This window comes from Coffea eugenioides, chromosome 4 (assembly GCF_003713205.1).
Source record: "Coffea eugenioides isolate CCC68of chromosome 4, Ceug_1.0, whole genome shotgun sequence".
In the NCBI taxonomy this organism is placed as follows: Eukaryota; Viridiplantae; Streptophyta; class Magnoliopsida; order Gentianales; family Rubiaceae; genus Coffea; species Coffea eugenioides.
Genome location: NC_040038.1, coordinates 11,507,335 through 11,629,230, shown reverse-complemented (window position 1 = coordinate 11,629,230; position 121,896 = coordinate 11,507,335). Strand labels below are relative to the sequence as shown.

The 121,896-nt window shown below is 34.9% G+C and overlaps 13 protein-coding genes and 1 pseudogene across 14 annotated transcripts in view; 6 read left to right on the top strand and 8 right to left on the bottom strand.

Moving 5' to 3' along the window:
* Nucleotides 1-7,750: 7,750 nt before the first annotated feature.
* Nucleotides 7,751-9,550, bottom strand: LOC113769023. Its single transcript, XM_027313512.1, has one exon. It carries the CDS (start codon nucleotides 9,548-9,550, stop codon nucleotides 7,751-7,753), a length of 1,800 nt encoding a protein of 599 aa, XP_027169313.1.
* Nucleotides 9,551-14,185: 4,635 nt separating this feature from the next.
* LOC113768450 (copper methylamine oxidase-like) lies at nucleotides 14,186-23,271 on the bottom strand. 2 transcript variants are annotated; one of them, XM_027312810.1, is made up of 12 exons: nucleotides 22,812-23,271; nucleotides 21,253-21,362; nucleotides 20,821-21,126; nucleotides 19,637-19,749; nucleotides 19,218-19,548; nucleotides 18,910-19,125; nucleotides 18,573-18,809; nucleotides 17,645-17,830; nucleotides 17,272-17,412; nucleotides 16,307-16,575; nucleotides 15,752-15,833; nucleotides 14,186-14,686 (listed from the first exon to the last, which is right to left on the bottom strand). In XM_027312810.1, exons 1-12 carry the CDS (start codon nucleotides 23,005-23,007, stop codon nucleotides 14,552-14,554), a joined length of 2,322 nt encoding a protein of 773 aa, XP_027168611.1. In that variant the 5' UTR covers nucleotides 23,008-23,271; the 3' UTR covers nucleotides 14,186-14,551. The 2 variants fall into 2 exon arrangements, with proteins under 2 accessions (XP_027168611.1, XP_027168612.1); XM_027312811.1 differs by lacking the exon at nucleotides 22,812-23,271 and having other exon boundaries at nucleotides 20,821-20,910; nucleotides 20,988-21,126; nucleotides 21,253-21,342.
* A 12,730-nt stretch (nucleotides 23,272-36,001) lies between these two features.
* On the bottom strand, nucleotides 36,002-36,672 carry LOC113767765 (60S ribosomal protein L27a-3-like). The gene has a single exon (XM_027311949.1). The coding sequence runs from the start codon at nucleotides 36,622-36,624 to the stop codon at nucleotides 36,172-36,174; it is 453 nt and encodes a 150-aa protein (XP_027167750.1). The 5' UTR covers nucleotides 36,625-36,672; the 3' UTR covers nucleotides 36,002-36,171.
* A 1,302-nt stretch (nucleotides 36,673-37,974) lies between these two features.
* On the bottom strand, nucleotides 37,975-43,699 carry LOC113768679 (DEAD-box ATP-dependent RNA helicase 30). Its single transcript, XM_027313132.1, has 9 exons — nucleotides 43,381-43,699; nucleotides 43,085-43,264; nucleotides 42,827-42,982; nucleotides 42,578-42,732; nucleotides 40,436-40,528; nucleotides 40,216-40,301; nucleotides 39,910-40,136; nucleotides 38,524-38,757; nucleotides 37,975-38,407 (listed from the first exon to the last, which is right to left on the bottom strand). The coding sequence occupies exons 1-9, from the start codon at nucleotides 43,682-43,684 to the stop codon at nucleotides 38,313-38,315; spliced, it is 1,530 nt and encodes a 509-aa protein (XP_027168933.1). The 5' UTR covers nucleotides 43,685-43,699; the 3' UTR covers nucleotides 37,975-38,312.
* Nucleotides 43,700-43,702: 3 nt separating this feature from the next.
* LOC113769022 (rRNA 2'-O-methyltransferase fibrillarin-like) lies at nucleotides 43,703-44,302 on the bottom strand (the record flags this gene model as incomplete). Its single annotated transcript, XM_027313511.1, has 2 exons — nucleotides 44,157-44,302; nucleotides 43,703-43,973 (listed from the first exon to the last, which is right to left on the bottom strand). Coding segments are annotated over exons 1-2 (330 nt in total), but the record flags the coding sequence as incomplete, so codon positions are not given.
* A 1,864-nt stretch (nucleotides 44,303-46,166) lies between these two features.
* On the bottom strand, nucleotides 46,167-48,239 carry LOC113768648 (U-box domain-containing protein 52-like). Its single transcript, XM_027313089.1, has 4 exons — nucleotides 47,928-48,239; nucleotides 47,196-47,314; nucleotides 46,982-47,100; nucleotides 46,167-46,579 (listed from the first exon to the last, which is right to left on the bottom strand). The coding sequence occupies exons 1-4, from the start codon at nucleotides 48,196-48,198 to the stop codon at nucleotides 46,354-46,356; spliced, it is 735 nt and encodes a 244-aa protein (XP_027168890.1). The 5' UTR covers nucleotides 48,199-48,239; the 3' UTR covers nucleotides 46,167-46,353.
* Nucleotides 48,240-51,249: 3,010 nt separating this feature from the next.
* LOC113768547 (ferric reduction oxidase 8, mitochondrial) lies at nucleotides 51,250-54,393 on the top strand. Its single transcript, XM_027312950.1, has 8 exons — nucleotides 51,250-51,403; nucleotides 51,556-51,649; nucleotides 51,727-51,912; nucleotides 52,026-52,263; nucleotides 52,359-52,686; nucleotides 52,771-53,029; nucleotides 53,186-53,859; nucleotides 53,954-54,393. The coding sequence occupies exons 1-8, from the start codon at nucleotides 51,250-51,252 to the stop codon at nucleotides 54,133-54,135; spliced, it is 2,115 nt and encodes a 704-aa protein (XP_027168751.1). The 3' UTR covers nucleotides 54,136-54,393.
* A 300-nt stretch (nucleotides 54,394-54,693) lies between these two features.
* Nucleotides 54,694-56,912, bottom strand: LOC113767355 (L-type lectin-domain containing receptor kinase S.1). The gene has a single exon (XM_027311414.1). It carries the CDS (start codon nucleotides 56,896-56,898, stop codon nucleotides 54,889-54,891), a length of 2,010 nt encoding a protein of 669 aa, XP_027167215.1. The 5' UTR covers nucleotides 56,899-56,912; the 3' UTR covers nucleotides 54,694-54,888.
* Nucleotides 56,913-76,075: 19,163 nt separating this feature from the next.
* On the top strand, nucleotides 76,076-77,189 carry LOC113767482. The gene is made up of 2 exons (XM_027311592.1): nucleotides 76,076-76,329; nucleotides 76,428-77,189. The coding sequence occupies exons 1-2, from the start codon at nucleotides 76,170-76,172 to the stop codon at nucleotides 76,970-76,972; spliced, it is 705 nt and encodes a 234-aa protein (XP_027167393.1). The 5' UTR covers nucleotides 76,076-76,169; the 3' UTR covers nucleotides 76,973-77,189.
* An 11,934-nt stretch (nucleotides 77,190-89,123) lies between these two features.
* Nucleotides 89,124-95,843, top strand: LOC113769021 (annotated as a pseudogene).
* Nucleotides 95,844-96,756: 913 nt separating this feature from the next.
* Nucleotides 96,757-100,513, top strand: LOC113768480 (aldehyde dehydrogenase family 2 member C4-like). Its single transcript, XM_027312860.1, has 9 exons — nucleotides 96,757-96,920; nucleotides 97,338-97,480; nucleotides 97,848-98,231; nucleotides 98,317-98,406; nucleotides 98,760-98,933; nucleotides 99,033-99,170; nucleotides 99,262-99,399; nucleotides 99,513-99,574; nucleotides 99,990-100,513. The coding sequence occupies exons 1-9, from the start codon at nucleotides 96,809-96,811 to the stop codon at nucleotides 100,261-100,263; spliced, it is 1,515 nt and encodes a 504-aa protein (XP_027168661.1). The 5' UTR covers nucleotides 96,757-96,808; the 3' UTR covers nucleotides 100,264-100,513.
* Nucleotides 100,514-106,307: 5,794 nt separating this feature from the next.
* LOC113768298 (pathogenesis-related leaf protein 6-like) lies at nucleotides 106,308-107,033 on the top strand. The gene has a single exon (XM_027312585.1). The coding sequence runs from the start codon at nucleotides 106,348-106,350 to the stop codon at nucleotides 106,834-106,836; it is 489 nt and encodes a 162-aa protein (XP_027168386.1). The 5' UTR covers nucleotides 106,308-106,347; the 3' UTR covers nucleotides 106,837-107,033.
* Nucleotides 107,034-110,758: 3,725 nt separating this feature from the next.
* Nucleotides 110,759-114,407, bottom strand: LOC113768150. The gene is made up of 2 exons (XM_027312399.1): nucleotides 114,184-114,407; nucleotides 110,759-111,275 (listed from the first exon to the last, which is right to left on the bottom strand). Exons 1-2 carry the CDS (start codon nucleotides 114,325-114,327, stop codon nucleotides 111,120-111,122), a joined length of 300 nt encoding a protein of 99 aa, XP_027168200.1. The 5' UTR covers nucleotides 114,328-114,407; the 3' UTR covers nucleotides 110,759-111,119.
* Nucleotides 114,408-119,207: 4,800 nt separating this feature from the next.
* LOC113767310 (C2 and GRAM domain-containing protein At5g50170) overlaps nucleotides 119,208-121,896 on the top strand; it is a 7,573-nt gene continuing 4,884 nt past the window's right edge. Inside the window, exons 1-2 of the mRNA XM_027311359.1 lie at nucleotides 119,208-119,559; nucleotides 121,714-121,896. The exon at nucleotides 121,714-121,896 is cut by the window's right edge and continues 1,026 nt beyond it. Coding sequence (XP_027167160.1) covers nucleotides 119,208-119,559; nucleotides 121,714-121,896 — 535 coding nt within the window. The remainder of the gene's footprint in view (nucleotides 119,560-121,713) is intronic.

Here is a 121,896-nt window from a genome sequence, read left to right as displayed (position 1 = left end):
TAAGGGTGTGGATTTAGATTGTGGGATTTAACCCCCCACCCATCCATAATACTATATCATATGAACAAGTTAAAATCCAAACCTTTGACTCTTGGTATACAGTAAAACCTTTATAAGTTAATAACCTTTATTAAATAATAATGACAGGGACTAACAACCTAAATTAGTAATTTTGATAAATTAATAAGATAATAAATCTTTTTTTGAAAACCTTATGTAACGCTTTGGTTCTGTTTATATCATAAATTAATAATTCACTAAAATTACATATCATATTTTTCTAATATATGAGTCTATTTTTTTTTTTAAGAAATCAATTGGTGCAATTGTTTTTGAGTAGATGCTCTCTACTACACTCACATGACGCTTTACACATTTGATTTATAAACACTTATGGAAAACCATAGTCTAACAGTGAGATATGTAAGAAGATTTTGTGATTGTTTATTATAAAAATACTTCTTTGTCATTTAATAAAACAGAAGTGAACATCTATCATTTAGTATTCGTGTGTGTGTGTGTGTGTGAGTTTTGATTAAGCCAACTCTTCCTTAACCTAATAAAACATGATTTTGGTTATTCATTCAGTAAATGCACGTATGCTTTCTAATGATAGGGTTAGTGGTAGGACCAATTATTGCTTTAAGGAGTTAACAGTCATGATTAACTATGTTGAATACTTAGTGATTAAGAAAAAATCGCATATTCACATGAATAAAATGCAAAGTGCTCGAGTTTTTTTTTTTTTTTTTTAATCATGAACACAATTTATGAATCACTTACAAAATTTGCATGTAAAGTGGATACTGATACATAAGTTAAAAGACATGTTTATACACTTTATGAATGCATGTACAATTTTTACATGGAGAAAATAACATGAGATATCAACACATAAAATATATACAATTAAATTTTTATTAAGTAAAAAGGACTTGTTTCATAAATAAAATGCAAAGTACAAAATTTAATAGTATTCATGTGCACAACTGTTTTGACTGACAATACACTTTTTCATTAAGTAACCAGACACATGATTTTAGTACATATGCTAAGTACTCGTCTAACTAATTCTTTGCTCAGACACCGGAACCATCCATCATATGTAGTAGTTAGACAAGTAGCGCCCACGGTTTTAGCTAATTAATGACCCCTAATGACATGGGTCTCACAAAGTACTTAGTGATTAAACTCTTGTCTTAACACGTGTCTTTAGCCATCACCAAGGACTACCATCTAATCTACAAATCTCTCTCTCACACATAGACACACATAAATGGCTAATACGGTTAGACAGGACCGCGGTAGCGGTTTCGTGCACCTTGCACACCGCGTAACTTTGTTTGCACAACGTGTAACTTTAGAACAAATTTTTGTGGACCCCACACATGTTGTTAAAAACGAGGTACAAGAAGTGATTTGGACCGTACAATTTTTTTGGGTCAAATCCTGGGCGTGCACTGTTCAGGGACGGTCCTTCTGATAACCGTCCCTGTCCCGTCTCCGGTTAGACATGCTGTACAATTGGCACAGTTGATGTATTTTTTCAAAAAGTGTTACACGTTTATAATCTCGTAGTTGTATTAAATTATTGAATTTATATAGTACAAGAACAAAAAAAAAATGTGTACAATAAAGAAATGTAAGTATACACCAAATCATGTAAAATGTACAACAATCGCAAAATTGTACGAAAATTTCAACCATTTTGTCCCACACACATAGTCATGTAGGGTCTAAAGTTCTAGATTGAACCAATTAAAATTTTCTGCAAAACGATTGAAGTATTGTGATGACCTTCCAACCGTGTGAGCTTAAAACTCATCTTCGTGTTCTACTTTTTTTCTTTTTTCCATCACATTTCATATCAAGGTGTTAAGCTAACTACTTGAATTAATTGCATCTTAATGCCCAAGCAGTCAGCATAAAGAATTTAATACCTAATAGTACTAATATTAATTGTTTGATAGTTGTTGCAGAAGCTGGTAAAACCCAAGTATACCATGCAAAACTCGGGAACAAACGTAAATTGATGAAGGATCAGTCTAACGAGTACCCATTTGGTAAGACATAATTCAGGTATTAAATTTTAAAAAAGATAAGATTAATACGATAGGTTATGTAGAATTTAAGTGTATTAACGAGTATTCATTAGGCACTTATTAGAAAAACCCAATGAGGAATTGGTTTTTTTTTTTTTTTTTGTAAATTTTGTTTATGACTTGTGAACATGAACTTTAATTTGGAAATCATCTTAAATCATTTTGTTCAATGTAAGGTGTAGGTTATGACGTACTTGTGAAGATCAGTAGACTCCAGTTAGACAAACATGTAGAGGTTCTTTGGGAACCTATGTAATTTGATAAATATATCATAGTTACATTGGGGGCCTTTTGCTAGATAAGATTATTATCATAGTGTTTTCAGATTCAGATGGATATCTTGAAGGAATAGTGAGATAAATGGTAAACATTACATGTACAGTGAAATGACATGCAGAATCTGGCAAAAGTTTTTAAGAGTTTCAATCCTTGGTTTAGAAAATGAATCACAGGTGCTGTTCCCTCAAGTTTAATTAGATCCTGCAACGCAAATTGTATCTAATTTTAGCCAATATTGTTTGCTTTTTATTACAAATTCGATAGAAGAAAAAATTGAAAGACAAATGTAATTTCTTTCGAGTTCAACAACTAAATAAGAGAAACATGAATAAATAAATAAGAGAACTGTATTCTAATCCGCCTGTTTCTCCTCGTTTCTTAAATCCCATCTCTCTCCTACTACGAAAAAATTCTAAACAAGAAAAAAAAAATTGAAGAACATATTTAAGTACTATGTGAGGTTGTTTGTCACACTAGATTTGCTATGAATGTGTCTTTGATTTTTCTCTTTAAGCAAAAAGGTTATATCCCTATGCAACTCAAAGCAATAAATATGAGTCAATTTAAGCAGGACATTGCAATGAGTATGTTTTAGACTTCTTGTTTTCACATCCTAACCCTCATGCTAAGTTGGTAAGGCAATAAAGAAGTGCAAGAAACTACTTGTGTTTCTAACAGAAGAAGAAAAGCAATTAACCATCAAGACAAACAAACAAGGCAGGACTAAGATATATTAGCAAACAAAATAATTATCTTGGACCCACTGTCCACCAACATATTATTTTTCTCAGTTCCTTCTTAAATTTTGTTCTCTTTTAGGGGTTGGAAAATTAGCAGTTTCTGATTCACTAGATGTAATATGATCACTGTTCTACTAACTAAATTGACAGAAACTGACCATCAACCTTGTGGTATAATGATTCAATGTGGCAATTGCAAGTTGGAACCTACCAAGAATCCATTGATTATGAAACAGACATTTGCAAGTTTAGCATCATAACAGCTTCCATTAATTATTCGGATGGACTATACAATCACTATTTCCTACATCTTCCTCTGATGAAACAGGCAAGTAATGAGAATCAAAGATGCTTATGTTTTACGAAACAAAACAAAAAGAAATGTCTCAGTGCTTCTACTAGAAATTGCACTAAACAAGTTCCACATAACTAACTCGTAAAGCTTTGGTTGGTGAGGGCCTGAGGGGTAATATAAACTATTCGGTATTGGTAAATATCATGCGAAATAAAAAGGTAATTGGAAAACGTAAGTTGAGAGCTATTCAGCATTCGATGGCTAACACATAATTAATCTTAACCCCCCCCCCCCCCCCCCCCCCCGCCACCCGGGCCAAAAAAAAAAAAAGGATTTACAGTTATACAATCATCAGTACTGGCTCAAAAAGCCTGAGCCTTCCTACTTCTCCAACTTTCATTTATTTTAGCAAAATTTTACTTTAAAAGCACCGTTGTAACAGGTTATGTTTTACATCAGAAGTTTATTGCGAAAGATGACTAAAACAAACAGTCAAGCAACTGCCCAAATAAACTGGATATGTATGACTTGAACAAACAAAACAGTCGATAAAATTTTAAAGAACAAAAAAAAAATAAAAATAAAAAAGAAGAGGAGGAAGATAAGGTTGGGGGCAAAAGAAAGGCTTACAATTCAAAACAGTATCCCTAGGCTGAGAGGGAAATCCAGCAAACGAAAACCAAGATGTTAATACTTATAATAGACCTAAAAGAATCTAGTACATTGAAATTGTTAGCCTTTTTGCCACCCCACTTCTCCCCAAAAATGCACTTGTGAGAATTTCAGTAACGGGGAAAAACCAAATTTACACATTCTCTGTGAACCTTCAAACCTGACTAATGATCAATATTAACAAAAGTGAATGCTCATACAAGTTCCTTCCACATGTCCCAAAAGGAAGAAAAATGAAAGAGAGAACAGAACAAATACAAAGTAGTATAAATTTTGCTTCTAGATGAAACTACAATAACTTCCTGAGCACTTAGGAAGCTCCCAAATGACTCATATGACCCCCACAGGATAACAACAAGATGGCTTTACAAAAAAAAAAAAAAAATTCCTTCAGTAGCATGGTACCGAGATGTGAAACATGAAATTCAGGCAACAAGCTGAAAAGAGACGATGCTGTGCTAAGTAGGGGTAGTATGAAGCAGTTTAATGAACTTTAGCATGTTGAATTAGCTGACAAGTCCGTAGACAGCAGGCATATTGGAAAACAGCATCAATCTATGGTATAATAAAGTGGAAATGCATTAACAAGAGGATGCCATGGTGTGACAAAAATCAGCAATCTAAACCAAGACTCACCAAGAGAAAAAGTGGTTTGAGAAGGCACCTTAGTAATCTTTGTGCAAGATAGTTTCTTATTCTCACAGGTTTCTAAAGTTGTCTGCAAACTCAGGAACAAAGTCTCAAGCAAAAGCTCGGTTCTTATTCACCATTACCACACACAATCTGTGTAGATAATGTTGGGAGCCATTACAAATGGAACACCAGAGTCCTGAAAACCTGGCTATTGGAGAGGTCAACAAAGACGTGAACTGCAAGTAATTGATCAACAAAGAAAGTCAACAATACTTGCTGAAACAAATAAACAACCTCAAATGTGGAAATAACAGAAATCTTACTTCTTAAAAGTTACTGGCATACTACACAGTTATTTCAGAGAAATGATTCAGACGATACAAGCTGGAGTAGAGAGAGAAATAATGTGATTAGAATGTGGTGGCATAGATATAGTTTATAATATGTTAACTTGCTCATTTAGTAGAAAATCCTCATCCTAATATAGTTAAAAATTTAGTAACAACTTGCATAATTATGAAAGCTGATCTGAAAATCTAGCACAAGACCAATATGATGCTATATTAAACATCCCAACTAAAGCTTAGATATGAATCAGGAGACTTTTTTCTATTTGTCCTCATGCTCCAACTTAATACCTGCCATATTGTTCATATACTTGGCAATCATCAACGTGAGAACTATAATCAGATTCAGTTCATAGAAAACGTTAAGAAAGGGCATGGACTCCAAAACCAATTTTTCTAGCATCAGGACTTGATCCAAATGTACTACAACAAAAAATGACCGTATGTAAAACATGCCTTGTCCATATGATAAGCACATACTTTTCCGACACTAATGCATGATTAAATAGAAGAACACGTATGTTTATCAGTTACCTTATTTATCTTCTTTTCCAGCCTTTCCATTTTCTGTTCTCTCATTCACCTACTAATCCTTGCCAGTTGATCCTCCATAAAAAACTGACCATGGTGAACATCTCAACTATCTAAGACACTAATAGATCTCTGATTAACATTATCCTTTCAATAGCATCCTCTACCTAAGAAATCCACAATAAATCCAACATTTAAAACACTGTCCTCTGAACATCATCCATTCCTCATCTCAATCCATATCTTCCCTAGTGAATCAATTTGTTAGTTCAGCCAAACCATCTCTATACAAAGCTGATTTTATCAATATGGCAAAATTCCTGTTTTAGAGTTGTTTTCTCCTGTGCACCGCATACAATGAAATGGGAGACAATTGTCAGCAACCACTAACTCTAGTACATATTCAACCAATTAACAGATCCGTAACAAAACATGGTCTGGCCACAAGTTCAAAACACCGTAAACATGCACTCAGATTTTTTGACTCGTGAGGTGACATCAATGGAAAAGATTCAGGTATTAGGAGCAAACAGTCTAAACTCTAGGGCTCTCTTCCTGTGTATATGTCAGCATGAATGCTTTTATAAAACAAAATGATGGTCTGAGCTGAATAGTGACAAGTCATGAGACTGTGGACCAAGCTTCACCGGCGCACATTGCATTAAATCTAGTAGATGTTAAGATATGCCAGAGCTTGATGAATCTCTCTCTTGCATTTAACATGAACATGAATCCATGTTTTTAGATTACCTCTAGTCCCTTCTTGCTTCTCTCCAAAGTCACAGCCAGCTCAGTCATTCTGGAATATTTAACAGGTACCACTCCCACTTTCTTACCTGTGCAGCAGCCAGTTCACTAGCTGTTCATTTACCCAGCCCCACGGTTAAAAGAATTGTATTCCACCAAAATCTCATGCAGATACAGACAAATTTCAAAGCTAAAGATTATCTTTTGTTTTTTATGTCCAAAAGTTAAACCCATGGAAACTCCTGCTAAAAGGTGCCACAATCCCACAGACCCGATACACGCATAATCAATAAAGGATAGTGAGTCTCAAAATAATAAGTTGGACATATCGAAATAGAGCTCCTTGCATTATGGGTGAGTAGTATACTGGAACTCATTACGTACCAAAACCTCCAGCAGTAGCATACTTATGAAACTATAATAGGGCAGTAACATCAGACTCTGATTCATGCATTCTATGACATATAGAGACACAGTTCTTGTATAGGTGATTGATTGACTGATATACTATAAGAAATAGAATGAGGTGTACAACGTGAGGAAAATGTAAGCAGAAGATGGCACTGATAGTTAACTATTTATCCAGCAAAACCAATATAATAAGATTACAAGTGAATTTCTATAAATAGTAAAAGAAGCAGTTAAGGATGTTGAGTTCCCCATGAAAATCAGATTAAAAGCAGGAAAATGATGGTAAGATTCACAACAAGCACCAATCTATCATTGTGCAGGCCAAATGAAATAGTCTATAAAGTACCTTAAGCAGCAGTTAAAGATAACTATCGTACTCTATACTATGTGGCTAGTGGTTCCTTTCTCAAGAAAGAAACATGCTATGTTGTCTTTACTAGAATTTGGCTTGCATGCACGCTAGAAGATAACATGGTGATAGCTTCAAGTAAAAACTACCAGAGTTGAACTTACATAGAAATTGAAGGGTAAAAGAGATTAAAATTCAAGAGAACTACAGCACATAATGCTACTCACCATGTTGTTCATAATCGATGAATTGCCACCTTCTAACCGCAAGCCTTCCGGTTGTAAGGTATTGTATATATTTGTCTATATCTGGATGATGGAACTGAGAGAGAGAGAGAGAGACTTATAATGCAGAATAAAGAAAGAGTAACAGGAACTGATTCCTGTAGATTTTATGAAAGTCACAGTCAGAAATTTCTCCATCAAACAAATCATCCCAGCTAAAGACATTGATCAATGCAATTGACACCATGATTCATAACAATTATGAGCACATGACTTTCACCTCAGCTTCTTATTGTATATACAAATATAGTACAGACACGGTCTAGTCAATTCATCAAACTATGTCACATTAGAATCTCCCATGGAAATACATAGTCACAGAAAAATAGCCCTTTTAGTGGTGCAAATTCTTAGGTACAATCATGCTTCAGATTTAAACAGAGTAAGATGATGTCTGGCCTTTGCAAATAGTTCACTCAAATCAGGATACTGAGCCAGAGTATCATGAGCATCCCCATCAAGAACACTCAACACTTGCACTTGTTCAAAAGCTTTGCTATTTCCAACATGCATTGCAAGATAGCACAGCAACAGAAGCCCATACAATTGGCTCCCATAATTGGTCTTCACCAAAGTCACTAGCTTTGACACCCCATTGAACTCAACGACAGCTTTTGAATGCTCCACATGATTAAAATTATCTGGACACACAAATTTCACCAGAGTAATAGCCACTTCTCTAACAACATCTTTATCCACGTTCCCCAGCAGTGAAACCAAAGGCTCAATTATCCTTGTCTCTCGTGCAGGAAACGTTCTTGCCAAACATCCTATGGCCTTAATAGCTGGAATCAACAACTGTGTGTCAGCATTCTCATTGATCATCCTCAAAAGCTGATCCAAAATAGCTTTTGCAGCAGGCGAATTAGGCTTAAAAGCCATTCTTCTAAAATCTCCGTCGCATTCAGCCACTGCAGCTAACTCCATCACTGTCATTAAACAATTAAATTGTAATTCTCCCTTCTCCTTCTCAATAATCTTTGCCAAAACAAGCAATGCTTTGGTCTCCATAATCTTCTTACTATTCGACAAGTTCCCTTTCACTAATTTCCACAACGCCATTGCACAACTTTCCTTGAGCTTAAGCTTAACCTCGGGTGACTCCACCTCCTTCTCCCTCTCCTTCTCCCACCTATTCCCTCCATAATTCAAACTTTTACTATTACCATAAACACCATTACTCCCATTCCCAGTAATCTGCCTATTCATCAAAACAAGCGAATGCATGCTCGTCGTCCTTCTTGGCTCTTCCTTCTTAACCAACTCATCCAAAACAACATCCATTCCCAACAGGACCACCAATGGCCTAACTACATTCTCCCTCCCAAATTCCTCCCTAACCCCATCATCCAAATCCGCCATCCGCCAAACTAAATTTACCAAAACAACCTGAACACTCATTGGAGGCATCTCTAAAAGCAACTTCACGATTATCGAAATCCCATGATCATTAGCTATCAACCAAACTCTCTCAGGAGAATTCCCTAAATTAAACAATGCAGAAGCAGCTGCAATCTGGGATTCACAAGTAACACTCTCCTTAAGCAGCTTAAGTAAAGGGGCAATCCCATTTTCTTCAATTATAATCTTCTTATTCCTATCATTAATCAAAGCAATTGCAGCCAATTCTTGAGCAGCATCAGTCCTTTCTTTCACCGAACCCATATGTAAAACAGCAATATAAGACCAAACCCAAGCAAGAATAGGATCATTACAAGCCATAGGAGGAAGAGAAAGATTAACCGAACCCGAGGTGCAATCATGCAGAGAAACAAGCCACTTGAGGTCAGCGATGGAAGACTTAATCTGGGCGGAGACCTTCTCAATATCAGCTGAAACGGAGACAGAGAAAACATGGCGAAGCACGTTTTTAGCTGACTTCTTGTGCTTACATCTGCGGGCCAATCTGATGGCCCGTGGCAGAATCTTGGAGAGCTCTGCCGTCACTCGGCGAATAGGGCGGTCGTAGAAGGTGGCGGTGGTGTCCCGGCGGGCGAGGGAGAGAAGATGCTCTATCAGTTGAGTGGTGTGAAGAGCAAGTTCAGAGCATTCAGATTTGAAGGACTCAGCTTCTTTGGCTGATAAGACAAGCCTGTTGGATAACTTGATTTTCAGAGAGAGGTCTTCTTGGATGGAGATTTCCTCTTCTTCAGTAGCCATGGGAATGAACGAATGAGAATAATTGGGAAAGTTGGGATCGATTTCTTGGGGAGAATTTGGGTTCGATAAAGGTGGATGCTTCGGTTAGTGTAGTGTGGCAGAGTAGTAGAAGTAGGATTCTTGAAGAAAATGAAGAAAGAAAGAAATGAAGAAAGAAAGAATTTTGGTTTGTTTTGGTGTTTTGTGATGTGAGAGCATGGGGAATGTGAACTCGCTTCGAGCTTAGGAGGAGCAGAGAATTAGAATAATAATAAATAAATAATAACTGCTAAAAATATTAGTCAAGATTCCACTAGGATATTAATTAATACCTATTTTATTAGTATTAATTAATACTGGATTAATATAAGATTAAGAGGGCAGAAATACCAAGCAGGACTTTGGAGAATGGAGAGGACAGGAGCAGACTGACTTTTGTTTCATTATTTGCACCATAATTTATTAAAAAAAAAAAAAAAAACCTCACTTGGGTCCATGTGGAAAGCATTTTTTTTTCCCTTTAACAGGATAGGGTTTACTACTCTGAACACTATGAAGAAATTTTTCATGCAATCTTGAACTATTTTTAGTTTGGAAGATTGATCGGTTATGTTTGGATTGCATTTTTCTGAATTTTTTGTAGAAAAATTACTATAGTATTTGATATATACGAGGTAAAAATGTGATTGAGAAATATATTCACGGAAAACGTAGCAATTGTTCTTTCCAAACAAGGTATTTAAATGAATAGTGGAAAGGTTATACCATTAGAACTATTTATTGTATTTCCTCTAGAAGATTTTGTTGGAATCATATCTTTTTGTTTTTTTTTTAGCTCAAACAAAAAAAAAAAAGAGTTTAGGCAGAAAGAAGATTAACTACTTATTCATTTTGCTTTTGGTAATAATTAACTACTTAGTCATAGAGAGTCATCTTTGACAAGGGCAAATTTCTATGCTTAATGAAATCATGAAAAAGAATGTTCTTCTCTTCTCCTTTTGACTGTTTTGGATGAATGAAGTAAGGGGTATCCAAGGGAATTATTCCTAAAGATTAAACAATAATTAATGTTCAACCTGAGTGTAATCTTTGGAATCCTTTTGCCCTTTAATAATTATTCTAATGCCACTCTAATCACAATTCACAATACCTAAAGACAAAAGTCTGGTGATATCATATAAGGTGTCAAGTTTCATTTATTCATGCATGACTGGCCTAGCTAATATTAGAATGATTGTGGTCGGAGTTTTATTTTATTTTATTTTTGAAAGTGGAGGATAAAGATATGTTAATAAGGGAATTTTCTTTTCATGCTTATCACAAAAGGTAAAATATTTAAACAAACCTGCTGGTTTTCCTTAAAAGGTGAATTATTACCCATCTCAATCTGAAATATGACAAAATATTTGTGACACTTTCCGTGATACTTTTGTCCCAATGGATGGATAGAGCACCAACCTGGCAACAAGCACATTGGAATAAAATAGTACTGCATCATCTATGTATTGATTTAAATGATGGGTTTTTCCGGTGGGTGTCGCTGGTGCACTCGTTAACATACATAATATTCATTTAATCTATTATATATATATATATATATACGTACTAATAATTATTATTTTTTCTTATATTTATATACTTTTCGTATTTAATCTTGCCGATCCTCCCTTATATTTATTTAATAACCCTAATTAATCTTATATTTTCAAAAATATAACACCTAAAATATGTATATATTAACGAGTGCCTATAAGATAGACGGTTAAATAATAAATATTGACAACCAAATCCAATATATCAATATCTAAATAGATTAGTGCAACCGTGTTGCACGCGGATCAATGCAACTAATCACGAGCAACTAATCCGTGTTCCACTACATCTGTGTGATTTGGCGAAGAAGGCAAAGAATAATTTCAAAAATTAAAGGGAAAAAAAAAGTGGTCGGCTATCTTGCTCCTTCGTATCATGATAAATGTTTGAGTATCGAAAAAATTGGACCTGATAACAACGAAAGTCATTAAAGGTCGAAGAATAAGTGTCTGGTAGGACAAAATTGGTATTCTGTAATGATGAATTACTTGTGTAGTTAATAGATATTGACTTCCAACAATATCGAACTCTTAGGTGATTAACTAGCAAAAAAATAAAAATTTATCAAATAGGTAATGAAATGAACCCAGATGACAGTTTCCAAACTGCAAGGATGGCAGATATTTTTTTTCCCGGAAATGAGACTATAATGCTATATCCTTTTGTAGTATGGGAAACATGTTGGAAAGTTCTGGGTATAAATGCAGTAATGATCCAATGGAAGAAGAGCGACTTATGGGGCCATGGGACCAATGGTGTTCGAAGTTTGTGGTGGACAATGGTCAACTTCACTATTTTTTTTCCCCCAACTTTGATTGTGCATTTCCATGGGAATAGACAATTATATGATCTAAAGTCTAAACTGTCTTTGCTTAAGCCTGTAATTTGGACTTTGACAGGCCTAAGCTTGCAGGAATCAATCTTGAACTTCTAGATTGGAGCTAAATACATCCATCCAGGGCTAAATATAAATGTTGGGCTAATCTATTTATGCCGTAGATGCATGATAAGTGAACAACTTATCACTTATTTTTAGAAGTAAATTTTATTTAAAAATTCAGCGACACTTAATTAATTCAAATATTCAATTTTTTGTTATCAAATACGTCTGTGGATTTTGAGATCGGAATCCATTAACTTTAAGTATTAGACTGGATTATTAAACAGAAACTAGACCATGTATTAGTCTAAATATCCGAGCAAATTAGAGTATATTCATTACTACACGTATATTTTAGGACTTCCACTTTACTACAATGTCAAAGAACGCGACAGTTTTGATGATTAGTTGAAAAATATTTTTCGATTTCTTGAACTCGGAACCATGGCCAAAATCTCCCTATAGTTTGGTACAAGATTTGACCAATTCCGCATGAAGGTCAGCATCTTTTTCCTATTCTTTACGTTTTGTTTTGTTTTTCTAAAAAAACTTGAACAGAGGAAGAAAGAAGAAAGAAAAATGCAAGTCCGCACAGAGTTTGGACGGAGGAGGACGAAGGAACAAAGAAAGGCCTTGGAAAATGGCGAAGAAATGCGAATCAAACTTCCACCTGCTTACGAGAAAGTATGGGAACTTGTCAAACTTGCCACAAGAATAGGCCCAATAATAACAACCTCTCTATCAAAACATTGACCACCTTCACATCAACTATATAATTCCAGTCAACACAATTAGCTCTTTTGTTGTACACAATTCCACGCTGTGCAAGGCACAGCTTGGGCCCATCTAAAATATTATTTAAAATATATATAATTACATTTTTATTTAGAAAAATAGCAGCAATATAAGAATTAAATATATGGCAAATATAGATTCAACATGATAGTGTTTCTGTTTAGCATTGCTAATTCGAAACATTAGCCCAAAAATAAGACAGTCCTAAGTTAAAAATTAACTGAAAAAAGAAAGCATGAAAATTTTTTTTTGTAAAATTAATTCTAACAAATACATACACCTTCACATGTCCTTATTTGAAAATATAATAATAACATGACAACATGTGTCAATAGCGTTAGAAAAAAATAACTCATTCAACTTTATATAATAATAATAACTCATTCAACTGCATTACAAGAATAATAATGCTGCAACTTTTTATACCAAACATAGTTTAATGTATTTTCACTTGATTTGCTCGAAAAAGAATCTATTCAACAAAAAAGTTACTCAAGATCATAACATGAGGGGTAAATTTTGATCAATGAAAATGTTCCCAAGAAAAAATTCACGTAAAAAGTTAGATTCTAAGTAACAACAACTATTGAACTGCAATTTTTTTTCTCTCCATCTCACATCTCAACCGTTACTTTCTTCCGCTATTTCTTATACCTTTTTCTTATTAAAATCTTTAGAAGATTTACCTTACCTAGTATCTATGTTCTTAGTTCCCTATCCTCCTTTCACCCATATTTATCTCACAGATTAGTTAATTCAAAAAAAAAAAAAAAGGTTTGCAATTGTAGAGGAAGGGGAAAAGTGATAAACATGAAATGTTTTTGAAGGCGCAAGAATTATGATACTCTGATTTTTTTGTGGGAAATGTTTGTTGGGGGGGGGGGAGGGTGTCAAAATCTACAGTAGACAGCAAAGGTATTTAAAAATTTTTGTGGGGCGGGCAAAATCGGCCCTTGCAAAAGAGCAATGTCCAGACAAGTTGATCATTAACTTAATACAATGTGCTTCACTACAACCCGTTGAAAACTGCTGAAAATGTCATTTTACGAATAGAACAAATTGCAAAGCGTGAGATACATCAAGACTAAGTGCATAAAGAGAGAATATAGATTACAAAACACGCAGGGGACAAGGGTACGGGATCACGTGAAATAGCTTCGGATACGAATTTTCAACTTTCATCTAGATTCTTTGAATTTGGTAAAGATATAGAACCAAATGTTTATCGTCAAGCAAGCATTTTATTCATTGCTAAAACCTCAGAAGCCGTTTGAAATATATGCACCAACTACCCAAGCTGATACCTAACTACGTAGTCGACTCGATACTGCCATTGAATTCTGAGTTGGGAAAGGATCTGAAGTAGTCAGACTTCATATAGAAAGCTTAAAAACAAAATCACACAAGATTCCAACTCTTTAAATCATTCAAATCTCCACAGTACGAAGACAGGAAAATAATATCCTGGTTTATATAAAATTCAAACTCTTGGACTTCACAGCACAACCTGCAAATTCCTATGCAACAAGGACAAACCAAGCAGGCCAAGGGAACTAGCGAAAGGTAAACAGCAGTTTTTTGGCTCAGAATCTCAAGAAAACAGTACACAATCCATTGCGTTCAGCAGTACTTGAAACCATAGCGAAAACTTAACTGTATTCCAAACAATAGCTTCTAAGCGAGGAGTGACAGGACAGGACTGTCACTCTGCAGCATAGCCATGAGGAACTGTTTCATACAGAAAGAAGTATTCCTCAGAGTTTGGCCACTAGACCAGTTGGGATTGGCTTTGCTAGGCTGCTCTCTTTGACATCGTTATCTTTGCCATCCATCTCGCATGCACCAGGTGGAACATCGACCGCAGGAGAGCAGTTAAAAAACCCGTGTGGCTGCATATAAAATGAGCAGTGTTTCTTGGTTTAGAGCATGCTTCTATATATAAAGGTATAGAATGAGATGACTGAGCAGATATTTTGTCATCAGGAAAGTTGTTCATAGATTAAAAGAATATTTTACCATGTGATGTAAACAAAGACATCACAAACCTCTTGTATAGTTTCTTAACATCTTTACCTTAAAATGCTCTACAGACAAGCAGATATCAATAAAAGGCTTAAACTACTGCAAATTATTTTCATACACAACTTATGATAAGCATATTCTGAAATTCCTCTTTTGTTGCAAAGGCACTATAAATTCTAAAATGAACATTGAAAGTACAATCAAAGAAATGGAAAAGAAAAAAGAGTACTATTAGAGCATGAGCTTTTCTCTTTAATGAGAAAGCAATGTTGATAGACTATAGTAGAGTGAAAACCAAAACTCACAATCAGCACAGAGAGAGAGAGAGAGAGAGAGAACATGTGCAGACTGGTCTATGAAATTTAGTCACACAGCTTTTTATTCCATCCTATAGACCTGTTTGGAATTTCCTTCACATTTCATGACTATTTACATACCTATATATGCCAAGAAGATGAGAAATATGGAACAATTTATCCTGAAGAATGTAATATCCTAAACCCACCATTTTGTTTAGCAAGTGCAAAGGATTATCTACTCTGCAACATAAAGAAGACAGCACAAATCTCCAGATTGTAGCGCCTTAGTTTGTAAATCATATTAAGATGTTTTGTTAGCTATCAGATTTAGCACTTCTCAGATCAGGCTAGGCCTCTCCACCTGAGCTGGGCGGCAGGCCCCTGGATGCGCTAATTGATTGTAGCATGAAAACTGCGATTAATCTAGAATCTAGTTTCTAATGTAGGAAGAATGTCCTGGAGTGTATTTTCTCGTCATAGTAACTGAAAAACTGTACAAGTTTATCATTATGATATTATGGATGTGGACCATGATGACGGTTAGCAGATGCCATAAGAGTCTCATAGATCAATAAAATATCCTACAAAAAAAAAGGAAAAAAAAAAACCAAAAAGCATATTCAGAAAGCAAACCTGAAGCAAAAAACCAATGCGCTCGACAGGCATAACAGGCCAATCTTCCAAACGTGGAACATGTGTGATACCAAAAACGTACCTGCAAGAACACAGTAGTTTAAGTGCTGAATTCACCAAAGAAGTATCGAATTCAAAAGCTAAAACCAATCCCACTGTACATCTGATTAATTCCTTGAGCCAATATCAAACACTTCCATTCACTCTTTTAATTAAACACACACACACACACACACACACACTATCTACTATAAAGCATTATAAATAAGCACCTATAAAAGACAACAAATTACCTATTCTAAGAAAAAGTAGAGTCTCAGAACTCTGAAATGACATTGTCTATCCAAATCAACAATTTGTAAAGGTCTAAGGTAAAAGGGGTGGAAGCAATAAATCACTTCATTTACACTGCATTTTATCTCAATAAGTAGAAGAAAATTCCGTTATCTCAACGAAAACACAATAATAAAGCTATCAACAGCTATTGTAGGATGGTCCTCATAATAAAAAAAAGTCTACTATCCCAAGTTCTTCAAAAGTATAAGAAACACTAACCACAGAACAATATCAGTTTCTTCAAGAGAACGATTTTGCTTAACCCATGAATCCAATCCCTCACCAACACGTGGGTTCTGATTAGGAAACTCTCCTCCAGGAAAGTCCTCTCCACGTGCATATTGTGTAACCCATAGATTGTGCTTCAAAAATGCAGCTCTTCTCAGGAATTTAGCCTCAGGACCAGCCATTGGCAGACAGTTTGAACCAGGTACTAATTTGTAACCAGTGAGTTGCCCAGTCCTATTCACTGTTCTCGTGTTCCTGATCTACAATATGGGGATATAATACAAACTAGTGAACAACAAATTTTTTTGGGCCTAGCTTCAAAAAGATAAAGAAAGTATTCATAATAGCTATCCTACATTTGACTCATTTCTTTTCAGGAAGGACAGGAAAAAGGAGCGTTTTAGGGTACCGGAGTTGGTTTGCTAGAAAGACAGTTTGAAGGCGTGTCTTTATTTGGACTCATGAAAAAGAGGAGGATAACTTGTCTTATGAAGACTAGTTAGTTACATCACAATCAAATCAGTGATATCATACTATCCAAATGCCAAAATATCTGGAACCAAATAAAGAGAGCAATTACATGAATAAAAACTCACTAAACCAATTACTTGAATAAAAAGCTCAGCCAAACCATTAAAAACATCATAAACTGCCCAGAAAGCCATAATTGCAGTTAGCACTCAAAAGATCACACTCTAAACAAAAAGCACAAGAAAAATGAAGCCATAGCTATTGGAAGACACGCATGACTATGCTGGTAAAAGCAATGTCAGGAATAATTTCCACAGCGGAACAGCTGCCCCACCCCCAATCCCTCCCCAAAACCCAGAAAAAAATAATCCAACAAGAATAACCATTTTTTCTAAATATTTAAGGTTTATCATATGTCTAAATATTTTTAAGATGACTTCCTTTAAAATGCTGTTTAAAAGGTACAAACAGGCTTAGACACTTACAATCCAATGGCGGGCAGAGAAAGGATCAATATCTCGCATTGCTTCTAGTTCAGATCTGAGTAAAGTTTCTTCAGCATAAAATGCATTGTTGTGCACATTATCTTTCCCAGGTTCTTCAACTCTGACATTTACTTCAACAACCTAAATAGAAAGATGAAAATTGTCAAAGTGGATCATGATCTAGGCAAGCAAAATGGCTGGCACATATACTCATGGATCACCTTCCAGCGTCAGGGTAAAACTTTAATTGGGTTTTAATCAAATTAAAACTTCACCTAACCAAAAAGAGTGAAACAAGTCAGGAGCAAATGGGCCACGCAACCATGTAAGTTCTCAAAAGTTAATCAAAGTTCTGTCTTTCTCCAACTAATACCTGATTGTGGGCTTCTCCAGGCTTGCAGTCAACTGCCATATCCATGCGAGCAACAAAAAAGTGTTGATGAACAGGAGCATACAAACCTGGAGCAATTGTTGTGCCATATTTTCGAGATTCTCCTGGTTGCAGTGCTCCTAAACTAAGAATTCCAGTGAGTTTAACTTCTGCTTCAATTTTTCCATCCTGCAGCCACAAAAAACAGCCCAATGAAGCAAAAAGAAGGACCATCATTTAGACATATAACAAAAAAGCATTGCAAAATAAGAGATAGTGGTCTAGCTAATGAAAGAGCAAGCAGCTGCAAGCCAATAAATCTTCATGCATCAAGCAGCACTTAGAGCATATTCAAATTACTCATACATCAGAGACCAAATCACAATCGCCAGTCAGTCAAAGAAGCCAAGGTTGCTTTGGGCTGAGAAACTCATGTAAGTATAGAATCATTTCCCACCAAAGCATCAGCTGAAAATTATAACTGTGAGAGCAGATATCCTGTTTAGACCTTAATGACCACCCTCCAACCCCGCCCTAGGCCTTCCTCTCTCAATGCATGTCCACAACAAAGTACTCCTTTTTCTGGGAATCCCTAAATATCTCCTTGCTTTTGTATACTATTAATCTCTAAATCTTTCTATCATCAATACAGTTCTCTTTTTTTCTCCATCTTCATCTCTTTCTCTCAAATTGTGAGTGAATAGGCCTCTAAAGTTACCTACGACTACTGTCCAGTGTCTTCTCCTTCACAAACTCAGGATAGGAATACATTTTCAGCCCCAATGAAGTCGTGGATTTTCTTTCACGAAGAATAGATTGGATTGGCTTCGTGTTTATCACAAATTCAGACCCACTATTTCTGATATTAACTTCTACGAATTCAAACACTACACAATATGTCAGACCCTCATAATGGACGCAATGCTCTTACCTGATAAAAATGCCAATAAAATCCATACTCATAATTAGCTACTGTGCAAATAAAAGAAACTGTGAGGCGTCTAGATCTTCGAACTTCTGCCAGTCCGGTTCTCCAATCCTGATGCTTCCATAAGATCCCATGATCTTCTTCATGCAAGCAAACACAATTTTCAATGGTTTCAACACCTCCAGTGAAATTTGTAAAATGGGCATCGAAGTACTTAATAAATCCTAAGCAATCACATCCCTGAAGTACAAAAATATTGTCATGGATTAGCATTTATTACGAAGAAGATCTAACATCAGATCTTTTAATAAGGTGAAAAAGGCAGAAAAGTTCTCCAAACCTTTTTCAGAGAATGAGCATTTTTCCCAAGGCCATCTTCCCCAGCATCAAATGCATTCTTTCTGTAATGTGGATCATTTGGATCCCCATATGGCACAACCATCTCCACAAAACTCAACCTATGGGCTATGGGTCTTCTACCACGACTACCATCAACATATGCAACAGAATGTATAACTAACCCCTCTCTAGGAGTGAAACCAACACGAAAGTTCCACTGCACATTGAAACAAGATATCATGCTATTATCACATCCAGGTGAAGCAAAATCAATTTCAGACCCAAGAATATAGTAAATACAAGAAATACCTTTTGCCATTCTACATAGTGTCCATTTACGCGAAAACTTGGACCCTCGGGCTGATTGATATGTAGGGGTTTCACATCACTCCGGTCAACTCCTCCTCTTGTCTCACCAGGAGTATAATTCCTTAGTGGATCAGCAGGAGGTAAGGGAACAAGTTTACGGTCTTCAAATTCAACGACCACCATATTTTGCATATCAACAAGTACATGAATTCCTTCAACAGGTCGTGCATAACCATTTTCCATTGGACAGTCACTCTCCGTTCTACAAAATATTAGCGGTTTTGCAAGTCTGCGTCCAGGAGCATCAGCTTCACTGTGATAACCAACACACCTGGAGAAACCATATTCAAGAAATTTAAGAGGTAAACTTTCCAGATTGTTGCCCAAAAGAAAAACATTTATGTAGATATTTAACTAACCAAGCATCGACCATCACAAGATCCATATCATCAATCCCCCTCTTCTTCATTGCTTCCACAAATGGAGGATAATCTTTTACAACAGCTTCGCATTCAGCATATTCCACTGCATCCTATAGAGTTAACAAAACAAATTAAACAAGCAGACATTTTCCTTATGAAATTTTAATAAGATTTCAAGCAAACTCATCCCTACTTTAAATGCTTCAATATTTAAATTCAACAGAATCAAGCGTTTAGGATGTACTGAAACACAACAATTTTCTTTTCATATTGTGTGACCTCTAAGCTTAAAACTAACGTTAAATTGCATCTGTCCATTTAATTTAATCATCTCAGAAGTGTATGGAAGTTGGCCACAAAAGCAACACAACAAAGGAGTTACAACATTCAAAAGACAAAATCACTTACCAAAGGTTTTGGAAATATGTCACAGAATGCATATAATCCATAAAAGATGGAATAATAACATTCTATGCAATGCGTGTAATCATTTCAATGTCCAAAACTGAAGCATAGTGCACAAATTTAACAGAGCAAAAGCTTTCAGGCTCATTTCAGATGATCTCTTTTCACATTTAGATTCCCACGTAATGATCCCCGACTTTCGAAACATAAAATAAACTAACAAAAACATAAGTCAAAGCTAATCTATAATATGACAATTGCTGAAAGATTTTTGCTTTATGTTCATGATGCATTTCTAGCATCAATTCCGCACATGGTTTTGTTTAGATGCTGCTGAATTACAAATATCAAGTTCCATTCAACATTTAGCACCCATATAACTCATTCAGTATACTAAAATGTAAGATGTTCAGTTCATGCTGTATACAACTCAAAGACCGAACTATACACCCAAATTATGCCTAACTAACACAACAAATGTCTCATTTAGGTAAAGATATCAATGACACAGTTGCCATAAGGGTTAGCTTCATCCTAAGGTTCAGCTTTTTATATTATTCTTCCATGAATAATAACGTTTCAATTGTTTTTTTTTAATTTCCTATATATTAACTCATAGGATGTACTAATCAAAAGGCACAATAAAGAAACAAAACTGAAAGCATTTATACTTTCACATAATATGTTCTTCACTGATAGTAATTCATTTGATAGTTGTTCAAACAGCAACACATGATGAAGACCATATAACATCACATGCAAAATTAAGGTTATACCATTGGTGGCTGAACATCTGGGACAACTGCTGAAGAGATGACCTTTCCCCTATGGTGTCCACCTCGAGTTGTTGCATGTACCTGAGTGAGCTGAACAATCCATAAACTTGTCTCATTAGATTTTTTATTGTAGACAACAAGTCTAGCCCGCCTTGGTGGGAGCTTACTGGGAATTGCAGGCCCTCCTTTGGTTCTGGGAAGTAATGATGGCTGGAAAGGGGGGAAGAAATATGCATCTGCCAGTGCAACAACATTTTTTTCTGGTTCCAACAGTACAACTTCAATAAATCGCATACCATCTCTAACCTGAAATCAACTCGAACAATAACTAAATGACATAGAAAATAAGTTGTGATACTAGCTACAAAGGAAATTCAAACAGGAGAATCCAAAAAAGGTAATAAAGAGAGAACTATAAGATTCTCTGAGCACCTCAGGGGTTGCACCAGCAGCACGGACGGTTGCTACAGCCACAGAGATCTCTGCAGCAGTTAAAGGATCCAAAGGATGGCAGGTTTGAGCCCTTTGCAAAAGCTGAATCCCTGCACACGCGCATCATTAATGAAATTACAGCATAGGACAAGATAGTTAAGAACAGTATACCCAGGGATGACTGTAGAACATCCAAATTCAAAATCCTGGGCAGCAAAGACAGAACAAGGGTTTTGCACATTGAGCCAACAATCCTATGAGTTGGTTAATTAGCATCTGGCACCCCCAACAGCATGCTAACTCTCCCAATTACAACATGAATAGCTGAAACTTTGAGCACCAAAATCTTGGCAAAAATATGTAAAAAGCTTTCAGAAGTCACAGAACAAATAATAGTCTCAATAGGACCAATTAACAACCAAACTAACCATAAATCAACTCTAGTATTCACTATTTTCTACAGGACTTTGGCAACATAATGCCAATAGCACACTTACAATCTCAAGCCAAGGTCCATCCTTTAGACGCCTCAAATTTCAAAAACTTTTCTCCAATTTAGTGAGTTAACAAAAACTGACAAACAACTAGAGTGTCTTGAACATCCCTTGCCCGCCCCCCCCCCCCAACACGGCACAGATCCCAAGGAAAGTTTTAATTAAACCCAACTGTAGAGTGGTCATTGAAGTATGACATGTATACAAATATATTTCTCAATACAGCTAATAGTAAATTATTTCAGCATAGTTCAATAAATTGCTGGCTCAATTTGTGTCTTGGGTGCTTTTTTCTATATCAATGTGTTAAATGAAACTTCAAATACTTTGTTGCATTACTGTACATATTAAGATCATAGAGAGACTACACCTACTGGTTTTGTAGTTCATCCTGCCAGTAAAAAGGAAAAGGAAAAGGAAAAAGGACACGAGCACACAAATCAGACACAATTAATAAATCAGATAAACATATGTTAGTTCAAAAATGAATATTATACCATGTATAAGAACAATAATCATGGCCAAATCAAATAAAGGTGTATTACAAGGCAGAAACTTTAAATTCAAACTTCGATAGCCCCAGTTTCTCTACAACTGTTTCTGAAAAATTTTAAAATATTCACTTAGAATCTACCGCTGACTCCAGATTCATATAAACAAGTTCTATTTACGAAGTCTTGATCTAGAATCTTCAAACTTTTGAAAAATTGTTGCAGTTTATGAAATAATCACTGGAAAACCCAGAGCTAACAACACTGCAGGGAGACAATTCAACTAAAGAAAACATTTTGCCTGGTGCTTTACTTCGAATCACTAACCAATAAAGTTCTCCACTCATTTGATGCACAAATCATTCATGCAACCAATTGAATGATTAACAAAAAGTAGAAATTGACATTTCAACTTCACTGCCACGGGATTAAAGATCTAAGCGTAAAATCAATCGCGTCATCCTTGTCGTACAACTTGAATATATGTATAAATACGTATACACCCAGATACATCCACAAATATTAAAAGATGACGTATATATGCACGCATATAATCTTTGTCGGCTGTATTTACCTTTGTTGGTGGCATTTGACGCCGGCTCAGAGCGAACCACAGATGCCACCTGTTTCTTCCCCGTATGATCATCATTCCAGTCCTGCAACGCCGAGGCTACGGCTGCGGCCTCCCGGCGAACGAGGACGGAGGAAGCACCGGCGGCCACGGAGGAAGTCGGAGACGGAGGCGTCGCCTTTTGCGTAACTGCGGCCATTGTAACTGATTCGCTAACTCTCCCAATCCAAATCCACCGCAAAAATGTCTATAACAATAATCTACTGACATACAGCACCTCCTCCTCTCCTTACCAAAATTTCCACCGCCGACGCCACCACCACCGCCACCGCTTCCGCAGCCGATATACCTCTGTGTCTGTGAGTGAGTGTGTGTGATTTGACGGAATAAAAAAAAAACTCAAAATGCTCCAACACCTAGGGCTTTTCTGCTCTGATCAACAATGCGTGCTTTAGTGCGTGTTTTGTGTGTGTGAGAGAGAGAGAGTTCCCGCAGGCCAGTGATACACTTGGAGAGAGAAAGCGAACGGTGTATTTATAGAGAGAGAAAGGATGAAATAAAGAGGGTAGGGACACGTGAGGGCGGGGGGAAGGGCTTTTTTGAAAATCAATTAGGAGATTATGGGGTTTTTTATAGATTATGTTTTTAGAGTAAAAATTTGCGGGATCTTATCGGAGGCCAATGAGATAAGCGAACGGCGTATTGACTGATAGGACAATCTGCTTTGCTAATACATGCAATAGCTAAGTGGAGTTTTACAGCAAAATATTGGTTGATATTTAGGGTGATAAGGACTAAACTTTTGGACATTACTGTTGGGAACTGTTTTTTGGATTGTTTTGCATTGAGGGGTTTGGATTGATTTTTTTTTTTTTTTTTGGATTGATTTTTTTATCTTGCATATAAACTCCACATCCTTTTTTCTTTTTCAAAGATTTCTGATTTCTTGTGCAAAACGAAAGAAATGACAAATAGCTTTAAAAAATTGCAATCCTGATTAAGATTTGAAACTAATCAACCATACCAAACAAAAACAGAAAAAGATAGATTAGGACTTCTGATAAGGACAAAAGTTTTGGTTATTACTACCGTCTCTAAGGATTAGATGGATGGGTTAGCTACGTTTCCTCCAGCTTGGAACTCATAGTTTGATTTCACAAATGGGTGCAGGATAAAAGGTCATTTGGAATAATTTTTTCAACGCATACGGTAAAATTTTTTATGATATAATATATGTAAAATAAAAATATAATTAAGGAAATGAATAGATTTTGATGGTAGTTGACGAGAAAGTATAAATGCGAGTCTCGAATTAAAAATAAAAAAAAGCAACTGAAATTTGAAAAGGTAAAATAGTGATCGAAAAACTTGATCGTCTAATCAAATAAACTAAACATACTTGCATCTAAAGGTTAAATATTTGTACCTGAAGGTGTAGGTGAAATAGGTGTAGAGATGTCAAACTCTTATAGTGGACCCATACCCCTTCTTCCCCTTGTTGTGTGTGCTTGTCTTATGTGCCTTTTGGTTAGGGTACATAATGATTTAGATTTTTAATTGTAAGCTTAACAAAATACATGAATGATTGGAATTGTAAGCTTATCAAAGAGATTTGACTTTGCAGTATAGTTAGTTCAGCGCTAATCAAGAATTCCCAAGGAGTTCCAAGAATTATTGTTATACATTTGTTCCAACCCTCAATCCTCTTTTGTAGATTCATCGATATTGAATCAATCGAACGCACTTCCAATATTTGTTCGACTTTTGAAAGACCCTTCGTTATATTACCAGATCTCGATTTTTCATATATAAATGTAACTAATATATCTCCTTCGTAAAGGATTTCCCCATAATGGCCATGAACAGTTGCTCCACACACTACTCCTATTTTTATCTATATTATGGAAGGGTTCAACTATAAGGGATTAAAGGGAGAAAAATCCACCAAGATAAAAAAATGTGCACTCCTGTACTCCCTTTGAGTTTGTGTGTACTCATACAAGCTTAATGTCTTTACTAAAATAGAGGTTAACAATCCTTTTTTTTTTGTGCAAGTGGGAGGTTAATTACCTAGTTATTTCCTTGCAAATCAACTTAATTCCTCTTTTGAGACAAGTATTAGTAGAATCTCCTTAAATTTAGCAATATTTGATATAAGCACATTTTTTTTGTTCAATTACAAGGTATAAACTTTGAAGTATTTGTTAGTAAATTTTTGGTGCTTAAAAATAAAAAGATGAATTGTGGGAGTTATATTGCTTTTATAATTTTAAATGAAAGAGTCATGGAAATTTTAATCATTTCAATATAAATTTGACTTTGATTGTGGATATGCATTAATAAATCTCTTACCATTTTGTACATAAGTTACAATTTGCATCATGCATCATCATTAAACAAAACCTATTGTACATTGTCTATGAATATGTATTTTTTTCTAAATTAAAATTCCTCTTTTTTCTTTTTGAAATCCTATTCTATTACAAGAATGGGTGTTGGAAAAGGAAAAATTCTATTCTAGGACTCAAGAGTTCAAGCCGCTTAGTTCACTATTCGTTGCTCAAAAATTCCTATGCACAAAACATAAGGTGTAGGAGAGGTTTCCTTTCTGCTGATTGTGCAAATCAAAGATAAAAAAACCAGCTTGAGCAGGACAATTACGCCTAACCACTGGGCCATTGGGCCGCCAGGGAGGGTCTTAAGTCCCTCATTGGGCAGTAGAACCCTCACCTGCAGTGAAAAAAATCTAAGGGTTGTAGCAAAACACTCCTTTGGTCTAGTTGGGTTTGTATACCCATTAGCCCCCTATCACAGTCTTCTTAGGCACCCCCTCCCCTCTAGATTAGAATAGAGTAGGTTATATAAATGTATCGTTGCTGACAAAAAAAAAAGAGTAGGACAATTACGTCTGCAAAACCGAGGCGTCGTGACATTTAATATCAAATTTTAAAATTTGTCAAGGCACAAGTCATTTTAAATAAAGCGCCTCTCAATAATGCAGACTCTACTCCGTTATACTATATATTAATTCACTAACAAAAATCATGGAATCCAGCTTTCAACAAGAATGTCTGGGTGTTTCTTCTCATGAATTCTTTATACCGTCAAGTTGAGTTCATAAGTTCACCAGTAATTTGTTTAATAAGAAACATGTGAAGATCTGACCACCCCTTACTACAAAAATACCTTTCCAAGTTTCTATGTTTCAATTGGCAGTATATATATATAATTGGCAGAGTCTAATCCCTAGACCCGTGTAATCCAAGACAATCCAACTCAGCAACATTTGTCTCCTAGATGCCAGTTTATTCCTAAATCAAATCCAATATATTCCTTGTTTATTAACAAAATTGTTAATGCTGAATCAATACTGTGTAGGCATACACATAAAATAATTGCACTGAGAAAAAAGTATGACAACTTGCAAGTACCATTCCAGGACGGTCCTTGTTGTGTACTTGGGTTTTTGTATTTATCCAAATCCAACAAATGAGATTCCTTCATTTGTGACCACATGTTCTTGGATTCCATCTCAATTATTGAACCCTCTACAGACAGATACAAGGTGTCACGGAACTTTTTGCTTGAAAGGTCACAAGATATCTGTCTACGTCTACATAAATTGCACAAGAGATTTTTAGTAGAGGTGGGTAATTATCCGCTAGCTCGCAAATTTACTATATTCAATTCGAAAATTAGGATACCCAATTTGTATAATTTGATCGCGTTAAAAGAGGGTCGAGTACCCGCTAAGATGTGGGGCGAATTAGAATTACATAATTAAAAACTCGCGAGTACTCGACTAGCCCTACATATATATTTTTTTATTTTTATACATATACTAGAAAATAATATTTTTAGAACTAAATAAATAATTTCATTGAATAAATTGCATTATAAATATGAGAGACTATAGCTTATTTACAAGATTCATTTGTAGAGGTCATGATCTTATGTTTTATAGAAAATATTTTAATTAATGTGGAACATATATTTTAAAAAATGAGCTGCTTATTTCAAACTTTTATTGATTTTGATTTCTTTTAATTTTTTTTCTTTTATCTTGTATTCTCTTTGCATGCTTATTTCTTGGTGGAAGACATTTTTGAGAAAAAAATATTTATTAAATCTTAGATGAATGTGTAAAATATAAAATTAAATTAGTATAAATTTTTTTAAAAAAAAATTAAATGATAAGTGGGGGAGGAATTGGGTACCCGTTGACCCAACCCTATCTCAGTGGTACCCTATAATTGGGTACCTGTTGATATGCGGGACTAGTAAGGGTCAGAAAATGATTGACCCGAATGGTGCGAGTCGAATCAGCCAAATGATAAATGGGATGGGTACCCGACCCGCGCCCATCCTTAACTTTTAGGATGATCAAGTTATGGTTAATTTCACTTTACACCCTTTAACTATACCTAAATTTTTACTTTAGTCCTTAAACCTAAAAATGGAATACTTTAGTCCCTAAACTATAAAATTTGTCTCGCTTAAGTAGCATTATTAAGTAAACAAGACAGACTTTATGCCTAAGAGGGTATACTTTAGGGACTAAATTGGAATAAATTTTATACTTTAATGACTAAAATGGATAAATCCTATATTTTAGGGATTAAGTACAAAAAATTTTATAATTTAGGGACTCAAATGTCTCATTTTGAAATTTATGAACCAAAGTGAAATTTTGGTATACTTAAATGGTGGAAAGTGGAATTAATCCCAAGTTATGATGCTTCCAACTTTTTTTTTATAGAATTTTGAATTATTAAATATCTCTCCATGCCTTTTGAATTAAAAATATAAGAAGTGACTCCACTAATATAAAATCTAGTTTGAAGTTTCTTTGTGAAAGGGTAAATAAAGATGAAACAAAAGTTCTACTAAAAGTTAGAAAGTAAATAACAATACTTTACCCTTTAACTCAATAATCATAACTAAAAGGGCAAATTATATAAAAAAAAAAGGAATAATATTCATTGGTAATGGATTTAAAAAATGAATAATGGTACTATTCTTGAAACCTAAATTTTGAAATCACTAAATTAAAATAAAGTCCTATTGGCCCTTCAAAGTGGAAATTTTTATTTACAAACTTTATTTTTGATAAAAAAAATAATGAAAATAACACCAGTCCTACCAAAAATAAAGAATAAGTAGTAACAAATAACTAACACATGGTGCTTTTACTTTGAAAATACAAAGCAAGTATATTTTGAAAGTGTTAAGTAAAACTGCAAGTTGTGAGAATTTTTTCTTTTGCTTTGAAATTTAACTCTTCAATTTAGAAGTTGAAATATAAATCCGCGCATAGCATGGGTCAGAACGCTAGTTCATAATAATTAGAGACAACTTAATAATACTACAAATTGTCATATAAATGATGGAATGATTAAGAATATACATTAAGAAAAATGATTGTAGTTGCATTTCAGATGCTATAGCTTGAAAAGTTAAAATTAGGCCTGTCAACGACTCGGACCCGGGCCGAATCAGTGAAATTATTGCGGATACGGGTAGGGATTTAACCCCGTTACCCGAACCGGGATCCGGATCCGTATTGTCAGACAAAAAAATGGGTCGGATACGGAATATAGTATTTCGACCCGTATTAGACCCGGATCCGGATATAAATGGATTAATAATTTAAAATATATATATAGTTATCAATATAATTTGATTAGGGTGATGTATTTGAGTAAAGTCAATTTGATTTCTTTTCTTATTTGATTTTTTTTTTGTATTAGTTAGAAATTAGTTTACAAATATATTTTTTTCTCATTTTTATTAGAAATTGTAAGTTTTGATAATTTTTTTCTGGTAGACCCGATCCGGTGGATCTGGAACATAGAGTAGAAGACCCGTCAAGTAAACGGGTTGGATCCGGATCCGATATGGCGTACCGGGTCCGGGTTCGGAATACATTATTCTGGCCCGTTGACAGGCCTAGTTAAAATTACATGTATAAAATTCTTTTAACGTTATTTTTGAAAAGAAGTGCTAGATACCCAGCAATACCAGTTTTCTATACCTATCTTGTTATATTTGTTTTCAACCCTTTCTTAACAACAAGGGAATGGACTTAAAAAAATCATGTTCTAAAGCCGAGGTAACAACTCTTATGATCTTGTCAAATAAAAGAAGTCTCAGCTACAAAGAAGCACTTTCACAAACAATTCAATTTGGTATATGTATTTCCTGCCCTTTTACTTATCTTACAGCTGGTATTGACACAAAATATGGTTTACATACAATTTTCAATTTCTTCTTGTATTCTGTAAGTAGGATCAAAAGGGTGCTTAAAAATGGTACACATCACTTTCACCCAAAAAGAAAAAAGAAATCATGATGGATTTCAAATTTGTTTTATTAAGCACTAACAACCTTGCTTGCTGCAGCAAAATGTGGTTAAATGTCATTGGATCCTAGTTAGTGCGTCAACCAAGTTTGAAGCTGACATATTAAATTAGTACTTAAGCTCTTTTTGGCAATCATTCTCCTACCTGGGATTGAGCAAATTAAAGAGGTAGACATTAGAATTTTTTTTTTCCTTCTTGTTCTTGTTGGAGCCACGGGAAACTAGGCCAAAGTTAATTGTTCTTTTTCATGAAGGATTACACGCAAGAGATGTCCAATTTTGGGTCACATCTAGATCGCGGATTTGGGGCCATACATGATACTTTGTTCTTTTAATCCGTTGAATTTTGTGTTTTTCCCCCATAAATAGTTATTAGAATTCACAGAAACAAAAAAAAAAAATTAAAATAAGATGTAATAGAAAAATGGGACAGAGGACAGGATATCTATTGTGCTATTTTTTAACGTCATTCCAATTGTGTTGGAAGAAAATACCATGCAATTCCCTTTTCTTGTATTTATGGGCAGCTAATGAAATTTCTTGGTAATTGAGAAAGTAGACAACTTACTATAATCTTACAAGTCCCAACAAGTGACGGAACAATAAATGCAGAAAAATTGTGGAAAAATCTCATTTGTGGAGATATTTGGTCCCAATTTTGTTGGATGTCGCCAAAAAAACGGAGAAATTCATAGTTCAGCAAGATTGACCGAATACTGCAGAAAACTTGTGGAAAAATCTCATTGCGGAGAAATTTGGTTCCAGTTTTGTTGGATGTCGCCAAAGATGTGGAGAAATACATAGCTCAGCAAGAGTGACGAATGCATTTTTTCCGGTGACGCATTATGAATTATGAATTATTGCCTGGGTGACGCATTATTAAGAATTCTTGCCTGGTGGGGTAATCTTTAAATCAACAGAATTAGTGGTTATTATTTCGCAATTGATTGATAGATCAATTGTAAACACAATTAATGATCCAGAGGTCAGGCTAAACCTAATGAAAGGTACTAAGGAGTGGCACACAGGTAGCTTAGTGAAATGGAAATCCTCCTAATTATCCAAAAAAACAAAAAAGGAAGAAGAAATGGATTTCCATCGTTGTAATCAAGGGCCTGTTTGAAACCTGAGTTTTTTGGGAGTTTGTCTAAAACTTTACTGTAGTGCACTGTAGAAGTTTTTGAAAAAATTTTGTAGAAGTTTTTGTAAGATGAAAAATTTTGTAGAAGTTTTTGTGTAAGGTGAAATAGAGAAAGCGAAAACAAATGTTCAAAATATTCAGTGTTTTAATTATCTAATGTATTTTGATTTTTATTTTGTTGATAGTTTTTTAGAGTTATAGGATTAAAAAATCTTATTGATTTGGAAAAATGATGCATTATTTGATTTATTAATCTGATTCTTTTTTTTTCGCCCCTATAAGTAGAGGAAGGTTATAGATTACCCTATGTATATGATCCTATCTCACAAGTTAACTGACCACCGATTATTCGGTCCATGAACACCCCTGCACATAAGTAATGGGTTAATGAACTTTTTTTTATTAACCCTCCTACCCCTTCATATCCCTAACTATCAGACTAAGGATTCGAACCCTAAACTGACAGAACCTGACAGCGAGGAGAACTCTACAAGCTTTTTTCCTGACCATTGGACCAATCCCGATAGTTACTAATGGGTTAATGAACTTATTAGCACCAAATTTACCTATGAAGCCTTAATCCAATGATTTTTTCTTATCCCCAACTGTCAGACTCATGGTTCAAACCCTAAACCTTATAGCGGAAAAAACTTTAAAACCCTTCTTCTAACTATTAGACTAACTCCGTTGGTTCCTTAGTCTAGTGACTAAAGTTAAGGTCTCGAAAATTAGAAATTTTGGATTCAAATCCCCTTATCCTCTCCAAACTTTTTAATTTCCGTCTTTCCCCATCTAAAAAAAAAAATTAGAAAAGAACTTATTGGAATACGAATTATGTTGATTGATTATTTGTTGTTGTGAAATTTACCGTGATTCCATCATTAAAAGTTGTAAGTACTTTTATTTTTTTATTTTTTGATATGTAGACTGACATACTGTAACGCACATACACCACCATGAATTAATAAAAGTAGATCATACATTGGAACTCCTTTTTCTTCTGGTGTTTCTATTATTTAATCCTAGCGAATTCATTCATCCTTAGCAAGTGGGGAAACCTTGTCACGAAAATTAATCAATTTAATTACGAATAATTTATACAGCAATTGTCAGCATATAGCAACAAATTGGAAAGGGACGAGGCTAATAAATCCAACCCCACTTACGCAGATTTTTTAATTCCAATGTCGTGGTGCAATTGAACATTCCCGGTCTTTATTTTTTAAGAAGTTCAATCCAATCCAAAGTGGCATCCCAGCAGAAATTTTCTCTTAGCAGCCCCATTTTTTTCCTCCTTTTTTTTTTTTTATAATCAGATGAAACCGACCCTCTCAAGCAAGCTGATTCCAACGTCTGGAAAGAAAAAAACAACATGGTGGGGGTGACATTAGTAACATTTCTGTAGATTTTCCACTTGCTTGCTCAAGAATGTATTTAAATTATCTTTAAAAAAAAAGAATGTATTTGAATTGCGCCAATGGCTAATGCATAAAGGATGACATCTTTCCTTGCTATTTACTATATAGAGGTTTTATTATTTGACCAAATATAGTGGAACAAGTCCAAAGAAAATTTATATTTTATAACACAATTAATAACATTCAGTTACATGGGTATCTATATCAATTTGAAATGAAAATCGTTTGGATAGTGGTTTATTTGTAAATTTTTTTATTACATCACAAATGCATTTTTCAATTTTTTTTATTTTTTTTATTATATCTTTATTTTACATATATCATATCAAAAAAATATTATAATATTTTTTAAAATATTATTTCAAATAAACTCCTATCCAAACACAGTCAATGACGACAAACAACACATTAAATCAGTGCTTACTTTTTGAAAAGGAGCGTGATAAAGTCACCTTGCAGTTCGTGCAAGTCATCTTGTAAGTTTCCAAGGGTGGCGGTAGAAGACTGAAGAAGATTAAGATGCAAAGGCGGTCCGTTTGGATTGTAATTTTTTGAAATTTTTGTAAAAAATGTATTGTTACTATTTAATATATATGAGATAAAAATATAATTAAAAAATATGATCGCCGTAGCAAACAAAGCAGCTTTTGGCAAGGTGAAAATTCTCTCTACATTGGTTTTGGAACTGTCAATTCCTGAAGTATTGGTCAGCACGAAAGTCTTGCAGAGAGACGACAAGAAAGGAAATAACATATACGTCCATTTTCTTATCACTACTCCCACAATGAAATTTCCATGGTTATCAACCCTAGATATTCAAGAAGACTTAAAAGCCATGTATTTTTCAATCTTCAAAGGACATCATCATTAATCATGACTCGTCACATATGGGGATGTGGTTGTTAGTTAGAAGCCAAAATGTACTTTGTGGAACGTAGCTCAATTAGCTTTATCCAATCTTGTTACATATTTTATTTCTCTTGTATCTTTATGCCAAGCCATTTTTTACCCACCTTTCAATGTCAATGTGCATAAAAGGTCCACTTTAAGCTAATGAGGTGGAATTGTATGGACATCCCACTTTGACAATGATGCTTGCTCTTTTAGAATTTTCTGGTTTACTTCACCGTCCCCTACCTACCACCATTTATGCCTTGCATAATAGTGTAAGAACATTTTTATGAATACTTTAATTTTGGCTCATGGTTTTGCTCTTAGAGCAACTTTATTTGAACCAATTGCATGGAACAATGGATGGCAATACAATAAGATGGATTACTAAAGTCACTACCACTTTGTAGCAACACTAATAACCGAAAGTGATAAGATGGCTAGCTAATTTATTCTTTCCTAGAAAGGTGTAGTAATCAATTCTTTGTTTGGTTAATAAACTAAACAATATGTTAGATAACCGAAAAATCTTTTCTAGAATAAGTTCTTTGTTTGGTAAATAATGGAAATGTTGGATTAGCTGTTTTTAGGGGTGTTTTTGAAATATTTTACTGTTTGGATTAGTTATTTTTTGGGGTGTTTTTGAAAAATTTTACTGTAGCAGTGTACATGAAAAACTTTTACTATAAATATTTTTTAAAATATTTGATATATTGTATGAATGAAATGTTTTTTGAGTTATATTTATTTGTATATTACTGTAACATTATATTTGAAAAAATGGCCAATCCCAACGGACAGTGTATATGAAATTTGAAATATTCTATGGATAAGATATTTTTTGAATTGTTTTTGCTTGTGTATTAATGTAGCATTGTATTTGAAAAGCTTGTTTTTGAAAAATAGGCCAATCAAAATGGAAATTAGATAGTCGAAAGAAGAGTTGGGTAGAGAAAATGACAAATCAAGTGGTACCTCATAAGGTGGAAAAATAGAAATTACAAGAGGATTTTTTACCAACAGGAGAGAGAGAGAGAGAGAGGTTTATATTTGGGAAACATAACTTGCATAGTTGCACTCTTGTAGACGCTTGAACCTGACTTTTTTTTTTGGTCATTTGTTCTTATTTATGTCCAAATCTTGTTTTTTGAACATTTTCTTTTGCCCTTTACGTTTTGGTGGCTCTCATTGCCATATTTTTTGCTTCAGCCTTTCAACATAAGCAGGAGACTCGTAAAGAACATGACTCTAAGTAAATGGTGTTTAACATGTAATCAGAGTATTTTGAAGTTGCAAATTATCATCAGTAGATTCATAATATATGTGTAAAAATTAAATTTTAAATTCAAAATTTATATAATTATCATTCATCAAATACTTACAGTATGTACGTCGTCATTGTGCGTGGAAGATTAATCCAAAAAAGAGTAAATGAGTTGCTTTCTCGTCCCAACTTGCTCCGCATCAATCGAAGAGTGTTGGCTAAGGAAAGAGAAGCCTACCACATGAGAGGTGGGAGGATTCAATGGATCGTCCAAAGAATCTTTGTCTTGGAACGAAATGGTTATGAATTATGATCTACTTGCTTGTATGATTGGCTTTGTGTTCAGTGTATCTGTTGCCAAAGAAATGGGCCTTGATAGAAGGAAATCTAGCCAATCCGGATAGACTCAAGACGTTGAAATGGACAAATCCGCAGCTCAAAGGAAAAAGTAGTATACACAACTTCAAAAGTCAATCCGGATTTGACTAGATATCCTACCAGTCCCATCACTTTGAAGCGCTTTGAGGAAACTAGTGAAATTGTAACAAGCAAGGAAAAATTTATGCGAGTTTAGGTTCAAATTTCAGTGAGGTCACTCATTTTGAAGCGTTTGAGAAAACTACTGAAATTTTAAAAATCCCTATGTGAGGAGTTATATGAGTTTATTTTACGCTGGGTTCTAATTTCAGTCAAGACAGCAAATGCATTTTCGGAAGATGCTGCAGCCCTCCCAGCCTGCTTACACTCTTCTCCGAATGTAAGGCCAGTGTTGAATCCTATCCTGCAGTTTTCTCCAAGGTTATTAATGGATTAAGGAGCAAATTACTCGAATAACCACTAAACCTTTTGAATCGTCAAATTTTGACCATTCAACTATTAATAGTACGTTTTTACATACTGAATTATCAAAGTATAAATTTTGCATTATTTCATCTGATTTTGCCATCAATTTTGTCAAATCTAAGGATTTACACGATTCACGAGATATACTATTAATAGTTAGATATGACAAATTAACGGTGAAATTAAATGAAATGACCTAAACTTTATATTTTTGATAATTTAGTAGGTACAAATATACTATTAATACTTAAGTAGCCAAAACTCTACTATTCGAAAGGTTCGGTGACTACTCTAGTAATTTGCACCATGGAATAAGCTACTGCGCCTAAATGTAATTACCAAAAGTAGTAGGAATCATTTATGAATGGATTGAAAATTGTGTTTTCAAAAGCCCAAAAAGACAAACGAAAAGAAAAAAAGGGGAATTCTGTCGAGACACTCAAAAGCCCAAAGTCTTCCACAAATGGACTAAAAGACCTTTCTCTGGCACGTTAATCAGACCAGAAAATAATTGCTTATCAGTATAAATATCACCCCATCAAGATAAATATTTTGAAAGTTGAAAGATCAACTATGATCCAACAATTGGTAATTGTAAAAGTATCATATTCAAGAATCAGAAAGTTGGATATATGACCTTTGTAAATTGTAATCAAACCAGAAAAGATGCAGCACAAAACGATTCCAAAACACAAAGCACGCAACCAGTGACAACCCTACACTCCCGCTTCAACATACAACCAGAGAATCAAGCACACCCCCGAGCTAGTTTAAATCCACAAGAAAACATTCATCACCAACAAAAATCTAAATCAGATAAAATTTGGTTGCGAGCAATCCCTCTACAATTTCTATTATCAGAAAAATAGGACCTCCTAAAATCCAGACAGCTCTGATTCTTCATAGACAGCTCTTTACAGGCAATCTTAACGGAGCCCTCAAAACAACCCAATGAAACTTGAGAATCAAAAATTGCATAGACAATAGAGATCTTGGTTCTTCATCCTACCTTGTGGTTTCGATTCTCACAGCGTCTATCTCCGTCCCACCTCTCCCCTTTACTTGAAAAGAAAAAATCTCAAAGAAAATACAAAACTTCATGAAATCCCATTACAAGAAGACTATTGCACACTATAATCATCCCAAGAAACATAATTTCCATCCCAGACGATCCTATGCCTAAAAGATATAATAAAAATGCTGTACAGTATCTAGACATTCCTTCTAACATTTCCAACATAAAATTGTATGATAAATTAACATTTCCCAACAAAATTAATGTAAAAAGTGCAAAATGTGGGATTAACCAAATTTAGACCATAATAGTAACAGTATCCAGATAAGCAATTCAACAGAACAAAATTCGAATCCTCAAAGTATTCCAACATTTATCTAAACCCAAAATTAGTATCCAAAACTTAAACTAAATCGAGATTTAAATCAATCTAAGCAGTAAGCAATACAGCACCACCGGCCTCCTTAATTTTCTTCTCAGCAGTCTTAGAAACAAGCTTAGCCTTAACTACCACAGGTTGATTCTCCGGCAAGACTCCTTTACCCAAAACCTTAAAATAGCCAAACTGGGTGACGTCAATCAGAGGCGCATTTCCTGATTTACCCTCGGAGACCGCTTTTTCTTTCAGGTCGGATGGGACAAGTGACCAGAGCTTATCGATGTTGACGATCGGACAATGGAATTTATTACGGAGCTTGTGAAAATACCTCATTCCGACCTTGCCGAAGTATCCAGGGTGGTATTTGTCGAAGAGGATTCGATGGTGGTGCATTCCTCCGGCGTTTCCTCGTCCTCCTGGGTGTTTGCGGTGTTTCCCGATACGGCCGTGGCCGGCGCTCACGTGGCCCCTGCTCTTCCTGGTCTTCTTGAATCGAGTCGTCATTGTTGGCAGGTGGACGGCGGCGGGGGAAAGGCAGGAAGAGTTAGGGTTTTGCTATATTTAAAGGTGAAGAATTGGAAGGTGGGACGGGGATTTTAGTGTGGTGTTACAAAATTACCCTTATAGTTGAAGAAAATTACATTTAGGGTACTGTAACCTTTTTTTTTTTTTCTGGCCCTGCTTTGCACGATTTAGGATCTCCATTGCAAATTTGCAACCGTGACCGGGTTGGTCTGAGTCATTCAATTGAAGTTTACGTCCGACCGAAGGTATAGATTTTTTAAAAAAAAATCTTTATGGCAAATTAGGGAAATTAATTATATTAGTGTTTGAGACACGCCCTAGCATGTGCGCAATTAATAAAAAACATATTTATGAAAATTATTTTTTATTGGTTAAATTATTTTATAATATAGATAATTGTATAAAAAGATAATAAGTTGAGTAGAATACTTGGGAGTAGGAGTGAGGAGTTAGTGTGAAAAAGTGAATAATTTTCACAAATAATTTATGTAAATAGCTCTTTCCTAATTGTGGGAAAGGTTTTTTAATATACTGGGACAAATTTACCCTCATCATTGAGGGTGAATTATAAATTTTAAAAAAATAATGCTATGTGTTTACACTACACAGTAATGTTCAGGCCGTTGTACCTGAAATCGCCCCAACCTCTAATACATACGTATAATTTGGATGTATATATAATTCCATAGCTTGATAATCGACTCCTTTAAGTTTCAAGAGTGAGGTAAAAATATAAAATTTTTTGCAATATGGCTATTTATTTTTTAATTTTTTTGGGGACAGCTTTGCAATGTGACTATTCATGAACATAAATATATTTTTCATTGTCATATAGTAGTTGGTTATAATTTGAAATATATAATCAAGACATTACATACTTTCACATGATTTAGGATGAACATGACTATACACTTGATTAATTCGCAGAGTACTTGATAAAGTTAGTATAAAACTGTAATATTTTTATACAGAGTTAAAAGGTTGGAAACAAAATGGACAAGCTGAAAGCTAGGAGCTCAGCCATTTCTCCGTCCAAGGGGTCCTCTTTTCTAGGAAATGGATTGCATGAAAGAGAGCTCTGAACTGGTGGAAAATAGCTGTAATTCTTCTAGAGAAACATAAATCGTCAGCATTCCAACAAAAAAAAAAAAAAATCCCTAATAACACATTTTTCTTATTCCTCTTGTTCTTTCGAAAACATGTACTGAATTTGAATTTCATGAACATTATGCAAAACCATACTGATTTGAGTTGGAGACCTAGGTGTTAATCTTCCCACCTGCAAAACCATCTTTTGGTCCCATAAAAGCTCATAAGAATACGATGGACTGATGATCAGGATAAAATTCATTACTCATAATACACCATTCTATAACTGATGTTGCTGCCAAATCATACATGCAAGTACAAAAATAGTGTCCTAGAAATTTCAGCTAAGATGTTGCTGCTAAAGAGATTTCTACACTGGGGAAGTATTCTCTGTTTGTATTTCTATGGCTTTTGGATAAAGAGTGCAAGGGTCTTCCACTATCAGCCAAATTTTGTAGGAAAACAAGAATCTAACAGAAGGAAAGAAAAACACAACACGCAACATATATTTCTAACTGATACAGATCTGTACATCTGAAGATGATGCATCCCCCATTCTTGTTGCACAATGAATGAAACTACCATGGCTTCCTAGCACCAAGAGGTATTGTGTTGGATCCAGAGATACCTCTGTTGCCAAAACCCCCACGTCCTCTGGAGCGAAAGTTGTTTCCTGAAGATGCAAACAGAGTAACATCCATAAAGCATCTATTTATAGTTGATCGGTTTATCTAATTCTTATCCAAGAAACATAAATCATATACGCAATTTAAGTATCATTCACTATACCTCCCATAGTAGAACCAGTAGACCTGGCCATCGCAGACAAATCAGGAGGAATGATTTGGCCTGCATCCCGTAATATCTTGATTAGATCTCTGGCAAACTTGGCATTTGCATGAGTGAAAAAAGTGAAAGCAGTTCCTGTAGCTCCTGCACGACCAGTTCGGCCAATCCTATGAACGTAATCCTCAAGGCTTGATGGAAAATCATAGTTAACCACACATTTTATGTCCTTAACATCTGCAAGGGATGGAGATATATGTTAGATAAACAAATCAGTTGCTTGTAGAAAGCAAAGCAAGAAATAGCAGCCTTATCCCTGCAATTATAAGATCCAAACCATCTTATATAAGACAACACATCTCTTGCATAGTGTGCCCACCTTAACCTTGCAGGGATAAGGAGCAGCTTCACCACCACATTTTCCAAATACGACATCTATGGAAAAGCTTGTATGAGTCATCCGGGCTGTCACAAAAACCAGCTTCATAACTGTGGATGGGCAGCTATTTATATTCGACCATGTTACTTGGACACAATAAAAGGAGCCATAGCATTTTTTCTCAAAGCAAGGAGAGCAACTTAAAAGGTTTCCAGATCTCATGAGAAGTTCTGCACTGGGACATCCTCCAGAAAGAGAGTGCCCTCAAGCCTACTGTGATACATCATCTTATCAATAACTAACTGGATATACGGCCACAACTTGGCACTACTAGAAGAGAAGATTACTAGGAGTATTGTAGGACATTCTCCTTTTCTCCTCACCACAATAACCCCAGTTAAGTAGCCAACTCACCATGTCTGTTTGGGCAGCACTAGCTCAAAAAAGTAAGAGTTTCTACCGAGGTTACCACTCATTCTTAGAATCACCTGTGCATAGAAACATGCAAACTATATTTACAGCAATAATCTACTCTTGATCCCATGAGAAGATAACGCGTGACCAAAGTTAAAAAAAATATTTGAGAACTATTCTAATCTTGAACCAAGTTTTGAAAATGTAATGCCCAGTGTCCATGTAACATAAGTAGGAACATTTTGGTGATACCAGAGGAGAGATTATGGATGTCATTCTTGCATCCTCTTCAGCAAAGAGGGCAATGTCCTCTGATACCCCACCCCAACCAAGCCACCATGTCTATCTTGGCAAAAGAATCTTAAACAGGATAGCAAAGTTGCTTATAGTGGTGCTCACACGAAGACATGGAGCTAACAAATATGCATCGGGTAGTCCAGCACTGAATTCCAATTAACAACCCTAACCCTGTAGCACCACCTCTTGCACCCAAACCACAAATTATATTCTCAGGAAAGTGGACAGCAGCCGGAGACTCACCTAGCATGTAAATTAAGAGCCTAAAAGACCTAAGTTTTAACACACAGTGATCCTACCAAGACCACGTGCAGCAACATCAGTGGCAATCATTATAGGATTTCTGCCACTTTTAAAATCAGCCAGGACCCAGTCCCTTTCATCCTGGCTTTTATCACCATGGATGGATAAGGCTGGCCATCCATCCATTCTCAATTGTCTTGTCACTTGATCACATCCTTTCTTTGTCTCCACAAATATAAGAATACGACTTCCGTCCATCACTTCTTTCAGCAGCCTAATCAGCCTGCAAGAACAAATCTAGTAAGCAATCAGATCTATTAAAGAACACACATCATTTCTGTTTTAGTGTCACCATAAAGCACCTAGTGTACTTCTCCACATCTGTCACTATTTCAATGATCTGCCGTATAGATTGATTTGCTTTCAGTTCTGCAGAACCAATGATCACCTGAAAAATGCAAGAAATAGCATCTTCACGTATCCATACATCTAAAATTTCAACAGATAAATCACCCATGAACACTGCAGATATCATGTTTCTAGATCACCATATACAGAAAGTAAGAACGGTAAAAGAAAGACCTTGTAAGGATTGCGCAAAAACTGCCTTGCTAAAGCTTCTACCTCCCTTGGCCATGTGGCACTCCAATACAAAGTTTGTCTATCTGGTCTAATCTGCATGACAAAAAACACCTCTGAATACGCAAACTACATTTCGACAAAAAACAAGAAAATGAAAGAAGAATCAAATGATTAATGCTAAAACATAAAATTAAAACAAAAGACGCTATCACAAAGAAGAAAATTGAACAACTAAAAAATATCACAAGCAATCAGCAATAAAATTTCAGAAAAAAAAGATAAGACTATCACACCAAGGCACCCCTTACCAGTTTCTTTAAAGAACAAGGGATGGGGGTTCATGTTCTCTACTCACATGTCAAGATGCAAAGATAGTGGGCATGCAGCAGCAGATCAATAGAATAAAATTTTGAATTAGCTTGTAAATAAAAAAAATCTCAATAATTGGTTGTGGGCTGACATAGGATAACATGTCTTATTACACATTAAACATTAATTCAGATAATCATTGGAGATTTTTAACTTAGACTAAGTGCTCAAGGACAACCAAACTGAAGGATGAATATAATCAAAAAAGACAAAAGGGGTAAAATTGCAGCGGCTAACTATTACTTTGACTCTTCATTTGACCCCAGAGTACCCATGTCGACACGACATGACACTGGTGCTGGTATGGGATATGTGTCCGACAAGCTGAAAAATTTGTGGATGTATTGACTTTTGTGCGATGTGATGTCAATGGAAGAGGAGACATGGGTGAGAAAATTCATGGATGTAGAAGACTTGTTGCACTAGAATCCTCATTATTGAAATCCTTGTTGAGCTACGACTTGTTGGTTACCTTAGAATTCTCCAATCCTTGTTGCACTATGACTTGTACGTTGGCTGTACTATAATTCATATATTTACTAGATATTTTGTTGTACTCCACGTACCCGTGTCTGGGTCTTTTGAAGTGTCTTCGTATCTTAATTTTAGATAGTAGACGAATTAGACACTTAGACACATACCCAAATCCAACACATACCGGAGTCTGACTAACATAGGCTGCTAAAACTTTAATACTGAATTGTGAAAAATAATTGTAGAACTTCCAAACACGTTTAGTTTGGTACCCTTAGCAGCTGATAGAGTCTTGTTTAACGCGCACTGATTTCATGCAACATCATGGCAGCAGGAACCATTTTTTACCCATGGATAATGACTTTCTCTTCTGAACAAATGACAAATACAACTTAAGCACACAGTTAAAACTTAATTATTCGATATAATGCCTCCTGTGCTTTGCACTATATAGATAGCATGTGTAAAATATGACCTATTTCTTTCTCTGCCACATGAATTATTTAGGCAAGTCTTGCAGTAAAAATCTGTAAATCTAGCACTGCTCTTTAATGATTGAGCTATCTAGATTAGCTTTTCACCAAGCTCACCCTTACAAGATGTGCATAATTGTGAAAACAATGTCCTATCAGCATTTATTTTAAAAGTCACACTGTTACACTTGCAATTGCAATTCTATCTAACACTACACATCTGCAAAATTTTAACAAGTCAACTTCAACAATTCTAGAAACCAACTGAAAACAATGAACATTATTCAAATTTTAAATCAAAATATAATATTTGGGCATAAATAACCCACATGCAAAGTTATTGCTAATATCCAACGAAGAAACATCACAGCATAACTGCAACCCCTATATCCTGTTAAGCTCTTAATTTTCTCAAGGAAGCTTAGTCTACAATATTTCAAAGTTGATTACCAAATTTTAATTAATGTTATTAGTAGCAGGTCATCATATGCAAGATTTAGGTTTTCATCCAAATATTATAAGCCATGACATTATTAAAGCCTGAATATATTTTTAGTGGCTTGGATCTTTCCATACAACTTTACAAACCAAACCTAGCGATTTGAATCCACACAACCATTAAACTTTCTACCTACTAAAAGACCAACAGCAAAGCCTTGGACCATACCACAACCGTGATATCAGAAGAAGGCCTAAAATACTTGATAAAATCTTGCTTAAAATATACACAAGAACAAAGGTCAAAATAAAGCCATGCAGCACACATCAACCTAAAAACAACTGATTGATATAACATTTTAAAAAGAGAAGCCCACAGCTTCCAAACCTGTGAAACAATTTTCCTAATTTGAGGCTCAAATCCCATATCAAGCATTCGATCAGCCTCATCTAGTACGAGGTAAGTTACTCTTTTCAAATTTGTATGTTGAGCCTCCAGCATATCTATCAATCTACCCGGAGTGGCAATAACAATTTCAACTCCTGTAACACATACATATAAATTTATCAGTGCACATTGGATCAAAAATTTGTTTACTCTTCAGACATTAACAAATTAATAAAGACACAATATTACCTCTTTTAAGATCACGGATTTGTGGTCCTTTTGGGGCACCACCATAGATGCAAGTACTTCTTATACGGGATCCAAATTTCATTGCTTCTTCTTGGATCTGAACAGCCAATTCTCTTGTAGGTGCTAGTACTAGCACAATGGGACCGTCTCCTTGTGCTACATTTTTTCCCATGGCAAGACTTTAAGGGGGGGAAAAAGGCAAAAGAAATGACCAAGAAAGTAAAGAGTTACCAGAACAAACCAGAAAATGTCACTTACCCAATCGCGGCTGCGCACTGACATGTACCAAAGCAGGCAACATATAAGCCAAAGTCTTCCCAGAACCAGTCTCAGCAATGCCTATAAGATCTCTACCTTTCAAGGCCATGGGCCAACCTTGAGACTGAATAGGTGTTGGCTCAACAAAACCTAATCTAGCAATCACCTCAAGGCAATAATCTAGCAAAGCAAAAAGCAAGAACCAATAATCTCAACATTATACAGACATGAAATCTTATATTCATCAAACAATCATTTAACTAAAGTACCAGGAAACAATCATTTAACTAAAATACCAGGAAAGTTTGCCTCATGAAACATCCTTATTGGCTTTGGAACATCATGGCCATCAACAGTCATCTCCCGTCTGGCACGATAAACTGCAACCTCTTGCTCGGTCATTGCCCTCACTGAAGGACTCTCAACATAAAAGTTCTTCTCAAAAGGAACCAAGTTCCCAAATTCTTGCTTTGGAAGAGCAAGATTATCTAGGTCATCTCTTGCCCTACTACCATGTCTACCACCTCTTCCACTACTACCACCACCCCGTCCTCCATCAAAACCACCCCTTCCTCCCCCATGCCCACCTCGAAAACCCATTCCACCACCCCTCCCAGCATCGGAACCACCCCTTCCACTGCCACCACTCCTACCTCCACTACGTCCCGAATCAAACCCCCTACCTCTAAAATCACCCCTTCTATCTCCTAAACCACCATAGCCACCACCACTGCCTCCGACCCCTCTACCACCATCCACCACAGGTGGCGGTGCCCCCATAGGCCCACCATACGGAGGAGGAGGCCCACCACGGTCATAACTCGGGCCTAAACCACCACTACCCATCATAGGCGGTGGAACAATTGGAGGCGCTGCCCCCATAATATCACTAAAATTCGTAAAACAAACAAAAACCCATTAAAATACTGAAGCATCACATCAAGAAATAAAGCAAAAATAAATCCATACACACAAAATTTTAGGTGGATTAATACTAGGAACAAAAAACTTAATAGAACTACATAAATGAACACCCAAAAAAAAAAAAAGAGGAGAGGGTTTGAAGTACTACCTGCGACGGTTACGATAAGAGGCAGCATCAGTATATCTGGAATCGTAAGGATTAAACATGATTTAATTGCTGAGACAGAGAATTGTTAGGGTCAGGATTTAGGGTTTGGATTTGCAGGTATTTGAAAGAGGGAATGGGAGGTAAAAGAAAAAAATTTATCTTCCGTTATTGACTTCTCTGCATTTATAGCTTCTGTTTTCTTTTTTTTTTCTTTTTCTTTTTTTAAATTGAAAAGGTTGTGTAATTAACTGATTATTGCGATTTACTCCCCTGAAGTGAAAGAGTGTCACGTAATATACCACCAGCAATTTGTGGTAGGACATATGAAATTTATGGGAAATAAATAAGGATTCATAGTTTCATATTTGATCCTAGTATCTATGGAAAATCATCAAGGAGCATAAAGTTACACTTTATTGATGTAATAACACATTAGTTATGACAAGTAACAAAATAAAATGTAATGTAGTGATTTTATGACAAGTAACAAAATCCAAGAGATCGTTGGAATTGTATATTATTAAGAGTTCTTGTAAAAAAATGTAATGTATCGATTTTATAAGAAGTTGCTGCTCTTAGGAGTTTTGTAGCAATTTTATGACAAGTAATGAAATATGACAAGATACTATCCTTCAGTTTTTCAAACATTAGTTTTTTAAATACTATAAAAATTTTTAAAAAGTATTCTAAAAAATAGTCTAAATTTTTTTAATATTTAAAAAATATTCCAAAATATATTCTAAAAACTCTACTACTCTTAAATATTCCAAAATATATTCTAAAAATATCCCAAAATATACTCTAAAAACTCTGCTACAGTAAAATTTTTTAAAAATACCCCAAAAAACAGCTAATCCAAACAGAGCTAGTTTTGGACCAATTTTTAGGAATTTTATGGCGTGAGTATTTTTTTTTTTATGAGAGTGCCTAAGACGTCAATAACTGATAATTCCTCTCGTGTTGCCATCTAATCCAACCATCTCCCAACATGTAAGTTGATTATTTGGAATTGTAATTATGCTAATCAAACGTGAAAGCAAGTGCAATTATGAATAAAATTGCACGAAATAATTATTTAATGCTACTTGCCATACTTAGACGTTTCGAATAGGCATAACTTTGAAGGGGGCAATCTCGCATAGTTTTCCTACTTCAATGTTTTTCTTTTTCTTCTTTTTGGCTCTTGACTAATTATTTGAAAAATGCCAGATTACCTATAGAAGAATGCATCATACGCTATTTTCATCTGGTCTCCTAATCTTTAGTCATAAACAAAGCGCGTGGCTGAAAAGTTCATTAATTAGACTTTGTCATAGGTCAAAAGTTAATGGACAACGCAGGTCAGAAATTATCAGACAACAATAATAATATGTCTGTGAGTTTGGATGGAGGAAGCAAAATAAGGGAAAATTTGAAAGAGTCAACAAAATAAGGGAAATTTTCAGAAGGTCATAGTAAAATTTTCCTTTACAAGGAAGGATAGAAATTTTCCTTTAATTAAAGAGATGGTTGACTGATGAATTAACTTACTCGATACTCGAATCAAGTTTAGTTTGATAAGAGTTCGTTCGATTTTAATTTGTCAATAGTGAAAATAAGTTTGAATAGTATTTATGTTTGCTAACTGTCAAATTCAATAAAAAAAAAAGTTTATTCAAACTCAATTTGACATATAAATAAGTCGAATTTGAACAAAATTTCAAATTCATTAAAATAATCAAATAAATTTGAACATTAGAATGATTGGCTTGATTTGGTCTATTTATACCTTTATTTGAAGAAGCATGAAAAGTATATTACAAACGCCATATTTACCATAGAGGTATACTCCTGTAAATCCAATTTGAGCTAATTTAGTTGTCTTGTGACTCTTAGCAAAGTAGAATTTTAATGCTTCACCACCAATTTTTGGATATCCATGGAACTTCTTACTGGTTTATAACATCCTGATTTTAGAGCAAAATAAATGGCACAGATTTCTATAGACCATTCAATAAGATTTATGACTAGTGAAAAGAGAACACCTTCAACATTTTCACCATATCAATTTATCATTTGAGGGAACAAGATAACTTCTATCTACAAATCGCAATTCCACATCCTCTATAGAGTCTCGGTCTAAAAGCGTAGCATTGCTATAATCAAGGCTTAATTTTCTTGATACCCTGCAAGAAAACAACTCCATAGAGATCAACTTTCAGTCGAACTTTCCTGAAAAGCAAATACAGTCGAAGAAGTTCCTTTCAGAGTTATGAGTTGTTTCTGGCCTTTGATCACTTGACACCAGATTGGAAGGAATACTGTCTGTTGGATGCAGCTGACCATTTATGATTCTTCTGCCATTGTAAACAATGGTTACCTCACAGTATTCTGGTGCATTCTTTTGAACATATCCTCCTTTTCCTTGCCCTTTCATCAGCTGCCTAAAATGAAGCAAAAGACGCATGAGTTTCCAGTTTTTTTGGGATCCTATTTGCAGTGTACATGTTAAAGGATATGAGCTGAAAATTATGAACCTAAAAGTGTTTGAAACCCAAGTTTTGACTGGGTAGTAATTGCTTGACTTATTGAAAGATTAATGTGGATAAAGTTGTAGGAAAAATGATGTGCAGGGAGAGGATTTTATGATGTGCAGCTACTCATGTTGAGTATAGCACCGGAAAAAGATTAATGCAAGTTTCCTTGTGTTCAAGGCCAGAAGGGAGGCGATATCAGTTTGATCTTCAAAACATTTCCTGTGATCTGCTTCTATTGTTTATCAACTAGGCGACTAGAAATGAAGCAAAAGTAGTATGCATAAAAGGTTATCCAGATGGAAGCTTTACCTTGTAAAAGGAGACCTTTTAGTCCCCATGACTAGATTGGTAATGTTGACAACAGGAATTAGGCCTAGGATTGCTTTGGCAGTTGCATTGCTCTCCAAGAGCATTGTGTCCACCGGAACCTATATATCAGCCGACATTTGAAGTAGTCAATTTACTGATGCAGCTAATCTTTGTACAATGATGACCAAGTTTCTGCACATGGATTGTTACTCACTTTGGCATCATTACACATGCGAATGTACTTCTCCAAAAGATACTTCCTCCTGTTTTGGTCTTCATTCAGATAGACTCTCAACTGATCTTGGCTCAATTGGCTTCTTGAAAGCCTTCCAACTATCAAGAGAAATCCCAATTAATAAAAATTGTCAGCACTTTGACATGTATTTCAAATACTTAATGCTACAAAAACACCTCGCAAGGATAAGGGAGAAGTATGAAATGGAAATGTTAATTCGGCACTGGAAATAATAGCTTCCACTTACAGTTTCTAATTAGCTTAAAGACAAGATGTGGAGCCCTATGTCATCAGTTTTTGCCTTGGATCAATTATTAAGTAACACCATACTTTTGTCTCAGAAAAATGCCTATTCTTGTTATAGCATCAACTTCCAGGACTTTTTTAGCTTAGTTGCTCCATCAAGAGTTCATAGACATGGTAGAGACCACAAAGGAGTAAATTTCTGAAACTGTCATTCTCCTGCTCAAGAAGAAAGAGATCCTTGTTCAAGCTTCCAGTTTGTCTTTTTCTTTTTTAAACTGACAAGAAGAAAGTTCAGAATATAGAGAAACAGTGGCAGAAAGTAATGATCATGTGAGTTCTGCATATAAATAATTTATGCTGTTAATCATGATATGTTTGATGTACATAACTAGCCCACAACTTCTAATACAAGGTTAATGCTGAAATACAACAGATAGCAAAGTTTGCAAAATCTTTTCAAAGTACCTGGTGTATTGATATAGGTAATAGGAGGGAAGACATGCACAAGAAAGACTCTAGTTCCTGGGGAAACAGCATTATCAAGCACCCATTGAACCACATGCAAGTCATCTTTGCCAACAGCAACATAAACATCATTTGTTTGTCCATTTCTGCTGCTCAGGATGCTCTTGCTTTCGTCTGGAATCTCCACAATTTCTGGGGATTTCACTTGCCAATGATGATACTGTTGTTCTTCTCGATCCACTTGATTGTCTTCTTCCATCTCCGTTTTCATATCTATCTTCTAATAGCTACTAAAGAAAATGAATGGTGAAAAAATGAGGGATCATCAAAAGTGGGAAGAGATAGAATTATTAAAGGTGGATCATACAATTGGCAATGTATAATTAAAAGAGTCGTTGCTTTCAAAGCTGGTCAAGAAAGTTGAAAGATAAATTCTATTTTGCCAGCATTTATGTCGTATTCATGACACCTTTTGCCTTTGGTCTTTCAGAAGAAATTTTCTCTCTTTTTTCCTTCAATTTCTTCCTGCCTTTCATCTTCTCTCTTTTTGATGGACTTTTATCGGATGTGAACCTCATAGTGCATGTCCACTCATATCTGATAGTCTCATGACAATAAGGCTCTCAGTAGACTTTACATTAGACAGCAGCACCTGAAAGCTAAACACAAGCATTAGACCAAAGCTCATTAAATTGCAGGAAGGGATCACGTAATTGAGCTTGTATTTACTTCAGACCACTGCGGATCACCCTCCTCCCCCCCCAAAAAAAAAAAAAAAAAAAACAACAAAAAACAAGATTTGACACAGCCCTTTTTATCCCCTTAAACTGTTAAAGAGTTTTCAGTTACATTCTTATTAAAATTCGAGCTGGCTGCCCCAAGTTTTAGAAATATCTAAAGGTAACTCCCAATCTCTGATTCCACTAGTGCTTCAGACCCAAAACTGTTGACAATCTGACAAAACCTAAAATGAACTTGGATAAATGAAGCTGATACCTGTCCATAGTTCCTAAAGTCTTTGATTGAAATCATGTAATATTTAGTAGTTGATTTATTATTTTCTTGTAACGTCTCAGAATTAGGCCTTAATACATAGGAGTGTGTCAGGAGTTATGAAATTGATAATAGTCAATCGTTTGCAAAGTAAATCTTCTTCATTTTCAATTCCCTTTTCTTGACTGTGACTTCCTTACTTTGCATCTGATCACATTTTCCATTAATTGAACTAATATATAGTTCCAAAACATGCCACGATCACTAGATTGCCTTTTAATTATTTTGAGATAGTATCGATCGTCATAACTTGCCAAGAATTGTTAATGGCTTGGGAAAAAGAGAAGAATAAAGTATGATGAAACAGAGATTCTGAAAAGTTTCTCCACATCCTTGCCAAAGAGCATTGCAAAGCATAAAACTTTCTGTCTGTCTGATTCAAGATATTTTAAACATTTTAGTTCCAGACATTCACAATTATCTCCTCCAAGAGGCAATGGAAGGATCTACTTGGAGTAGGTGTTGTCCCAAGCCACTATTATCAAGATATTTTACTCTACCACTTTTCTCTTTAATATCCTATATTTTATTGCCAACCATGTCCAAATACATGATCTATGGATTCCCTTCGTCCATCACTCATGCTTTTGCCCATCTCCAAATCAAATAATCAACAGCTTTGTGAGAACTCAGCAACTGCACAAAGTCGCCAGAGAAAGCTTTTACACTTTTTGCTTGACTGGTCCTTTATGTTGGTATGTACAGTGGACAGATTCTGAAGTGAACTTGCTACTGGATTCCAAAGTTCTTATAATTAATTGGTTTTTTGGCTAAAGGAGGGAATACTGAGTTTGCCATCTGACATGCTTTCTGGGATATACTCCAATGAGATTCTCCATGAATATCTTGGATATTCTTCATCTCATCGTCAAGGGCACCTTTATGCCACTCCGTAATGATGTCAAATTTGTTCCTTTCACCCTTATGGGCACTGGATATCTACTTAAAAGACTCAGATAGCCTATTTACATGCAGGAGTTCATCTGGCTTTGCTAATGATGTCTATACGACCTGGGATTAGTACCCTGCTTCCATCATGATCAGTCCAAGAAACTAAAAGTGGTCATTGGTTGTCCAAGTATGAATTATACCTATTTGTTGAAGGAATGGCAGCCATATAATGGATGTTAAACTCACCAGAATGTTCATACAGCTAATCTGAGTCGTGCAAAAATTCAGTGCTGCTAACACTGAAAAAGAAGGGTGTATACATGGGGGAAAATTAAAAGGAATAAGATTGATGGCAAGAACAAGAGTCGTCTTGTACTGTTGAGCTTTGATTGAAACAGATGTTTTATTCCAGAATGTTTAGACACGTGGTGGTTGATGTGTGACTGCAAAATTTTCATGCAAATAGGTGTAGTTATCTACTTGATAATGAGGGTTTTGAATGAAGCAGTTCCACTCAGAAACTTTGGCAGGTTTGAACGAGACATGAGAATGGACCACCGATGGTGACACCCTCTTAACAATAAACTGCACTTGTTTTCCTCTAGATTTTTATCTGCATCCTCCAACATTCACTGAAAAAATGTCTAGAAATTCTGCAGTGCCAAATAGGATCATTTGGTTGAATTTGGAAAAACTGCCTTGACTAGTATTGAAGCTTGGCTCCAGTTATCTCTTGATCGATGAGCGCACTTGCTGGATAATGCACCTTCAAAATCTATCAAGATGATAGAAAAGATTGAAATGATAGAAGAAGTCGACATTGATTAAATGAGAATATAATCTAGTGAGTTGTTCGTTTTTGTTTTGCTCCATGGAAGAGCTACTTGATGTCTAAGTATGTTTTATGACCCTAAGGCAGCAAAAGGTGAAATTATTGGGGGACTGGACCATATATCCATTAGCCAAGTGCAGGGCCACACCAAGATGCTGATTAACACCCAAAAGCTAATATTTAGGCACAATCAGAATGGGAAACTGAAAGCTTCATATTTAGTAAAGATATGCTTCTGGAAATAGAAGTGTATTATATTGTCATTATCCATTGTCATTAGTCCCCGGATGACCATGGTCCAACCACTTGTATTGAAAGAAGTTAAATCAAATGAAAAGTGAAAAGAGCAAATCGGGGTACTTTTGTGGTGCACACTGCACAAAATCTCTTTATTTCACTTCATGCAGAAGTAATACAGCGATTTAGGCCACTTCAAAATGGTGGGTCTGCAAAATATTTTTACATCGAGTGGCTGTTTCTTTCTGCTTTCAGATTCCGCTTTATAAATATTTCTGGGTACCATTTTCTCGATCAGGATTAGCAACAATGGCAAAAGCTTCTCTCCTTATCCTCAAAGTGCTGCTCACTATTCTGTTTTCTGTTTGGCTTTCCCTTTGGCTTCTTAAGCCGACAAGAACGTGGGAAAAAAAATGGCGAGAAGCCGAAGAAAAAGCAATGAAAACTGTTTTTAACTATAATGGTAAGAACAAGCCTTGATTTAATAAAAAGCATATTTTCAGCTATGATATCCCTTCTCTTGGTATTCATAGATTGTAGCCAACTAATTGAATTTTCTAACTTAACAGAACACTTGTATCATAGAAAATAAACTACTTTTTATCTCTTCTACAGGCCTAAGTTTTGCTGTCTATACATTTCCGTTTCTCGCCTTGGCTATGGTTGGATTCATTTACTTGGAACTGAAGCTAAGAACCAACCAAATGAGGTAAGAAATTGTTTCTGCAATACTGACTCCTTGCCTCTGAATGATTACAGCTAATATCTCATAACTTTGGATGACAGACCAGAGAGGAAGTTGATCAGTGCTCTTTCAAATCCCATTGTTGTTAATCGCTATCTTGGCATTTTAACTGGAACTGAGATCCTTCTCGTATTCCTATTTGTCACCTTTCTGTTCTGGACCTTCTATGCTCACATTTCTAATGATTTCAAGAAGATGATGCCAACCAAGTCACTGAAACTGAGTATGTAAGTATCATGCTCATATGGGATAAAACTACGGTAAAAAGTTAAACATTTCTTTCTTTTTGCCATGAATTAGAAATGAAGAATATCAAATGAATGATTTTTCTCTGTTTCAGGTGGCAATACAAAGTGCTTAAGGTGGCAACCCGCTTTGGTTTGTTGGCAGAAGCCTGCCTGGCTCTTCTTCTTCTTCCAATTTTAAGAGGGATGGCAATATTTAGGATACTTGGCGTTCAGTTTGAAGTTTCAGTAAGATACCATATCTGGCTGGGGACTACAATGATAACTTTTGCCACACTACATGGTGCTGGCACCTTTTTCACATGGGGGATCAAACACCACATTCAGGATGAGGTACACTTGATCTCTTGTATCTTTTAAGAATAATGTCCTACCATGTAAACAAAACTTCTCAGTCCTCACCCTACATTTCCCTGCTGAGGAAACAGATGTGGAATTGGCAACCAACAGGTCGAATATACCTTGCTGGGGAGATTGCTCTTGCTGCAGGATTAGCCATTTGGATCACATCACTTCCACATATTAGAAGAAAACATTTTGAGATCTTCTACTACACACACCACCTTTACGTGATCTTCTTTACATTCTTCTTGTTTCATGCTGGAGACCGCCATTTTTATATGGTTTTCCCTGGCATTTTTCTTTTTGTCCTCGACAAATTTTTGCGAGTCATACAATCAAGACCTAAAACTTGCATCCTTTCAGCTCGAGTATTCCCATGCAGAGCCATAGAGTTAACTCTGCCAAAAGATCCAAGTAAACATTCAACTATCATCTTTTCCAGATATTTATCACCATTACTTGAATGATATTTGTTGATCGTCGTTACTTACATCTCAGAATTGACTTATACCCCTGCAAGCATCATATTTGTGAAGATACCACGTATTTCTGAGTTGCAGTGGCACTCCTTCAGCATAACTTCAAGTTCTAGTGTTGACCATCACACCATGTCAGTTATAATCAAAAGTGAGGGATGGTGGACAAATGCTCTTTATAATCTAGTCTCAGCCAAGCCAGATAGGGAAGCTGATCAAAGAAGATGTCTTCCAATTGCTGTAGAAGGACCTTATGGATCTGCATCCGCGGACTTCCTAAGGTATATAAATCATGACATTGTATGGCAAGCTAAACTTGCTTTTCAAACAGCTAGAATTTCTTCTATTAGCAGCATGCCAGCACTTTTTCCAGGTATTTATCATGCCGACAACGTTGACAACTTGTATGCTCTTCTTTTGTCTAAAATCTATTGCAGATATGACAGTCTGCTTTTAGTGGCTGGAGGAATTGGGATAACACCATTTCTAAGTATCTTGCAAGAAATTGCCTCTGCACGAAGCAATGGCAGACGTATACACCCCAAGAGAGTACTACTGATATATGCTGTAAAGAAAACTCAAGACGTCTCACTGTTGAATCCAGTTCTGGCTCAGCTACTCAATGTTGAACAAAATTATTTAAAGCTGAAAGTATTTGTGACCCGGGAATTTGGAAACCAAACAGTAGGAGAAGTACTCAATGAGGTCTCTCAAGTTAAAACAATAGATTTTGACACCTCTACCTCTAAATATGCAGCATACGGGGTTGAAAATTTACTGTGGATGGCTGCCATTGTGGGGCTTTGTTCTATTATTTTTCTGGTGCTTCTAATTTGCTTCAACTGGTCCACTCATTTTTATGGTGAAATGCCTTCAGGACGAGTTATGACAGTTCCCTCTTCTACGACGGATCTCTTCCTTCTGTGCTCTTTTGTTATTGCAATCATATGCAGTAGCTTACTAGCAATAGTTTTGAGATGGAAAAGAGCTAGGAAAGAGCTCCTATCTTTCTCAGGTACACCAATTGAAACAACAAAACCTACTGGAGTAGGAATAGATAATACACTGGTGGAACATGAAATCCATTTTGGAGGAAGGCCAGATTTCAGAGGTACCATTTTCTCTAATGCTTCATCTCTTTTTATGTAAAATTCTCATTTTGCACCAAACCCTCTTTGGGGGCTAACACCTTTCATATTTTACAGAAGTATTCTGCAAATTCTCAAATGAAACTGAAGGTTCTAGTGTTGGAGTCTTCGTATGCGGTCCTGAATCGATGAAAGAGTCTGTGGCATTAACCTGCAAGCTAAGTTCTCGTGCTTTCAGGGTGGATAGTCAAAAAAGAAAGCTATCCGTCAGTTTCCATTCACTAAACTTCACTCTGTAGTCTCTCAAGAATCATTCAATCCTCCCAGCCATGAGTTACACCTTGGTCCATTTGAACTCAGAAAATAGGCAGCTATGTAGTCACCATAACATGTGCTGCAGAAAAAGTCGAGTAATGAGCTATTTCATTCACGTATATCCATATCTACTTATAATTGGCACCGTAGACTGATTGCATAGTGGGGGTTAGAACTTCAGTGCTTGTATTTGGCTCTGTAAGATGCGATTTCCTGATAATCCACTTTCTCAAGAGAAGAATATCCTAGCATACAAATTATATTGCCCTATACCAAATACTGGTGCAAATGGATTAGCAAAGCAAGATATGGGAAATGGCGGGTGAAACTGCTACTCGCTTAGGAACAATTGGCGGATACCTTTGCAAATCTTTGGGTGCAATGACACTGAGCATGAAGCGGAGTCATCAAAGGATAATAACATTTGAAAAATTTAACCAATAACAAGAGCATCGATCATATCTTGCCGCCATTTCATTGTCTATTTGCGATATTACTGAAATACAAAAAAATTTCAGGAAACTAAAGAAGACAGCAAAAAAGATGGCAACGTCGTTTTAATTCTTCTCAATGTAGTCATACACTCATAGGTCATAACCTCAGTACACATTAAACCTTCAATCTCATTCCAAATATACGGTAAAAAACAAGATATGGTACAACATAGTTAAAAATGATAAAAGCCCAAGTAAAATTGAAAAGCAGAAAATACAAAAGAAGGGACTGATTTTCACACATTAACTTGTTATGGCAATGCCTTTTAATTTTCCTTCATCACCATAACCATCATCAATATCAATTTTTTTGGTTGTTAACTCAGATAACAAAGCCTTTGGTGTGGTAGCGACATTCTCACCAAGCAATACTGCTACCACCTCTTTCATGTTAGGCCTACGAAGCGGATCAGGGTGACAACAAGTTAGTCCAATTTTCAACACTGCCTCCATTTCTTCCACCTCAAACTGCCCCGTAATTCTCTTATCAGCAGCCTCAACTAATTTTCCTTCTGCATACTTTTTCCTCACCCAATCAAGTAAAACTTCTTCATCCTCTGTCTCCACAGATGTATCTATTGGCTTCCGCCCACATGCCACCTCCAGCACTACCACCCCAAAGCTATAAACGTCACTAGCTGCAGTTGGTGAAGCCATCGTAACTACCTCAGGTGCCAAGTACCCAAAGGTACCGACCACACGAGTTGTATTAGGCGCTTCACCATGTGCATACAACTTTGCTAACCCAAAATCGCCCAATCTACCTCTCATTTCACTATCCAACAAAACATTGCTTGCCTTAATGTCTCTGTGAATTACCACCTGTTCCCAACCATGATGCAAATAATTTAACCCCTCAGCAACATCAGCCAAAACCCTCCTCCTCCCTTCCCATCCCATTAGCGTCTTCGGGTTATCAAATATCCACTTATTCAAACTCCCATTAGGCATATAATCATACACTAGCATCAACACATTCCCCTTCCTACACCACCCTCTCATTGACACTAAATTCTTGTGCTGAAGCCTTCCCATACTCGAAATCTCAGCCATGAACTCTTTCAACCCTTGTTTAGAGTCATGGTTCACAGATTTCACCGCGACTTCCACGTTATTCTCCAGGTTTCCCTTATACACTTTCCCAAACCCGCCTGATCCAAGAAACTCATCCTTGGCAAATCCATCAGTTGCCTGGTGTAATTCCAGGTATGAAAATCTATGAGGCCAATACTCAAGCTCCCAATCCTCAATCTCATCATCATCTTCCCTGCTCCTTTTCCAACAAAACCTATAAAATCCACCCAACCCAACTCCCAAAACCACCACACAAGCAATCACAATCCCTGCAATAGCTCCGCCAGACAACCTAGACGATGCATTCTCCAACAGAAAAACAGGCAAATTCGTCGTGTTAACATCCCTCGCTACTCCAGTATCACTAAAACTCCAAGCTAAAACCCTCTGCGCCTCAACCCAAGTAGTCTTGGATGCCGAAAACCCAACAAACATTTCATCAGACAGGTAGTCTGCAATCACAGGATCCCTGAAATTAATCAAAGGCCTGACCGGTCGTGGCACCCCAACCGGGGCTAGAGTCACATTTATCTCATTCTTTGGTCCATCAAACTCAATCCAGGCCCTGATATTCTCCCCATTTCGCATACGAAAAGGAACAAAACCTCCATTCCTATCAAAATATCCAGCAGGTTGAGACACTCTCGACTCGATACTATTCAGATCAATCCCCACGTGATTATCATCTCGATCGTTGAACTCCGTGTTCCTCCCAGTATCAAATTCTACAACGATCAGAGGACCAGGTGGGGCGTTGAGGGCAGTAGAGAAAAGCCCAAAATACTGCCCCGCAAGCGCGTTGGGCGGAGAAGTTGAACCGGAAAGAACGAAGGCCAGCCCGAATCCCGGGCTGGTGGAGATTTCCGGGAGGATGGAGAAGATGAACTGGGTGGAGAATGAGGTGGAAATGGTGGAGTTGGGCGTTTTGGTAAAGTTGAAAGGGATGCGAGTAGGATAAAAGGCGCGGCCGAGGGAGAACTGGTTGGAGTCATTGGTGAGGCGGATGACCGGTGGTACGAGGCGGGCGTCGTCGGTGAGGTTGAGGAGGGGGACGGCTGTGGGTGAAAAGGAATTGTAGAGAAAGTCAAGGGCATAAATGGAAGGACAGATTGCCTGGTGAGTGAAGATGAGGATGGTGAGAAATAGTGGTGTTGGCTGTAGTGGGAGCATTTTGGTCATTGGGGTGTTTTGTGGCTTTGATAGCACTTGGGCTAGTGGGGATTAGGAATCAGGCATCAAATGTAATGGCGGTCATAGTTGAATTTTCATCACAAATTTGGGATTTTCTTAGTCATATTTGTTTAAAAATTTTGGTGTGATAATCTTGATTTGAACTTTTCTTTTTAGGTCGTTGAGAGTGATTGACGAAATAGCAACATGAATTGTTAAACGCTAGAGGATGAAGGACCAATTTTTCGATCATGTCTAAAAATTTCACTTTATATAGGAAATGTAAAAAGTGTTACTAAACTAGTCGTAAAACTTCTAGTAAAGTAGTAGCTACAGTCATTAAGGTTGAAAGATGAATCAAGACACCTGATACTTGAATCAAGTTTCATCATAGATGGGAACACGTTTGAATTTGATTTAGCAACTAATCAAACCAAAATATAAGTAACATTTTGAGTTTATAAATTGGTGGAACTCAGTTAGGCCTTGAGTCGTCAGCATGGTACTCAATTTAACTTGCTCAAATTTGATTCGAGCTCGGTATTTTTCAGTTCGACTCAATAGATAAACAAGTCAAATTTAAACACAAATTAAAACTCTTTAAAATAGTCAAACAACATTAAACATTTGTAAGAAGTATGGCTTGATCAAGCTTTTCACACCCCACGAGTAATTATAAAAGTGAACGACCTTTTCTACTAAACTATAAATAGTAGTAGCTGAATGCGTAAGTAATCAAAGTCAACTAATGATGCCGAGTGTATGGACTTATACAAAACTTGAACTCGAGATGACCTAAGGCCAAAAGTCATAACGTACTTGCATGGTACTATACATTCTTTCCCAAGAGAAGAGGAAAATGGTCATAATCATGCAGGATACTCCTAATAAAATATCTAATGGTTGCAAGAATAAAATAATGTAGTTTGAAAGTAGTTTTTGGCATTTAGTATAAACAGAAATATATTTTCAATTTCTAAAACAACTTTTTTAAGGTTGCTTGAGCAACTTAAACAACAATTAAAAAGTAGGAGCAAATTAGAACTATCCTATAGTTTTTCTCCAACACCAAGTAGTCATTGTAACTTGAACCCTAAACTCTGAGTCAGGAGAATAAAGAAAGTAAAATAAGAAAAGAAAAACCTTGAAGATTACTGCTTGAAAGAAGTCCTTTTGACTTTGCAAATATGCCTCATATTATATCCTCAAAAGGCTAGCGCGTCCTGTTTATCCTTTTCCTTGTCTTATTTATTCTGATCATGCAATTCAAATAAGGGTTCTATAACAAGGCTAATATAAATGTAGTAGTAATATTTCGACAGTCAAGTATTTAGTTATACTTTGTTGAAAAAAAAGTATTTAGTTATACAATTGATTTTGTTTATACTATTGGCGTAAAGAATTTTTCACGTAAGTAATTTGGATGCATGACGTGTAACTTCTAATAAATTTTGAACTTAGGTATTTTCACGTAAATACGAGCATTCAGATCCGTTAGTATTAGGAAATATTACGTTGACAGTGTACGGAATATTAATCTTTAATTATTTATCAAAACAAAATAACAGCCACATAGTAAGAGTGATTTTAAAATAAAAGGACCTGCAGCATGAATCTTCTTTGTGATAAAATAGACCTCCTAATAATGTTAACATATTTCGTAATGATATTTAGGTGACTGCAGAATATTACCTCCATATTGAGAGATATTTTCGGTTTTTTTTTTCCCTTTAAGTGTAAACTTAAAATCAAATATGACCAACTCAACTCTTTCAAGTAATCAAATTGTGACCCGGCTGGTACTAATTAATATGGACTTTCTAGAGACATGGTGGGGATTACTTGGAATGTTGACCTAAAATTATTTACTTTTTGGCTTTCTTTCGAGGAGAAATAGGCCATTTTGATACACGGAAGTTCCAAGTCAATTTTGTTATAATAAACACTACACTATAAGTTACTAACCCCTTTTTTTGTTCGATACATCAATTAAATTTTGTTTTTCTTGATCTGTGGTATGCATAGTGGTTAAATTTATCATTTCGACAAAAAGGCTCACGCCTCAAAATTCATGTAATAGTCACTAAACAAATAACTATATACACACACATGTATATATTTATGAACCTCAAAACACTTTGCATATATTCAATTTGATATGACTTCAAAGAAATATAAAACCCTTTTATAGAAAATTTAATTTTTGTTTTGTGACCACATTTTTAATCATTTTTTTACCTTATATACATCAAATCGTTAAAATATTATTTTTTTTCTTACAGAAAATCTGGAAAATAGCAATCCGAACGGGACCTTGAACCTATTTATGCATCACTCACTCAGCTTCTTGTTGGAAATATCCTTGTAAGGTCTAAGGTCCAATTACACATATTTTTTCGTTGCGCTTTGGGTTTTTTTTTTTTTGGTTGGTTTTTTGTCCTATTATTGCATTTTGTTACAATTGTTTGGTGTAATGGACATGACAGGATTGTCTACCTCTGCCCGCTTGGTATGGACAAGTGCTTGAACCAGACTTGGACAACTAAATTTGATGTACTCCCGTAGAGAATGCCAAAACCCCGTTGTCAAATTTCAAGCTTAGCCCACAAAAGAGGATTAACTTCACTTGTGGACGCTGCATTTGGTTTGATGAAACCTCAAGGCTACGAATGACAACGGGGCAGGATGCTTTTTGCCAAACATTCCTCTAGCCCTCACCCTGCCCCGCCTCCTACCCCGCACCCACTTCTCCGCTCTTGCCCCACCCAACCCTACTTTTCCTATGGGGACTAATAGAAATTTGTCATGTAACGAAATTTCAGCCAAATTTCAATCAACAATCAAGTATTTTAAACATCAACATATCACCAAGTTATTGCTAATACATAATCCATTATAATTTCACAATAGTTAAGCTATAAAAATAAATAAATGGATACTGTTTGAAAACAATTCAACATAACGAAACAAATACAACTCAAGTAGCCAAAAGTAAAAGTGTAATTAGTCGTGAATTGTGAATTAGGGAAAAGATGAAGAGCTGAAGAGGAGTGAAATTAGGGTTATTCGTGAATTGTGAATTGTGAAATATTTAGTGTAAAAGAACAAAAGTGTAATTAATAATTTAGTATAAATGTATTAGTATAACTAATCGTTATTTTGTATTAGGATAAATAAATAATTATTACTATAACTAATAATATTAATTATATTACATATACATAATTTGATACTTATAACTAATAATATTATATATAACTAATAATATTAAATATATTAAATATACATAATTATAACTTATATTTAATTTTTTAGGCAGGTAATAGTTTTAACGATGAGAGAAAATGATCTCTCGCTCTGCCTCATCAATAACCTGCAGAGGCACCCGTCTCAATTGCCGTCCCTACTCAAGGCCTAAAACATTTTCTAAGCGTTGAGTGCAGCCCTTCAATTTTGGTTTAAAATGTTCATATCATTTTCTTTAATTTTTTATGTGACTAACATTTAAATTCCTATCTAAACTTTTTTTTGAGCCAAATAATTAATACTTTAATAAAATTCAAATTTTAAACGGGTATTCATTTTAGATTAGTGAAACATTTTGTGATGTGTAATGAACAAGATAGAGGTTATTGATAAATTAAACTAATGTGTTTCTAAGGTTACTATCACTAATCACATGGCATTTGACAATATAAATTTGGATTTTTCTAATACCAAATCCTTATAAATTTCTACCATTTATGTTTTGCTATTTTTAACCCCACATAAAATTCTTTATTTTTATTCAAAATTATTCCTAATTTTGAGGCATTAACTAATTGTACCTTCATATTTAGCAATACACACGTGCGTTAGATGTAAAAATAAAATGTAAATTTAATTTTTTAAATTTACTTTTAGACAAATAAAGTGTATATTCAATTTTCATGAATTAGTTTTTATGAACTAGGATGTGATCAAAATTTTGTACATGGGAATTCTACTAGCACTACATAAATAATGACCAAAGATGATTTTTACATTAGTCAAACAAAATTTTCCTAACAAATAGTGACATGGAAAGTAAGATCTTTTCTTTAACCACTCATTGAAAAGGTAACAATAAAAAGCTTAATAATCTCTTTCACAAGGATTCAACATTCTAAAACATCAACAATTTACAAAGGCATGAAAGAATTTCCCTATTTGCTTATTCTGCACTTGCTCTTGTAATTTTTTTTTTTGCTTCAATTTCATCAAAAACTTCTTTTCTAACTGATTATTTAGTGAAATAAGGAGTTATTGCATGAAATTTGAAATTGTCTATGTTCGATTCGATTCTATTCGATTCGATTCGATTCGAGAGAGAGAGAGAGAGAACTAACATGTCAATCAAAAGAAAGAAGAGTGCTTCTCTTCCTTTCCACGTACCTAGCAATTGACTTATAGAACTCTCTCTTATCAACCCAAGTTAAGGATGAAAAGTACTCTTATAACAAAACACTAAGAAATTGGACACTTATTAAAATATATTTCAAACAAAAAAAACACTCATTAAAATATATTTCAAGCAAAAAAAAAAAATGCTGAATTGGGTGACCTCTTGCCTATTTTCCAAATTGGCAAAGGGTAGGTTGGGAGCTAGTTACGAGAGCTGATTTTTGAAAACAGAAAAAATGTATAAACATAAGAAAAGGTAATAATTATTAGACGTGTACATATTACATATAAGTTAGGTAGAATTTAGATTTGTAACAAATGCCCAATAGATTTAATATACCCATTAGAAAAACCCTTAAACTATTTATCTCATATATTTTTTAATGTACATAAAGCAAAGGATTTAATGGATCTAATTAACCTACAAATAAGTACATGATTAAAATGGAAGTTTCATGGAACATGATTAAGATTGAGTACTTTTGCCTTGAATCTAAGCTAAGATAATATTTCTGACGGTACGAGGGTCTAAGCTAAGATAATATTACTGTTAGAAATGTATGAGTGTGCATGCGTGCGCGGGGTGAGGGGAGGGGCTAATTTGAGGGTCTAGGCTTCGGACACCTTCTCATATATGTAATGAACACAGAAATACGGATGCCCTTAAATTCAGAATTGAAAATAGAGTGACATAAAACTTGTCCAATAAGAAAAATAGCGAAGAAAGCAAGAGAGTGAGATTAATCATCAGAAGAATATTGAGATTTAGTAAGAACGATGAAGAAATTTAGAATGCCACCTGGGTTTTGGTTTAGTTCGTCTGATCCAGAATTGCTATACTACCTAAAGATGAAGGCTAAAGGGATGTCATTCCGGCCCTGGAATGATGTGATTCTTGAAAAAAATCTATATGCCGAGAATGCTGCACCATGGATGCTGTTCAATAATGATGATCCATGGCAAGTAACAAGTAAAGTTGATGCTGCTGTTGGGAAGATTTATGAGGAAAAAGTCCTTTATGTTGTTACTAAATTAGTGAAAATTGGTAGCAACAAAACTGTGAGGAGTGTGGGTTCTTGGACCTGGGATAGTGCTACGGGGAAGTATAAAGTATGGAATATTCAAGGGCAAGTTATGGGGTTCAAGAAGATATTGAATTTGAGGAGGAAAGGAACGGAAGTTATGAGTAATTGGATGATGCATGCGTACCACATATCTGGGGTTTTGTTGCAAGAAGTTGAGGATAATGACTACGTAATTTGTCGTATAAAGTGGGATTATTCAAGAAATATTTGGGTGTTGATAAAAAAGTTCAAGAAAGTGGTGGATTGACGAAGCTGGGGAAGAGCAAAAGGATTAATCAAGAAATCCCAGATGGAAAAAGAGTTTGTAGAAGAAGAAGTAATAGTAGTGTGTTGACCAATGATGGAGTTTTAATTGCAAAAAGCAAAGCCTATTGTGGAGAAAATGATGAATATGGAATCTTGATTAAGGAAAAATCAAGATTTGATCAAGAAAGTTCAATTGGAGAAATGGTTTGTAGCAGTGGGAGGGATACTGTAGTGGTGAATGAAGGAGAGTTGATAACTGAAAGATCATTGTTTCTAGAAGCTGAAGTTCAAGAAACAAAAGCACATTATGAAAGAAGCGATGAATGTCAAATTCTTCTAAAGAGAAATAAGTATTTGATTAGGAAAGTCCAACTGGAAAAATGGTTTGTAAGGGGGGCAGCAATAGTATTCTGGTGATCGATGAGGGGAATGTGATGGAAGGAGTTTCATTGATTTTGGAAACTAAAGTTCTAGACAATAATGTTGAATTGGCAAGTTTGAGCATGGTGAGATCAAGATTTAATCAAGAAAACTCAATTGGAATAGGGGTTTCTGATAGTAACAGTAGCAGTAGCACCAGCATCAACAACAGTGGGGCAAATTTGGCTGATTTGGGCTGTTCCCATGTCACAAATCGAAACAATGGTGTAGAATCTGATATTATGCAATAAGTGCTAGAGGATAATTTCTATCTTGATCTTACTTCAATTGAACTTGATTTTACTTCATTTGAACGAGTGTTTTAAGGACTAGACGTTAGAAAGTATTAAACTTGCCATATAACCTATTTTGGTAATAGTTATTTGGTTGCATTTTGCGTGAACTACTTTGTTGTTCAGAACATTTATGCTTTAACAATCAGCATGTAGGAATGATTTGTTAGACATAAAGAACATGATCTTTAGTATGATTTGTAAATTAAAATTAAGAAATAAATTTTAAATTGACATACCTTTTGACATTGAAGACATTTTGGAGAAGAATTCCACAACTCTTTATCACCAAGGTTGTAAACTATATCTTTATGCTATCTAACCTTCTCTCACCTAACTATCTGTTATGTTATTTTAGTGATGGGTAAAAATAACGTATGTCAGAGTGGTGAGAGGGAGCAGGAGCCCTAGAGCATTTATAGAGTCATAATTCCTCCCATCATGAGATAATGATAGACTCTAATATTCTTATCGTACTTTATTTGTTAACTATAATGATAATATACAGTTTAATAATTACTGTAACTATCAAATAAAATATTACAATAAATATCATATAATACATTCACATACAACGAATATGAGACTCTCTACTTCATCCAGTCATCTATTCTCATTAGAATTCTGTAATTAGTTATTCATATTTATGCATACAGTTACTTATCCTTCTAATTAATGGGAGTTATCTTAATAATATTATATGTGATCATGTAGGCCACATAAATATTTTAACATTCTCCCACTTGGACAAATGACCACATAAATAATAACCGTACAGAATCAAATAAATAAAGTAGAGTGGCCATAACATTTAATTATGTTTATCCTACACCGATATTAGAATGAATCATGGTGGTTATATATCAATTTGAATATATTTCCTTCCATGTGTCACAATTCTAATAATTTAATGTCGATAAACCTAATGAGGAAAAAATGGACAACAACTTTGATATCCATTTAATGGTCCAAATATTAATCCTGTGCATAATTACCATGATAACGTGCACAAACAACAGGATTTAATATTTTATACTTATATGTCTAAAAATCAATAATGGCAAAACCGCATTGAACTTATATGTTCGCAAAATCTTTTGGCACCAATATTTCATAAATGGGTATGCTCAAATGGACACCTTAAATTTGACATATTTTATAGAACAATGTAATATATAATTCACTTTAATGTGCTTAAATCTATTAAAGCACTTACTGTTCTATAAAGACACAATAGTGGAAAGTCTCAAAAAAACTATCCACAAATAGTTAGAAATATAACAGCAACTATACAATAAATTAATGAGTTCTTTATGAGTCATGTGATCATAACAACAACTTAGCTGGCATTCTTAAGTTGTAACATTAATGATCATAATTCAAATCTAACGAACTCAACATCATTAATATTCTAACTTTATGTCAATTTACTCAATTCAATTCCCCCTTTTCCTTATATACTTTAATAAACGTGCCAAAATTGAAAGGCCAATAGTACAAAATTGACAAAATATAGGCTGAACAACAAGTACCTAATTACAATATTCCAACATCGATATAACCTGCAATTATTTCAAAATATAATATAGGGTAAAAAACAAAAAAGTCCCCTGTGGTAAGCCTAATACATAGAAAAGCCCCCCATGGTTTCAAAATATACAACACGACCCCTTATGTTTTGAACCAAATTGTAAAGGTGACGGAATCCGTTAAACTTAACGGAAATGACTTATTGGAACCTAAAAAAAATTTTTTATGCCTAATTTTTATCAAATATACCTATTCTACCCCTTAACTCCCAATTCTCTCTACTTAGAGAATAAAACAAATGATTTTTTTGAGCTGTCTTTTGCTTAATTATATCAGTGCATTTTGGTCATTTCGTCCATTTCCGTTAAGTTTAACGGATTCCGTCACCTTTACAATTTAGTTCAAAGCATGAGGGGTCGTATTGTATATTTTGAAACCATGTGGGGCTTTTCTGTGTATTAGGTTAACCACAGGGGGCTTTTTTGTTTTTTACCCTATAATATACAATATTACAATTTTAGAATCTAAAAAAAAAACTCTTTAATGAAGGTTAGATGAGATAGTTCAAAACATTCATTTTCTATCTCTATTAATACCAAATACATGAAAAGGTATTACATATATCCTTCACTTAATAGTTTTAGATAAGAATTGCTTATTATCCAAAATATGAAAGAAATTATTATCTATATACAAACCAAATACACGTTATTCCCACTGCTCTTAATGTATAATGATTTACTAATATCATTCTTCTTAAAACAATATGAAGAATATATTAGTAAAAATAAATCATTAATGGGATATTAATTTGGTTTAGATGAAGATTTACTATCACTTGTAATCAATAGGCCATGCTCTCTTTTACACAAACATAAGGTAGACATTTATTATTGAGATATATAAATCACATCTACTTTAACGTAGCTCCAAACATAATGAACTACAAGTGTTACAACCAATATCAGCAAAAACTCTTATTAACATTATAAGAGATTTACTATATTTGTACTCTTTTAAGTTGAATAAGTCACCAACAAGTATATCATTATATCATTTAACATTACCATTATATCTTAATAATCCTGATAGACTTTGCATTACTGGCAGTGTTATGTTATAGAAATAAATTCTAGATTGACATGCCTTGCGACATTGAAGATATTTTGGATAAGAATTCTACACTTCTTTATCACCAAGCCTTTCAATCACCAAGATTGTAAACTATAATTTTATGCTATCTAACCTTCCCTCACCAAACTCTCTGTTATGTTATTTAGTTATGGGTAAAAATAACGTATATCAGAGTGGTGAGAGGGACCAGGAGCCCTAAAGCATTTATAGAGTCACAATCCCGCCCATCATGGGATAATGATAGATTCTAATATTCTTATCGTACTTTATTTGTTAACCATAATAACAAGATACAGTTTAATAATTACTGTAATTATCAGATAAAATACCACAATAAATATCATATAATACATCCACATACAACGAATATGGGACTCCCTACTTCCTTCAGTCATCTATTCTCATTAGAATTCTGTAATTAGTTATTCATATTTATTCATATAGTTATTTATCCTTCTAATTAACGGGAGTTATTTTAATAATATTATATGTGGTCATGTAGGCCACATAAATATTCTAACATGATTGTGATTAGAATTTTGATTTTGAAACTAAGTTAAAACTTTTTGTGGTATTTTGATACCAGGGGAGTGATTTGTTGTGTTATAAGTCCTTCAGCTTTGGTTCTTTTGCTATCTGAATTCTGATGATGTTACAATTCTTAACCATTGGGCTCGTGCCTGCTCATTTTGGTATCAAATGCTGTGTCCTTTTGTGGTCGGGATCCTTGGAGCTATAGATGGTCCTCTGTGATGCAACATTCACTGGGCACCATCAAGTTTAAAGGCTTAAGTGAGTGTCTGCTTGCTGTAATATCATCCTAATGGGAAAAGCATAGCTCTTCCAATTTAGATGGTATTTTTATTCGTATTCTTCCTGACAATAGCACCTGTGCTGGAAAGACTCTTGAAATTCTCTCTGTTCGACTTGAAGGAAGATGATTACAATTGCTGTGGTGTTCAAGGGTCTGAACTGTTGCACTGTCCTGCCCTCAAATTAGATGTCATTAGTCTCATAGGATTTTCGTTTTTCTTTTTCACTTGTGTTGGATTCTCAGTCGCTGGAGTTGTTAAATTCTTAGGTTTTTTTTTCACTTTTATTGAATTCTCAGTCGCTGTAGTCATTGAATTCTTAGTTTTTACTTAAAATGCCTTTGGTTGTCAATGTTTTCTGCTCTTGTTATCTCTTAGTGTGATGCAGTATTACCTAGCGGATCTATAACCCTTGCTATTGTCCACATTCTTCTGTTTTTTGTTGCTTTATATGATCAATTGAGTGGAACTTGACAGGAATTTTGAAATACTTCACTATTTTTTTAAACATTAAACTGCTTTTGCATGTGAGAAGTGCTGAAGAAGGGGGAAAAAAAAGGGAAAGATATCATCATGGGTATAATTTTACTCTAACCATGTTTTGGAAGATCACTTTTTGTCTCTTTAAGTTCAAATGCACAAACATCTAGGAAAAATATTGTCAAGAATAGTTATTGGCATTATGTTTAAAGCATTACACACATGTTTTTGAAGAACTTCAGCTTTGAAGATCCTGTAATGACAGACACTCAAATTGTTCATACAATTATCAGTTTTCTAGGTATCTGAAAATGAAAAACGAAAGGGTGAAGAAAAAGATGTCTAATTACTCTGGATTTTGCTTCTAACTTACTATGGAGCATTGCAGAGGTATCTGCCTTGAGCTTTTAACTCTTTCTTCTAAGCAACCAAGATTACTTTAATCAGCTTGTCAACATGCCTCCTAGGCTGAGCATCACTTCAACATATTCAAATTATGTATGTCCTCCACCGGAGGAGTATATATAGGAAGAAACCAGGATGCCAGATACTACTTTATTAAAGCACAGCACCTTAAACACATATCAGGAGCCTCAAGGATTTTCCACCCTTATCACTCCGGTTTAGAAAATCTTCTTGCTACAAACTCTGATGATCCTGGAACTGCTACTGCAACTTAAATGGTAATGTAAGTAGTGGAAAACTGCACATCTTTTGCAAAAATCAAAGCATCTAGTTAGAGAGATTGCTACTTCTAACATCTCAATATTTTTGTCTTGTACTTTTACCTATGTTTTGTTGTCGGTCTAATCTGATGCTGATAATTTTTACTCTCTGATACTATTGATTGGACACTATTACAATCCCATTCTAGTTTATGCTCTAAAATTCATACTGCTTGTGGTCATGATGGCATAAAATCATAATATACTGGAGTTGCTATCTGTCAGTGTTAAATTTGCTGAAAGAACTGCGGTGATGCACTTTAATGGAACACGGAACTCCTATTAATTCTTTGTAACAATGTAGTCCAACGAAATATTGCTTTTCATACTAAGGTGATCTTTCAGCTTTAGCTTCTTGGATGACATGATTGTTCTGCCTGTTGGAGGCTACAATCCTCAGGTTCGAAGCCATATTTGATTGACTATATGTTTGGTTAGAAAGAGTGAGATCCAACATCCAACAGTTTGTCATGTTGGGATGAATTCAGAAGTTTGCAAATCAGAGCTTTAGGCTCATAGTCATCCTTCACCATAGCATTAACCATAGAATTGCATCAACAACTCTGCATACAGGTGTTGGACCCAACATGCGTGCTGTGTAATAAGGAGGATGAAACCTTTGAATATTTGTTTTTTGGTTGCAGAGTTTCACAAGGGGTGTGGCAGAAAGCACAGAACAAGTGTGCAATAAATAGGGGCAACTATGGTTGGGAAGAAGAGATTAGACGGTTGGGCATACACTGGAGAGCGAATTCCTTTGGGTTTCAACTCAGAGGACTGGTCCTTGCTGTCACAGTTTATGAACTGTGGCAGGCCAGGAATGACAGGTTGTTCCAAGCAAAACAGGTGTCAACTTTAGGAATTATGCAAACTATCACTCATACAGTACAACATGTGGTAAACTACCTTTAGTTGTGTTGCTGATTTTAATCGATAACGTTCTTGAACAATGGAAAATTTCTTAGGTCTCTACTGTGCTTGCACCGACTTTTGTCTTGTTTCTTCTTAGCACTCCTATTTTCTGTACATGGTGAGAGAAACAGCTGAGCTTGGGTTGGGATTCTACCCGAATGGATTTGTCTGGCTATGAATCATCTATTCATCTTTGTCACAAATTGTCCTGTTTTGCCTTGGCTGGGCATCTGGAAAGCAAACCTACCCCCACAAAATGGTTCATCCTGCGTTGGCTGCCACTTTTGCTTAGAAGCATCATCCATAATTCCCTCGAAGCTATGCTTGCAGCTTATGTGGACAAGCACCAAATTTTACAGCATTTCTTCATGCATTGTCCTGCTACCATGACTTCTTAAAGCTGTTGAACATGATTTCTCACTACCATGATTTCTTCATGGATCATTCATTTTCAACTTTTGGTTTAACTAATATCAATGCTAAATTTTTTTGAATTTGCTGCATACGGGGTTGAGAGTTGAAAAAACCACCAGTGAAATTTGTAGAAAGGAAAAATAAGATGGCCTCCAAGAAAGTTGGAACGGTAAAATCCAAGATTCTGGGAATTGGAAGCTTCAGTTTGGAATCACACGGGACGACTTAGACTAATAATATAACAACAGAAAGAGCCATTCTTTCAACATTTTGGTCCACAATCAGTAGTTTTCTCTACTAGTTTGTGGTATACAAATTTTTAATTGGAAGCAAAATTTTTCCAGTCAAATTTGTGGGATTAAAGAACCTTTGACAAATTTCTATGTCGGACCACTCAAATTGCGAGTTTGATCTACTGACCTTGAATCCCTAACTTTGGAAGAATAATTTGATGCCTTCCTTTGACTTTGTCTGTGGTCCTGAGTTGATGATTTCTGTCTTTGCGGCATAATTTAGAGCGTCCAAAGTTGGTTTACGTCAAAAAAAAAAATTTTTTTGATCCCATCGGTTGTCAATTTTTTGAATTTATTCTTGGAATATTCCTTTAATACATTTTCAAGTTATATTTTGATTCTTTCAACTACTTCTCCGTTTCATATACATAGCGTCTCAAAAAAGAAAGTGTCATTTTTTGAAAATCTTTCTCTAAAAAATGCAGACAAAAGGTGGATTGCGTTAAAAGTTACCATCTGGTTAACATGCAAAGTCAAAAGAAATGCCAATAATGTATAACATTTTAGAGAATCGCTCTATGTGCCTAGCAATTGGGGCGGAAAGGGTGTGGGAAGGGTTCGAGGGGTGGGAGGGCAAAATTAAAAAAAATAATAAAAAAAAACTGGCTGGACCAAATAAGATTGGATTGATTCTTCTTTGTAGACTCAGTAGTATTTCTATATTCTCTTACCTAAAGTTCGAATTTTTTGAGTTCTTCCTTTCTGTTCACTTAATGTTTATAATGAACTTGAAGGAAACTAGAGAATGTGTAAAATAATAAAAAAAAAACATTTTTATTGATATTCACATACTTTTGCTGATAGATGATGATTATGTTCTCTAACGAGCTGACAAAAATGTTGGTCGGGCCGGCCAAAAAATTATGGGTTATATGGTGCAATCTTGAAGATGATGATGATTTGGGAGTGAAATTGGATCAAATGATTGATTCCATGTGAAAATTAATATATATATATATTTATGCATAGCACAAATTTTGTCTCCAAGCCAACAGCTGATAGTATAAAATTTGACTTTAAATTAAGTAAGCAACTAACTAAGTGAGTCGTGCTCAATAACACTGTTCTAAGAAACTATTTCAGGTGGTTGAAATGTTTTCCCAAAATTAAACGAGCCTTCTTTTTGTTATGAACAAGAAGGATCAGAACTAGCAAATATTACGTAAATCTAACGGAAAGTGAAAAAGAAGTAGTAGAAGAAGAAAGATGGCAGGAAGGTCTCTACTATCAGCTTTTTTGGCGTACTTTCTAAAATGGGAATAACTGCAATTTATAGGTATCAGAAAGTATACGTTGGAGGAGATAAGAGATAACATCTGATAACATAAAAGAAACGTACCTAATTTCGATGTTAATGTGTTATTTTCACCATTCATCATTTGAACCTTGCTAAAAAATCACATAAAATCTCCATTGGGGAATAAATTGGAATTATTAATGGGAGAAAATGGTTTACTAAAGCCTTATATAACAGTAAATGGTTGTGGTTAGCACTTAAACAATTTTGAACTTATATTCAGAAATTGTTAATCCATCAAGATGAGGTTGCATCAAATAGAAGACCCTAAAGCAACCAATAAAAAATAACATTCTAATGAATGTGAATTATACCTTAAAGCAAATCCACCAAGTCTGAGATGTGAATCAAGCTTAGTTGCAGTAGTTTAACTTACTGAGGATTTGAAGATAAACACAAGATTTTTTTTTTTTTCAAATTTTGATAGTAAAGAGTCTATCCTAATCTTTTAGCTGTCACGACAAAGCATCATTGCATGGTTGCAAATTAAACTATTCAATGCCATATCTTTTTTCAGCTATTACAATATTGGGATGGGTTGGCGATGATTGAAAGCCATGTGCTAAGACAAAATAAAAAATTAATGTGATCAACTAATCTTAACTCTAGCCTCCTTTTAAGATAATAAACTGATGCCTGTTTGATAAATAAATTCAATATTTAAATTTAATGGATTTAGATTTTAACATATTCAGACGTGTTTGATAACTAAAACTAGAATATTTGAATTCATTAAGTGTCACTGAATTTTCTAAACGAAATTTGTTTCGAAAAATAAGTAATAAATTATTCACTTATCACTTAATGTGATATACATTCAAATGGATCAAATTTAGTACTTAACAATTCACTAATTTAATATATTCATATTTCAGATTTCAAATTTTAGATTTCAAATTTTAGATTTCAATTTTACCAAACACGCCATTAGCCTACTTAAGATGGACGATCGTCTAACTAGTCAATTAGGATCACTTTTGAGGTGCTCTCGTTGCAAATGTCAAGAGTTCAAATCCTAGTATAGGCCTATATTTTTTTGTTTGAATAGGATGGGATTTAAAAAACGGAGAGAGAGGAAAGGAATGTAAATGCATAATCTTTTCATTCTGAGACCTTAATTTTAGTTACTAGGCTCGGATGATTGTTCTCATCATTTACGTAGGTTTCTTTGTAACATTGATGAGGTATGATTTATTTGTATTCTTTCAAATGCATGTTTTGAACTCTTGTACTCGTGAAAAAAAAGAAGAAAAAGATACATGATCAATTATCAAATCTCTTGAATTAATGGCCTTCATTCTAAAAGGGTGTACACCTGCGATGATTAGAGAGGGCTCTAGAAATTCAACACTTGTAAAACCAAGTTTGGGATTCCACGTGTTTATGTCGGTATAATACACTATTACTATCATAATTAGATACCTGCTGACAATTAAATGAAGAAACCACCTGGTTGGAATTTGGAAATGGAAAGAGCATCGCAGCCATTATTCTATTTAGGTTCACTCTCTTTTCTTCAAGAGTACGGGATTTGATTCTCAGACCGAAAGCCACGATTGGAGATAGGATTCTCCCTAGTTAAATTCTGAACTAGTTCGTTCATTATTTACAAAGAATAATGAAACTTTCTAAATGCCAAAAGAATCTGTTAAGGGAAGTCTTTTTGCTTCTTTTTTCTTTCTTTCTTTTTTTTTTTGTATTAAAAAAAGAAAGCAGATTGACTTCACAACTTTTTGGATTTGGTTTGAGTGATCCTTTTGGACAATTTAGGAAATGAAAGGGGGACATACCACAAAAGGTAGAAATCACAATTTTCATTTAAAAGTCCTCAAATAACTGATGCCAAATGTTTATAATCTCTTCAACTAATTTGTTTTCTCATTGCTAATTTTTCTTTTCATCATATAATTTGCAATACTGTAGTCGTTGTATGGCTCAATATGCTTTTCTGCATTTTGATTTGCAAAATCTGGGAAGGCAATTTATGTCCTTGTGGTTCTTTAATGAGACACAGGCCGATCAAAGTCTATCAATCTAATTTTCACGAATAGACTTATCTAGCATCCATGGAAAAGTATTTAGTACTAATGTAGGAGTTGTTTGGTAAAAATTCATCAACCACAATCACTATAAGTATGATTAATTAGTTAATTTTTTTTTTTTGTCAATCAACAATACGTAGCCTACTCCTACTATAGCCTATTTTAGAAGGAAATCGACGGAAACTGAATCACCATCGGATAAAACGAATGCACTATACACCTGTATAGATTTGGAGAAACCACATGCTAGTAGCAAAATGATGAGACATAAAGTTTGAATCTTTGACCTCCCACCCCATAAAGATTTGAATCTTTTCTGGTGTCCTGTTGTTGCTCTCCAATGAGGCCAAAGCCAAAATATGACCAGACTTGGTAATGGTAATCTGACCCCAAAACATGTCAAAAGAATTCAGCCACTGGAAATATAGAATATTCAGGTTTAAGCAATAAACGTTGTACAGATACAAAATTCAGGTCCATATAGGCCTTATCTGCCGAATGCTGCCGACTCAAAAAGAATCAAATTAGCAAGTGGATATTAGTTCAGCCACTGTGAAAGTATAAATTGACCACATTAGAGGTATAGAAGATCATCACTATGTATGATTGTGTTTGGATTGCATTTGAAAAATTATTACGTTTTTTTCCGTGAACATATTTTTCAATCACCTCTTTATCTCACATATATCAAATTGTTATAGTAATTTTTCTACAAAAAGTCCAGAAAATACAATCCAAACAAAGATTTCTGACTAAGTTGCTAACCTATATGCCAAATGTGTCTTTCATGCAAAAATTGGCTTTGCCTGAGTATTATAGTATCATTTATTCATTCTCGATTGCATGACCTACTCAAAAAATTTTTTTTTTTTACCTCCCACCTTTTCCCGTGCCCTCTCGACCCAATTGTCAAGTCTAAGATTCGAACCTATTATTGTGCATACTCTTTCACCCCGCTCCATATCCAAATTAAGCACAGGTGAGCATGTTATGCCTATTACTTGGAAAAATTGTTCACTCTAACACCTTTTCGGAATGTGATATGTGTGAAATATATTAAAGATACTTGAAAAACTGTTATGGTGACTCTTGTTGAATAACTATTACAAATTTGGAAGTTGCTACGCTTTTTATCCTATCCTGTACTCTTATGACTCATGACACACGGCTTTTCCTATGGAAACGTGATATTGGGTAATCCCCTTCATTTAAAGATGACGTTCCTACTTATCTTCCTATATAAATATTTTTGTTTCCCCTCATCTGATGTAAATTGAGCAAATAAGAGAAAGAAGAGAAATTCCACAAGACAATTGGCTCCTAAGTAACAATACAGCCAAAAAATATAAAAAGAAAAAAGTGGTCAAGTAACCAACCACCAGTGGGCCTCACTGGCACTCAAAATAATAAAAAAGGAAACTTCTTTCTTCCAGAAAACAAAACTAAAAACAAAAAAAAAAAGGTTTCAGTTGAGTGGGCCCTATGGACAAAGCGGGCGACCAGAAAAACTGGTGCCGTTAACTTGCGTGTCGAAAGCAGACCGGTTCGGATAGCCGACCCTTTTACTAATTAGCCAAGGCATGAAGCCCAGAGCCACCGGCTGCTGCTATTTCACACCAGCATTTGGGGGCAAAGCGAATCCCAAAGGGCCAAACAAAAACCCGAATGCCAAACGCCACCATTCCTCGCCACTTGGAAGAAGGGCTCCACCACATCACTGCCACTAATCCCACCTCTAATGGACCACTGTTCCTAGAGGTGGCAAAATGGGTGGGATGGGCGGGATTTGATTGGGTTTGAGATGGAACCGAGTCATATGGGTTTGGACCCAACCTTACCCATACATGTTTTGGGACTAACTTGGGCGGGATCACTTTGGAAGAAGGGCTCCACCTCATCACTGCCACTAATCCCACCTCTAATGGACCACTGTTCGGAACAGTCTGTTCCCTTTCTACATTGAAATTCTCAAACCTGAGCAAAGGCAAAATCCGCATGAAATATATTTATTATTCTGTTATAGCGAATATCCGCATAATATATTTCCTCAACTACTACTACTACTACTGCAATGCTTCGAATCTCCTGTCCGGAATCACTCTTTATCTCGTCTGTCCCGTTTTTATACAGTTATTATGTGTATTGATGCATCACATGTAGCAGCTATATAAACAAACTCAAGCAAATTTATGATGAATTCGAATGAACACGCATGGCAACTATATAAATATGAGATCAATGAGACAAAAGGTAATTTCGGAACAGAAAATTTTAAATGTTACTCCACGTCTACATTTCCTTATTTGTCCTAAAATAAGGAAACGCACTACTATAAGCTAAAAAGAGAGTTGTTGAAAGAAACTTTCTTTCTTGAGGAGAAAAAAATGTTATGTTAATTGTGAAATTATGGGCATACTACAAACATGTAAATAAAATTTTTTTAAATGTTTTCTATAACTAATTAATGAACTTAAGAAATTGTTTAAAGTTTTTTTTTTATTTTTCATATACACTTTATTAACCCTACTATTCAAAGAAGTCTTAAAAGAACGAACAAATAACTTAATAGAAGAAGGTACTGTAAATAATTAACCTTTATATTGTTATTTAAAATATCAAATATAAGAAGCAAAATATGTAATTACTTCCCTTTTTTTGATATGGAGAAGCAAATTATTATGAAATTTAGATCCTTATTGTCGAAAATGTAAACAAATACTCAACAAAACACGCAAGCATAACATTTTTTTTCTCTATCTCTCTCTCTTTTTCTTGTTTTTTTTTTATTTTTTGCTGTTTTGAAACACGCAATCATAACTCTTTAAACAAACTTGTCTAGATTTTTTTCAAATAAAAAGCTCAAAAAGGAACAATAATTCAAAAATTAAAGCACTTACTCAATTTCAAACATCTTATTTTGGTAAAACTTTAAAACCTCAAAACAATGCAACCCCCATTTTCGACCGACCCATACAACTTTTCCGTGTTGAATTCAACACCTGAAATTCCAATTCTAGCCTTCCTCCCTCCCATAAATACTCCCTCAGTCATCTCCGTTGTTTCTTGAAGGTGCCACTCAACTCCTTCAGAGCATCTTCTCTTTCTTTCCCTACAATTTCCTCAGCTCCCATTCTCTCTCTAAAATTTCATTATTCAACTCCAATTCAACCGAATAATGACTAGAAGCTTGACTTCAAGCCCTAATTCCAGGAAAACCGTCAAATTCCTTTATAGTTACAACGGTCAAATCCTTCCTCGCCCGTCCGACGGCGTCCTTCGTTACGTCGGCGGCCACACTCGTATTCTCTCCGTCGATCGCTCTATCTCCTTTTCAGGTACATTTTTTTTTTCAGATTCATCTAGTTTTGGTTGCTAATTTATGAATTTTTTGGTTGTAAAGCTGATTTTTTTTATAATGATTTCTAATTTTCAGAATTGCTGGTGAAATTTGGAGAATTAACTGGAACTTCGGTGAATTTAAAGTGTAAGTTACCGAGTGAAGATTTAGATGTTTTGATTTCGATTAAATCCGATGAAGAGCTCAGGAATGTCATCGATGAGTACGACCGCGCTTCGGAGTTCAGTCACCTGGAGTTGAAGATTAGAGCTATATTATCACCAGTTCAATCAGTGAAAAAGCTCTCTTCACCTTCTTCGCCGACGCGGTTTCAGCCTTTGAGAATGGCTGCTCCGGCGATCTATACTCCGTCTCCGCCGTCAACTCCGCTGTCGTTTAACTGTTCTCCCACTCAATCGAGGCTTCAGCCGACGAAAATGGCTCCGGGGAGTTGTCATCAGTCTCCGCAGCGTGCGGGGGCGTACAGGTGTTGCTCGCCGCCGCCTCCGCCGCAGGCCGTTGGCTATGCTGCTGGTATAAGGAAAGACGGCCGGAGGAATCAATGCTGTCGCCATGGAAGTCCTAGGCAGCAATATTTTATTCCTTATTCAAATATATACTTACTGCCGATAAAACCGTAGAAAATAAAGTAATACAGAAAATAGAAAGGGGGGAAAAAAGAAAAGAAAAAGGAGAACATTCAAAAATCGAGTTTGAGAAAAATACAAGAGTATATAGATACAGCGACTTATACATACGTATATACAGGTGCAAAATAGTTAGAAATTGCCTTTTTTTTTTTTGGGCTTCTGGATTCTGGAATGGAAGTTTGACGAGAATTGGATTTTTTTATTTCAACATTTCTTTTTTTTTTTTGGGTGTGTCTTTTGTATACACTATATTCAATATTTGATGATTTTTTTTTTCCTCTTTGGGTGCCGACGTTTGAGATGGGCTTCAGTTAAAAAAAGTGTGATCTATCCAATTCTCTGTTTCTGATGTGGGAAAACAAATAAGGCCGTTAAGATGAGCTCAGGCGCCGTTTTCACGTCGGATTCAATTGCGGTCATTTTCGTTGTCTTTATGCGAGATCCGTGTCGTGAGGTGGCCGTCACGGGAACGTGAACTGCCCCTGCTTAGTTTGGCGTCCGTGACCGGTCGCCCGTGGGCAGCGGGCAATATTATATTTTTTCAAAAATGAGAAAATATGGAGTAGTTATCTTTAATTTTTTAATTTCTATTTATTATTAGTAAATTGAGGTATTAATAAATGGTATTTTGGTTTTGTTTTCGCAGGTCAACAAAGGCAGATGTATTGGACATTTGGACCCGTTGAATGGAAAGTTTATGCCGTATGCCATTATGCTTTCATCAAGAGTCGGAGGACCAAGCCTAAAGCAAAACACCTCCTTAGCGAACAAATTTGGAGGAAAGAAAAATGTTTGCTATAACTCTTGATTAGTGCTGTGCCTGTGCTACGGAAAAGTTGTGAATCTAGAAGAATTAAACATTAAAATTTAATAATGTTACACAATTTATACCTAAACGCGGCTAAACCAAGCTCACAGGGCAAGAGCCTTATTAAAGGCAATCAAGTGGTTTTGTCTGAATATGAAATTTGATTTTCAAATCGATAATAATATGGGGTAATGAATTACAAGATTAACGTATGAATATAAGAACAATTAATGTGAATAGAAGCATGCTTTTTGAGGTTTGGGTACTAAAATTATATGTCTTTTCACATGATAGCGTGACCAGATAACATGATCACAAGTTGGGATAAGCCGGCCAAGTTGGCCAACATGCTTTCCAGGAGGGCACCTGGACATAAAATAACAAGACTTGAGGAATGCCTTGCTTATCAATCCAACGGGGCACACGTTTGTAACACGGTCAAATGGCTTGTTTGTCCTTTGATTAAATGGCTTGGCATGCAGAAAGATGGGAACTTGAAAATTGCAGGACCAATCGGTGACATGTTGCTCAAGAATATTAATGATAGTGGATAATGATTCATCACAAGGGAATTTTGGGCTCTGGCGAATATACTGGGAATATTTCATTTTGGTCGGACAATGAACCTAAGTTGCAACTTCTGGTTCACTTTGAATATTTGGTTCATTGCGTGTACGATTGACCAATGAGTTTCCAAGCAAGTCGACAGGTTTAAGTGCCAATGGGCCAAGACAAATGGGTTTTTCGGCGCTATTACTCAGTACCAAATTCAGAGTACCAAATTCAGTGTTTAGTCGAATCAAATCAAACCAATTTTTTAAACAGAAAACTTAGTATAAATATAAAGTTGGTACTAAATTTTATTGAAAAGTGACATCGAGAATCTCATGTGGAATTCGGAACTGCATTAGTATTAAATAATTACACGGAAATTTTGCGATGAAGAGAGATACAAAATTAGAAGCATCCATTTGCATTGCATTACCATCTGTATGATGTAAAATGTGTTGAAGATGCAACGTATATAGCCAACTACAAGTAGCCGTATACGTGTATGCTATAATGGCATAAGATATTAAGCTCAAGAGACTTTCTTTTTTATGTTTTGCACTTAGAGGAGTTATTCTTCTCGTCAATAGCGGAATTTTGTAAATATTTCGGTGAAAATACAAGTGTATTAGAGCTATTTTAGTTCTATAACTAGTATGGAACAATAATAATGCATGATGACAATAGCATCATACATAACTAATAAATAAAACGCGAGAACGTAAAGAATCCTATAATGCTCCACAACTCGTTAAATTACTTTATATATATATATATATATATATATATATATATATATATATAGAAAACTTTCTGTTTGTGCTTGTAGTAATCATTGAATTTCTGTTTTTTACTCATATTACTCATTACTCGTTAAATTACTTATATATATATATATATAGAAAACTTTCTGTTTGTGCTTGTAGTAATCATTTTTGTTTATTCAAAATTGTTATCATTTTACTCATTGCTACATAATTGTCTTGAATTTCTGTTTTTTACTCATATTACTCATTACTCGTTAAATTACTTTTTTTTATATAGAAAACTTTCTGTTTGTGCTTGTCGTAATTATTTTTGTTTATTCAAAACTGTTATCATATTACTCATTGCTACATAATTGTCTTGAATTTCCACCAATTCAAAATTTCTACAATTCAATACCTTAAAATGTATTTTTTTTTTTTGGTTAGTCGACACATTGATAAATTAGTAGACTGAGAATACAATACAGACCACTACTTAGGCACCATTTGGAACGAAGTAAAAGGAAGGAAAGGAAAGAAGGGAACTCTAGTGAAAAAGAAAGGAGCAGAGAATAGAGGAAAATAGATTTCATCTATCTTGTTTAGATTAAATGTGAAAGAAAAATAAAGGAAGTATAAAAAAATACGGTTTGTATGAGCACTTGTTAAGATATATTTTTGGTGTTATATTTTTGAAAATATAAGATTAATTAGAAAAAGTAAATAAATACAAGGGAGAGTAGGTAAGATTAAATAGAAAAAGTATATAAATGAAAGAGAGGATAATAATTATTAGTATGTGTGTGTATATATGGTAGGTTAGGTGAATACTAAGTGTGTTAATAGGTGCCCTAGCCCTAAGGGCATCTATCAGAAAAACTCTTAAAAATATTATTTGAATTAGGGAAGGAAAAAAAATAAATTATCATGTGTTAGTTACATTTTTATTTATAATAATTTTATAAGCTTAATTTTAAAACACATAGTTTTTTAGAAAATTTTAAAAGTTTCATTTATCTTGATTTCCTTAGATTAGCTGTTACTTCTCGTCCTAACCACTCTTTTTTCTTTATCTTTTAAAGGTAAGGAAAGATATTGAATTAAGCACCTAATATGCTAATAATTCACTAAAATGATTCTACATAAAGTAACTGCCCTCGAATCCTCAATCAGAATAAATTTTATTAGGCGAACCTAACCTCCATTTTATTGAAGGAAATAGAATAACGTTCACAACGAATTATTCTTTGTAGGATTCTCACAAAAAGAAAGAATGAAGAGAAAGCATGGCTGCCGAACTTCTACTTTCGTGTCAGATTAACAAATCCTCAATGGAGGGTACCAACTTGGGGTACTTAATGAGAAGTGGATGTAAATTGATGGCACTTCAAACTATGGTGCGAAAAGACTAGTGTACTTATAACCAACAAAATTGGGGTATTTATTAAGAAGCAAATGCAAATTGCTGGCACTTAAAATTTTGATGCGAAATTGCTATACTTTCCTCACATTCAAACCAACCAATAATCAACAAATTTGAGTGTATTTATTAAGAAGAGGATGCAAATTGTTGGCACATCCAATTTTGGTGCAAAATGAATTTACTATCCTCCACACAAATTTTAAATAAAGTCTCAAACCAAAAAAAAAAAAGAAAAACCAAAAAGGAGAGCTTGAGATTCCAATAGAATACTAGGCTTTAAGTTTTATGATGGTGTGGAGGTTATATTAAAGAAAATCTAAGAAAAAAAACTTTTTTGAAAAATCGTGATTTTCTTTCCCTCCATTTCTATGCACTTTTGAAAAGTAATTTAACACAAAATAAGTATAACTAACCCCTCTCTCTCTCTCTTTTCCTTCCTCAAAAATCTATCCAAACGCAAAAAACCGTATCCCTTCGTTTCTTTTCCTTTGCTTTCCTTTCCTTCCTTTTCCTTCAAAACAAACAATCCTAGTATCCCTCGTTCTTGGGACTTTCCCTTCCTTCCACATATGGCATCCTCGTGTTCTTAGAATTTAGGAATTGGATTGCACTCAGATCAACATTCAGCTTCCGCTCCACCCCTGATCGAAATCCGCAATTTAGGAAATGATTGCGCTTAGAATTTAGGAAGAGACCACGTTTTGAAACTCCTTCTGTCATGCATGGTCCATAGTTAACTACTAGATTTATATAACTTCTTCTTTTGCTCTGGATTAATGTTTTTTTCCTACACTTTTTTGTTTCCAGTGGAATGTCGTTGAAACTATGCATCCTTATATTGGAAGATAGGTAGGTGAATATTTGTGAGGGAATCTTCCAAAGAACTAGGAATATATGAGGCATTAGCTTCATTATACTACTTATTCCATGCTTATCCAGCATCAGAATATTACAACTGTTTCTTGTTTATTAAGTTACATACAAGACAAGATAGATACGTAGAACTTGCAGTGCACAGCCGGCTTTGATCGACTTTTTATTAAAAGCCTCAACTGCTAGCTGCCAAAATGTTTTCTAGTTTTTATTTTTGAGCACTTTTTAATCATGAGTTTGACACCTTTCCTTCCCAATTCTCATAGCTATTGGGGCATACAAATGTGGTGCAATAATAATTCCTAAGTATATATCATAAGGGCATCTATAATCATTTACACTCTTTAGAGTGTAATCCACATGCCACATCAGCATTCTATTTTTTTCCTTTTTTATTACACTTTCACTCACAATGGATTACACTCCACAAAGTGTAATAACATGGATCCACAATGCATAACTCATATCCCATAAATAAATAAAGTAATTTTTAAAAATAATTTTGTTATTTTTAAAAAATAAAGTATTAACTTTCATTAAATTTTTTACCTTTTGAATTTTTTATTTTCTAAAAATAATATTATTAATTTTAAGTTTGAACAACATATCTTTTTCTATCTCTCAAAAATAATATATTATTATTTTTTGAAAAATAATTATGCAAACAAATTATGATACTTGTTGCAAACTAATTATTGTGCAAATTAAAACAAATTATTATAGAATTTTTTATTTTCTAAAAATAATTATGAAATTTAGTGCACGGTTGGAAAAACTTAACGTTGAAACCATCAACGTTTGCTGGGCAAAATTTGAAGGAGTCCGTCATTTAATAATGGATGGTCCATCCATTACACTCATCATGCGTTTAATAGGTATTACACACCCATTACACCTATTGTGGCCGTGTAATGGGGGGCCCATTACACTCCTTATGCAACTCCGTTTGGAGTTGCTCTATGGGAGTGAAGATTTATGAACAAAGAACATAGATCCCAAAGAGAATCATTTTACCTAGTAGACAGTAACAGTTGAACATGTTGTACTATCAATTTCTACAATATGGCCTCAGAAGTTTATCCACTTGGGTTCGAAATAGTTTAATTGGGATAGTACAATTATCAGGTGGGACGAAATTTTATTGGATTATTAGGCCGGTCTAGCGAGAAAACAAGGAGCTAGAGTCACGTAATAACATACAAGAAAATTCTCTTATGAGGTATATACATCTGTCAATTATAGGCTATTTCTTCCACGGAAAAGAGAACTTAGGAAACAGAGTTAATTAGAAGGGAGGGGTTTAGAAATTGAGACTGACAAATAGGGATGACTGTCCCGAGTAATGGAAACGAATGCTTGGAGTCAAGAAACTTCTAACATTATGATGAATTTTAAAAAAATTCTACAAAGGGAGCATTTTGAGTGCTAGATTCTGTCCAAGGGGTCTTCGCATTCAGCAAATGCGAGCTACGGAGCTCGCATTTGCTGAATGCGAAGTCCCTTGAATTTTGCGAGGTCAGCAACCTCGCATTTATCAAATGCGAGGTCTGTATTTCTGACCCCTAAATGATTTTTGTGGGTGTAGGTTGTAATACGCGACCATGAGGTCGCGTTTTCTTCTTGGTGGCCATGATTTTTCCATGAATCTATATTTTGCCATGATTTTTCTTTTAGCTTCAGTTGTAATGCCATTTTCCCTTGCTTTATGATTTCACTGCAAATTATAAAATGATTTACAATTTGCAATGAAAATTTCTACAAATTTTACTACTTAAGGCTCTAAATTCATCAGAACTGGAAAAAAAAAAGATCCTATAATATTGCCATCAATACTTGATAATAATTTGTGACAATAAATTTAACCGAACTAGTAGGCTTTCGGCTTTACTGTATCTCGCATCCGATAAATGCAAATTCCTAGAAAATTATATTCAAAATTTGCTTTTTTTTATTAGGAGCACACAATCATTTTTGTTTTTGCATTGACATTTATCATAGAGGAATAAATTCTTTTTATTTTAAAACTCACACGAATTAGAAGTTAGCAAATGTGAGCTCGCAGTACAAAATTTTATCTACTAGTAATTCTTTGTATATAAATAACAAAAAAGTTATATTTCTTATAGATTAAAAGATTTGATAATTTCTCGGTTAAAAAGGCTGTATGATGCTCAAAAGCTGTTGGGTTGATGGCTTTTAGTAAGATTATGCAGCAAAAATGAAAATTTGTGAATTGGGCGAGTTTGGAAGAGAGAAAACGCAAGGAAGACTAAGAAGAAGAATGAAGAAACTGACCGCATATTCGTTTTGTTATGGCCGAGGGATCAATACGCGACCCCATGGTCGCGTTTTAGCTTTGCGGTTGTAGGTTGTAATACGTGACCACTGAATATTGTGGTCGACCTCAAGGGTGTTGTGTTCAGATCACATTCGACAAATGTGAGGTAATATAGCTCGCATTTGGCAAATGCGAGCTATTTTTCCTTTTTTTCTGAGAGACTGACCTCGCATTTGTGAAATGCGAAGTATCTGAACTCGCATTTCACAAATGCGAAGATCATAATCCTGGAATTAACTTCAAAAATTACCCTCTTGTAGAAAAACTTTTTTTTCATCACAATTTAAGAATTTACTCCTTGGAGTCTCAGCATGTTAAGGTTCCTACAGTAAAGTTCGCCAAGATGTTCATTAATGAAGAGTTCGTTGATTCTGTTTTTCAGATTCCTACTTGTCGCGCCCCATTTTTCGCGATGGAAAATAAATATAAAGGTGATTTATAAAAGATATGATCTTATTTAAAAATAAGTGACAGGGGAACCTAGAATGGGACTTAAAAAGAATGCGATAATTTGGGTCCAAAATTTAGTCTAAAAGGGTTTTTAAGAAAAAATAGGAGTCGCCACTTGGTATGGAGTTTTGGTGTACCAAGTCACCCAAAAAATATTTTTTGACAAAAATAAAATAAATCAAAACCCTTTTTGACAACTCCAGGTCTTTGAAAACAAGAGAAAATAGGTTCGGGAGTCACGGTTGAAGAAAGGGAAGGCAAAGGTTTAATTGACTCAAACCTAAGGCACCCTTTCAACCTAGTCTAAGCTAGTTGCGAGGTTTAGTCAAAATTTTCCTAATCTAACCCTTAATTTTATCACGTTTGGATGTTTCCTACATGGATGCAAATCTAAATTTATAAAAATATCGAAAGGGACACAATGTTCATTCAAGGGTTTAATTGAACCAATCGCATTAATTGCGAAGGCCAAAATGATTCCTTGAAAGTGTCACGAGTATGCGAATGATGAAATTAAAATAAAAGAAAAGAAATTAAATTATGTACATATATAAGTGATCAAAGAAAAAGGGAATGCAACATAAAGGGTACGGGAGGTAAAAACTCGTGACATAATTTTCTTATACATGGATTAATAGGGTATTTAAACTAAAAAGTTATAATCACCCATTTCCCATGTTTGAAAAATAATTCTCCTACTATGAACAAGCAAATGAACTAATTTAAATGAAATGCAATTCTAAATGACATGATTAGCACCTATAGAGGGTAGGAGATAATATAATAGGGAATATCATACAAATGAGAAAAGATCCTAAAAATGAAAATATGCATGAAAATGTAGTGAATAGCACACAAAGATGAATCTAGCGCAAGACGACCTAAAAGGGTCTAGCGTTGGACTAGCCCATCTCTAAAAATCCTTACTAGCATTGGACTAGCAAGTAAACGGAGGGAGAAGCCACAATTAGCGTTGGACTAGTGTGGTGACGTCATGCATTAACAATTCATAGTGAAACAAATAAAACATAAATTAAAACAAATAAACACATAAGAGCACGTAGCATATAACACGTAAACATAATATCTAGATGCCAAAATCCTAAGAAAAGCGGATAAAACACATAACACATAAGCCACATAAACACGTAACCTATCTATTACATCGGGGAGCGCCTAACTACAATCTAGAAGGGAAAAATATAATAAAACAAATCTAATTATCCTATCTATTACATTTTTGAGGTATTTAAATGCTTCTTGAATCATTGTAAAAATTAACTAAAACATATATAAGAAAATTTGAATGAATATTTAAATCAAATAAATAAAGCATATAAAAATATAAACACATAGGAACACATAAGAGCACATAAGAGCACGTAATTGACATTGAAATAATAAAAATAGGGGTACCTCCCGTTTGAAGTGGTGACTAAATGGAGTCAAATTGTCCTATTTATACTCACAATGAACAAAAGAATCATGGCACCAATTTAATTGAAAAAACAATAATAATAAAAGTACTAAGCTCACGCTAATATGTCAAACATAAAGAAATTTAAAACATCTAAAAATTACAAGTTGAATATGTTCAAAAGTAACATAATTAGCTATTAAAGAAAAGAAGCAATCATAATAAAGAGAGTCAAAATTCATCAGGGACTGAATTGCAAAAATTGAAAAACTTTTGAGGACAAAAATCATATTTTTCCAAAGTTAAGAGTCAAAATTAAATAAAAGATAAAATTCAGGGACCAAAGTGAAATTAATTTAAGGACCGAGTTGAAAGGAATTTAAAATGTTATGGGCCACAGTGAAACTACTCCAAAGATCAGAGATTAAAGTGCAAATTTCGGTTTCTGATATGGAAGAAAAAGGCCATCGGGCCATCATTTTTATTTATTTGGGCCGGATGCTACCTAAGCCCAGCCGAAAGTCCAAGCCAAAACACACAGGCCAGCCCGTCTTCTATCACTCAAACCCAACCAAAAATACATGGGCTCTGACCTTCTAGCCCATTCGAAAATCAGAAACAAGCCCACCAAAATTAATAAAAATTAGCCCAACCCTTTTTCTTTCTTTTCTTTCCTTTCTTCTCTTTTTCTTCTTCTCTTTCTTTTCTTTCTTTCTTCTTCCTTCGTTTCTTCTCCTCCTCTGGCCATCCGAAGCTTACTTCAGTTGGCGGCCATGGTGGCCGCCGGCCACCGGCCGGTCGCCGGCGACTTTCCAGTCGCCAAAATTTCTCAAAATACACTTCCCCACTCCATTTTTCGCGTAGGTTCCATTTTTGGACTTAGTTTTTACAGAAAATGACCCAAAAGTGACCAAAATGCCAAGAAATCAGTTCAGTTTTTATTTTTTAAAACCCTCACATCTTCACCAAAAATCATAAAAATTATGCCAAAACCCTCCTTACAACTCCTACAATACAAATATAATTTTATTTTGACAAGAAAACAACATAAAAGGACTAAAATAAATCAAAACAGTCCCCTAAGATTCTTTCTTTTCATTTTGGTATTTTTTCAAACGGTTAACATGCATGCATAAAAAACATTTCCTTTTCCTCAATCTAGTTCATGCTATTTCCCAAATTTCAGCAATACAACATCAACAATAAAAACCAGCAAAAGCAAGATAAATTAAAACCAAAATGTATCTAATATGCTTAAAAAAAAACTGAAAAATACCTCAATGAAAATGGAATTGCCTTGGCTGAATTTTTTCTGATGCCTGTGAGTATGTTGGGGAGAGGAGAGTGCTTCTTGTTGTGACTTTGTCTGTTGGGAGCAAAGAAAGAAAGAAAAAAAAAACCGAGAGGGAGTTGGGAAGAGGAAGAGTGCCTTGCTTCTTTTTTTTTTTGTGTTTCTCTCCTCTGCCCAAGTGAGCCGAGAGGGATTTTTTTTTTCTGGAGGAAAAATTGGAGTGTTGGTCTTGTTTTTGCTTGTCTGTGAGGGAGAGAGCCGAGAAGGATGGAGATTTTCTTTTTTTCTTTTTGGCTTCCCTGTTGTGTCCTCTGGGAGAGAGCCGAGAGAGGAGATTGAGGAAGAAAAAGGTGGGGAGTTTTGTGTGTTTTTTTTCTCCTTTTCCCCCAGAGAGAGCCGAGTGATGTCTTGACTAGGAGTGTTAAGTTGGGCCAAATGATGATTTTTCTTCCAAAGACAAGAAGTATGCATGGGCTATCAATGATGAATTTTTTACCAAAATGGGAAGAAATGTTAATGAGGATGGAGTGTAAAAATAGGTTAATAGTGGTTCTGATGAAACAAAATGATTAGAATGATTTTTTTTGATTTTTTGATTTTTTTGGTTTTTGTTGTTTTGTTGTTTTTTTTTTCTTTTCGTAAAGCAAACCTGCAAAAATGAGAAAATGCACATTAAAATGCAAGAAAATAAATAACTCGTTAAATAGAAAAATCTTGAGAAAATATTAAAAATTGACAAAAATCTGGTGTCTACACTACTTAATTGTTCTCTTCCTTCTTTCTTTATGTTCTCCAACATTCTTGGATTCAATATGAATGGAACAAGACAGCGTACATGAAAGTTTTGGATCTACTACAGAAACCGAAAGGAAAATTACTTAGTTAAACTTAATCTTACCTTTGAACAATTCTGCTATTATGGAAAATGCTTAGGTAGTCTTAGGGTGCATTTGATAAAACTGAAGTTTGAAATCTGAAATTTGAAGTTTGAATCCATTAAATTATTAAATTGTTAAATATTAAATCTAATACATTTGCATATCACATTCAGTGATAAGTGAATAGTTTATCACTTAATTTTGGGAGTAAGTTTGTCTAAGAAATTTAATGTTACTTAATTAATTCAAATGTTCAATTTTTGGTTATTAAACGGTTTGAATATGTTAATATCTGAATCCATTAAATTTAAGTACTGAATTGATAAGAAAGTAATAAAACTATAATACTTAAAATTTAAAACTAACATACTTTACATCAAAACATTATTGAATAAAAATTCCATATATATATGTATGTATATGTATATGTAGATGAAGATGTAGATGTATATGTATATAGTTCTTTAAAATAAGCTCTCTATATAATCACTTTACTGTCAATGTTTCCTTACAATGTATTTTTGTAAGTTTTCTTTCAAGATAGAATTAGAACTTCCATAGTAAAAAAATGTACCATAAACACTCTCATGTGCCATAATATCTTTTAAAATTTGTAAAATTAACTTTTAAATCTTTAACCTCAAAAATTAAAAAATAAGTTACGTAAAATTTCAATAAATTTGATATCAACAAAATACATATACCTTTGGAGTAAATATTGTAATTTAAAAACATATTTATATTGTTTAAATTAATTGAGTAAAAGCACATAGTTGTTATTTTTCATGTTTAAACTTATATTGGACATTATCTTTTGATGCTTAGCTTTTGACAAGCACTTTTAAATTTTTTGTTAATAACAATTTGTCAATGTCAAATTTATTAAATTCTTACGTAGCTCATTTTTTAATTCTTTGAGGTTAAATATTTTAAAGTTAATCTTAAATATTTCAAAAGATATTATGGCATATGAAAGCATTTACAGCACATTTTAACTATAAATTTTTTTAATTCTACCTGTAAAAAACTTACAAACTTACATTGTAAAGAAATGTTATAGAAAGTTTATTTTGAAGAACTACATATGTAATAATTTTCATCAATAATGTTTTGGCATAAAGTATGTTAGTTTTAAATATTAATATTATATTATAACTTTCTTATTGGTTCAATATATTATATAAATAGTTGCTAATTACTAAAGCAAAGTGTACGCTTTTATTTTTGGGCTCAAGGGAGGAACAAAGTGTGAATAATACTAAGGGGAAAGTTGAAATTAAATGTTTCACGCATTTTGAGAGCCTAACATTTACTATTGTTGGGGGGGACAAAGTGTATTTTTGTTTTATTCAGGGGGCAACGTGCCACTATGCCTATAGTTCAGGTGGACAAAGTGTCATTAACCCTATTTTTTTTTTTTTATTGCTTGTCGAATATTTACAAGTATGAAAATTAATCACCCTAACTTACTTGAGTGATACAGGAATATTGATGTTGATATTCAATTTAATCCGAAAGATTCTTGAATAGGTTTACTTACTACGGTGTAATTGGTTACACTAAATTGTACTACTGTGTTTTTCTGGAAAAATTTTGAAAATTTTCATGTATAGGCAATTGCAAGAAGGGACATTCGAGATAATAGTTCCAAGAAGGGAGAGGCAATTGCAAAAATTGCTTGGGCAAGGTGGATGTTGATTCGGCTGTCAAAGTGCCCGAGAAGCTTTTGATCACGGCCCGCGGCCTCGTTTTCATGGCAGCGTATGATTCTTGTGGACTCGGGGCACGGACGGTTTGGTCCTTATCAACTACGCGTAACTTTCTTTGTACATCGTGTAACTTTTTTTACACATCGCGTAACTTTAGAGCAAATTTTTGTAGGACCCACACACAGCGCGGAAATCGAGTTACAACTTGTTATCTCAGCCGTACAAATTTTTTGAGGGGGAATCTGGGCCGTTAACCGTGCAGGGACGGTTACAGGTGCAACCGTCCCTGCCCCGTATCCGATTCTTGTCTTCTTATTTCCCTCCTATAGACTATAGTCTTGCGTGCTTACAGCGCCGTCATTGTTCTATTGGTCCAATTAAGTGGTTTGTCTTATAGACCAAATCCAAGTAGCCAAGTCCTTGTTAGCAATCCAAACCTTATCACATTTGTCATTTTTTTTAGTGTCAAAACTTGTCTCATATGCATATTTTATGTAACCCGCCATAAAATAAATTCAAGCTTCAAAGTGATGAAAATGGTTCTCCAAATGAGAGTCACCCGAATGCCAAGAGTACTCCTGAATTTTATTTGTTAAGTATAGAAGATCATTATATAATATAGTTTTTGAAATCATAAAACAATCATATAAGAAGAGCTAAACATTCTAAAAGTCCAACTCAATTAGTCAGGCCATCAATTAGATAAGCATGAAATTTTTTGTTCTACTCTCTCGACCTCTCTCTTTTTTTTTCTTGTAAGTCGTGGAGTCTCGATTTGTTTTTTAAAAAAGAGAATTATACTATAATGGGTTAAAGTATAATTCATCCTAGATTTATATATTTTGACCATTGTAGTCATTTTAGCTTTTAACTAGGGGTGGCATTGACATTTTAACTGATTTTTTTTTTATTTTTTATGAAGGATGATTTTGTCACTTTGATAGATTAGTGTAAAGTATGAGGGAGTTTTTTTTTTTAAATGTAACCCGAGACCTCTCACTTAATCACACTCCCATCCAAGAGTTGTGTGTAGAATTTGGAACTATAAAGGATAATGTGAAAAAGTACAAAATTATAGGGGGTTAAAATATGAGTTATCGTTCATATTGTATTTGATTTTCGACATTACCCTTCTCCAATCTACAAAGACTGTCTGATTTTTTTTACACATCATCTATCACGGAATACTTCACCCCCTGAAAGGTTTTTCTTATTTTTGTGTCAAAACCTAAGTAACAACCTTAGTAGACCATAGAATTACCTTTGAGACTGCTTGAGATTACAGTTTCCTTTCTCTTTTGGTTTGTCATCAGGCTAGGCGAAAGATACTATTGAAGTTTGCAGATTTGATCGAGCAAAACACAGAAGAACTAGCCGCTCTGGATGCAATTGATGCTGGAAAATTCATTTATCTGTTAAAGATTGCTGATATTCCACTTGCTTTAGACACCATCTGTTAGGGAGAAGCACCTCGAGAGAGTCTACCAAAGAGTCTAATATATAAGTCAGGAATCCAACTCCGACCCAAAAGTTTAAACTATTAGATTTTGGACCCTTACTTACATATTAACCGCTCTTTCTCTATTTCTTGGACCAATGTGGGACATAACCCTTTACTCATGAATCTAACAAATCTCCCCCTTCATGAGTAACCCCTACATTAAATCTAAATTTACAAACCCTTCTTCGAGCCTACTTTAATACTCAATGTAAGTCCACCTTTATCACCAAGGTCACCTCTTCTCCCAAACATGGACCCACTCTTTTTCAACATCCAAATTGGATTCTTGGACCCCTGCCAATCCTTGGCTCCACCTCACACCAACCGAACCCCCTGCCAAATCCATGGCGCACTTGGTCCAACACTAACCAAACTTCTTAGCACTTTGGTCCACTACCAAGAAGAGAATTTTCACTTGTCCAACTCCGAGAAGAATCCATTTGCTCATGAGTAACCCAGACTTGCAATTTGAAGCTCTGATACCAATTTGTTAGGGAGAAACACCTCGAGAAAGTCTACAAAGAGCCCAATATGTAAGTTAGGAACCCAACTCTGACCCAAAAGATTAAGCTATTAGTTCTTACTTACATATTAACTGCTCTTTCTCCATCTCTCGGACCAATGTGGGACACAACTCTTTACTCATGAACCTAACATAATCCGTTACCATGCAGGGCAGCAGACAAGATACACGGGGATACTCCGAAAATGTAAAAGAAACTACAAGCATATACCTTGCATGAGTCCATTGGTGTTGTAGGACACATTATCCCTTGGAACTTTCTGATTGGGCTATTTCCCATGAAGGTTGGCCCAGAATTCGTTGCTGGTTGCACCATGGTTGTCAAGCCCGCTGAACAAACACCCCTCTCAGCCCTCTCCTGTGCACATTTGGCAAAGCTGGTAGTCTTCAATCTGGCATTTCTTGTCCAATTTTGAATTTAGATACTCCATTACCAATTGTTAATCTTAAATGTTGAACAGGTTGGAATCCCTGTTGGAGTGCTTAAGGTTGTGCCAGGATTTGGACCTGCCGCTGGTGCTGCTATTAGCTCTCATATGGACATCGATATGGTACACTTGAGAATCGGACCCTTTTTGTAAGACGAGTAATAAAGAATCTTAGACACTTGATTATATTCAATTATGGATTAAGGTAGACGAGAAAAAATATGGATGAGAATCCTATAATCTTTGTAAGACGAGAAATAAAGACCCTTAACGACTCGATTCTTTTCAATTCTTGAGTAAAGTAGTCGAGAGTTGAACCCCCCTTCCAAAATGATAAATAAAGACCCTTAACCACTCATTGATATTTGATTCTAGATATTTACGTACTGAATGCAAAAATATATTTTAAATAAATTTTGAATTAATCTTCTTATTTGGCCAATGTATGTATTTCTTTTGCAGGTAAGTTTTACAGGTTCTACAGGACGTCTCATAATGCAAGTTGCAGCCACTATCAATTTGAAACCCCTGTGTCTAGAACTCGGGGGCAAGTAGGACCTCGGCGAGGTGCAACCTATGTTTTCAGAATCGGACCGGGTATCGACTCGGTCAAGCTCAAAGGTTAAGGGTCAATGTGTTCAATCGAGTTCGATAGGGGTTGAATCGGATGATGTCATAAATAAAAATTATTTAAAACTTAAAATATTATATGTAAAATACCTAATAACATGTAAATATTAATAAATGTATATGCATATATATTTGATATTTTAAATATATTTAACAAGAAAATACAAAGAAATTAGAATAATCAAGTAACAATTTATATTATTTAATGAGTATTAACAAGTTTAGAATTAAAATTATGGATTTAATTGAAAAATAATACCAAACTTTAAGAAAATATTGATAAAGTATGAAATATTTGAGGAATATTAATAATTTTTAATAATCTAGGGGTCAAAACATAATATTAAAAAAGTTTGAGTTTTTTTTTTAAAATGCTGTTTGAACCTGAAAAATCCGGTTTTTTTCCGGTCAAACCCGGTTTTTGACCGGATTTGACCCGGTTTTTACTTACCCGGTTTTTAAGCATGACTCGAACCGTTCCTAGCGGTTTTGTGTATTTTGCACACGGCGTAACTTTGTTTGCATACGGCGTAACTTTATTTGCACAACGTGTAACTTTAAAATAAATTTTTGTGAGCCCCACACACGTTAAAAACGAGGTACAAGAAATAATTTGAACCTTGCAATTTTTTTGGGTCAAATCTTGGCCGTGAACAAATCATCTGGGGCAAGTAACCTTTATAATTTTCAACGATGCAGACGTCGAAAAAGTTGTAGAATAAGGCCCATAGGGATCACTATTTAACAAGGCACTACTAATTTTTTTTATTATATTTCTTCTTAATTACCTACTAATTTATTATCTAGAGTTAAAAGCTTGTTTGACATTTTTTCTTCTTGTCAGGGTGAAATATGCGTGGCTGGCTCTCGCGTTTTTGTCCAACATGGGATTTATGATGAAGTGCTACTTAAGTTGAAGGAGAAGGCCAAAAACTGGGTTGTGGGCGATCCTTTCGACCCAAATTCTCATCAAGGCTCCCAAGTATAATGATGAACAAATTACTGAAAGTTACTACACTAAATTTTATTGTACAATAATTAGTACCATTAACTTAATTTGTTCAACAATGCAGGTCGACAAGACGCAGTATGAGAAAATCCTTTCATATATTGAGCGGGGCAAGAAGGAAGGTGCCACCTTATTTTACGGTGGCAAGCCCTTGGATAGAAAAGGCTACTACGATAGGACGCTAATTTAGCATTAATTTTGTTATAATTTCCTTTTTTTTATTGGATTGGATATTGCATTAATGGACATATTTTGTTTGAATTTTATGTTTAGGGGATGTTTAGCCAATTGGAGAAGAAAAGTGCAGAAAATAACAGTTTTTAGAAGATTTTCCTCCAATTAGGTGTGGACGCGTGAGAAGACATCATTCAAGTCCAGCACGCGCGGGATTCTATGCAGGCCAGTGTCCTAATCCAAGTGAGAGTCGTCTTCATAGCTGGAAGAAGATATAATTATTTGTCAAGTTTCTAACTAGTAATTGCGTCGGTTTAAGAAACTTTTAAGAGTTTGAGTACCTATCTTTTAGGAAGTTAGTTTTCCTATAGAGGAGACCTTTTTGGAGTCAATTGTGGCGGATTGTGAGGAGGGAATTAAGTTGGCCTCTCGCTCTCCACAATTCGGCCTCGGATACTTTTCTTTTGGTGGTTTTTTGGCAATGGATTTTCCTCTCAAGTTAATTGCGTTGTTCAACACCATGAATTGTAGCTAAATTACTCCTAATCAAGGGATAACAGACGACTTGGTTCAACTACTACCGTGAGATCAAAATAATTTCCAGCTTCTCTTTTATTTATTAGTATTCATGTATTTCGGATTATATTGCTTATAGCTGTTGAGTTGTTTGAATATCAAGGGCCGATATTTAGATTAATTTGACAGTCAATTACTATTTAGCCATTTAAATCCATAATTGTTTATCTGCGCTAATAGAGTGCCAACTGGCATGATTAGGTTCATGTTAGAAAAATATACGAGCTAATCTAAACAAATCCTGGTAGCGCATTAGTTGATTAGAATAGGGCTTTTTTAATTTCTAATGCAGTCAGGGAATTAAATTCTAAGGTTGTGCCTAGGGTTGTTCCTTAATTCGAGAAATAGACAGCGGGCATACCCTGGCTATCGAGACAGTAAGGAAGGGTTGATCGCTGACGCATGTTAGTGGTTATAACCTGTTTATTAATAAATACTTGAGTTTATCTTTACATCAATGATCGATGGTGCGAATCGTGTCTGATGTTTCTCCCTTGGCTAAAGCCTTGTTATTCATTAATTAATCTTGTTCGTTTGTTAATTTATTTGAATTTAATAATTTTCTCTTTAATTCATAAAAACAAACCCCCCCTCCCCCATTAATCTTGATTCTTAAGGAAGTAAATTCTCCCCCAGTCCCTGAGAAGACGACCTTACTTGTCGCTACTGCAAATCATTACTTCTCTTGGACAATTCTGGTATATCAGATTCAGCAAACTCTTTGGAACCAGGGTGAATTTAGTAAACTATTTCACATCCAAAGTCCCTGCTTCAGTACTAGAGTTGACACCAACTGCTTTTATTGGCAATTAGAATTCTTATTATTATTGCATAGGTTCGACACCTGTTATACTACATTGAGCCCACCATATTCATTGATGTCAAAGTAAATGCTTTAAATCAACAATGATCTATTTATGGTTACGAAGCCATTTGCCTTTGTGTTGAACCTTATAAATGAAACATAATCAAAATTTTTTCCCCTTCATGCAGGATGATATGACTATTGCCCAGGAAGAAATCTTTGGGCCTGTTATGTCACTGTTCAAATTCAAGTAAGGCGTTTGAAGTATTATCTGAATTCCACCTTGGTCATTAACGATGGATTGTCAAAGGTTAATTTCTGGAAAATGACTATGTATAACCAAATAATGTAGATGAACCTCACTTAAAATTGCTCGGTGGACAAACCATTTCTGGGTTTCTATTTCTTTTCTATTAGTATTAACAAAAAATTGAACGCGGTGATCATAGTTTTGTATCATGTACGTGCACAGGAATGTTGAGGAGGCCATCAAGAGAGCCAATGGGACGAAATATGGACTAGCAGCGGGCATTATGACTAACGACTTGAATATCGCAAACAGGGTTTTAAGGTCAATCAGGGCTGGTGCTATTTGGATAAATTGTTACTCTGCCTTTGACGGAGACTGCCCTTATGGAGGGTATAAAATGAGTGGTTTTGGGATGGATACCCTCAAGAAGTATCTTCAAGTCAAGTCCATTACTACCCCAATTCACAATTCACCTTGGCTCTAGGCAATTCTTCATGGCATCAGGGCAACTGACAAATTTCTTTTCACTCTTTTTAAGGTTTTCTTGTGAACGTGATTTTCTATCATTTTGAGAGTAAGCAAGCTCAGCTCTAGTTTTTAACTCTTGAGATGGTTTTCTATCATTTTCCGAACGTGTCGAGCTACTTTTGATTTTCAAAAGGGTCGAAGAGCAATTCAATATTCTTGAAAATTAATTGAAGAAATCTATTTTTTTTCAATCGGCAAAGTGCCAATTCTAAAGCTTGATTGACGAGTTTCCACTTGGCAAGCAATTTGAGATGGTCAAGTGTTTTTTACACGTCCAAAATTAATTGTACATTGGAATTTTACGTAGTAAAAAAAAATCAAGGATCAAGAAGGCTGAGCAAGCCAAAGCATGGCGAAATGTAGGGCGGCAAGATATAGATCAAGAGTAGGAAAATTTTGGAGCAAAGCTAAGGTTGAATGCATCGATCTCTCTGATTGGTTTTGAACAAATTGACCAACCAGCCGCAAGACCTTTGAATGGAAGTATTTTAAACAATAACCACAATTGACTTTTCTACCATAGAAAAGTTTACATTTTTTTTTTCTACATTGATACTCAAAATAACTGAAACACACGTGTTGCGAAACAAGAACACTTGGCTTGGTTTCCTAATATTGCCAAATTTTTTTGACTAAATTACGTATGACAAAGTGTACGCATGTCGGCCAAGGCATTGCAGACGACTAGTATGACGAGAAACAGAAGGGCATCACGTACTTATCCTCAAGTACTAATTTCATAGAAGATCCGAGAGAAATTCATTATACGTACCTTGTGAAAAGAAGGAACTAGAGCCAAGTAAAACATGCTAGACAAGATTCTTTTCACTATATATATCCATCAATGTATATCCTGTTTCTTCCACTAATACGGGAAACAGAGTCACATAACTAAGTGAAGGATTGAGACTAGTGAGAGATATGGCTGTCCAAAGTACTGGCAATGGAAGTTATGAGCCTTCGCAAGTAAAGCTTCCTGAAATAAAGTTCACCAAGCTATTCATCAATGGAGAGTTCGTTGATTCTCTTTCAGGTTCCTACTTAATTCTTCTCTTCCTTCTCTCTTTGTGCTCTCCAACATTCTTGGATTCATATGAATGGAACAGGAGAGCATGATAGTACTTGACTATGAAATCTAGAAGGGATATTAGTCAGTTAAACATGATCTTACTTTTCAACTATTTTCCTATACTAACTGTTTGAGACTACACAAAGGATGATCAGACTGGGTGGAAAATATTTGGGTAGCCTTGGGGTTCCAGCTACTTGATATATCCTTTTTTATTCATTTCGAATATGCACAAAGATGCAAATCAACATCCCTTACTTGCATGATGCTGGGATATTTGTGTTGCTAGAAGATTCTTGAATAGGTTTACTTGCTATACTTGGTTACAGCAAATTGTGCTGCTGCGTTTTTTGGGTAAATTTTGAAAATTTTCGTGTACAGGAAGGACATTCGAAACAATAGATCCAAGAACTGGCGAGGCGATTGCAAAGATTGCTGAGGGAGACAAGGAAGATGTTGATTTGGCTGTCAAAGCTGCACGAAAAGCTTTCGACCACGGCCCATGGCCTCGTTTTCCTGGCAGCGTACGATTCCTGTCTCCAATTCTTCCTCTACTTTTTGTCTTACGAGCTTCACATAGTTTAACTTTTTGTTAGCAGTGTAGAATTTGTCACAGATGCTATTATTGATGTCCGAGACTACTTGTCCCCTTAAAAGATCGATCATATGACGTTTGACTTTCAATGATAACCTTCTCTAAACCCCAAAAAACTGTCTGGTTTTTGAATAAGAACAAAATTGGAGTATTTCACCCACCAAGAAGTTTTTAGAGATATTGTGCCAAAACCAAAGGTGACGGACGACCTTAGTGGACCAGAGTATTGAATACTGTTATTTCCGGGACTAATTAGATTAAACTTTTCTCTGTCTTTTCTGCTGATATGTCACCAGGAGAGGCGAAGGATACTACTGAAATTTGCAGATTTGGTCAATGAAAATGCAGAAGAACTAGCCACTTTGGATGCAATTGATGCTGGAAAATTGTTACACTTGATGAGGATTATTGATCTCCCACTTGCAGTGGACACAATCCGTTACTATGCAGGTGCAGCAGACAAGATACATGGGGAGACTCTGAAAATGTCGAGGGAACTTCAATCATATACTTTGCACGAGCCCATTGGTGTCGTAGGACACATTATTCCCTGGAACTTTCCCAGTTTGATGTTTGCCATTAAAGTTGGCCCGGCATTAGCTGCTGGTTGTACCATGATTGTCAAGCCTGCTGAACAAACGCCTCTCTCAGCCCTCTATTATGCACATTTGGCTAAGCTGGTAAGTATTCAATCTTGCAATCCTTGTCCAATTCTGAATTTCAATACTCCATTTACCGATTGTTATTTTCTTAAATGTTGAACAGGCTGGAATCCCTGATGGAGTACTTAACGTTGTACCAGGATTCGGACCTACAGCTGGTGCTGCAATTAGCTCTCATATGGACATCAATATGGTAAACATGTATAATTTTTGTTTCAAAAGCATAGAAGGACCAAGGGAAAAATGTGGAGGAGAATCAGACCCTCTTTGTAGGACGCAAAATAATGACCCTTAGCCACTTGATCATAATCAATTTTGGATTCAGGTCGACAAGAAAAAATGCGGATGAGAATTGAACCCTCTTTGTAAGACAAGAAGTGAAAGATCCTTAACGGCTTCATCACATTCGATTATTGAACAAAGTAGTCGAGAATTGAACCCTTGTTCCAAAAGCATAAATAAAGACCCTTAAACAAACCTATATTTTTGATAGAAAATTTCAATTAACCTTCTTATTTGGCTAATGTATAACTATTTTTTTTGCAGATAAGTTTTACAGGTTCTACAGAGATAGGGCGTCGCATAATGCAAGCTGCAGCCACTAGCAATCTGAAACCCGTGTGTCTAGAACTCGGGGGCAAGTCACCCTTAATAATTTTCAACGATGCAGATGTTGACAAAGCTGCAGAACAAGCCCTGCAGGGATCATTTTTTAACAAGGCACTACTGAATTTTTTTTTTTTTTTTGACTTCTTGTTAATTACCTACTAATTTATTATTTAAGTCAAAAATTTGTTTGGCAATTTTCTTCCTTGGCAGGGTGAAATATGTGTGGCTGGCTGTCGTGTTTTTGCCCAAGATGGTATTTATGATCAATTTCTTCTTAAGTTGAAGGAGAAGGCTCAAAACTGGGTAGTTGGCGATCCTTTGGACCCAAATTCTCATCATGGACCCCAAGTAAAACGATGAATAAATAACTAAAAGTTACTAAACTAGATTTTATTGTACAATAATTCGTGCAATTAACTTAATTTGTTCAACAATGCAGGTCGACAAGACACAGTATGAAAAAGTCCTTTCGCATATTGAGCAGGGCAAGAAGGAAGGTGCCACCTTATTTTATGGTGGCAAGCCTGTGGACAGAAAAGGCTACTACATTGAGCCCACCATATTCATCGATGTCAAAGTAAAATGCTTTAAACCAACAATGATCCTTATATAATTACAAAGTCATTTGGATTACTGTTGAATTTCATGAATGAAATATAAGCAACTCTTTTTTTTCCCCCTCTTATGCAGGATGATATGACTATTGCGCAGAACGAAATATTTGGACCTGTTATGACAGTATTCAAATTCAAGTAAGGCATTTGAACTATTATCTAATTGATGATGGATTTCCAAAAATTAATTTTTGGAAGATAACCATGTGTAACCAAATAATGTAGATGAGACTTACCCAAAAAAAAATTTTTGTTGTAACATTTTTTTTTTGGAATGTGATGCGCATGAAATAAAAAAGTATTATAGAATGAAAAATTGCTTCAAGAACGTGTCTCAAGAATAATCCAATTTTTTTTTTTTAACCAAAATTGACTATTCAAGTAGAGCAGCCAACCATATGAAGCCGCTGGATACTCCCAAGGGTATTTCCAGTGGCCTTGAACCTCTCTCAAAGTTGCCCACTGGACAAACCATTTCAGCTTTTCTTCCATCTTTTCTATTAATTTTTTTAATGCCATTGTGATCATAGATTTATATCAACTACGTGGACAGGAATGTTGAGGAGGCCATAAAGAGAGCCAATGAGACGAAATATGGATTAGCAGCGGGGATTATGACTAATGACTTGAACATTGCTAACACGGTTTCAAGATCAATCAGGGCCGGTGCTATTTGGATAAATTGCTACTTTGCCTTTGATGCAGACTGCCCTCATGGAGGGTATAAAATGAGTGGCTTTGGGAGAGATTTGGGGATGGATGCCCTCAAGAAGTATCTTCAAGTCAAGTCTGTCACTACCCCCATTTACAATTCACCTTGGCTTTAGGCAATTCTCAATCCCATTCTAGCAATTTGTAGGTTCCATTTGTCATCTGCAAGTTTTTTTTGGTTGTAAAACATGGTTTTCTGACATGCTGAGAAAATGCAAGTTCTGTTCTATTTTTCTTATTATTATTATTAATGCAAAACTCATCTCCCTAGTTGTTCAGCTGAAAATTTCAACTTGAGATCTTTGTTAAGAATAGTTGGCAGATCCAAGACCATATTGGCAAAGGGTAACCATGAACTTACAGATTCATTATGGACTTCAAAATTTATCTTCAATGTAGGTGTTTGTATATCCATCACAATTGCAGTATTGCTTTAGATTTACAATGAAGATCATCTCTGTTTAAGCTAAAAAAGGTTGATTTTTTCTTTCCTATAAAGTGAATTTGTGTAGAATTGTTATGTAGCGGGAGAATTTTTATAAATTTTAGGAAGGAAATCTAAATAAATGTGTGAATTTTGTAAATTTTAAATGGAGTCAAAACTAAAAAAATTTACAAAAATTGGGGGGATGGTGCAAATAGATACTTTTACAAAATTGAGGGGTGGCAAATATGGTGCAACAATGAAAATACTGCAACACTTTAAGTCTATTATGCAACTTTCTAAAACTTTTGGGGGGGACGGGGAGGAGGAGAGGAAATGCAAGGGCTGAGGAGAGAAACTTCTATCGTCAAGTACAAAAATAGAAAAAAAAATCTCATTAAAAAAAATCGATATTTCAAAATCTGCATTTAACTTTCTAAAAGATCTGAAGAGCTGTCTAATTAATTTACTTGAAAATTGACTATCTTTTGAAGAGGAAAATTGGCAATCCCAAAGCTTAAGAATAACCTAGCTAATTTGAAATCAACCTGGTCCGTTGGCGAAAATTTCAAGACTAAGTAAAAAAGGAAAAAGAAAAAGCCAAAGAAGAAAAGACACCTTGTTGACCTTTCACAGAATGTACAAGATGGAAAAAATTATGGGCCTTGATAATGGAGTTGGGCAAAACTGCAGACATACTATTTAACGTTGGGCAAATGATAGGGTGTGAAATTGTTATTTAATTTATAATTATTTTTCCTATTATTCGAGCCAAATATTATATTAATTGATTGACTCTATTTATATTTGGTATAATGGTGCCAATTGTAGGAAAATGAGTAAAATATGATAAAAGAGATAATTTTTCAAAAATTACAGTTAAATCTAGAGAAGTCGGGATTTTTTGAGCGTACGGTGGCAGTTTCCAAATAATGGTGGATTCCAAGTCCGAAGCTATGCTGGAATAATTATTGCCTTTTTCTATTTTATAGTTGAGTACTATGAGGAAACTATTTTTATTAGGAAATCTGTTAGATTAGGAAAGTTCATGTAGACTAGGATTCTAGGCTGTTAGGAAGTCTTTTTAGCTTGAGTTTGATCGAAGAGAAGGACAGCAAGAAGGGTCAAGAAACAAAACGGCTTCGGCTTCGAATTTATTGGCTATTATTTTGTTTTCCTTCGTTTGGATAAATAAAAAAAAATGATTGTTCATTATTTCCTTTGGAGGGTCTCTGATGATAGCGGAGACACTTAATTCGCGCAGGATTACTCCAAGGATGATGAACTAATCATCTACTTCTAGTCAAGGGGATAACTTAAGATTTGGTTCAACAACAACTGTGAAATCTAAATTATTTTAACTACATCCTTTATTTATTGGTATTTGTATGTTTTCTACTTTTAATTGTTGTTATAGCTATCGTGTATAATTGAATAGGTGCGTAATATTTAATTATTTACGTAGACTATTTGCTAATTAGGGGTATTTGAATCTGCAATTATTCGATTACTTCCGTCCCGATAGCAACTGGCATAATTGGGTTTGTGTCAGGAAAACATATACGATTTAATTTAAACAAACTCTCGTAGCGTGTTTGTTAGTTAGGGTTGGACTTTTCTAATTCTGAATGCAATCTATAAATTAAATCCTACGATCGTACTTAGGGTTATTTCTTAGTTAGATAAATAGTTAACGATCGTACTTTGACTATCGAAAAAGTAAGGAAAAATTGATTGTTTATCGCGTGTATGACAGTTATAACCAATCTATCAATGAATGCTGGAATTATACTTGAATCGATGATCAGTTGCATGAACCATTTCTGAAGTGTATCATTGGCTAGAGTTTCTCCAATTATTTCTCTTAATTAATTATTTTTCGCATTTAATTTATTTAGTTGGTAATTTATTAGCATTAAATCCTAAAACCCCCCGTTTGTCTTGGCTTGAAAAGAAATAAACTTTTTCCCAGTTCCTAAGGTGACGATCCTACTTGCCACTGTCTACTAGTTTTAATTTCGTCAAATAGTCAATTCTGGTATATCGGATTAAGCACATTCTTCGGAATCAGGGTGAATCAAGTAACCCATTGCATATCTAAAGTCCCTGCTCCAATATCTGGAATTGATTATTGGCTGCTTTTGGTGGTAGTTAGGTTTTTATTATTATTGCACAGATTCGACACCTGTTAGCAAATCTCAAACCTATAGTTCCATAATGTTGCAGCAGGGGCAGAGCCACAGATACAATTGCCCCCTTCAAGTTAGAAAATTGTATAAACGGTTTAAAGATTTTTAATATTTTTAAAATTTTTACTTTCTTTTGCACCCCTTGAATTTTGTAAAAGCACACTATTGCCCCCGCAATTCTAAAATTTTATAGAGTTATCCCCATTGGCACTTGAAAAATTTACAGAATTTACGCTTACAAGTATCTTCTTCTAAATATTTATAAAAATTTCTCCCCATTGTAAGAATTCTGCAATAGTTACTTTTCAAGAAATTATTGTTTTGTTCTAAACAAAACCTAAACACCACTTTGTAGCCCAAGTAAATAAAAGTGTTTCGATCTTTTTTTAGCTTAAATCACAAGCAAGGTTCATAGTAAATATAAGGGGTATACAACGATTTATAAAATAAAGATAAATCTTAACTCTATTCTAGATTTTTTAGTTGACAGTTGTCCCCATGTCCAAGGGGTCCTAACTCTGCCAATGGGTTGCAGGGTGTTTTTTTTTTTTTTTTTGGGACTTGTAACACTTTTTTGTACTTCTTTTCGAGTGAAATGTGTGTTTTTTTTCTTTTGGGCAGCAAAATATTGAAAAATTTTATTAACAAATCAGCACGAGAAGCTTGTACACAGAGGATAAACATCTTCCTTACACATTAAAAGAAACACTATCTATTTACACATCAATCAATCTACTTAGACTAAACAACCAAGAGGTATACTCCATAGTCCATTACCATAAATGCCTCCAGTTGATCTCCAGAGTTCTTGGACCAGTTCCCCACGCCATTTTGAAGACATGCTCAATAATGGCACCCATGATCCCAGTAGAAGAGACAGGGACATGCCATAAAAACTGCTGCATTTCTTGATTTCCATATTTGATACAAAAATGCAGCAAAGTCTAGCCTCTTAATTAAAACAACCAGCAAAGCTAATAGAATTCCATTGACTAGCCAACCAACCTAACTCTTCAGCCAAAGAAAATCGTGATAAGCTAGCTGCTTGATGCATATCTGATCATGGCAAATCCTAAACGACAGCTGAGAACTGAAAAGCTCTCCTACGGGTTTCATCGCAAACTTTTAACAGACTAGCTAATTGACAAGCCTCAATGGCTTCGTTTTGCATTGTAGAAGGAGAGTAGTTTGCGCAAGTCTTTTGCGAAGACTTTCAATTCAATAGTGCTTTCCACTATCATAAGATCTTTATACGTAGCCTGGCCCGGAGGTTCCTTCCTAGCATGTCGTTGTGTTATAATCACGTTTGGATATTCTCTGGTTCGTTACAAAGATCCCATTGTATCCAACTAGTAACTAATAGTGTAGTATGAAATCCTACATATAGGTTTTATAATTCAACATTATCCTCGTAAATCCAATACAAATGTCTAAGAAAGCCTTACCCGCCTAATATATAGGGGATCTGAGTCTCATAAGTTGAGTTTTGTTTAATTCAAAGTTGTTGATGTGATTCTGATAATTTTTGGTATAAATTCATATAACTGAAGTATAAACTTGCATATGTCAATTCAGGCCAATTAAATTGGTGATTACACTAAAACTATATGAGTTTATATTAAATATAATAAGAATTGCAACAATGAGTTTGAATTAGACAGAACTTAACTTATGGAAGAGAATTTCTCTTCATTACATTCAATAAAATTAACAGTATTCATAATGTATTTCATCACTTGTGTTAGCTATGCACAAAATTTTGTATAAAATTGACTAAAATTTACCCTCAAATTAATCATTACAAAATTGACTACAATTTTGACTCAGTTTTCACCGTTTAAATGTTTCGTGTAAATTGAACGTCAAAGTATTTTTAAAAGAATCATATCATTTTCTCAGTATGTTGATCCAGAAATTAAAAGAAAAATAATGACACAATTGGATGATTTTATAGACTTATAAAATTATAGGTATGAACAAATGGAGAAATCAATAGAGAGAAATTCAATGAAGAGGATCCTAATTCCTAACCCGGGAGGAATAATACTCAGATTTCAGCTATAGTCGAGGTTGCCTATGAGTTTGTCATCGGCTGCTTTTATATACGCCGGAGACGACCCTGCTATTTTACAATTCCTAATTTCACTTGCCACTTCTTGGGAGTCCGGCACAAATTAACTTGTAAAATGGTTGAGGGAGGGAAAGAGCTAGAATTTGCTAGCTTAGCTGTGGACAATATTAATGTTCATTCACATTGTGGCTCGTGGTCCATGATAATTACTTCTTGTGAGCTGCGTACACACAGTTTAATTTGAGAAAACGTAACGTCATACGTGCATAATGGGAAGGAGTTAGTGCGGTTGGAATTTCGTGCGATTGGGTTCCATTATTATACTTTTTCATCATTTGATGTATAATTATATGAATTAATTTTTTTACATTAACAGTTTTAAATGAATATCACGTATGCATAATTTAAATTTCATATCTGGATTTATATTATATAGTATGATCTAAATATACTAGTGTAAAAAAAAAAAAAATTATACACTGATAGTATATAAAAAAATTATCATAATTATATTACGTTATTGTACTCAAAATAAAAGTAATGTACATTAATTTAACATATATTCAGTATAATATTGTAATATATTTGTATACAAAAAATTTAAACATATATAACAATCGAATTAAACCGCAGAAAACGCAATCGTATCGAGTCTTTGTCCATGGATAACTTAAATATCGTACGAGTAGGAGACTTCTTAGTCTTCCACTTAAACCGAGGATTCAACCCACTAGTGGAAGACATCTTGGACCACCATAACCCCATTTCCTGTCTTTATTCTCTTTGTTTTTTCTAAACTAATTCGCAACATCTCACTTCTACTTTTTTTTTTTTTTTTTCAAATTATTTTTTTGTTTTTTTCTAAATTAATTTGAGATATCTCACTTACACTCCTTCTTTTTTAAACCATTCAATTCATTCCTCTCCTAAATCCGAGATATATATTTTTTTTAATTTTTTTATAGCATAAATAGGAAGTTTCAAATTTGAAACTCTTACTTAAACTTCCTTCTTTTAAATCATTCAATTTATTCCTCTCCCAAGAGAAAACCTTAAAATAACCGCGTGCAGTAGTGTGAGGAATGCAACCATAACTCTGTGCGGCCAAAGGAAAGGTAAAGTGTACTTTTTTTTTTTTTTTTTTTTTTATCAGCAACGATACATTTGTGAGGAATTCACAATCCTTTGTCTGTTTGATTGAAAAGGATTAATCAGACAATCCTTTTCAATCACACTAAGGATTGTCTGATTAATCCTTTTCAATATTACCCACAATCCATGGCAGAAATAATCTTGACGTCTATATTTTAGCGCAGTACCGGCGGCTTTTTTGGGTTTCCCGTATACTACGTTATGTCTCACGAAAAATAGCTGCTTTGAAGGTTCAAATGCTAAACTAAACATGCTAAATTTTCCAATATTGTCCCTATATAAACTCGGGCATAGGCTGCACCGGACATGCAAAAACTTAGTTACTCTACGTATATTTTTAGGAGGGGGAAAAAAAAAGTAAGAAATGGGATCATTTAAGATCTCCTCAGCAATATTTTGCTTCGTTCTCCTGGCAATGTTCTGGCCATCTCGAGCTCAAAATTCACAACAAGATTATCTAGATGTTCATAATGCAGCTCGTGCACAAGTCAATGTTAGCCGGATAGCTTGGGACGACAGGTTGGCCGCCTATGCAAAGAACTACGCGACGCAGAGGATGAATGACTGCCAACTCATGCACTCTGGTGGCCCTTACGGTGAGAACCTAGCCGCAGGCTCTGGAGACTTCACGGCCCGGGCTGCCGTCAATCTGTGGGTGAATGAGAGGCAATACTACGATTACGGGTCCAATTCATGTACTCAAGGGAAGGAGTGCAGGCACTACACTCAGGTGGTTTGGCGCAACTCGGCCCGCACGGGCTGCGCTAGGGTTCAATGCACGAATAGCCCTTCATGGTTCGTGATTTGCAGTTATGATCCTCCTGGCAACTATATTGGTCAACGTCCTTATTGAGGACATCCTTAAAAGTCTTGCTAAATATCACTAAGTATGTGTTGATCTTTACGGAGATCACCTTAGATCATAAAATAAACGTACTTTTCCAAGCTTTAGCTTTGGAAAGAGGACGAAATAAGGTTACCATTGTGTTAAAGCTACTTGTTTATGTTTGTATGGTGACATATATTATCTTTGTTTTTCTCTGTGCTTAATTATAGCCTTCTCCAACCCTTTCTTGAGTGATAATTCTTCACATAACTCGAATTTGAACATCTGGATGCACTTCCATAACACGGATGCCGGTGGAGTAAGAAAGATCAAGGGGTGGTACGTCTCAAATCTCTACGCAATTCAAAAGTATGTGAACTGGATATGTTAGGGGGAAAGAGAAAAAGAAAGAAAGGAAGAAACAACAATAAACCAAAAAAAGGGCTTCATTGAATGTATCTTAGGATGAAATTCGAGATTTTTTGAAGCATAGTTAGGCCGGTTAATCATGCAACGCTGGATTAACAATGATGGGGGCATGGAGGGGGCACAATATATGGATTATTCCTAAATCAGAAAATATCAGGATTTTTAGTCCTTATTTTGGTTATTGCTAAAAATTGTATGCTATTTAGCCTGGTTAGTTAATATTCGTATAATACATGTTCGTTCGTATGATTTAAAAAAAAACTTTCAAATTTTGTAATAAACTTTTGATGTATAATACTTCACGAATTATACTTTAATTTTTTTAAAAAATTTAAAATTTAACGATAGTAACTTATCTTTCTAGTTGTATATAAAATAACAACAACAACATATATAACATAGTTATGTAGATTTATAAGTATAAAACTAATAAGGTGATAAAAATTTCAATAAATTTAGTGTGTTATACACAAGGATACGAGTTTAAATTAGTACAAATGTAGCATAATTCTTTAAAGAAATATAGAAAATTTGACCGTATTTTTAGTTCTGTAACTTTCAAATATATTTATACTATTCACGTACGAATTTATATGCATAATCTTGCCAAAAACATTTTTTGCACCAAATTTTAAATCATACTATTGAAAAAAAAATCTGTATAACATGCGTATGTATAATATCTAGTATTATACCTATCCCATATTTTGCTGACTATGCTACCTAGCATGTTAAGGTGCCACAGAATTGCTAGTTGGGAACTTTCTGGCCTTAACCACTTTTATTTTTTAATAATAAATGAACCATACGTAGCACAGGTATTTAGACCAATAAAGAGAATTTTCTTGGAGCTTGAAACCATAATTTTGAGCACAAGAATTTGACCTTGATGTTATCAAGATTAGCATAATATGATAAGAGCTCTTTGGCAAAAAAATGGCAGTCCAAACAATATGATATAAATTACTGGTGAAAAGGGGGGAAAAGATAAGACGAATTTTGAATTTTCAACTACACTTAATTATAACTTACTGTGACCAACAAAATGCATTACAATGATTTTAATTTCACGCCTTCGTTCTTATTGTAATTCTAGTTGAATGTGTGTCTGTCCGATGATAAACACAAGCCTCCAACATATGGTAAAGATTTGTGCTTATAAGTGTCATATTTGTCTGTTTCCTCTTACCATATACGTGTGTGTCTATATATCTTTATATCGTCAAATAAGAGATTTAACCTTTACAAGGGGAAGGACGAACGGAAAGTATTTGAAAGTCGAGTTAAAAACCTTTCGATCGGTTGACTAATATTAGAGGTGGCAATTTGTCCCAAATCCCAATGGGTTACTCATGCCCATGGGGACTTTGGGCGGGATGGGTATTGGAATTTGATATTGGGTTTAAAATGAGACAAATCCCAATTGTACCCATTAATTGATGAGAAATTTTGGAAAATACTTGGATACCCATTGGGCTCAAATAGCAAGGGCTCCATTAGGATTAGTTATTTTTTGGGGTGTTTTGGAAATATTTTATTGTAACAGTGTATATGAAAAATTTTTACTATAAAATTTTTTTGAAATATTTGATATACTAATATAGATGGGATGTTTTTTGAGTTATTGTATATTACTGTAACATTGTATTTAAAAAATTATTTTTTGAAAAACTAGCCAATCCAAACGGAGTGTTAGATTCAAAAATTATCTTTAACAATTTTATAGTCATTCCAGCGAATATAATCTAGCAGTCTTCATAGTCATTATCCATAAGAATTTTCAGCATTTCAGTTAGTTTAGACCTGTCATCCTCAGACAATGATGAGCATAAATATTCAACACCCTAAGTGCCTTGGCCATCTTGATATATGTTGGAATATGGCTGTATAACTATCTTTTCCTTTATTTGTTAATCCAATTTTTGGTGGGAATCCTGAGTATAAAACACTTGCATGTTTATTTAATAAAACTAAAAGAAATTTAATAAATAAAAAATATTAAAGTTATATAAAAAATTAAAAATGAATTAAAGGAAAAAAAAATATGTAGAAAATAGATTTGGGTATTGGGCGGGATCAATCTAAACCCATCCCAAAGTGATCCCGCCCAAGTTAGTTCCAAAACACATATGGGTAAGGTTGGGTCCAAACCCATATGACTCGGTTCCATCTCAAACCCAAGCAAATCCCGCCCATTTTGCCACCTCTAAATAATATTCCTATCAGTTAAGTTGTGCCTTAAAAACTATTGACTACTACTAGTTTATATCACTTGGTGGAATTTGAATCAAATTCTCACGTGACCTTCTTCCCTTACCCTTTTTCTGGTTATGTTTGGCACACAGCTACCTGAATCAACGAATGGATCCACGATAGATATCTGGTACTACTTCGAAGTGTGAGTATCTTCATAATGTTTAAGGTCAAGTGTAAGTAATTTCCCTTTTGGATTGTAACTGGTAAGTTCAAGTTTAACTAAGTAATTACCCTTTTTGATTGTGTAGTAGAGTACTTTTTTACGCTTTCTAGTTCCATTGATGGAGTTGAATCCAAGAATATTGGAGAACATAAACAAAGAAGGGAGAGAATAAAAAATTAGGAACCTAAAACAGAGAATCATCCAATTCTCCATTGATGAACAGCCTGGTTGACTTTATTCTAGGAACCTTAACTTACATGGTGAGACTCAAAACTCCCATTACCGTTGCCTTGATGTCGGTAGTCAAATTCAAGCATGTCCATTATTATCTAATAATCCCAACCTTGAGAATCAAATTAATGATTTGGCTGACGAGTGCCCCAAATCACTCGTTAAGTTTTTTGACAAGAGTAAAACTAATTTTGAAAAGTATTTAAATACAAAGGGCAATTAATTGTGAATTTATGCATTTGAAATAGTAAATTAAGTGTAATTTAAGTATTTCAACGAATGTTCTGACACTCATTAGAAAAAAAAAAATCCTTAAAAAAATTCTGAAAATTGATAGAAATTGCCACATGGAAGCAAATAATAACGTTCACCAAATGATGTAATAGTCGTGAATATGATGGGAAATCAGAAAATAGAAATCTAACCAGAATTTTCTTATATAGAAAGAAGGCTATCCAACCAGAGTCGAGGATAATGGTCTCTTAAAATTGCTGAATGCAAAAGCCTATTATTATTTTTTTTCAATTCTCTTTTGCCATGATAATCATACTTGCATTTCATCAACACAGGATTGTTGAGGCGGCCATAAGGAGAGCTAACTAGACGATATATGGTCTAGCAGCATAGACAGAGCCAATTTTTTTTTTTTTTTCTTTGGCTTAGAGGAGGAAAACAATCGAGTAGATTGTAATACAAAATAATGAAGCAAAGAAAATGTAACTGATTAATGGGCATTCTGGAAACATTAGCTATTAGGCCGAAGTAGACGCATAAGACCCAAAAGATTAACAACGTGTCGAGACACATTCTCAAAATTTGTCTCGTCACAAAAAGATATCGAAGAATATCTTGATTAGGAGATAATGATCTGGATACATCCACTTTTAGCTCTTCATCCTAACTATTAAAAGATGCTCAGTCATGAAGTGTGATTACACAAAATCAGTGATCTACATTAAAGAGACTTGCCAGGATCATCAAAACTAAATTAAGAATGCACCATTTGAAGTAACGAGTACAAAAGATGCAAGTATATATATTCAAGCAAAAAATAGAGATAATATGGCCACAATAGAGATAATATGGGCGGGCCTTGAATAGACAGGGGTTGTATTGATCTTAAAGCAAAAAATTGCCGTTTGAAGGTCACGCATTGCCCCTACTAAACAGCTTACAACTTCAGTCAATTGACACAGAGATTTCATATGAGGCAGCAGTGAAGCTAAAGAAATCAACCAGTCTCCTGCTCAAAGTCATCTCCTTCAGACTCTTCTACATTGTCAGCATCATCATCATCTGCATCATTGTCGAAGTCTTCTTTATCATTGTCTGTAGTTGCCTTCCCAATGACAAGAAGATTGCTATTTGTTTTTCGGATTTCATTGCACTGAGAACGTAATAATGATGAATCAATCAGTTGAAATATACAAAATTTACCAAATTCGAAGAAGATTAAAAGACATGCGAGCTAAAATCAAAATGATTGAATAGACATATTCGAGACTGAAGCTCCTCACTATTTCATGAAGATAAGATGCCAATTCCACAATCAAATGAAAATGAAGTCTTTCTAAGTCAGCGGGCCCAACAAAATTCAAAAAAAGACAGCTTATTCATGACTTTTGAATTACATAGACTTAGGATTAGCTTCTCAAAATTCAAGTTGGCATTGAAAACCAAGAGAAAGGGCCAATTGGAATAATCAAGCAACTGGATATGTACACAAAAGTATGACAAATCATAAAACCAATAGAAATTGTGTCATGTTAGAAGAGGAACCATCAATGCCAACTCCAAAATATTGCTAACAAAAAAGCAAACTCTTAAAGAAAACAACCAAGATTCAAAATCTAGACTATAGGCTAAGACAAATTATATAGACAAGGAACAGCTTCATCAGGCTTTAAGTCAGCATTCAAAACCAAGAGAAAGGGCTATTAGAAAGAATCCAGAATCCAGCAACAAATGGAAGTGCATGAAAGTATGATAATTCAGAGAAGCAAAACAAATTGTGTCAGGTAAACAAAGGAACCGTCAATACCAACTCAGAAATGTTGCTAAAGTAAATAATTGAAGGAAAAACAAGATATAGCATCCAGAATGTAGGCTGAGAAACACTCTGCTTATACTATCAAAATTATGATTATTTCTAAAATAACATGGTTGTGTATCAAGTACCACAATTTATTTTTCACTCTAAAAAGGTAAAAGCTCTAAACCAAATCATGTAGAGCTATAGCAGATTCCAGGATACAGAGCACCCATGACGTCATACAACAACGGATACATGCAAGATACATAAGTAGATATAAAATAAATTCCAAAACCAGCATATCTTCTTTAGTGCTAATTGTTTCAAGATTTTAGCCTGCCATGGCTCTTATACCAAATTGGAAGTGCTTTAGTTTGCTCAATAAGCCATGAGGTGCACGTATTCTAATATCAAAAGTCATATTGTACATGGATAGTCACACAAATTTCCACTGCAAGCCATGTTCAGTTCTCAGAGCTTCTTCCAGTGGGTTAGCTTTTTACACTACTCTGTACTTACTGCCATACCTATACTGCATCAGATAATAAATTCTTATGTTCAATAACTTTGGTTAAATAAACCTCATTCCTTGACAAAGAATTTTCAGTAAGAAAAACCAGTATGTATCTGAAAAGTGCAAGTTGAAGACATTTCCCGAGAAAATGGAATTATGTATGCCTGTTTAATGACATATAATCATTCAATATTAACACGCAACAAAAGAGGGCAGATGTGCATTTGATTAAATCTCCAGCTGTTTTAACCATCAACTAGCCTTACCATTCAAAACTGTTCCTTTCCACATGGATAACTAGCCCAAATTATGAATGTGATCAAGCATTTGTTACTTATTCAGTTTGCTCTCTTCATTAGAAGGTCAATAGACTGATCAAATGTACTTCCAGACTGCCTAGATTGACTGTGCAAACAAGTAACCAATAATTAAAAGGTATGTCAATGATTAAGATTAGCTAATAACTGCGAGATTCTGCAATGACCTAATAAACGCATCCTAAACAAGCATGTTGCATCTTCAACACACAATTCAAATTAGCCACTCTCACAATGTCCAACTGTTAAATTTCACAAATCAAAGTGCATAAATTTATTAATCAAATACCAACAGAGAAGAACAACTCAGCCCCAGCTCCAAGTGTATAATAGCTCACAAATTAGAGCTGTAAAATGCCAACTTGGCAGGCCAGCACTGAAAATTGATAACGCATGGAGGAAGTAAGTTGGTGAACTTTGACAGCTACACATGCAGATCCCACCAAATTGTCGCCATCAGCATGATTAATGTCAAATTTTAGAAACATGTTAATGCAACACTAAGTTTCAGGCTTACAGCAAGCATATCAATTAGCAACAGAAGCAAGTATTCAAGGGGTCATTCTTTTGCAGAACAGTTTTAATAAGCAACACCTTTTTCAACGAAACAAATAACTAAGAACTATTTTAGACGGGAATTAAAAAGAAAAACAAACAGTAAGAATCTTACAATGTAAACTTTGACAAATTGGTAATAAAAACCTGTACCATCATTACTAGTCCTTCTTCTTCTTTCTAAACCTAAATCTATGTTCTTTTTGCTGGAATCTCTTAACATGGAATTCCTGATACTTAGGCCTTCTTTTATATCAAATTACTGGGATTTCAAAACTCTCAGAATATCAAACTTACTCAATTTGTTGGATAAAATTCCATCTAAAAATGGCATTGCTTCAAAATCCTGCCATTATCTCTTGAGTTTTACCTTCATTACCTTTTCTTTTCTGAAAATTACATACATAATCTCATCTTAACAAAGAAAAAGGAAATTTTAAATCCAAGATTTCAGTTTCCGGAATCTTCAAGTCCTACCAAATAAGCAAACCCTTACAAAGTTGCCAAGCATTCCCTAAAACTTCTATCTAGTCCATGAACTTCAATGTTCGCTCATTCAAGTCTTTCTTTTTTTTTTTGGATCTTTACCTAATTTAATTCTTCAAAATGCTCGGAAAATCAAATATCTTTGTTCCCAAATTAAAAATTACACCCGCATACCAAATAAACCCCATAAATTTAATCAAGAATCAATTACAAACACTATAGTACATTAAAGCCCTAGAAAACATTAAGCACACAAGCAACTTTAAAACTAATTTTGGAAAATTAAATAACTCAGCTTAACTCCAAAAATTTATTGAAACAGAATTGGAGATCAATTACAATAGGAGATTGTAATTAACTATTGAAAAAAGGAAGTTGGAAATTTTTTGACCTTTTCTTCGAAGTCGGCCTCTTCCATGGAGAGAAGGAGCTCGTCGCTTTGGGGCTGAGGCCACTGAGCTGGAAGCAGATACGACGTCGGAATCATCCGAGTCGACCATGGGTACTGAGTCATGAATGCCGGAAATTGCAACATGCTCGCTCACTCACTGAGTCGTCGACCGTTCTCCTCTTCTCTCTTCTCCACCCGGTTTTAGCTATCAATTCAGTTCAAAGGTCGACCCGTTTTTGTGAATGAGACGAATTTTATTTCAAAATAAAGTCTGGTATTTGCTTTTCGGGTTGCATATTTTACATTCTTTACGTTTAATTCCCCATATTTTTCTAAGTACTGCATTTGGACCCAGAGAATATGAAGCTTATTATTATCTCTTTTTTATTTTCCCTTATTTTCCTTTGTTCACTATATATATATATATATATATATATCTATATCTATATATATCTATATCTATATATATATTGTAATTTAGACAATATATATATATATATATATATTAATTCCACGTACCATAGTGAACCACATTGACCATGATGCATTTCTAGAATTGGCAACTATTTCAGGTGCAACTCATCAAAATTCACAGTAATCCTATTAAAGAAATTGGACTAATTCCATTAGCCTTTTTTTCCTCCTTATTTTTGGAGGGGTTGGGGGAGGGGAAGGTTCATAACCCTATAGATTATATGGGTCCGAATTGTTTTAGGAAAAAATAGTTTCTAGCTCATAATTATTTAGTGATCTGATTTACGCCTGTCTAATATGATATTATTGTTTTGACATTACAAGTGTAAACACTTTTTTACGTGAGTCGGTTAAGACGTAATAGTTTCGCTAATGAAATATTGAGTCCAACAAAAATGCATCTTAAAAATTACCTATCAAAGTATACAGATTATTTTGGTGGGAACTTCATATTTTCATGCGGGTTTTTTTTTTTTTTTTTTGCCTTGTTATGTCAAGTGCAAATCCAAATATAGTAATCCATGACATGCAATAAAATAGTACACCCCTTATGGACTCAACATAGTATGAATGATGCTATTCCACCTGCAAAACCTGGGAGCGAAATTGTTTCCCCATACCAACGAACTCCAACTTTGCTGATATATTCTGCAACACCCCTCGTCAAGTGCAGAGCCAAATCTAGTAATCCATGACATGCACTAAAACAGTACACCCCTTGTGAACGATTTTATTTGCCTTAACTCAGAAATCTAAACAGCCCTCCACTTTCTTCCCCCCCCCCTCTGAAAAAAGAGAAGTGCACATATTACTCAGTCGTCACACTAATGATCCCATCTCCCTCGTGTCACTTTCTACTGAGCCCCACGTTTCTTCATGGCTTCAACTATAATCCTCTCCCTCTTCCCCCCTTTAAAGTACCACTTCAAGAAGAAGACCAGCAAGCCCAATAAGGCCATTTGTAACTTGTCCTGAAACTTTTTTCCTGTTTTTCATCAACCCCAATAATCTTTCAGCCATTAGCCACCAACCCTTTAATTTTGCTAGCAACATTTATTTGTTGGTACATTTGCATAGAAATACAAGAAGCAAAGGATGCGGCTTTTTGTGTGCTTGTTGGAGGGAAGGGACTTGGTAGTGAAGGATTCACATGTGAAATTGAAAGTTGGTAAGTCTAAGTCTAAGACAAGGGTGTAGAAGAACACAAGAAATCCTGTTTTGGAATGAAGAGTTTGTGTTCAGAGTGCATGACGTGGAGGATGAACTTGTTTTGTCTGTGTATCAGTTTACTGAAGACTCTAAATTCTTTAATGTGGCTGGAGATTTGGCGGGCAATGTTAAGATTTAAGTTCGGTCTATTGTTGCTGAGGAAAACCACAACTTGCCTCCCACTTGGTTCTCTCCTCAAAAGCGCAAGAGCTTGAAATCAACGACTAAGAAAGATTATGGTATGGCTTTGTATGTTTTGTTAGTGTTATTTGATGATTGGTACTAATGCTTTCGTTGTTGTTTTATGTACTTATTTATGTTTAAATCATGTGAACTAGACACAAACTGCCTAATCTCTGAGTCAATGGTTATGGCTTCTTGAACTGGACTTCTTCAAGAACCAAGAATTTTGAATTTTTTGGTTAATAAGTGCAGTTAATTGCATGATGTCAAATCAGTGATTGAAATAATGAGAGGATTTCTTAGTGCCTATAGAAGAATTTTGGTGCTTCCTGGTGTTAAATATTTTAAGTCAGTTTGCAGAAATGAAGCTTGAAAATGGCCCTTAGGAATGTTAGGACCAGTGAGAGGAGTCCAATTCCATGCTTGGTTCTATATTTACAAGAATTAGAAGTCCTTAGATGGCATTTGCGCACATTTTTACACTTTTTGAGGTGCCAATTGGGTTCTGAAGAATTGGTTAATTAGAATATCGACTAGAAAAATTAAACCAGGTAAAATGGCCTTGTCCTCAGTTTTGCTCTATTAGATTGGATACTAAAAAGGAGATTGAGTGGATTTAATTGCCTTTCCCATTGAGCATATAATAAATTATTTTTATACACCAATTATACAGCTGTGTTTAACTTTACCTTATGAATGCAGGTAAAATTCTTCTGACACTGTCGCTGTATGGGAGAGGTAAGCAAGTATGCAGTGGCCATCTCTTGCATGTACATCCAAGTTGCAGAGCTGAAAACACAGACAAGTATGGAAATAAATCTGTTTTTTCTCAAGATATTTTCACCTGTACTCCTCCAACAAGGAAGATATTAGAAGGGAAACAGCTAATGAAGGTAATTGCGGGTCGCTTTGAGAGGCTTTTCAATAAAAACGAAGAAGCATCAGGGACTGAGGACTCTTCTGAGCTGTCAACTACCATTTCTGATAATGAAGATAACTTGGCTGAGCCAACCAGGAACAATAGCTTTGTAGAGCGTCATGAGATTCTGTTGCGTTTCTGTATATGTCAGCCCTGTAGCAAGAATATATGTGTTAAGCCATTGTTAAACTTGGTAAGAAAAGATATGCAACAAGAAACAAGCTCCTCAATGTGCGGCAACATGATTGCTCTCCCAGTGCCATAACTGGTCCTTGAAAGTGTCTAATTTACGCTATTATTTTGCAACCTTTCTCTTTGCATCTCTCTTGTAGAGTGACTAATGTCAGTTATCATTCTCAAGTATCTGTTTTAGCCCTGCATGTGTTTGTTTCTGCTTAGGAGACGAGATTTCTATGCGTTTTCTCTCCTGTATCTTCACCTGCTTGCAGCAGTTTTTCTTATTTGGGCTCTATTTCTTCATTGAAATGTTTCTGTTCTCTATCTGTCAATCAAACTGATAGTTGCTCCTCTGAAAAGATAAAGTAATTCTTGAAACTTTCACGGCCAATACAGCGGATAAGATCGCTGTTGCAGATGTTTGACGATGGAGACTTCTAGTATAAAGTGATGGCAAATTCCGGCTACAGCAAATTACACCACAACTCCATGGGAACCTGTAACACATCATGTACTTGAAAGACGTATATCTTACAAATGTGTTCGTGGTATCTCAGTTTTTGGAACACAGCAAAAGATTCCGTTTTCTGGTGATGGTGGTTGGATTGTTAATGAGGTTATGGCCCTTCATGATGTTCCATTCAGTGCAACTCTTCAAAATTCACAGTAACCCTATTAAGGAAATTGAATTAATTCTCTTTGCCTTTTCCTTTTTTTTTTCTTTTTCTTGGAGAGGTTGGGGAAAAGGAAGGTTCATAAGCCTATAAATTATATGGACAGAGTTGTTTTAGGTAAAAAAAATATATAGTTTCTAGCTTATAATTATGTTGGTAATAATATTTAACCTACGCCTAATTAACAGGGCATTATTATTTTTCACATTAAAAGTGTAAAAACTCTTTACATGAGCAGGTCTAGATGAAATAGTTGTCTTGCTCCGACAAAGAAGCATCTTAAAAAAGTCCACTAAAGCATACAGATTAATTTAGTCAAGAAGCAATAAAGTTGCATTTTATAATGGTAGGAATTTATTGTTTTTATTTAATTTTCTTTCTGGTTATCTTATCTCTACAATAATAAAGCGAGAGCATGTGATTTGGTGTAAACAATCTATTGTCACTCTTTAAAATTTCTTTTTTAACCTTCAAACAACTTTTCATCACTAATCCACTTTAACTCAATCACTAATTTCACACAATCAATAAAAATATGTGCTTCCTATCGTTGCGGCAAAATAAAAAAATGTGCTTATCATTTAAACATAACCACTTACCACACTTGTTTGAATTAACTTTTTTTGTTTGATTTAGATATATATATTTTTTTTTTGTTATAACCTTTTTAATTTGCTATTACTAGATTTTGTTGTCAAATAATGAATCTACATGCATTAGTCTGACTGAAGATTTTTATTTTTATTTTTTATCACTTACACGCACATTGAGTGTGTATCCATCACTCGTCTTAATTAAGTCAAACCACCAAACAAACTTTGCAAACATCAGCAGAAGGGGATTCATCACAGTATGAATGATGCTATTCCACCTACGGAAGTTTCGAACCAACATGTTTCCCCGTAGCAACAAACTCCAACTTTGCTGATATGTGCTGTAACCTCAGGGCCAAGTCCCATATCCAAATCTAGTATAATTCGCGACACAATAAAATAGTGCAGCCATTAGTGGACCTTTTTAGTTGCCTTAGCTCAGAAGTCTAAACCGCCCTCCACATTTCGCCCCCTCAATAAAGAAGATTTCACATTACTCATTTGTCACAACAATGATCCAAACTCCCCTCGTGTCACTTTCTACTGCTCTCCACGTTTCTTCATGGCTTCAACTATAATCCTCTTTCCCTTCCCCATACACAGTACAAACTACCAACATCTTCAAGAAACAAGACCAGCATGACGAATAAGACCGTTTGCAACCTGTCCTGTCATTTTTTTTTTCCTGTTTTTCATCAATTCCAATAACCATTCAGCTATTAGCCACCAGCCCTTTAATTGTGCTAGCCAAATTTAGTTGTTAGTATATTTGAATTGAAAAACAAGAAGTAAATGATGAGGTTGTTTGTGTATTTGTTGGAGGGGAGGGACTTGGCAGTGAAGGATTCATATGTGAAATTGAAAGTTGGTAAGTCTAAGTCTAAGACAAGGGTGTTGAAGAACACAAGAAATCCTGTTTGGAATGAAGAGTTTGTGTTCAGAGTGCATGACTTGGAGGATGAACTTGTTTTGTCTGTGTATCAGTTTAATGAAGACTCTGGATTCTTTAATCTGGCTGGAGATTTGGTGGGCAGGGTTAAGATTCCAGCTTGGTTTATTGTTGCTGAGAAAAACCACTACTTGCCTCCCACTTGGTTCTCTCTTCAAAAGCGCAAGAGTTTGAAATCAACGACTAACAAAGATTATGGTATAGCTTTGGATGTTTTGTTAGTCTTATTTGATAATCTGTGCTAATGCTTTTGTTATTGTTGTTTTTATGTATTTGTCTATGTTTAAATCATGTGCCTACTGCTAATCTCTGAGTCTTTTAATGGTTTTGGCTTCTTGAACTGGACTTCAAGCACCAAGAATTTTGAAATTTTATTTAATTGGTACAGTTAATTGCATGATGATAAATCAATGATTGAAACAATGACATGATTTCTAAGTGGCATTTCTTTCCTATAGAAGAATTTTGGTGCTCCCCGCTGTTAATTTTTTTGGTCAGTTTGCAGAACTGAAACTTAAAAGTTGCCTTAGGAATGTTAGGACCAGTTATAGAAGCCCACTTCCATGCGTGGTTCTATATTTACAAGAATTAGAAGGCCTTGGGTAGCATTTGCGCACGCATTATCCCTATTTAAGGTGTCAATATGATTTTGACGAATTGGTTAATCAGATTATCGATTAGAAAAGTTGAAATCAGTGAAATGGCCTTGTCCTCAATTCTGCATTTTTTTTCCGGTTATGCTCAGCAAGTTTATTTGTGAAGAATTTTATGAGTCAGAATACCTTATCACAGATTGATTGGGTATCTTAAAAATTAAAGCGAGATTTTCTGCAATAGTTAGGCAGGTCGTCCTTTTTGTGGGTTTCCTTATTGCCTAGTAACATGTTGAGTTATATTATAAAAGAGAATAAAGGTTGCATGTTTCTTGAAGTAGTTCTCTTTTTCTTGATGTGTATGAAGAAACAAACGAGTTCTAAAGTTATTAAGCACAAAGCTGAATTTCATGGATAAATAAGTCTGAAAGGGCAACTAGTTCAGAGTTTAGGAAAGGTTGGGTTGCAGAGTTTAGAATTAAAATTGCCCTTGTGATGCTAAAGGTTGATTGGTTGTCAAGAAGGCTCAGTGCAGGCTGCTGAGAAAACATTGTTGGTCAATATTACCATTCTGTGCAAATAATTATAGCAGGTTGACTTATGTTTTCTAGGTCCACCAATTTTCAGAAATGTTTAAGAAAGAGGTCCAAATGTTATACGCTTTCAAGCTGTAGTTTTTTGTCTCTTAGGAGAATAGGATGGTGCAAAGTTCCCTTCTTTGTGCTTAACACTGCATCCTCTTCCAAGTTGTTCTGTTCTCCTGTCCCATCCAGTACGTTTCTTGAAGTTAAGTATTGCCATCTTATGAGCTGGTACATTTCATTGAGGCTTCCTCATATAAGCAGGCTGCAGCAGGCATTGAACTGGCTCTCTGCCTTCATCCAGCTTGTAGCTGTACTGGACCATGTGCAAAGTCCATTTAGCAGAAGTAGCATTATTCAAGCCCTGAACCAACTCTCACCAAGCTCTATTAGATTGGATAGTAATCATCTTTATAAACAGAACTGATTTTCATGACTGTTGGCTTTCTTAGCCTTTCACATTGGGGAAATTTTTCAGCAATTCAGCAAATGTGAGTAGTTGAGTAGCAAAATCCCAAAAGCAGTAGTCGTAAATATGAGTATATTAATACTGTTGAACACTACAGGCCTTGTTGCAGGTTCAACTCCTCGTACATGTACTTTGTCTGCCTGGAGCTGGAGGTAATGATCTTTTTTGATCATTTTGAAGTGGACGGACCGTGTGATGATCAAATAAGAAGGGCTCATAATCCTTAGAATAGCTGAGTATCATGGTCTTCTAGACATTGTGCAAAACCATTTAAAATGGATGTGTTCCTTTTGCTTGCTTTTCTACTTTTTAGCTGTTTCTGCGTTCTGCTTAATATGCAGTCTGTTTATTTGAAATGTTTCCATTAAATGTATTTGTTTCTTAATGTTACAGATAAAGTCATGCAATAGCAACTTCATTACAGTTCTAGTAGTGTCTCCTAGTATATCTGTTTAAATGATTTTAAAAGATTCGATGCTTCTAAACAGTTAAGGTAAAAAAGGGGAAGTAATTTTTTCATGGAATTATTTGGCAGTGTCTTGCTTTACAATTCTTATATGGCAGTGAAAAGGAGATTAAGAGGATTTAATTGCCTCTCCCATTGAACCTAATAACTTAGTTTATAAACCAACTATGCAGTTGTATTTGACTTTTAGTTTATAAACCAACTATGCAGTTGTATTTGACTTTACCTTATGAATGAATGCAGGTAAAGTTCTTCTGACACTGTCACTGCAAGGGAGAGGTGAGCAAGTATGCAGTGACCATCTCTTGTATGTACATCCAAGTTGCAGAGCTGAAAACACCGATGAGTATGGAAATAAATGTGTTTCATCTCAAGATATTTTTAGCTGTACTCCTCCGACAAAGAAGATTTTAGAAGGGAAACATC

What these genes read in the sequence shown, in the direction of transcription:
- LOC113767765 (XM_027311949.1), bottom strand. Translation starts at nt 36,624, where the DNA reads ATGACGACTCGATTCAAGAAGACCAGGAAGAGCAGGGGCCACGTGAGC.
- LOC113767482 (XM_027311592.1), top strand. Translation starts at nt 76,170, where the DNA reads ATGACTAGAAGCTTGACTTCAAGCCCTAATTCCAGGAAAACCGTCAAA. An exon ending in TCGCTCTATCTCCTTTTCAG is followed by an intron (nt 76,330 to 76,427) that starts GTACATTTTTTT and finishes TCTAATTTTCAG; the next exon opens with AATTGCTGGTGAAATTTGGA.
- LOC113768480 (XM_027312860.1), top strand. Translation starts at nt 96,809, where the DNA reads ATGGCTGTCCAAAGTACTGGCAATGGAAGTTATGAGCCTTCGCAAGTA. An exon ending in CTCATATGGACATCAATATG is followed by an intron (nt 98,407 to 98,759) that starts GTAAACATGTAT and finishes TTTTTTTTGCAG; the next exon opens with ATAAGTTTTACAGGTTCTAC. An exon ending in CCATATTCATCGATGTCAAA is followed by an intron (nt 99,400 to 99,512) that starts GTAAAATGCTTT and finishes CCTCTTATGCAG; the next exon opens with GATGATATGACTATTGCGCA.
- LOC113768450 (XM_027312810.1), bottom strand. Translation starts at nt 23,007, where the DNA reads ATGGCCGCAGTTACGCAAAAGGCGACGCCTCCGTCTCCGACTTCCTCC. An exon ending in CTGGAGAAGCCCACAATCAG is followed by an intron (nt 17,413 to 17,644) that starts GTATTAGTTGGA and finishes CTTTCTATTTAG; the next exon opens with GTTGTTGAAGTAAATGTCAG. An exon ending in GCATTGGTTTTTTGCTTCAG is followed by an intron (nt 14,687 to 15,751) that starts GTTTGCTTTCTG and finishes TTTTATATGCAG; the next exon opens with CCACACGGGTTTTTTAACTG.
- LOC113768679 (XM_027313132.1), bottom strand. Translation starts at nt 43,684, where the DNA reads ATGGGTTTTCGAGGTGGGCATGGGGGAGGAAGGGGTGGTTTTGATGGA. An exon ending in TCATGAGGCAAACTTTCCTG is followed by an intron (nt 43,265 to 43,380) that starts GTATTTTAGTTA and finishes TTGCTTTGCTAG; the next exon opens with ATTATTGCCTTGAGGTGATT. An exon ending in GATGTGGAGAAGTACACTAG is followed by an intron (nt 40,137 to 40,215) that starts GTGCTTTATGGT and finishes TTGTTCTTGCAG; the next exon opens with GCTGATTAGGCTGCTGAAAG.
- LOC113768150 (XM_027312399.1), bottom strand. Translation starts at nt 114,327, where the DNA reads ATGTTGCAATTTCCGGCATTCATGACTCAGTACCCATGGTCGACTCGG. An exon ending in AGGCCGACTTCGAAGAAAAG is followed by an intron (nt 111,276 to 114,183) that starts GTCAAAAAATTT and finishes TTACGTTCTCAG; the next exon opens with TGCAATGAAATCCGAAAAAC.
- LOC113768298 (XM_027312585.1), top strand. Translation starts at nt 106,348, where the DNA reads ATGGGATCATTTAAGATCTCCTCAGCAATATTTTGCTTCGTTCTCCTG.
- LOC113767355 (XM_027311414.1), bottom strand. Translation starts at nt 56,898, where the DNA reads ATGACCAAAATGCTCCCACTACAGCCAACACCACTATTTCTCACCATC.
- LOC113769023 (XM_027313512.1), bottom strand. Translation starts at nt 9,550, where the DNA reads ATGGCTACTGAAGAAGAGGAAATCTCCATCCAAGAAGACCTCTCTCTG.
- LOC113768648 (XM_027313089.1), bottom strand. Translation starts at nt 48,198, where the DNA reads ATGAAAACGGAGATGGAAGAAGACAATCAAGTGGATCGAGAAGAACAA. An exon ending in GCATGTGTAATGATGCCAAA is followed by an intron (nt 47,101 to 47,195) that starts GTGAGTAACAAT and finishes GCTGATATATAG; the next exon opens with GTTCCGGTGGACACAATGCT. An exon ending in AAAAGGTCTCCTTTTACAAG is followed by an intron (nt 46,580 to 46,981) that starts GTAAAGCTTCCA and finishes GCTTCATTTTAG; the next exon opens with GCAGCTGATGAAAGGGCAAG.
- LOC113768547 (XM_027312950.1), top strand. Translation starts at nt 51,250, where the DNA reads ATGGCAAAAGCTTCTCTCCTTATCCTCAAAGTGCTGCTCACTATTCTG. An exon ending in AACTGTTTTTAACTATAATG is followed by an intron (nt 51,404 to 51,555) that starts GTAAGAACAAGC and finishes TCTCTTCTACAG; the next exon opens with GCCTAAGTTTTGCTGTCTAT. An exon ending in GCATCCGCGGACTTCCTAAG is followed by an intron (nt 53,030 to 53,185) that starts GTATATAAATCA and finishes AATCTATTGCAG; the next exon opens with ATATGACAGTCTGCTTTTAG.